Raw genomic sequence first — 121896 nt, forward strand, 5'->3', positions numbered from 1 at the left:
GCGCAGCATCGTTCAGACCTAGTAAGTGGGTAATTTAAGTAATTGGATTTAAAAATGTTACCATGCAACAAGAAGTGAAAACTTGAGGGGTCCCGATGATCTAGAGCTCGAAAATTTAGGGTATTTTCAGGAATTTTTTTTTTACAACAAAAAGAATGAAAAAAGATGTTTAAATTTTTTAGGATTTTTATTTAACTTCTTTTACATACAAAAATGAAAAAAAAATATTTTTAATTATAATAATTTTAAAAATGGCGCTGGAGTTCACCCTTCCGAAAAATTGGACTTGGACGGTGTTGTCCATTTTGGCTCTTTTATTTATCTGAAACACAAAAACCAAAAAAATTATTAATCAGTATGGCTGTGCCTATGTCCCGTACTAGAATACAAAAAAAAAAAACAAAAACAAAAAAGATTTGACAAAATTACGCGGTTTTGAATTTGACACTCTAAAAAATGATTTTTCTCAGTTTTTTAAACAAAAACACACGAAATAATTCAAATATAATTCTAGTACGGGCGATAGCCATTAATGTTGGTAACAACGTATTAAAATTTCAGATTATTCGGTTGAATAGTATTTTTGTTTTTTGACAACACCAGGCCGAAAAAAGTCGTTTCGAAATAAATGAGTTTAAAGTTTGAGGTACTGGAGCGCACGGACCACTCTCTACATAGTTAATCGGCTGTAGAAGCTAAAATATTGGGAATTTCAGCATCAAAATTTCACAGCATATTTTTAAAAGCCTATGCTTTCGAAATAACGAAAAACAAAAAATCGATTTTTTGGAAATTTCTAGACCACCGAGTCCCCTTAAAGGCGTTTAGAGAATACTGAAGCTTATCTGCTCCAGCAGGTCAGGACAGTCAATCACACCACCGACGATATCATAGATAATGTAATCTTTGAGTGTATTTTACGCCTTGAGGAAAGTGATTTTAAATGGATGAACGTTAATTTGGCCCTATGTTCCAACTTGGACGTCTGGGAATTGATGATGATGAGCATACAACGGCTCGTTAAAATAAAGAAATTGCAGAGCAAACCAAACAAAGCTGCATTGAACTCTTTCGATTATTTGGGATTCCATATTACTTCCTTATACTTTCTATCATGGATACCAAATTACTGATGTATATTCCCATTTTGACCTCAGTAGGGTATTGCAAAGCATTTTCTTAGTAAAATGATCTTTAAAGTCTGGCGCATAACGGCGCAGAAAGCTCAGGTTTGAATAGGCCTTAGGAATACTGTAACTAATATGATTGACAAAGGAGAAACCCCAGATCGAAAATAACACCAATGCAGATACTAAAATGAATTTACAGACGAGCATTCGATTTATCGGCGCAATAAATTTATTCTGGATAGCTGGTTATCCCAATAAGCAGTTTAATATTCGAATAGGAATATGAGCTTGGCCATGCAAAACCGTCAATCGGAAGGAGCAATAAAATACTAACTACGTTTTTTCCTCTTCTTGATTGGCGCGATAACCGCTTACGATTTTTGCCGATTTTGAGCGAGGTTTAACAAAGCGCGCCAGTTATTCCTTTTTCATGGTACCCGACGCCAGTTGGGCACTCAAATGAAGCCAAGTTCTTCTCTACTTGATCTTTTCAACGCAGAGGAGGCCTTCCTCTGCTACCACCAGCTGGCACCGCACCCATATACTTTCAGAGCCGGAGCGTTTGTATCCATTCAGACGACATGACCCGCTTCGAACGAAGCCGCTGGATATTTATTCGCTGCGCTCTGTCTATGTCCTCGTAAAGTTTATACAGTTCATCGTTCCATCACCTGCGATATTCGTCGTCGACAACGAGCAAAGGTCCAGTTGAGGTGTACGTTAGGACGAGCCTGATGAGAGCCTTATAAAGTGTTAGTTTTTTTCGTCGAGAGAGGACTTTACTACTGATTTGCCTACTTAGACCAAAGTGGCACTTGTTGGCAAGAGAGATTCTCCGTTGGATTTCAAAGCTGCGACTACGCTTACTTTCGTTAAAATTTTATCAACAAATAAAATGCAATTTCTTGTAGGCCTACGAATAATGTGGAGAATAATATCCCATTATTATTATTATAATTATTTGTTAAAGCGCCGGTCTCGGCCGGAGTCTTCTTCTTGGAGACGATTTGCAACTTTTAATTTTATCTGTGGCGAATCGTCAATAGTCGTGATTTCATTAAATAGAAATCCTTATTTCTTTTGGCCGTCCTCTCCGACGAGATCCTTGCAGGTTCGTGTTGATTGAGTTTCTGCTGTATCAGGTTTACGGATTGCGTGACCAATCCATTTCTATTTTCGTTCGCGAATCCCAATTTTAATTGGACTCTGACCCCTTCGAGTACGGAACTTGTCATTCGATATCCAGTCATCAGGCCACCAGATATGCACAATGACTCTAGGTTAGGTTAGGATAGGTTATACTAGCTGGCTGAAGCTATGCAGAGACCAATTTGGTCCATAGCGATACCAGATCAGAGTCCTATTTAGCGAAAATATGCATCACTCAAGATGCGCGTACAGTTCGCGAATTTTATGAGTCGCTCGAACTCCTGTTCAGGTATAGATTCCAGTCTTTCAAAGCCGTAAGCACCCAGCTAGCATAGTCTAATTTTCGAGAGCGCCGGTCAATAGCATAGAAGATGCTCCAAGATTTCTCTTGTACCTTGTACCCAAGAGAACGGCTCTAAGACCGTGATTTATAAATATCCCATTGGGTATAACAATTTTTGTTTGTTCTAAGAGCGTTTGTATTGTGCGAATTTATCTGTGTTCCAACAACTGAGCAACGACAAGGTAAGCACGGCCTTTGCGTTTGTGTGGCGCGCATAGAATTTCTGCAGTAGCTTATTGTTTTCGACTACTTTTCGTTTGTTAGACTCCACTTTACTAGCTCAGCATGGCAGTCCATAAAACTAAAAACTTTCAAATTAATATAGCGCGGGAGTTGGTGGCGGGTCAGGTTTGCAACGTTCCAACGCCTATGTGCCACCTCACAGCTGACGTTGCCATTCTAGGCCGCATTGCTGCGAGTACATGGCACGGTAGAGACAAAGCATTTAAACACAACTCCGCGGAATAAGCAACGCGGTTAAAAAGCTGACAAGCAGATAGTGAGGAGCAAGTAATCAAGAACGTTGAGAGTTGTTGGCGTTCGCTATGTGAACCCAGTGAATGCATTGGCGCGTAAATGAAATACCATAAAAGACTGAAAAGAAATGTGGAATGACACCTGTGTGTGTGTGTGTGTGTGCGTGTGTGTGTGTGTCATAACACTTTCCGTTTTACTTCCCTTCATCACAACTGCAACGTGTCAAATGCTGTGAGTCCTTTTAGAAACCGCTGACTTTTGTTTGGCGGCACTTGACACACTTTTCATCCGCCACATATTTCTCTTAGCGCCACTTTTACCACTTTGTTTATGCTCTCATGCCTACAATTGCCTGTTTGTGCATTCCACAGCTACATACCTATGCGTATGTATGTATGTATTGTATGTTGGATGCCATTCGCAAGCACACTTCTACTACAATACTACAATAATATGCAAGTGCGTACGTAGTTGTGTATGTAGTAGTGTGATTTAGTATTTTTTTACGTGAAAATATTTATGCGTCGACATTTCAATTTCTGCATACGTACGAAAATGAATGCTCTGCACATGGAATGAAGTGCTGAGTTGCGCTTTTACGTATTCCTCCGCCTTCGCCTTGTCAAATGTCTTTAATAAAGCTTTATCCAACTCTAAATGCAACTTGTAAATTGAAGGCAAGCGTCTAAACAAAATAGTTATAATCAAACATCTTTACTTTCGAGCAGAATGCGAATAAGCTAAGCTGTCACTAGATTATTGGGTAAGGCGCTCGTATTACATATGCACACATCCATGTTGAAGCATTAGAACTTGCTTGATATTCATTTTCAGAAGGGAGGAGTTTCGAAAATTCACATTTTCACATAACACTGTGCGGCGAAATCAAACTTGTTGAAACCAAGCTAAGTGAAACCAGTTACAAGTCATAGTCTAGTATTGTCACTTGCGAGGCGACTGAAAATATAGGCGAATTTAGCAGTCTCGTATTGTGAGATGCAAATCGCCAGCAAATTCGCCACAAAACGGAATTAAGATAAATGATTTTAGTTTTATGCAATAATTCATCCTACAACAAAGCATCAGCGGTTTGTCTTCTAGAGCAGTAGGAGCATAAATCGTAATATGCGTCCTATCAACGCAGCCAATCACATTTGGCATTTGATATTTGTTCCTTGCTTATTGCTGCTCTTGTTCGGTAATTTCTGTGCTTATCGAGGTACTGCAAATTTCATTTTCCAAAGTGAAAATTTCACTTTTCCTTTATTATAAGCGAAACTGTGTATTGAAATTCATTCCCCACTATTTGTTGGTAACTGCCATGAGCAAATAATCTGAGCATTTTAAATGATGACTGGCGGCAATGAAATATATCCTTAATTTTGCCCAGCACAAATATAAATACGTCCTTACTTGGCCAAAAGTTCGTTATGACTCTTCTCTTAGCTGGCAACCAACCATCGGTTGAATGGTCGGTCTTGGCCGCTACCAAAATGTTGCGCCAATCGCCTCTGCACTGCATGCGTGGACGCCAGTTAGAAACACCAAGTGTGGTCAGGTCGTCGCCAACTTGGCCTTTCCAACGTAGATGAGAACGTCCTTTTTTGCGAATGCAACCAGTGCATTTCGAAATGAGCATCTTCTTTGCTCGAGCGTTGTTGTCCAATCGCTCAACATGGCCTTTGCTGGCTAGCCTCCAAATTTTAATGCATTTTACTACGTCGATGTCGGCGTATAGCTCGTACAATTCGTGGTTCCTTCGTATTCGATATGCATCGGCGTTCGTCAATGTCCAGGACTCAACGCCATAGAGAAAGACCGGGAGGATGCTTTTCAATTGCCTATTGAGCCCAAAGTCGCACCTGTTAGCAAGAGTTATTCTTCGCTGGATCTCTTGGCTGGAGTTGTTCTTGGGGTTAACGCTGGGTCCTAGAAAGACAAAGTCCTTGACTACGCCGCACTCGTAATTGTCAATCGCAACCTGCTACCTAATACGCGTAGACTTTTTGGTTGTTGACACAAGGTACTTTGTCTTGCCCTCGTTTACCGCAAGGCTCACTCAACGGGATTCTTTTGCAAGACTGGAGAAAGTTGGACTGACTGCCCGCTGACTAATGCCAACAAAGTCGATATCATCAACGAATGCGATCTGCATGCCACTTTTATAGAAAATAGTGTCTGAGATGTCGATGTTGACGGCGCGAATAATTTTCTCCATAATCAAATTAAAAAAAAATCGCATGATAAGGGATCGCCTTGTATGAAACCCTGCTTTGTTTCAAATGGCTCCGAAAGATCTTTACCATTTCGTTATGAATCTGCAAGTGCAAGTATTTAAATACACATGTAAAAAACATACTTTACTTAAAAACCTTCATGTTTTTTCGAATCGATTATCTGCACTAAATACTTGCATTGCGGTCCGCAGCTCCATAGGATTGCAGCAATTTCTTATGAAACGCCTCTGACGAAGAACGAGCCCACATTGCAACTATCCTCGAAATAAATATCAGCGCTATTAAAAACTTACATATACACACACTGTTTAAATTTCGATTCGTATAAATACACAAATTTTAGCATAAATTACACAAATGTCAAAAGAGGATAAACTAATTTATTTTTCTAAAATGGCAACGGCATAATCTCGGCGAATAAGTTCATTCGCCACCCACAATGCAATGTTCGCCAACCGTTCGCTTCGCCACATTTGTTCGCTTTGCAAGTTGCCAGCCATAGTTTTAGGTGTCAATAATAAACACCCCAACAGGTGGTATTTTGAATAGGATTGTGCTATCGAGAGATGATTAACGATTATGACCGGATTCGGATGGTGTTGATCTGAACAACGTTTATCCTCAACAAGACGGCGCTATGTGCCCCACAAGCAACGAAACCATTGATCTTTTACGGGAAAAGTTCCGGATCTCCCGAAGAGGTGATCACAATTGGCCAGGGACATCTTGTGATTTAACACCTTGTGGCTTTTTTCTTCGGGGCCACGTAAAAGAGAAGATCTACGCCAACAGCCCAGAGTCTATTCAATACCTCAAAGATCGAATTCGTGAGGCTATCGAGGACATAGGGCAGCCACTTTGCAATTCGGTTAAGGAAAATTTCATGAAAAGGACACTGTCCTGTAAGCGTGGTCGTGGTGGTCATTTGCCTGATGTTATTTTCCTCTTTATAATGAAATAAACATCCGATCAGTTATATTAAAAAATAATATATAATAGCAGTTTTCTTTGAATATCAAAATAACACCTCTTACTTGATTGACTTATTGATATAATTGTTTTTTGTTAAAATAAAGTCTTCGGTAGAAACGCCACGAACTTATTCCCCAACCTAATATTTAAAGCATTAAGGGGGTGGTAGGGTTTAGCGCTAAAAAAAAACACTTTTTTTTAATTTTTTACAGAAATATGGCTTTAGATACTTTAGTGAAATCAGTTGCATGTTATTATACATCTTTTCAATAAGTTTTTAAAAAATATTAATAATAAAATATTGACAAATAAGCCCATGACAGAGTTTTTTTGGAGATATGTTTTTCGAGAGGTGCTCTGCGGTGCCAATCGGCATTCGTCGTAGAATCATCTGAAACTAAAAAAGTCGAATTTTTCAGTTAAAGTATGACGTAATTATATAACATGTGTCCATCACATGACTGTTGGAACGCGGTTAAAAGACTTACAAAGAGGATAATGCTGCACCTGCAACGCGTGGAGTGGCAGCGCAAAACGCAGGGAAAAGCAAATCAGCCCTCGATAAGAGGTGGACTGTCTAAGAACTGACGACAAATAACAGACGTTCGAGTCACGTGCTCACGACGGCATAAGACGGTATAATATTACCGCAACATCTTCTTTGCTGCAGATGCAAAAGAAACCTCGATAGCGTATAACATCCATACGCCCATGTGAGAGGAGCCTGAGAGCATGTCACACATACCACTGGTATGACGGCACTGAGACATGTGAAGACGAGCCTATGGCATGAAGATGACCACAAATATGGTGGACTCAGACGTGTGTGAATTGTATTGGTCCATTTAATGTACACTATTCAGGGCCTTCTCGAAGTAATGCAAGATAGTTCCGGGAAGGGAGTCTCTCCAGAAGAGGAGGAGGGACTGTTTTAGTGACTACACCATTCGACGCAGTTGACGACGGTCGCTGTAAGTGCAAAGGCATTTTAAACCCTCCTCACCCACCACAAAAAAAAAATAAAATAAATAACCCTTCGAGAGCGAACTAATATGAGAAGGCGAAGGATCCCCAGTTAGCTGGTTGTGCGCTGCGTTTGGGACCCGCCACCTAAAAATGCCCCCCAATGAAAACACGAACAAAGCCTCGGATGCGAACCTCCTAAAATATTAATTATTTAAAAATATCGAAAATTCGTTGATTTGTTTTTCCTCATATGATTTTAATGACATTTCGTTTCTCTGACAAGTCATTTTCATGAGTCCACTTCTCATTGTACAGACGCTTTACTCTTTATATTAAACATTTTTCATAATAATTGAGAACACCACATCCAATGACGCAGTTTGAAGTTTAATTTTTTCAATTAATTATTCTGTTTAAACATACACGAAAGCAATGTTGCTACAAATTCTGCAATAAGCTTAAAGAACGGCAGAATCAAGCATAGGCAAAAAAATGCCTATGGAATCTAATAATCATATGCAATTTCGTTGGAATGCTTTTATCTGTATTTAAAATAAATAAATAATAACTTATTTAACAATTAATTAACGTGTCTCAGCAATAACGTCTCCGTCCAACCGCAATCCAATATTGGAGGTTGAATTAGTTTTAAAGGTTTTTTTCGAAGATTTGGGGCTTTATTGTGAAAAAACGGTAGAAAATATTTTATTCGAAGTATTGGCCATCGCTAGCTACAACTTTCGCCCATCTTTCGGGCAATTTCCGGATGCCGTTTCTCCAAAATTCTGGCCGCTGCTTGGCTATCCATGACTCAACCCATATTTTAGTAGCCTCGTACGAGGAGAACCGCTGGTCCGCCAAATCGAGACTCATATGCCGGAACAAATGATAATCGGAGGGAGTTATGTCTGGACTATACGGCGGGTGGGGTAACACTTCCCAGCCAAGCGTTCCAAGGTATTTTTTGACAGGTTGAGCAACATGCGGCCGAGCGTTGTCATGTTGCAAAATAACCTTGTCGTGCCTTTTTACCGTTTCCGGCCGTTTTTCTTTCAATGCCCGGCTTAAACGCATCAATTGCAGTCGGTAACGATCCCCCGTGATTGTTTCGCCCGGTTGGAGCAGCTCAAAATATACGACGCCGACCTGATCCCACCAAATGCAGAGCATGATTTTCTTGCCGTGAATATTCTGCTTGGCCGTCGACGTTGATGCGTGGCCGGGCAAACCCCATGATTTTTTGCGTTTTGGGTTATCGTAGTGGATCCATTTTTCGTCGCCAGTCACCACCCGATGCAAAAAACCTTTCCGATTTTGTCGCTCGATCAGCAATTCGCACGTAAAAAGTCGCCGTTCGACGTCGCGCAGCTTCAACTCGTACGGGACCCAATGTCCTTGCTTTTGGATCATTCCCATCGCTTTTAGACGCTTGCAAACGGTTGATTTATCAACGCCCAATGATTCAGCAAGCTCTTCTTGGGTTCGGCACGAGTCCTCGTTTACCAATTCCCGCAATTCCGCGTCCTCGAACTTTTTGGGCTGGCCAAGACGCTCCTTGTCTTCGGTGTGAAAATCACCACTTTTGAATCGTCGAAACCAGTACTCACATGTTGAAATCGACGGAGTATGGTCTGGGTAGGCCTCCTGCAGCAATTCACGGGCTTGGGCTGTATTTTTTTTCAAATTGAAGCAGAAAAGCAAAGCTTCCCGCAAATTGCGTTTCGATGGTACGAAAGTTGACATACTCGGAGCACGAAAACACTGCGTTGTTTATACTTCAGCGAAATGACAGATACTGATAAACAAAGCCTAGGGATGAGGCTTTGTCATGAATATATATTCTGTATTGCCAACGCGATAAAGTGACAAATAGCGCCATCTGTGTGTCACCTTTAAAACTAATTCAACCTCCCATAATTGAATCAATTAGAGACATGGTCATCGGTGCTCCTCGAAAAATTAAACTTACTCGGATTCCGGGTCACGCTGGAATAAAAGGAAACTACTATGCACACGCTGCTGCAAAAAATGTTATAAGGACACCTACTTTAGTCTACGACATTCTAACCAAATCCAACATTCTCAACCTAGTCAAACATATAAGGTACCAAGACGATGCAAGCGATTGGGAGACATACAAACACCATTACACAGAAATTAATGAAGACAAAAAGCGAATCACTTACACATCATTTTTACCCACAAGTGCCATGAGGACATTTACCAGATTAAGAAGTGGACACACTATCATAACACATGCCCACTTACTGTTAGGTGATAGTCCTTCCACATGTCCTCTTTGTGACCACACCATCACTACCAAACATTTGCTTACTCTCTTCCCGATCCTACACAATTCATCAGTCAGCTATGACAACGTTGATATCCTAAAACTGCTTAAAACACCCTCGGATGAAAATATTATGACAATATACAACTTCTTGAAAAACAATGACTTGTTAAAATATATTTAAGATACTAACACTTGCACTAACACTTAGCAAATAGTTTTTACTCATATAGCGTTTTTCAATAGGTGCGCTTCAACTTTTTTCCGATAGGGAGGGCGAACGACACATTTTTATTTTTCGCTTGTCATTTGTAAACTTCATTAGTATACATTTCATCATGGAACGCTACACACTTGAGGAACGATTGCAAATCGTGCAAATTTTTTATGAAAATAATCGTGCAAATTTTTTATGAAAATTTATAAATTTTCCAAAAAATCATCTTCAGTGATGAAGCTCACTTTTGGCTCAATGGCTTTGTCAACAAGCAAAATATGCGTTACTGGGCAGAAAGCAATCCACACGTGATTCATGAGGCACCGTTGCATCCCGAAAAAATCACTGTTTGGTGCGGTTTACATGCCGGCGGCGTAATTGGCCCATATTTTTTCGTTGACGAGAACGATCGCCACGTTACTGTGAATGGAAATCGATACCGCGACATGATAAACGATTATTTTTGGCCGCAATTGAATGGTATGGACTTAGACGACATGTGGTTTCAACAGGACGGAGCCACAAGCCACACAGCACACGCTACAATTGATTTGTTGAAGAGTAAGTTCGATGAGCGCATTATTTCCAGAAATGGACCGGTCGAATGGCCGCCGCGCTCGTGTGATTTGACCCTTCTAGACTATTTTCTTTGGGGTTATGTGAAGTCATTGGTCTACAGTAACAAGCTGGCGACGATTTGTGAGCTCAGAGCCAATATTGAACGCGAAATTGGTGGAATTTCGGCTGATTTATGCAAAAGAGTGGTCGAAAATTGGGTTCAACGATTGGACTTCGTAAAACGTGCACGCAATGGTCATGCAAAAGAAATCGAATTTCATACTTAAATGTATATGTTCAAACTCGATAATAAAAAAAAAAATTAGTTAAAAAAGTCAAACCGTTTGTGTTTTATTCAAAAAAGTTCAAAAGTTGAAGCGCTCTTACTGAAAAACGCTTTATGTAACTTTAATTAAAGTGGCGGCTGAAGGCCTCGTAGCCAGTGCTGCGTTTTGATATTTATGTAATAAAATTAGTTTTGTTATACAAATTTAATAAAATAAAAAAAATAAATAAATAATTTAAGTGTGAATATTTCATGCATTTTAAGTATTTCACGCGCCATATCGGATTCGCCACAATGAATTATTTTACGCGCCACAATTTTCTCCAAATCTCTTGCCCAGACGCATTTCTTTTAGTACATCTCCATCATTCACATTTTTACCATCCAGCAAACCGAATTTCGCCCATGATTTCACTTCGTCTAAATCGCGCGAATTTTCAATGTGCGTCGATACTTTTCGAATTACTACATAGTTTCAAGTGTCATACTCACTCTTCTTCTGCGTAATCATCAGCCATGCGCATAATAGTTTGTGGTTAATATGGAAAACTTTCGCTCTGTCATCAATTGTACTGAATTTCTAGGTTTTTGTTTTATTGTTTTTGCATCCCTTACCTTTTCGATAATTACAATTATAGAATCCGCAGAGAAATCTAAATTTCAAATAAACCGAATTAAAATTCATGCTGCTGCACCATGGTTTCGATTTTCCAATGTCCAGGTAATAAAATTAAATACCGTTCTGTTCATTTACAGTTACGCTTAGCAGTTGGCGATATTCTGCCTTTTTTTGTTCTCTGTTTTCTGTTTTTTCGAAATTGCCTTTGTGGTTGTTGCTGGTATTGCTGATGTTGCTGGTGTTGCTGATGTTGCTGCAACCGTGCCGTGGTATGCACAGCCTTCCTTGCCATTGCCGGAGCTTTAATTATACACAACCTCGTACGCTGGCAGGAAAGAGGACAAACAACACAGTTGGATGGATTCGTAACTTGGAATTAATTAAACGAGTGTCACGCGGTAAACAATAATTACAGTGATTAGCGTTGATTGTGACACAGCTGCTGACGTCAATTAAAAACAACGACAATAACAACAACAACAACAAGAGCAGCAGCAGCAGTAACACTAAAAAGAACTGATATTGCAAATAACATTCGCAAATTGTGAATAACTTTACACCCGCATACATGCATGTATGTGTGTATGTGTGTGTATATACACCACGCGACAAAACGTTAGCTCATCAATATTTCCACCAGTTTTGGCTACTTTTCCTATTGTTTTTATTCATTAATTTTTCATAAAAGTACAGCTCATAAAAGTTTAGCCTAGCAAAGCCCATATACGGGTTGCCAATATTCGACGGACCCATCTGGCAACCCTGTATCTTTTGACAGAGACGTCAGTTCGCTTAATGACATACCGCACAGTCCAAGCAGATTTTTACCATGGAGCAGTGAACGCCACGCGAGCGCTCCCAAATTGTTGAAATTTACATTCAACAAAAGAAGTGAATTGTGAAAGCTCAACGTGCGTTAAATAATGTGAAAAGTGCGCCTTCTAAAAACACCATTAAACGTTTGTACGAAAGGTTTTGGACTGGTGATGCTCTTTCTAATCCAAAGAAGTCAAATCAAAACCGACCAAGGCGATCGGATGAGAATATTGAGGGCATCCCAAAATCGCCGTTCTCAGCAGTTGGGCATTGCTCGGACCACTTTACAACGAATTATCTGCATTGATTTGCATTTATTCCCGTATAAGATTCATTTGACGCAAAGATTGTTGCCTGCGGACAAGCCTCGTCGATTGGAATGGGCCCAAAGATTAAAAAAAAGAAAACACATGGGTCCGTCAAATATGAGCAACCCAGTACGTAAGTCCAGTTTTCAAATTTTAAGTCGACAACCTTTTGAATTCGCAGAGTCAAAAATTACAATTTACAAAATTTCCAAGTCCTTAAAGAGCCACAAAATTGTATCTTGCCAACAATAAATAGTACTCGCAAACATAAAGTGTTTTGATACAAAAAAAAAAAAAATTGGTAAAAAAAACAATAATTTATTCATATAAAGTGGTGTTTTTCTCTACAAATTAATTAATAAAGTGAAACAAATATTTTACTTACTTTTACTTTGTTTCACAAAGGCGATATCAGCGAAATCCATTCACTACCAATGCAGGCGTAAGGCAAGGTTGTCCCCTGTCACCCGGCATCGTATGAAGTTTCTCCAGACATCTTGAGGACCTGGAATCCGCCGATGACATCTGCCTCCTCTCTCACAAACTCTCTGATATGCAAGCGAAGGCGGACAAACTAGTCGCGCTGGCACGCACTGTCGGACTGAAGGTCAACATCGCCAAGACGAAGGCCATGGGAGTTAACCACAATAACGCAAGGCAGATATTGGTTGACGGATGCCCGGTGGAATTCGACGAAAGCTTCTGCTACCTCGGCTGCATCATCACGGCAAATGGTCGAGCAGATGGAGATGTCAACTGCCGGCTAAACAAAGCAAGGGCGACATTCGGGCGAATGCATACAGTATGAGGAAGTTCGCAAATCTCCAGGCGCACTAAACTACGAATATGAGGTTCATGCGTGAAATCTCTATTGTTGTAAGGAAGCGAAACATGGCTCATCTCTAACACCATCACACAGAGGCCACAATCCATTATCAACAAATGCCTCCGCATCATCGGCAGAATATTGTGGGCAAACACCATCAGTAATGACGCACTGTGAAGCTTAACGAACGAGGAACCCATTCAAATCCTTAGGCAAATAAAACGCAGAAAGTGGTGATGAATAGCTCACATATTGAGAAAATCACCAGAAAGCATCATGAGAATGGCACTAGACTGGAACCCGCAAAGGAGCAGAGATTGCTGCCGACCAAAAAACACTTGGAGAAGGTCGATGTTGCGCGAACTAGCAGATACCGACATATCATGGAACGGTGCAAAAGCAACAGCACAGAGCCGTGTACGATGGAAGAGCCTTGTTGAGGCGCTATGCTCCCGAGAGGAGTGAACAAGGAAAAAAGGAAACAATTAAGCAAATGAAACATTTACATGCAACACTGGTTTGTATTTCAATAACAAACGATTGAGCAAACAAATTCCCATTGGGATATCGATTGCTTTGCATGGTTTTAAATAGTTTTGATAAATTTGACTCATAACTTTTTGTTTTAAGTTTCAAACACGACTCTAAATTTCCATTTGTTAGTTGGCTTCGTACTTTACTTTTGATTATATTCATGCAAGGGAACGCTCGCTCACGAATATGTCAATGCGAAGATAGTCAGCACTCGAAACGCCAACTTCTTCAGCTTACTGTATTGTATTTTATTGCATTACGTACATACATTTTTAGACCTTTTACTCTTCAAACTTGCTTTTCAACTCTGTACATTTTCCACTCCACAAAGCTTTACTTTTTAAATCAATCAATCGAGTATTTCTTGAGTTTCAGTATCAATTCCAAATGGTTCAATGTGGATTTGGTGCCTATTTGTTTTGAGAGGACTTACTATGAATGCTAGCGTCGTTTTGTTGGTTTTGAATTGCTCAAACCTGTCAACTAATTCATCTTTAAGTTTTCTGCTGAAGTAATTCGTGTCAACAGTTGCACTGGTTCTTTGCTAAATGAACTAAGTTTCCTTCAGATCAAATCAATTCTTTTACCACAACATAGGTTGAGTTTCCGTCTCCTTGCAGTCTTAGGTGCAGCTCATTTACTTTCGCTGTGATATCCAGCATAATCTAGATTCAGTGCAATCTGATCCTAGACCTTAAAATTAAAGAGGTTGGTCCATCAGGCACTATATTCAAGAAAGCTTCGCAAATATGTGGCTTTGTTAATGGCCTGGTCATCTTCGCGAGGAATATAAATGTTCTCAGGAAGTATTTCAAGCACTCCGATCAAAAGCAAATTTTTTCGGTTTAAAGATCAACGAAAACACAACGAAGTATCTCGAAAGGCTTAATACGTGGAAAAAAGCGCCAGATCTTACTCGTAGAATTGGTGATCACGAATTTGAATGCTCGGATGAAATTAAATACCTCGGACTGTTTCTCAGTAGAACAGATGATACAATGATAGACTATCCAAGACCGTGTACAGGCTGCAAACAAAACATATTTTGCCCACGTTAAACTAAGTAAAAAGCAAGCTCTTGAGTTAGAAAACGAAAATCGAAATATTATATATAAAACACAGATTCGACCAGTGGCAACGTACGGATGCGAAACGTGGGCATTGAAATCGATTACAGTTAAACAATTAAGCAATCTGGAAAGAAGAATACTGAGGAGAATACTGGGTCCAGTACGAGAAGAACATGGGGCATATCGCATCAGATTTAACAGCGAGATAAAAGAATTCTTACAAGGCGAAAACGATGTGCGATTTGCAAATCGCAGCACATCCGATGGCTAGGGCACGTTTGCAGAATGCAATACGGAAGAATACTTCGCAAACTTCTAAATGCGCGCATGCTTGGCGAAAAGCGAAGAGGGCGGCCGCGGAAACGGTGGTTAGACGACGTTGAGGATGACCTCAGAAGCATAGGAGTGACCAACTATCGTAGTCTAACTATGGACCGAGATGCATAAAGAAGAATTGTGGAGAAAGCCAGTGAGCCTAAGCACAACGAGCTGTAATACTATGAATGATGGTGATGATCCAGCAAAAAGGAAATTTTTTGCAACTATTTGTCGTTCTTTATTTCGGGGTAAATAATGCTTCTTTCATTTAGAAATGTATTTATTTCGTTCAAGCATAAAGCAAAACGTTTAAACACCTTACCTTTGAAAAGACATCGCACTTTACTGTGAAAAAAGAAGTCTGAATACTGAGTATCCATTTCGTTTAAGAATTCTTTAAACTGACGATGGTGGAGTGCTTTTGAGAAGTTGCTGACTTGCAATCTTGATTACGATTGTGAGTACAAGTGGCTGAGAGGGATAGAATCGGTGCCCAATCCCCGTTAAACAATTCAAAACAATAGTTATTAATTCTTTTGTTTTTTTATAAAATAAATATTGTTTATCATTTTTTTTTTTTTATAAATTTTTTTTATAAATTCTTTGCGTATGGAACTAAAGAGCCGCCGTTTCACATCTATGGAACCGCAGGTGCATCGCGGGCGCAGATTGCAGACTTCTAGTCTGAGACCGATGGCCATTTCTAACTACCTTTATAGCTTATTAAATTTTATTATAAAAAAATAGAAGCTTAAAGTTTTTTTCTATAATGACAGTGTTGCACATTTTTCTCTTTCTTGTAGACAACCAGTCCATTATTTAATGTAGCAAAACGTGGTGATTTCCGCAACATAGTCTTCGATTTCGCTCAAATTTGGAGCATGAGCTAAATTTATGCTCAAACTGATGGAAATGGACTTGGAAAATTTTTTTAAATTAAATTTAAGTTTAAAATTAACAAAACAATTTTTTTTTTTTTAATTTTTAAAATTTTTTCCACAGAAGTTATGGAGGTGGCAAAAATCAGAAAATACCCTGCTTTTGAAATTTAGGGCATGAGCTAAATTCAAGCTCAAACTGATGGAAAAGGACTGTTTGAACAATTTTTAATTTTTATTAAATTAAATTATAAATAAATAAATTATATTTTTTTTCACAGAAGGTATGAAGGTGGCAGCAATAAAAAAATAATGATTTTTAAATTTTAGTCAAGAGCTAAATTTATGATTAAACTGACGGAAATCGACGTAGAAAAAATTTGAAATTTTTTCACAGAAGTTATGGGGGTGGTAAAAAAGTCTCTAACAAAATGTATTAAAACCTTATTTGAGCCCAATATTTCTGATCAGATTTGCATAAATGGGGTGCCGTTAGAAAGGCTATAAGTCAGACAGTATTTTAGTTTGATTAATTTAAAATTTTTTCCACAAAATATTTTTTATGAAGGTTCTACTTTTAATTTAAAAAACTTCTTTTCCACTTTACCAAAATTTGTTCGATTAAACAAGAATTAAAATAATAAAATAAAAAAATAAAAAGTAAAATTTTATCTTTTAAATAAAATATTTTTTCGACCTGGAATCTCAAGTGTTTCAGGTGCTATGAATGTTTGCAAATACACTACTAAGCAAAAAAAAAAGAAAAAATAAATAAAAAACCGAGTTAAATCCTCCGTTGGACACATTTTCTAAAACTTTCGGTTGGGCACCCGGGTGTGGACTTTTTTCGTACTATTCGAGGATTCTTTTCGGTAAAATTTCGCAAAAAAAAAATTGTTTGTTTAGTTACGTTGTATTCAAACTTTAGACGCGCTTTTCTCAAAACTATATTTTTCGAATTGGCGTACGAATACGATAACTCGAAAAGTTACTCAACGATCCCCCTGAAATTTTGCACACATTTTTTTAGGGTATTCCTTTCTATGTGAATTTACAAGTTTTTCGAAGCAAAAATAGTAGAAAAATTCGCCCCAAAATTATTATTTTTTTTTTTTTTGAAGCATTTTATTCAGCGAATTTTTTTTTCTATTTGTTTTAAATTCATATAGAAATTATGAAATTAATGAAGAAAAAAATTTCGGTTTTTCGTATACCGGTCACTGATGCCGGTGCTACAATGCCCGCCGATTGAGAGGCCCCACTGCGACCTTCCTGGAAGAATTGAGTGTACATCCGCCATTTTAAATGATTAAAATAAAAAAAAATGTATATTATTTCAATGCATAAATAAACTGTATGCCAATTTTGAAAAATATAGATTGACTTTATCATTTTAAATAATTTTAATGAAAATCAGGGAAAATAGGGCCGTTTACAGGTTCACGTCCAAAGTCGAATAAGCCAGTCTGGCCAGACCCGGGTGCCCAACGGAGGGTTAAAGAAATAATTGCCCAAGAAAATTAAACTCTTTCTAGCTTTGAAATGGGGATTTGCTCTCAAAGGTTTTTAATCTAAATTGTAGTAGAATTTAATGGGCTATAAAACTGCATACTAAAATTATTTCTGGAAATTTTAATTAAAATTGGGATAAAATTTGGAATAATTGGAGTTGGAATGAAATGTTCATGGAAATTTTCAAATTTGATACAAGATGGCGCAAAACTAATCATTCAATTTAGTTTTCATTGACTTGTTTACCAAATAAATAAAAAAATTTAAGTGATAGAAATCTTTATTTTGACGCTTAGCAATGGAGCGTGCTTGGCTGTTCAGTTCCGCACCTGTCCAGTTCACAAGTGTGAAATGTAATTGACGTGCGACGCCATTTGCGAATATTGTTAATCCTTCGATCTTCTTCTTTATTTTACCGAATGTAAGCAATCATGTATAAAATACCTATAATGTAACTATAAAATTCTATGCATACAAAATTAAATGAATACAATAAAGCTTAACAAATATGCTCACAGAAATAAAAACATTTTCATAAATTTTTTAAAATATTTGAAAAAGCGTCTCTGTTTCGGGCTAATTCCAAAAGATGGCCGATATTTTGGACTCCAATCAATTGACGTATATTTCGCAACCAGGATAATTTTTTTCTTCCGATGGCTCGTCTTCCTTCAATTTTTCCTTGCAGTATAAGTTGCAGAAGATTATACTTATGATTTCGGCATATAAATATATATGACCCAGGTTAGGCTGTTTTTCTGCGTTTAATGCACCGTAGAAGCTCTCTTTCGCTATTTACTCTTCGAAGCACTCCAGAGTTTCAGACACGGCCGGTCCACGGAATTTTAAGTATTCTTCTTAGTATCCACATTTCGAACGCTTCTATGCGATTCATATCAGAAACTTTCATCCTTCAAACCTTCGATAGGGTGATTAATTTTGCGCCACCTTGCATTAATAAAAAATAGTGAATATTCAAAAAAACAAAGAAGCAAGCAAAATAGTCAAAACGTTGATGTGCTATCATTTGTCGCGGGCTGTGTTTACGGAGTCTATCAGCAAATTTGTTCATTAATCGGCATCCTCTTTTGTGGCAGCTATGAAGCGCGTTTATGTTTACATTTATATAGGCAAAAGTGCATGTGTAGGTGTACATACACCCATACACATGTATGCGCATATGAAAGTGAGCAATTTTGTGTACATATTTCGGTAATTCGCACGCTTAGTTGTGCCTAATTTTCAGACGAAAAGCTAAAAATCTGGTTATACTAGTAAATGTCTACATATGTATGTGTGTGTGTGCGTATGTAGATACACGCAGCCAGCAATATCCGGCGCTCGACTGAAATAAATGATATCAGTTGTTTTAAATTTCACAGACTCCTAAATTATGTTGTAAAACATTAAAGCTTCTTTTTACGAAAACTCATTGTTGGGCAACTTTAATTACTTAGATCCATCCATTGGTGACTGCAAACACACACGCACACACACACACATTGTAGTAGATATGCATGGTTGCTTGTGTGTTCATCGATACCGAAGGCATTACCTTCAGTTTTGCTTGCATCCGTAAATGCATAACGAACCCCTTAGCGCTTCTAAAAATGACACAGGAAATAGCCAACTCCGCAGATAAACCTCACAGTGAAGTGCAGACATCAGCCTAAGCACTTCGACTGGACTCCACAGATTCTGCATCGAACTCTACTGGACTGGGCTAAGAGCCAATTTGGCGTGAATTTGCACACCAAGTGGTCGTCGACTGCATCCCTTGAGCAAAGTAAGTCATGCCAACCTGAATGGCAGCAAAGCGCCATGTATGGCCAGCGAGGTTGGATGAAGATAGGTATGTAAAAGTCTGTCTGTGTGTGTGTGTGAATGAATGTGAGTATGGTATATGCAAAGGGAATTCACTGTTTGTGGTAATGCCAAATCGCTCCGATAGCAAACGCAGGTGATAGGTGTGCGCTTGAGTTTGTGTTTGCGTGTGTGTGTGTGTGCGGTAAAACATTCGTTTCCACGAGGTGCTAGCTTGTGAGGTGACGCTGGTAAATGTGGCTGGTGGGTGGTTGGGCTATGGGGAGATACGGTGACAAGGTGACAAACTAGAGGAGCTTACAGTGTAGCAGAGTGCGGATCAATGTGGTGAGTCGAGTATGCACTTACGTGGTTTCGTTTCATTTGGCGATTTGTGTCGCATCCGGTATGCGGTTTTCCGCTCCTATGCGAAAGTGCTGCATCAGAGCGTGAAAGCGGTATGGTGAAGTAGCGGCGCGTGAGATGAAGAGAACGAAGAGAATGAAGAGGGTGACCACATGGTTTTTGGTCCGCTAGAACTGACTTGCATGAACTCGTATTTGTATACAAATGTACATATGTTTGTACTCAGTAACTGGCCGCTAAATTAAAGTGCCGCTACAATTTGTAACAGGAAAAATGAAACAACAAATGTGATTTTGGTTACCGATAACTGTAACACATTCATAATTGACTGTATTTCAATATCGGACAACGACATTGGTTTTGTCTGGCTACTTGTTGTGTAAAATTTTTATTAAACTTTTGTGTGTTGAATCGGATTTTTTTAAATGAATGTGGCGGCTACATATTTACGAAATATCTTTAAAGCAAATGGCATGGATCTCAACATCGAATAAATGACAGTAAGTACAAAATCAATAGAATATCCGTAATATAAAATTCCAGCGGGTATTTATAATTTCTACAATTAAGATAACTTAAGAATTAAACACAGCTTAACATAGCATAAATCGTGCATAGCATTTAATTATTACACACTTAAACTGAGGGGTATATATGGGGGGAAAGCTGAACATTTTTTTATATGGAAGACAACTGAACACCGCCAGCAAAACAAATAATTTTAGAAATCAACGCGATTTTTGAGCCACTTGCACTTGCAAACTTCCACTTTGATTCATCGAAATTCAATAAGCTATAAAACTGTAAACTCGAACTTTTTTTACAATTCTGGTTAAAAAGTGTAAAATTTTGATGAAGTTTTACATTTTTTTTTTATTAATTTGCAAAGAGTTTGTAATTTGGATTTATATGGTTTTGCAGGAGATTTTTTGTAAAATTCAAAACTTTGCGTTTTTCTCAAAATGGTGTTTTCAAAGTCGGTGACCATCGAAAACGGCTAAACCTATTTGTCTCAAATTTTAACACGAGCTTCTTAAATATAATTTTTAGTAATTAATCGAAGATTTTACCGATTTCACCGATAAATACTTTTCTGAAATTACCTCAAGTCCTTTTTGCGATGAATGCATGAAGGATGATGTGGAATCATCTCAGCACCTTCTCTTTAGCTGCCCTGCTCTGGCGGGTTTAAGATCCAGGCATCGTGGCTCTTACTTTTTTGCTACGCCTGCTGATATAGCTGGCGCTGACATTAAAAATCTGATGAATTTCATTAGCAGCACAAACCGGTTGACGTAAACGCAGCACAGTCATCGTTCGTAATCCACACACTTTTAACCTACCCTCCTAACCATCCCAGCCCCACCTATCCCCGCCCTGTCCCTGCATTCCATCGCTCTTCTTCTTTCACCTCACTTCTTTCATAATGGTACCAGGAAGGACGAAACCGTTTTTCCTCGTCCAGGTGTGCTCATTCCTTGGGCAACCATACCAACCTAACCTAATGCTAGTTTACATTCACCCGAACGAAATTAACTTGTTAACGATGTGAACTATGTTAATAAATATTTTCGACGCCTTCCCTTCTTTGTTCATCCAGGTCAAGAAGCTACTGAAACAGCCCGGGACATTTGCGACGTTTATGGAGAAGGTGTCATAATCGAGTCTATAGCACGGAACTGATTTGCAAAGTTTAAAAATGGAAACTTTGATATCGCTGACACGTCCCGCAGCGGAAGGTCTTCTAAATTCGAAGAACATCTCGAATTACTTTTGAAAGAGAACGGTCGCCGAACCAGTGAACCAGGTCGAGAATTGGCGGAAAAAATTAGCTGCGATCATAAAACGATTCTCAATTACCATCATTCAATGTGATATACAAAAAAATTGGGAGCCTGGGAGCCTCACAAGCTCACCGAAACAAACAAGGAATGTCGCTTTTTGTACCGAATCATCACGGGAGTTGAGAAATGGTGCCAATATATCAAGATGAAGCAAGGAAAAGAGTGGGTGGCTCCAAAAGATACGACAAAGCCGGGAATCAAGTCGGATCTTCAATCAAAGAAAATCCTGATATGTGTTTGGTGCACTGGGAAATACTCGAAAAGAATGTCACGGCCAACGAGTGGCTCTACTTTGTTACATCGCGTGAATGAGGCTGTTCGACTGAAAAGACCTGATCGACGTGGTCAAACGATGATCTTTCACGACAACGCCAGTTCCCGTGTGGCGTAAGTCGTCAAAGCCGTACTCAAAGAGCTCGAACGGGAGGTTTTTCAGCATCCGCCATATTCTTTGGATTGTACACCGACCGATTTCTATTTTTTCCGCTTCCTGTTAAACCATATGAAGGGCTTAACCTTCGTTAACAAAGAGATAATTAAAACTCTAATCAGGACAGCTAATACCCGTATTTGTTGTCTGCGGTCCATCTTTTACTAACAGAACTGTCCAATAAGCCACTCAGCTGTTCACTAGTCCACGTATCAACCATCTGTCAAACTAAAATTTTCATCAGAATTAACTGCACCGGTAATCGCGAATAATGCCGCCGTCTGTTTAAGCAATAAGATACCGAACACCAGAAGGGAGAACTTTTTGAATGAATATTTTAACTTCTCTTATCTCCCAAACTGTAAAAAAAACTTGTTGTTATTGTAATAAGAGTGCGGAAATGTATTCAGAAACTGAATTAATTTTTTTATGTTTTCTTTTCAGGTGTTGAATTGAACGAGCTTGCACTGTTGCCTATCAGTGAGTTATTTATTCAGGTTAAATACCAGAAGTGTAGCTTATCTGCTCAGGAATCTTATCTTTTCCTAAGTTCATTAGCACCAGAATGAGGGTGCGAAACCTTTCTTTGGTAAATTGGCCAACAGCTCTGGATCAAATAAATTTACTGCATTTATATACTTAGTCTTTCAAACTCGATAGGTGGGATTTGAGGCGAAAAAATTATCAAAATTATCAAAATTCACTTCAAACTGGCACTTTGTTGGACTAGGCCTTAATGGGCTATAGAATTGGGTATAAAAGCTTTTTTTTAATTCTGATTCAAAAGTTTGAAATTTTGGAGAAAAATTTACGATTTATATAGAGCTTCTAGAAATTTCGAAACTGAGATATTGGATGTACATACAGTACTAAAGCGTACTCTTTTACGAGGGCGGAAACTGATTCCCATACCCAATAAAATTAAGGATGTATTTATAAAAAATAATAAAACAAAAAAAATATATATTAAAAAATTAAAATGTATATTAACGCTCTGCAACTGGCAAATACTACAAAACACTATTTTGCTCCGTTCTTTTACAAGCAGATACTCTCGAATTTTTAGTAGCTTCTTATTACGTCCTCATGAGTACGTTAGTGTATAAAAGGCAGTCGAAGTGAGCACACGCGTGGGTGTGAGTGAAAAAGTGTCTGCAAGTCAACCACATCAGTATTGACGTAGGTGTCTGAGAAACAATCACCTCAGTATTTTTGTTATATTTTCGTAGTGTCTCCTGAACAACGTATCAGTGAAATTGTTTCATTACCTTATATTTTTTTCAGTTTTGATTTGATGGAGCAGTTAAATACACTCTTCCAAGAGAACATCATCTGGAACTTTTAAAAGCCGCGACGAGCAGATAAAACAGTGGTTGGAGGAAGAAACCGAGCATGAGTTCAGCAATTTTGATGCCGAAGGCACTGACCCCAATTTTCAGCCAGAAACTGAACTTTTAGAAAACGCTGAAGTTTCAAATGATGAAGCAGTTGAAGAACTTATTGTTTCAAGTCAAGTCAGGTCCATCGCTGAACAACAACGTACTTACAATCAAGAAATGGATGCTAACACAAAAAAACCAGTTATGATAGCAGATTACAACCATACCAAAGGAGGAGTCGACGAAGTTGACAAAAAATGTTCGATATATTCAAGCAGCCGTAAAACTCGTCGGTGGCCTATGGCAGTTTTCCAAAGACTAATAGATATGATTGGTATTAATAGCTTTGTTTTAAATCAAATGTGTGTTCAGACACTGATGATAAAATGAGAAGAAAAACTTGTTTACTCAATCTGGCAAGAGAATTGGCGTTAGATCACATGAAATTTCGGGTGTAGAAAGAAAGATTGCCAAGAGAACTAAGAATGACGATAAACAGGGTTCTCGGTAAAGATCTTCCCCCTCCCACACCAACCATTCGATCTAACTCATCGAGTGGAAGAAAACATTGCACTATTTGTCTGCCAGAAAATAAAAAGAATAACTAGATATTGTTGCTGCAGTTGCTTAAAGCCAATTTGCCTCCAATGCTCTAAGCCACTTTGTGAGGCCTGCCAACAAAATTTGTAACTTTTTATTACGATTCATATGATCTCTTTTTACTAGACTGATAAATTTAAGCTTAATATAGAATGCAAACACTTTTTTTAATAAATGAATGAATGGAATATTGTTTTTTTTTTTTAAACATAACTTTTGGGTGGCGAATTTTTAAGTAATGTTTCATGGTGAACTTCTTTTTTATTTTCCAACTTAACCACTGAATTTATCTTTTTTCTTAATATATCGTTGAGTTTAAGTTTAAACAAAAGTAAATGTAAAACATTTCTTGAAAAAAAAAAAAAATTATGTATGGAATATTTTTCGTTGTTTCTGTATAGATATAAGTTTTAAGTTTTTAAGCAAAAAATTAAAATAGGGACCAACTTTACAAGCCGGAACTTGGTAAAGGCAAGTCGTCGAAATAGTGTCGGATATACTACCATGTCAGTGGAATTGTGAAAATTAAGTCTCTTCAGTCGCAGAGGGCTAAACAAGTAAAAGGTATTAAAATTTACTCGAAACTTCGCGAAGCGTTAGCCTTTTCCAATATGTAAAAAACAGAACAATGGGGTTGAAAACAAAAATCGGTCAAAATTAGTCTAAAGCCTTCCTAGCACCTATTTGCCCTGGCTAAATCCTCTCAATCAAAGTTGTATAACTCCCCCAGTTTTCGTCTGATTTGCTTGAAATTTTTACGCAAATTTATTCAAATATGTAAATATCGAAATAACGCGTTTCTATTTTTTTGGCCGTGGGTGTGAGATTTTTTTTTTTTGTTTTTTATTCAAAATTTCTGAAATAAAATTCGATAGTTCTTAACCGAGTCCAAATTAAAGACAAAATATGTTATGTGGTTTGTAGATTCACGCCGGTGTACATATGTATGTGCTACATACATACACTTGTAATATAATATATTTATTTACTTTGGTTAGTAACATGGCTTTATTAGGAGTAAGTACAAGTGCCAAAAAAAGTCTAATACGACTAAATTTAATTCTAATGCATCACAAGGGTCGTTCGTTCAGTGCAATGTGCACAAAACTCTATGAACTTATAACTAAAATTTTTATCTAATTCATATTAAATATTAAAGTGATATTCAGTAGTGATATGAAGAGCCACACATTTCATTTGTGCTGGTGAAAATTGGAAAATTATTTTATTAATTATATACGAGTAAATATTGCCCCTGTGTATTTGTTGTTTTCTTTTGTTTTTGTTTTTAATGCTAATTCATTATCTTACTTGCCAGAAGTTAATTATATCAATTTAATAAACAAGTGCATATACGAGTAAATTCAATATATTTTAGTATTTCTACTAAATCTAATATTCTAAATACTTGTGTGTGTGTGTGTATATATTTTGGTATTTTTTGCATTCTATATATATATACGTGTATGTGGGTGTGTGTGTCGATAATTTCGTATTGGCCTTTTTTGCAGCCATATTTTTTCATATTTGCAACATTTTCCCGACTTTTCAAATCTAATTTATTTGCGAAAAATTACCAACTAACTGCTTATTCTTTTTTAACATAACTACACCACTATTAACCTCCATTTTCCACCGCTCTTAATCATGCAAACTAAAATGTTTTTGCGTGTTGTAATTCATATGGCAACACACAAACTTGCATTATTTTCATTGTTTTTTGCCTTTTCGCTCTATACAGCCAGGCGCTGTATTACATTTCACTCCACATTTGCCTTTCATATTTCCTAAATTTAGATTACTGCGCGCACACACCAAAAACTCATAGCTTAAATAACATCCAAAAGTAATAATTAGAATAATAATATTGTAAATAACGTCTACGGAAAATTAAGCGCAGCAAAGTAATTTTTGCCATTTAATGTTTCCATACTTTTCATCTATCTTAGCCGAAAGTGTGACGATCCCAGTGCCACGGCAATGCTTGAAATCGCAAACACAACCACGCGACCAACGTGCGACTGAAGCGGAGTCACACCGTCATCGCTGAGCCCGTCATGGCACATTTCTGGGTGTCGAGTGAAGTCCTCGCAGTAGAGCTAAAAAATGTACAAAAGTATTTTATTAATAATTGCAAAAACAAAAATAACATAAATAAATAGATCAGAACTTTTATTTTACAACTACTAAGGATGTCAATTCCGGGACTACGGGATGTCATAAATGCATTGAATTATTTTTTATTAGAGAGTATTTGTACACTTATGTTAAAAATAATAGTAGCGCGACTAATTAATTGTTTTTTGTATTCAAAACTTTTTTAAATTTTTTTTTTTTTTTTCAATTAATATATATATTAATTATATAATATATAATTTATAAAAATTATATTATTATATACATGAACCACATCAATCAATACTGCAAACTTTGCACAAAGAAAAAAAACAATACTACATAAAATTGTCAATTCCGAAGCCGCGGGATTGGCGCGCACCCCCTTTTTTGGTGTTTAGCCGAGCTGCTCCTCCTATTTGTGGTGTGCGTTTTGATGTTGTTTCACAATTGGAGGGACCTGCCGTGTCAAGCCGACTCCGAACGGCAAATGGTTTTTATGAAACGCTTTTTCATGGCAGAAATACACTCGGAGGTTTGCCGAGGCGCGACCATTATTAGAAAAAACTTTTTCTTCCTTTGTTTTTTTTTTTAACCGAGATTCGAACCTACGTTCTCTCTGAATTCCGAATGGTAGTCACGCACCAATCCCTTCGGCTACGAGGCCCATAAATGCATTACATTTTTTATTACAAATTATATGCACACTTGTGTTCAAAATAATGGTAGCGCGACGAAATGTGGCCGCTCCATAACACATCAGTGCCAAAGACCTCTAACCTGATTCGAGCGCACGCGGGGCAGACGCACAGGAAGTGGCCCGCCATCTCATCCCCCTCTCCACTTGCTGAGCAGAGTGCACTGTCTGAGATGCCTACCTTTTCCATGTGCTTCGTCCATAGAAAGTGGCCAGTCCCTTCTGCTTAATGATAGGAGAATTTGCGACATTCGGTCGGACGTAACAGGTAACATCAGTTTAGTCCATCTGCAGCCTCTCTCAGCCTGCCAAGCTCGCTTGTGGGTGGCAGTTACCCATTTGCTAACCGTGACTGTGATGGCTGCAAAAGAAAGTGGCAGAACGCGCTCCGTGCCAAAGAAGTTGGTCTCCAGATCCCATTATAACTAAGGAGTGAAATATCTCGTTACCCGCAATACCCACGTGTCCCGGGGCCCATGTTAGCATCAGGATATTTTGTCTACCGGCATAGTTCAGCCTGGATATACATAACTCGACTACCCCTGATGTAGTTGGGGGGCTGTCTAAGGCCATGAGCGCAGTTTGGCTGTCGCTGCAGACACATATAGATCTGCCTCTCCATCTGTTTTTCAGAACAAAGTTTATCGCTTGTTGAACACTATACACCTCCGTTTGAAACCTCCGCTCGATTCCACGTAGACACCAGAGCCGGAATCGTGCTCGGTCTTGGAGCCATCCGTGAAAATGCGAGTGTTTGCCGGACTCATTTTTTGAGTTTGAACACAGTTGAGCTTTTGGCAGCACCACACTGTATCTCTTTTCAAGTACGACTCTTGTTGGCATGGAGTCAAGCGGCATGGAGAGAATCGTTGGATCGAAGTCCATGCATTCTCTGTTTTCCAATGCCGGACAGGTCATTGTGTTTCCGCCTGCAGATGGCCTTCAAGGCCTCTCCTTGGATGAAAGCATCAAGCGGTAGTAGACCAACCAGAGCATCTAATGCCGGGCCTGAAGTAGTCGGAAAAACTCCGGCTGGCCATTGCGGCCACAGTGCGTTGTAGTCTTGATAAGATCCTCTTCCAGATCACTGATGTATAGGTGATAATAGGTATTATCATATCCATACGCTCTTGCTAGGAGAAATACCCCACATTTTTCCAAAGACACATTTGCACTGCCAGAAAGCTATCAGTGCTTTGGATGTCTTGGTTTCAACGTGTGACTTCTAAAGAAGTTTACTATCGTGGATTACTCCAAGATATTTGGTTTCTTTGGATAGCTGGATTGTGACTCCTTTTAGTTTAGGCAGAACGAGTCCATTAATCTCCCTCCTTCTGGTAAAGAGGGCAGTACCTGTTTTGGTGAGGTTTGCCGATAGCCCATTAACACAGCACCAAGTGTCAATCATATCCAGAGTTTTCAGCACTTTTCTAGAGATGTTCATAAGCAAAGGGTCCGTTAACAAACAGGCAATGTCGTCCGCATATGCTTGCACATTATGCACGTAACTAAAAGCTCAAAACTTTGTAGAAAAAAAATTACTGGTATTTAACAAATTTCAAAAAAACATCAAATTTTCAATCCTAAAACTCCGATCATCCATAAATGCATTAAATTTGTAGTATTTCAAGTTTGTTCTTCTGGTTTGTAAAGAAATATTATATATGAATTGCTTTTCTTTGTTTTAAAAGACTTTAACTGGCTGAGTACATACGAAGGTCGTTTGAAAAGTCCGTGCAAAATTAATTTATTATTCAATACAATAAAAACATTTTTTTTTTTTTCATTTCTCGACATAGTCTCTTTTTAGACTTATACACTTCGTACAACGCTGATCTAGTTTTTCGATTCCTTACGAATAATAAGATTTGCCCAAGTCTGAAAAATAGCCATTCGTTCAGGCAATCATCTCTTCGTTTGAATAAAATCTCTTTCCGGCCAGCCATTTCTTCAAATTGGGGAATCAATAGTAGTCCAAGGGATCCGAGGCAGTCAAATTTGGAGAACAGGGTAGTTGTGAAACGAGTTCGAAACTTCGCGACCGCAACTGCTGAGGTGTGAGCTGGTGCGTTGTCTGATGATGGAAAAGCAAAATCACTCGACTTCCTCGATTCAAACGAATGCCAAACACAAAAAAATGGACCAATTCAGCTGAAACTTAGTATATCTACTCTCAAGAGTTACTACTAACTACACATAACCTCCATACGCGCCATTAGTGCCATCTCTGTGAACTTGCAGGAACTTTTCAAACGACCCTCATACCGACCGACATACATAATTATATGCAACATTTTTTTAAATAAATTTTAGCACAATCAATTTTAATTTCGGGACAGTCGCGAGATTTCGGGACTACAAAATGAGGTCTCGAAAATGTCGGTAGCAAAAAAAAATTTAATAAAATAGTAAATAGAAAAAATATTTAACACTAGCAAACCCGGCCCCCTTCGCTGGGCACACTAAAATAGAATAGATATGGTTTAGAACAGAAAATATATGGTTTTCATATTATTTATTCTTTATTCAAGCGCTTTGGCATAAACAATATTTTTTGTTTTTCTATTTGTTTTTGAGTAAATATAAAATATAAATTGAAAATCAGGAAAAAAGAAGATTGTTTTTAAATTTCAAATCAACGCATATGAATAAACAATCGTCTTTTTTCCTGATCATCCATGAATTTTTCGTTTCAATTTATATGTTTTATTAAGCATTGCAGCTTTTTTAACCATTATCCATTTATATTTTTCAAAACAAAAAAAAACGAAAAAAATTGTTTTTTCCACGAACACAAAATTTCATTCGGTTTCACATTAAATTCTCAAATTTCGTAAGAAATTATTCACTGTTCCAAAATCCACTCCAAAAAAATTCACAAACAATTTTTACATGTTGCACTTACGTTTTTTCCTTATGGCATCAAAATCAGAAAGAAATATTGACACATTGTAACTCACACTGTCAATTTGACAGTTCAGTTCCGCCCCAAGCGTTAAAAAAGTAAGCGACATTATGGCTGGCTCAAAAGAACGCTGTACCCGTTGCCAGTGCTCCGAATTACAACCAAACTTTACGAAACCCATTTTCAATACTTACTTAACAATGTGCGTAAGTTTGGTTTAATTCGGTGCAAAGACACGGCGGGTCCACGTTTTGGCATATATTTCCAGACCCTAGTCATCAATAGGTATGAAAATTACCCCGTATTAAAGCACTTATCAACAGCTTTCATTTGATACCCATATTGTACATACACAACCAAAGGTTACCCGGGTCCACGTTTTGACCTATATCTCGAGCCCTATCCACCGATAGGTATCCAAACTATACGGAAACCATCTTCAATACCTTCTTAACAATGTGTGTAAGTTTGGTTTAATTCGGTGCAGACACGGCCGGTTAGCGAACACACACAAAAAGTTGACTTTATTTTATATATAAGATTTTTTTCAGTTTGTGTCCGAAAAATCCAAATATCTTACGGAACCCTATTTTTTTCCAAAATAAAATGTAATCCATGTTACTCTTGGATAATGTAGTTTTCGAATGGTGAAAGAATTTTTAAAATCGGTCCAGTAGTTTTTGAGCCTATTCGTTACAAACAAACAAACAAACAAAGTTTTCCTCTTTATAAGACAAACTCACCTTCGTCAAGCTATTCGCATATTTGTCAACCAGTTCGCGAGTAAACTTCGCCGCATCGGTTCCGCATATTTTACGAGCCGCATCTTCAGAACAATCGACCAACTCATTAATTGAACTGCAAACATATGAAAGTAAAAGAGTCAAAAGTAAAATGAAAAAAAAGCTATATATTTAAAACAAATATTACGCACCAACAGATTGTTTTTATATTTTCATTTAAAGTAATGTTCTCGTGGCTTTCCTGGTTTTTATTCGGCTTTAAGAAAACCATTGTCTCCTTATAACGATTGGCGCACACCTCAAATTCTTTCTTGGCCATCTCCGAACAGGGTGCATGCTTTAAATACTCTGAAAATATTTCAATACAAAAGTAATCAACAGAATGGAAAAATGTTTGCATTTTTAGGCAAATTTCAAATGCAGTGCTGTTAAGGTGAGCAGTGGCACAAAACATAAAAAATACATACAAATATTCGTATTTTCAACTTACCATCCTGGAATTCTCCTTTAATGCACAGGTCGCGAATAAATTGATTTGTGCCATGGTAGAGTTTATTGAATTGGTTTCTTTGCTGCAGTGGCATGCAGCGTCGGGTATAACTTTGGATGCAGCGGACGCCTTTTTTTAATTCGCTACAAAAAACACAACAAAAACAAAATTATGTATATTATGTAAAGTGTATAAAAGACTAAGATAAAATGTTTCGTAACAGAACTTCGCTACAAACTGGCGTGTTTCCCATGTGCTAAAACTGTGGCACAGGAACTTATTGACCAGTTTTGACAATTAGGTTAGGTGAGGTTGACCTGGCTGGCTGAAAGCCATCACATAGACCTATTGATCCTTAGTGTTACCAGATGGAGCTAGACCCTTACGTTTCTTTGTAGTAGACATCTTGTAATACGTCTGCGTCTTTTGCGAATCTAAGTAAACTTTGGAGCTCTATCCCCGAGAGGTACTCTAACTTCTCATATTGTAAAGCTCCTCAGCACTTTAATCTGGTTCTAGCTAATGCAGGGCAGGAACATAGAAGGTATGCCTTGTATGCGTGTGCCGCTAACAAATTGTGGCTTGTCACTATACCTACGATAGGTCTGCTTTCTTTTCTAGACAGAACAAGTACGAATCGGACGTATTTATCTGCACTCTGTGTACACATGATTTTCGCGGTCTTGCAAGTGGCTAGAGGTTTCCACCTCCTATCAATCCGTATTTTCATTTCCGCAGCGATGTCATTGTATACCGTATTTAAAGAGTTCAATATGTCGTTTTCTTGTATGAATTGTCTGTAACCAGCGCTTTTACAATTTCGTTTCCTGCAATGCTCTTATGTCCGGGTACCCCGTAGATATGCAACCGTCTGTCTGTGGCTAAACTTACTTTTGACAATTTATTTGTTGCTTATTAAATTTTACTTATTTTTTTATATCATAAATTTTTATTTTAATTTATGTTAATTTCCGTACAAAACTCATGTAAGTCCAAGGTTCAAGCTTTTTAAACAGAATTTGCAAAACAATTTATAATATGCGGTTTTACCACCCACGGAGTTTTGGCATAAAGAAAATTAAGTCTCAAACTACTTCTACTTGACTAAATCAGCGACTCCATATCAAGTAAACCAAGTGTTTTGGATGTTATCGTAAATTTTTCTGCAAATTGGTTTATTTATAGGCCTGAGTATGATAAGAGTTGAACTGAACAAATTGCGGAAAATATTAAATCTTTTTGAGATTTATTCAATGTTGAAAATTGTGGTATAGAGTTTTTAAAGTGAAATAGTTCTTTAAGGATTTTAAATTCTTTCTTTTTAATTTTTAGGATAAGTATACTCAAAAAAAATTTATTTCGAAAAAAATTTAATATTTTTGTTAAAAAAAATTATTTTAGAAAAAATTTTATATTTTTGCAACCAATTTGATATTTTCTAAAAATTTTGTTTATATATAAATTTTTTTCATAAATTTTCCATTTTAATAATTTATAGAAAATTTCATAATGGTATTCCCAAAAACTTTCATTATTTTCACAAATCGCAAATATATTAAAAAAAACATTTGGCACAATTTAATATTTTTGTAAGAAATTTAACATTTTCTACACTTTTTTTTTAAATATAATTTTTTCCCATAAATTTTCAACTTTAATAATTTATAGAAAATTTCACAGTGGGATTCCCAAAACTTGTCATTCTTTTCACAAATTGCAAATATACTTAAAAAAACATTCGGAAAAAATTTAATATTTTTGTAAAAAACTTCATATTTTCAAAAAAAAATGTTTCAATATAATTTTTTCCATAATCTTGAATTAATAATAATTTTTTGTTTTTATTTTTTAAAGTGCTATTTTAATTTACATATTAATACTAAAGGGTTTTTCAATAACAGGTGTTATTTTGATATTCAAAGAATGGTTTCGTTGCTTGTGTGACACGTAGCGCCGTCTTGTTGAAAATAAACGTTGTCCAGATTAATACCATCCAATTCCGGCACATAAAAAATGGTTAATCAGCTCTAGATAGCGCCATCCATTCATCGTAACTGTTGCTCCAACTTCATTTTCGAAAAAGTAAGGTCCAATGACTCCGCCGGACCATAAACCGCACCAAATAGTCACACGTTGAGGATAGAGAGGCTTTTCAACAATAACTCTTGGATTTTCTGAGCCCCGGATCCGACAATTTTGCTTGTTGACGAAGCCATCGAGGCGAAAATGGGCCTCAGCACTCAAGATGATTTTTCGATGGAATTCCGAATCATTTTCATGCATTTCAACGACCCAACCAGCAAAGACACGACGTTGTTGATGATCGGCCGGCTTGAGTTCTTATGTTAACTGGACTTTATCAGCCTTAAGACCCAAATATTTATGCAAATTACGGTGTAATGGCGTTTGTGGAATGCCTAATTCCAAAGAACGACGAAGAGTGGACAAACCTGCCTTTCTTCAACTCTTTCGGCCACAACCGTAATATTTTCGACTGTTCTTCAGCGACGTGCGCGGGTTTTATTCTTCACATCACGAACTTGTCCCAACAGCTCGAATTTTTTCACCAATTACTGTATTGCGGTCCGACAAGGTGCTTCACGATGCCCCAAAAGTGTTCGAGTCTTACGAACCGTCTCTGCCAAATTTTCACCATTTTTATTGTGAATTTTAATAACTTCAATGCGTTTTTTAAGCGTGTATCGTTCCATTTTTATTAATGGCGTAGTTTCTACTTGTCAAATATCAAAAAATGAAAGCTTCAGAAGTGACATCTACCGAAATAGCGGGCTATTCAAAATAACACATGTTATTGGAAAACCCTTTTTTAGCGGCCGCTATTCCGGAATGGATTGGTGCGTGACTATCATTCGGCAGTGCCCGGGTCGGATACCGTTCAGAGGTGGCATAAAACTTCCTTCCGTCTGTCGAATAACATCAAGACCCACACCAATAATTGGAGGAGCAACTTGGACAAATACTCAAGCAAAGGGTATAAGCCCCCCATTATGTGCGATATATTACATATGTACATACCTATATACATATATTAATGAAAAAAAACAAGAAAGAATCTAAGTGGGCGTGTTTTTCAAAAATTTGGAAAAAAATGTTTACCAAAAATGTGTACCAACTTTGTTTTATTAATTTTTTTAAGAAATATAACTTATTTTAAAAAATTAAAAACGGTAATTGGTGTTTTTCAAAAATTACAAACCAAATTTAATCCTAGAAAAAAAACCATGATAAAAATAAATAAAATGACAAAACAAATTTAATCCTGGAAACTTTGACCAAAAACATAAAAAGTTTCTTCAAAAAAATTTTCCAAATATTTAAAAAACAAATAATTAAAGAATAATAATGCCTTTTTGTTTAAGTATATTTCATTTTTAAAATTAAAAACAACCGATTTGTTGTGTTTCTAAAATGACAAAAAAATGTACACCAAAAATTTAGAACAAACAAATAACTTTTTTTTCAAAATAAATTTTTTTTAAGAAGTGTGGGTTATGCTATCAGATTCAAAAAAAGAAAAAAATTGTAAAATGTTGACAAAAACCGATATAATTTTACTTTAGGTAACTCTGCACCAAATTTTTCAGCATTGAATACATCTCAAAATTAATTTTTTTTCTTCGAAATTTTCTCACTTTACTTTTTTTCTCCTTACACTGCAACCCACAAATGAACAAATTTTCAGAAAAATTTACGACAACATCCAAAATACTCGCATCAGTCGACATGGAATCACTGAAATAATAAAGGAAGCAATTAAGATTGCAACGGAAATCATTCCGAAAAACTAAACCAAGAAATTAGGTGAGCTTACCAGAACTCCCAATACCAAAATTATAAGTGCGCAAGCAGTTAAGTGAAGCGGGGCGCTGGAGGGGAAAAAACGTATGGACCTGCCAGTCTATTATTGCGACAAACACAATTCACCTCGTGGAGTACTCATTACATCGTCCCAACGGTGACATTCAATAGGAATTTTGCCACTCTCTTTTCATCTCGGTGGGAATGGAGTAAAGACTTTTTACTAAACAACTTCGACACTACTGCCTACACAGCTGGTTCAGAAATGGATTGTGGAGTTGGCGCAGTTATATATTCCCATAGACTTAGAATTTAAAAGTCAGAGCAGTATCTTCCAGGTAGAAGTATTGCCAACAGGGGAAGCTCGTAGACTACTAATCGCAGCCTTCTCTTTTAAGGGCAATATCGCTATTCTTTCGGAAAGCCAAGCTGCAATCCAGGCACTGGATTCGGCTACAATCCTCTAAACTAGTGGAACAAAGCAGAAATAGCCTTACCACCTGGAGCGTAAGTCATAAAGTTACCTTAATCTGGGTCCCGGGATATTGGAGCATTGAAGGTAATGAAAAAGCGGATGAACTGGCAAGAAGGGGATCTGCCATGAGTAACGCTCTAGCAGAATAGGCATTCACACCAGTAAGTGCAATCTAGAACGCAATCTTCTCAAAATATCTACGAATCGCGGATTGTAGATGGGGGGGAGCAGACAACATGCAAATATATATATAATATATAATTGGCGCGTACACCCTTTTTGGGTGTTTGGCCGAGGTCCTCCTCCTATTTGTGGTGTGCGTCTTGATGTTGTTTCACAAATAGAGGGACCTACAATTTCAAGCCGACTCCGAACGGCAAATATTTTTATGAGGAGCTTTTTCATGGCAGAAATACACTCGGAGGTTTGCCATTGGCCCACCAACAACCACAAAAAAACGTCAACATTGGCAAATATGAAACTAAGGGTTGCCTGCTTACTCACGGCAGTGATATCTGGCTTCTGATTCAGAGGAGAGGAGGCAGCCAAAATGGGTATCCCTTACAAGATATGCTGCCATAGCTGTAATCAAACGGAGAAAAAGGAAACTATCATCCACTTCCTCTGTGAATGCCCTGCTCTATAGAAAGCGAGGAGCAAACCGCTTTTGAAAGCCTCGAAGAGCTGGTCCGACGTAAATGAGGCTTCTCAATTGCACAGACTGGATGAAGTAGTGAAGAACTAATCGTTGTGACAACAAAATGCTGCGGAAACACTAATTGGATTCTTGGTGAATCACCACTTCATCCAACCAACACAAGCAGTATGAGCGCAACTAAAGGAATACAAAGCCGCTGGAGTTCATGGACTGTCGATTGCGCTGTTCAAATATAAAGGGTGGTCAAGTTTCAAGGGCCGGTGTTGATTTTGAATAAAATGTCATTTTTTTAGGAAATTATTGTCATTTTTCCTTATTATGATAATATTGGTATGGCTCAATTACGTATATAACAAAATATCAGCCAAAGGGCCACCTCGGCCTCGGCGGCACACCTCCATCCGATGGTCCAAATTTTCGATGACGCTGAGGCTTCCAAAGTGCATCCTAAAGTGCAAAATATTTCCGATAGGGCACAAAATTCAAAATGGAATTGAAAGTTTTGAAGCTACAGCCACGATTTAAAGTAGGCCACCAGAGTTACTGTGGCAAAAGAAAAGTTAAGCAATGAGGTGAACAAATTTATACGAGTTTATATTTACTTATGTATGAGTGTAACTTACAATACTGACAATACCCTCACCTGTCATTTGTAGGACAGGAAAATGAAATTTGTTTATTTATTATTATTTATTTTTTGTGCAGTACGAAGTTAATTCAAAACTTATACCTACAGCTACCCGATTTTTCCATATCCCCAGCCCATTGTGATGTCAAAATTGTTACTTTGAAATTGAATTTGATGCATGCTTTTACTTACTTACGTAACGAACCGAAAGTTTTTTCAGACTCATTTTGCAAAACAGATGATCCGCTTAGAATTTTAAATGAAGCCAATTTTTATCCGCCGTGCATATGTATGTGTGTATGTGTGTATATGAATATGGGTGTATGGCTAAAAGTGTGTGCCTTTTTTGTTTTGCCCGAAATAGACTAACTAGCACAGTCTTAGTGGAAAGTGGAAAGTGGACAAACGCATTGAATGCTGAATACAAAGTGATAAACGTTGACCACCGAATGATAAGGTCACTTACAATGAAAAACGAACTGCTCCTGGCAATGGAGTAGTTGCAATCAACACAAATTTTTGAGTAACTAAATAGGCATACGAAAGCTAAGAGTGTTTGTGGTGGTGGTACGAGTATGAACGAGGCAAATGCCATGAGAAGTGCTGTCCGAGTAGCAGTAGCAAGCAGTAGCTGTCGAGCGAGTTGGGAGAGCACGTAAGTGAGCGCACGGATGAATTGACAAGTGGACGAATGGATATCGAAACGAGCAAAAACATGGCGTTTAAAATCAAAACTTCAAGTTAACTTTTGTACATATTGAATTGTATCAATGTGTGTATGTATGTATGCACATTACGGTTAAAAAAGGTGCTTTCAACTTTAAAGCGATGTGCATGCAACTACGAAGAACTGAACAAGTGAAAATATCAATGCTCGTATACGTACGATTTACATCCTCGATTTGAGTAACTTTTCACTTTGTCATCTGTTAGTAAATCCGACTTATTCAATCACATAAACAAATATATTTTCAATTCTCAACTTCGAAGTCAAGAAAATATTTAAAAAAACATTTGCTGGCCCTACCAACATTTGCCCTAAGGCCATACTGTCATTAGTGCCACTGCAGTACGCTGAGCTGCAGACATACTTTTTAAAAAATCTCCAAAAACAAAAAAATATGCAATACGATAAGAGTGAGTCTAAAAAAATTACCCTCATTTCAATAACACGTAAGGAAATTGATAATTATATTTGATCGCCGAGTTTTTTGGTTTACATTTTCGGAATGATTTTCGCTAGAATCTTAGTTGCTTTCTTTGTTATTTCAGTGATTCCATGTCGACTGGTGCTAGTATTTTGGATGTTGTCGTACATTTTTTTGAAAATTGCTTCATTTGTGGGTTGCAATATAATAAGGAGTAAACTGAGAAAATTTCGAAGCAAAAAAATTTTTTAATTTTAAGATGTATTCTGAATGCTGAAAAATTTGGTACAGAGGTTCTTAAAGTAATATAATTTCGGTTTTTTTTCAACATTTTAAATTGAACAATTTTTTTCTAATATAGTAAATTTACAAAATATTTAAAGCAAACAAGCAATTTGTAGTGAGTTTGTATAAAACAAATTAGTATTGGGATACTCAACTTGAATATTATGGGAATATTTTTCATTTTTATTTTTCTATTGGCTTTTTGCGCTTAAACCGTCTTCTCCGTTTATTTTTGTCAGCAAGAATGGAGACCTCTCGGTTAACCCTTTCGGACCTATTGGGACACATACGTCCCAGAAAAAGTATTCTTATAACTATAGACTAAATTTTCCATTAAAACTCATAGAAAACTGTCCCGTCTGGTATAGTGAGGTTCAGGTAACGGTTCAGTGTTTTTTATGCTAAAATAGTAAACAGACGCTGCTCAGTTTGCTTCTAAACGTGACTGTGCTTGAATCAATTTCTATTTTCTTGTGAATATTCGATTTTTTCAGTGAAAATAAGTGTAAAAAATAGTAGATTTTACTAAAACTAAGTTCGAATTGGATCACGGTAATTGGGAAAGTCAATTAATGTAGCATTATTTGAGTTTCAAAGTCTTATTTCGATTATTTTTATTTATGGGATCTATGTGTCCCGTTAGGTTTATTTATTGGCACAAATATGTCCCGTTTAGAACTTGTCGACATTCTCTAGCCTTACGAAATTTTAAACATATTTAACTATAAACCTGTTTCGATTTAGAAAAACCTGGAATTATGTCGAGAAAATTAAATGAAGAGGATATATTGGCCCAGCTAATGGAGTGTGACGAATCTGGCGACCTTGGTGACGTCGATTTTTCAGACGGCAGTGACGATAATTACGAGCCCTCTGAAGAGGAAAGCTTCTTATCAGAAAAATCCAGCGAAGAAATATCGGAAATAATACTTCTTCTGAAAATGATGAGTCCCAATCAACGGAAAGTTGGTCAATACCTGATGAAAATTTCCAATCACGAAAGACTGTTCAAGCTCAACGAACCCCCATCATTTCTTCACATATGGGACGAACTGACTCAGTAATACAAATATTCGATAAAGCATTTCCTAGAAGCTTGCTTATTTACATAACACAGTGCACAAACGAGCGCCTCGAGCTATTGCGTAAATTTACGAAGTATCGTTCTTTGAAACCTACCGATATCGGTGAAATCCAAGTTGTTATCGGGTGTACACTTATCATGTCATATATGCGTCTACCTGCGATGAGACACTACTGGTCCAAACATAAAGCAATGGGAAACGAAGCTATAAAATCGGCGATTGCTCGCGATCGTTTCTTTACTATTTCTTCGAAAATGTATTTCTGGTCTCCCGAAAAACCTGTTGGTGCTAGCAAAACATATTATGTAGATGATATGGTAAAATGTTTGAAAAGTCGGTTTCAAGCAGCTCGCGCCGACAGCCCTTATCAAATCATTGACGAATCAATGACAAAATTCAAAGGGCGTTCATCTCTGAAGCAGAAAATGCCACTGAAATCAACAAAGAGAGGTATAAAAATGTGGATGCGTTGCGATTCCCAGACAGGTTATTGTTATGACTTTAACATATACTGTGGAAAAGAAGAAGGGCCTACTATTGGAATGCTAGGTGAACGAGTAGTTAAAACCTTGGTAAGCACCATACGAGAACCAGATGTCACATTATATTTTGATCGCTTTTTTACAAGCGTTAACCTTTTAGAAAGTTTGGCCTTTCCTGCGCTGATGGAAAGTCCGCTACTCATCTACAAATCAAAGGAAGCACAAGACGACGATGCGCTGGCTGTCGCCTCAAAAATGTTGTAAGGCGCACTAAACCAATATGCGAAGAGAAGTTTCACTATGCAAGAATTATATCGCTCCTTAGCATAAGTGTTGATTGCTATAATATCTGAATGAAATATAATTTCACTTAATTTTTGTTCAAAATGAAATATAATTGCACTCAGGTTTTTTCAAAATAAAAGAAATACATTATTTTAGTTGATACGAAACATCCAACTTATTATTTGGTATTTATTTATTAGTAAGATATAGAGATCTAATGGGACTTAAAGGTCCCGCTCAAAACACCTAATGGGACACATATATCCCCACACCTCCTCCTAATGGGACACATATAAGCTAATCTTTAGCTGTAAGAAAAATGTTGCTTAGGCTGTATTCTTTTAAGTAAAACTCTTTTTATGGCCACTCGTTTTATTTCAAAGCATAATTACATATCATCACCCACAATTTAAGGACTCGTTTTCTTTTATACCACAACGAATGCATGGCTGGCCGACAAACCTACATGCACATGTACACACACACTTCTGGGTCTGAGGTATGCGGTTAGCTGCATTGAAGGAATTATCTGCGTTTTTTCTACGTTCAAAAAGTAGCCAGTAAAACAGAGCTGCCGAAATTATTGACTACAGAGCTTATTTAAACTTTATCTGTTTCATGGCAGCAGTTAACACACACACATACATAGGCATAGCAACGTACAGACATAATTTCCTTGTTAGGGAAATGCATTTATGGCCTCGATTAATTAAGATTTCGTACCAAGCATATTTCTGTACAGGCAACATTTTCTACTTATGGCAGCTGATTGCACTAACTTTAATTGACGATGGCTTGGATTTGATAGTGCCAGTCGTCTTTCAAAAAAACCCCAAAAAAAAAACCTGAGAACACGAAACAAGAAAGAAAATTTACTTTTACATTTGGTGGAAATTAGAAGGTAATATTAATTTTTGCTGGTAAAAACCACAAATTGTACAGCGCAATTAATTCTTGCACTGAATAAAAGAAAAAGAATCAACAAAATTCGGCTGCGCTCAGTAATTACTTGCACCCTGCTATTACTTGGCTTGGTGTACTGATGAGCGGCGCCGCAACAACTACAGGTAGTCAGTACGCTGGCCGCCATTGCCAGGTAAGGCATTCAACGAATGTACGATATGATACCAGGGTGAAGGGATAGTGTGGAATTAAATAATTGAAAAAAAAAATTAAGTTTTTCTTTTATCGCTGATAGCGTTGACTTACTTGCAAAGTTTATCCAGTTCGTCCTTCTTGGCAGCGCCGATGGAAAATTCGGAGGTTAAATGTAGCATTTCCAGAGGCTCAGCACATTTCGTGAACTCCTCTTGACCGCACTCCTCACCGCGCACACCCGCCACAAGTGCGCTGCCGACGAATGCAACTGAAACGATACCAAAAAGCGAAACAGAATGAACAAAAGTTACAGAAAATGTCGTCACATTAGAGATGACAATAATTGTGAGCAGATGGGTAGGGGAATGGCACAGCGGAGGAGTTGTACGAGCGGCGCATGTGGAAAATAGCATGAAACTTTAATACAAAATGAGAAACTTTGAGTTGCCACAACTTGCAGTTGCAATCAGTAGCACCATCGACACAATCCAGCCCACTGCCTCAACAGCAGTGCGACTGTCTTACACCGAACAAGAACAAACTCATCACAACACACCGGGCGACGACACTCAACGTGGCTCAACAACAAAGTTGAGAATGTGCACCGAGGGTAATAAAATCCTCTGTACGTTAAATTGCTACCAAGCGCAGTAGTAAACGACAATAACACTAACAACAATGTAACACGGATGCAGAGCAGCAGCAAGGCAGCAGAATAGTAGAATAGCAGCGAAGTAGCAAAGCAGCAAAGCAGCAAAGCAGCCAAGCCGTATCAGCTATGGCGTTGGTGATGGTGGTGACCACAACGTTTGGCAGGGTTAAGGGACAGTCGTTGGTGCTTGTGATATGCAGCGTTTCGGGGTAAAAGGCCACCAAGCGGTTAAATTGAAATATTGCACTTTTTATTGCAGTTCCTTTGGTCAATAACGCTGATAAATGGAGCTTGGGTAGATTCCAAATCGTATTTATCGCACATGTTTGTTTGTGGTTGTGCTCGTGTGCTTGCGTGCGTGCCTGTGTGTGTTTGTGTGTGTGTGAGGATGAGGATGAATGCATACACCTCGGACGTGCGTATGTGTGTATGTATGCATCTGCATTTAGACGCCTTAAATTCTGTTCATATTGCCGCATATATATTTTGTTGTGATCAGTTTGGACAAATGAGAGATGCTGCGTTTTGATAGAAGTTGTCCAAGACGTGCCAAAGTTGAGAATATGTTGCAAGAAAACAAGCTCAAGTCACTCGCATATCTTTGCAGATCCATGTGGCACATGTTGTTGGGGTTCACAGTGCGTGTGCGTGTGAGGCGGATATAATTTTATGTACATCTACGCGTATGCTTCGACATATGTACATTGTATGTATGGAAGTATGTAAGTACGTAAATGTAGATAGTGTGTGAGTTAACACAGGCGTTCATATACATATGAAGTAATCATTGGATCAGTGGCTTGAATTAATATAATTAGTTCAAGCATTAAAATGGCAGTCTTGCCTGCTTGATTGGCGCGATAACCTCATGCACGATTTCTGGATGAGTTTAACAAAGTGCGTCAATCGTTTCTTTTTCGTGCCAACTGGCGCTAATTGGAAACACCAAGTGAAGCCAAGTTCTTCTCCACCTGATCTTTCCAAGGCAATGAAGGCCTTTTTCTTCCTCTGCTACCACCAGCTGTTACCGCATCGAATAATTTGAGAGCTGGAGTGTTTGTATCCATTCGGACGACATGACCCAGCCAACGAAGCCGTTGGATCTTTATTCGCTGCGCTATGTCAATGTCGACGTAAAGCTCATACAGCTCATCGCCTACGAAACTCGTTTTCGCTAAAGTGCAAAGTTTCTAAAATCTCCCGCTGAATTTTTCTCTCAAACACTCCAAGGGAGTTGTTGGTCTCCTTGCCGCGGGGATGAGGCTTAAGTGGTGGTCTGACCCCCATATCATGGGAACCAACCCAACACGAACCAAGAGGGAAGCTCCATATGGGGATTGGCTAGCCATCCATCCACTTTACGGCGTACTTGGTGGACATCCAATCACCATGCGAAGATCACCGTATCGGCGAAGATCCCTTTGTCATCCCCAAACCCCTTTCATCCCGTTATTTCCTCTCCTTGCCCACCCCCTAATCCAGGGTGTTATGCGACACCGTGCCCATTGGATGGTTTGCAGCCAGGGGGCTCACCAGACCGGCTGTATTTCAACGGCGCCTTCCTAACACCGGGTCGCCTGAGGAAGTAACTGTGGCCTTGCCACGGCATGGGGCGCTGCCGTGGTGGACCGTTTTGAATTTCCCATTATTTAAATAGACCACTGCGCTCGCCTCGTCGAGCAGGTGGTCGTACGAAAAAGATAAATACAAATAATAATTTAAGTCACAAAACTTCCTTTGTAGCGGGAGCAGGCTACAGTGGTCGTAATGCTACTGCCAAACACATAAATAACGCTCTTCATCGCGGAGGTGCCGTTGTTCACGAAAACTCGGACCACGAAAGCGTCGGGAGCACAAACACAACTGAGGAAGAGGCTTTTCTACGTTCTCCGGCTGGGATAAACCTGAAAAAGAGAAGCTGAAGGCCAAAGCTCGATGCAAGGCCGCGGTCAAAGGTTGTGACCGATTTGGCAGCAAGTCCAACCTGACGAAGCAAGAGGAGGCACGGTTGGCTTGTGCCAGAGAGGAGATCAAAAATGGCCGGGCCTTCTACGCAGCAAAACCAATGTTCGCAGCCTCCAATCCGAAGTACGCGAACAAAATCGAAGAAGAGCTAGCCATCAAGAGGCAGCGTTATGCGGATAGCGAGGCCTCAGTGCCATCGAAAAAGCAGAAGCACAGGCACGAGATGGCTAAACCGAAAAATGGAGCCGAAAGACCTACGACGTCGAAAGCAGCGGCAGCGGCCAGTGAAATTGCCAAGAGGCACCTCATAGTGACACTCACTGACCGTAGCGACCAGCCGGGGCCAATATCGCAGAAACGGTGGAAGGTAGGGGAATGAAGCTACTGGAAACCCTATTTACGAAAATGGACGCAGAGCCGAACGCCCCCATGCCAGCATTCGATGGAGCAGGGTGGTTCAGCGGCGTCAAAATTATAAAATGTAAGGATGACCCCACGCTCACATGGCTAAAGGAAGCAGTAAAAAAGCTTCAAGGCCTGTGGGAGCGGGCATCACTGAAATTTTCTCTCAAACACTCCAAAGGACGCCGCATCGGATATTTTCATCGTCCAAGCTTCTCCGCCACACGATAGAACGGTCGTGATGAGAGCCTTATGAAATGTAGATTATCCCTTGGATTCTGTTGGACCTTAAATAACAACTACAACATAAAAAACAGAAGTCAAAATCAGATTTTACTCTTTCTCTGAGCTTTGTAAAGCTAGAATTCTCTGAGTCCCTATCCGAGTCACTAACAGAAAACTCATCAACATTTTCCGCAGGTGCAGCTTCGCTAATTGTGGTTTGGCTACATTTTCTACCTGGTTACTAAAAGTTGATTTAATCTTGAGATGGCACGAAATCACTGATTAACATTTGCTTACTGTGACGAATATTCTTATAAATTTCTTCATACTGGCTAAGCGCGTTTCTCATTGTTCTTGGAAAATTCAATGCTCTCTCAATTCAGGAATAAGTTTGCAGTTCTCTACCTAGTCGAAGCCCTGCAGCAATTACTTTTCCAGTAAATTTTTCAATTTAATTATTGTCACCATCAGAACTGCTAGCTACGTTATCTTCGGGCACCTTTTGTGGTATTGATTCGACGAGATTCGCATCGAAAACACTAAATCCCTGGCCACCAAATAATGATATTGGCATAAACATTTTTAGTTGAATTCACGTTTCTTTCAACTAGTATTACTTCAGGCCATATGACTTTCCAGCGAGAATTTAATGTGCACTTTTTTACATATTTCGACGACGGCTGATATGACATTTGTTGTACGAGTACAATTGAAAATTGTGAAATTTTCCCTCACTTAAGGTAGAGTAAATGAAGGATTTTCATCTAATTTTCGCATAACGTCTGCGAAGCTGCTTTTAATGTAGAAGCCTTAGACGTGGAAATGATCTCTCGATCTTGAGGTTGAATAAATGAAGTTTTATTGGCAGGCAAGAACTCATTTTGTACATTTGGATGTTGGAAGTATATTAGAGAGCTTGGTGAGTTGTCTAGGAGCAATAGAACTTTGATGTCAACGCTTTCGCTTGTAAATAACTTTTCACTTCAGGTGCGAAACAATTATGAAATCAATCTCCAAACAAATGTGCACGTCATCTAGGCTGTTTTTTGTTTGCTTTTGAAACGCCAATGTACAGGAAGTTATTCCAAATCCTTTTCCTTCAGTAAACATTACAAAAAACGATCACCTGATGCAATAGTACAAATACATAAAGTTAGTCAATCCTTAACTGATTTAAATCTGCCGGCTGATTTCACAATTAAGTTTTTCTGCCGGTCTCATCGACAATAACAAATTGATCAGGAACATATGAATTTTTTCCATATTTTTTGCCAGTTTTGCTGGATTTTATTTTGCAGATTTTTTCAGCAGCAAAGGCGATTTCCTTTTTAAGTGGAATGTTATTTAAATTTTGTCTTTTCTTTTAGTTTTCAAATCTTCCCTTGTTTACACTAAATTCTGTAGTAGATGGAATTTGTTGCCGGTACTTTTTTACTACAGGGTCCGGCACTCTAAGTAAATACAACCGGTATGGTACCCAATTGTTAAAAACAGGTTGAAATGAGCTCCAAGAACTTCAGTTACACATATTACCAGACTTAAGTCTTCATAGATTGCGCATACTGCTCGGGACTAGTGGCCAGAGGCTGAGTCCCTTACACCCACGGTTGGAATAAGACTCGCTTTTTACCTCTAAGGAATAGACACAATCCTCAATGAAGCAAGAATTGACGGTGATGTACATTTAACTTCATTGGAGTTGATGAAATTTTTCTACAACTAAACATTTTTAGATCTCAAGGCTTATCAAACCTCTGGCTTTCTTGGCCCTGTGCCAAAACTGATCCGTACGTTAACTCTTTTCTTGAGCTCGGCTTTATTGATGCCACTAGCAGAGCTGAGTAAAAGACAAAAAATCGCAGATGTGCCCAATGCATTCTACAGGACACGGCACTCGAAGTATAACCAATTAAAAAGGCCATACATTTAGTTTGGGAAATAACTTTTATTCAATTCAAATAAAAAATGTGTGAAAATAATACAAAATTAAGAATCAATTTACTCTTGCTCGATATGACCACCGTTTGCCTTGACTATTTCCTTGAGACGGTCTGGAAATTAATCGCAAGGTGCCCGAATGTGACTTACCCACTCAGGGGCAATGGCTTTTTTCAGCGCTTCGAGACTGGTGAATCTTTTAGTTCGGATCTTCCTCTCCAAAATAGCCCAAAGTTAATAATCTGTCGGTGTGGATTGAATTTGAGAGCCATTGTGTGGACGTTATGAAGTTAGGAACGTTGTTGTTTAGTCATTTTCCGTTCACTCGAGGTTTCTAAGACGGTGCCGAGTCCTGTTGAAAGGTCCATGGTTTGCCACCGAAATGTTTGTCTGTCCACGGTTTCAAAGCAACCTTCAGAATACTTCCCCGATAATATTTTGTATTTACCTTGACGCCAGGTTCGATGAAAACGACTGGAGAGCGCTCATCTGCGGTTACAGTGGCCCAGACCATTACCTGTGGCGGGAGCTGCCTCCTGTGGCTGGTGGCCAATCGTTGACCCAAATTCTCGTATGAATGGGCGGTCAAATTATATTTATCGTTTTGGTAGTTTGCGAAGTGCTCAATTTGAGAAATTTTCTCGGAAATCGATCGCTTTCGGCCAAGCCAAGGAACTGCTTCGCTCTCTCAAGTCTGACTTGTTGCTGCTTTGTTGTGAGATCATGCACCTTTTCTATTTTGGATCTTGTAAGGCTTGACTTTGAGATAATTTTTCAGTATGCGGCGGATGTTACGTTCAGATATTTTCATTTCTTTCGCCACTTGATTGGCACTTCTTCGGGGATTTCGGTCAAGTCACTTCTTGACTTTTTGAACCATTTCACGTGGCGTTGCAGTCTTTTGATGATCACCTCCATGACGTTTTGCAATGCTACCGGAATCATTATAACGAATAATAGTGCGATAAACAAAAACTTTTTATTTTTTATTTATTTTAAGGTGCTCGAGCTCACGAACAATCGCCAAATATTTTTTGGGTGTTTGGCCGAGCTCCTCCTCCTATTTGTGGTGTGCGTCTTGATGTTGTTCCACAAATGGAGGAACCTACAGTTTCAAGCCGACTCCGAAAGGCAGATATTTTTATGAGGACCTTGCCGAGAGGCGACCGCTATTAGAAAAATGGTTTTCTTTCACCAAATATAATGCAATCACACTTTACGTTTGAGATCCATTACTGATATTCTTTTTTCGCGTTTACTCTCGGCAAAATGCTTCCGCGCGCTTGTAAATAATACTCTGGACTGCCATTTAGCCAACTAACAGACTGCTGATGCCCGTGCATGAGCTGAAGTCTGAAGTTGGTTTCGGGAGCGGAGCCCTGTATTGTCCGCTATCCGAATTACTAGAGCTTTTCCTACTGCTTTTTTAAAATCATCTCGATTTGATGTGTGTGAAATTTTCTGGGGAAATTAAAATTCAAATTATAATATTTTCCAAACTGGTTGTTTGTCTTTCCTTGGGTTTTCTTTTTGTTAACATTAGGGGGCTCTAATAAAGTTGAAGCTCTACTACGAAATATATTTTTAGAACCAAAAAACTGCCTTCTTCACCAATTATTAGAATTCAATCAGAAGAAATGACTTTGAAGTATCTTCTTCTGCTTCACGCACAAACCCCACCATTTTCATATTTGCGATTGACATTTTAGAAAAGGTCCGTTTGGTGACTTTGAACGAGCGTTTAAAAGAGTACGTCTATCAATATTATACTGATGACTGGCATAATGCAAAGCAATCAAAATAAGACCAAAAAAGTTGTTTATTGTGATTTAAAAACCGTGTAAAAGCGAAATCGTGTAGTTCGAGTAGCCTGCAAACCAAAAGACGGGGTATTTTGTATTCCTTCAGTGAAGAGTCAGCGGTTTAGTGCCACGCAAATTCTATAAAAAGTATATCACTACATTGGAAATTCTTCGCAAGCAATAATTCGCTCTCAAACAAAGTAGCAAACAGCACTTGTGCCCCCTGCCTTAGTTCGCAAGAAGCAAAGTGCGCTCTTTCTGCGTCATTTGAGTTTGTCCCACACACACACACCTACATACATACATATATACCCAAACGTGCACATATCCTTAAGGCCAGAGAAGTTGACCATTTTGAGCCAATTTGATTTCATTATATGCACTTATTGTACTCCTATCTATGTACATACAGACATGCATTCATATGTTGGGCTATGTTTACATAGCGTACACTCAAATAAGTACGTACGTTCGTGTGTACTATGCGCTTACGACTATGAACCATACAATATTTTATTTGCTTAGCATTCGAGCCGCAGCTGCAATTCTTGTCATTGTCTTTCCCATTTAACTTTTACTCTCTTTTTTTTTATTTAGTTTTGTGTTGTTTTTTGGTGTTTTTTGTTCCCTGCTTCTTTATTTTTCTTTGCGCTAGCCGCCTTCTCTTTGTTGTTATATTTTAGTTTTTACTAGTTTAAAAATTTCTCCGCTGCTGGAAAAAAGGCTCGCTATAAATCAACAAATGTTGGCATTGCATTGCTAGAAAAAAGTTAAAAAGCGAAACAGTGAGCACACAAAAATTGAACAACATAGCATCCTTGGCGGCTCTTTCCTTTGTATCCCGATATGTGTGTGTATGTGTGCCGACGGCAAGTTGGCGGTGCATGGATAGCTGGATTGCGTCTTTCTGCGTATGGGCATGCGGTCCATAAATAAATTTGAAAAAAGTATACACACACATATATATGTGTATATATATATATATATAAATGCTATATGTATTGGTATTTACATTCGCATGGTATGGTTGTTGGTATGTGCGCACATATTTATACATATGTATGTATGTGTGTGTGTGTATTTACGCAAGTATGTGCAGGACGTATAAATATGCGAGTATTTGGAGCAGTCAACAGCGGTCAGTTCGTTTGGCCGGAGTTGTTACAACAGCACGACCGCCATCCCGCCAGCCCACCCAGTCCAATCCGCCCGTCCCGCAGTCCCGCATTTCGGCATTTCTGCATTCCCGCATTCACCTGCTGCAAGGCGAACCAAATAGTGCTTGCCTGCATGCCGCTGCGGTTGCCACAGTTTTTATAGACATTCGCACACATATTTGCTCAACTTCCCATTAATTTTTGAAATGCATCGAAAATTGAAAACAGCAGGAAAAGGCTGTAAAGCATTTCCGTGCATTCATACAGCACAAACGTTGTGTTGCATTGCGTAGCGTTGCGTTGTGATGTGTTGCGTGGCTCTGCAATGAATTGCATGGATATAAGCTCCGGCAGGCAGCGCTGACCATTCCTTACTTTCCTCATGATTTGTTCGTATATTTTATTGATAATTCGTCCTTTCTGCTATTCGCCTTTTTCTTTTTGTTGCTCACATGGCCAATATAAGTAGAGGAGTATGGGGCTTGCGAATCAGGGTTCGCATATTCACTGCTACCGTTTTATTAACTCGCGCTATGTGGGTTTGTACACGCGAAAACTGTATACACATCAGGGTGGTCTAACTTTTTTGAAAAATTTGGTTGTCTGAAAGTTTTTAGTGCACTTGTCATGCAAATTTCATGTCATGCAAATTCAGGATGACTCGTGAGTTGGAACTGATAATGCAAAAGGGCAGGTAAGTACAATTCCTTTCGTTGCGCTAATCACTTTGGCTTTTTTTCCTTGTTCATTCCTCTCGGGAGCATAGGGCCTCGACAAGACTCAGTCTTGCGTTGGTTTCGTCAATCTGTTTGTAATTTCTGACAGAGTAGGTAATTAGCCTTAGCTTACGCGTCTGAAATAGGTTTGGTATAAAAGAGTTCTAATTTCAATTGGCTCGAAAATCACGTAAATTATTGATATTTTTTTTTTTATTTGCTCGAGTTCTCGCCATTTTTTTTCTTTTATATGGAAGAAAACACTCAAGAAAATATTCAAAACTCAACGCGAATACCAGAAATCAATGGGCTATAAAACAGCATACTCGAAATTTTTTGAAAAATTCTGGCAAAGGTGTGAAATTTTGATGAATATTTGTTGATTTTTTTTTAATTGCATTTATATGATTTTTATAGTGGAATGATCCATATTTTCATACAAAATACAAAATAGAATTAAATGAGAACCAAAAAGAAAGTAATAAGTCTCTCTGCTATAGAACTATTCCATAAACTAGCGAATTAATACACTACAAAGTTCAAAAAAAAAAAAAAAAAAACAAATTAAAAAAAAAAAATTATAAAAAAAAAATTTCCTGATAGCCTCGACAGATGGTAGCGTTAATAGGGATTAACGACTTAATTCGGAATTATCTCAGGAATTAAGTGCAACTAATGCAGATTGACAACTAGCCGTAATTTTCATAATTCAAGCGGACTAGAGGAATTTTCGTTACCAACATTGCCGAAAAATGACTGTTAATGTCTAATGTGAATGAAAAGTAATGGCACTTTTAAAGAGCAGAACAAGAAAGACTGGATGCAAAAATAGTTGGCACTAATACATTTGAAATTACATTTTTCGCTTTAATATTTCGAAGCAGTTTGAGAAATTGCAATTTAATATTTTCCTAAATAAAGAATTGTTTCTTACAGGGTCCGGCGCTCGAAGTGTAAACAACTTCTGACCGCTCGCGTAGCTGATGCACGGACAGCTGATATCTGTTAGTTGGCTAAATGACAGTCCAGAGTATTATTTACAAGCGCGCGGAAGCATTTTCTGAGAGTCAGTAATGGATTTTAAACGAAAACGTGTGATTGCATTATATTTGGCAGGAAAATCACAACCAGCGATTGTTCGTGAGCTCGAGCACCTTAAAGTAAATAAAGTTTTTGTTTATTGCACCATTACTCGTTACAATGGCTAGCAGCATCGCGAAACGTCATTACGGCTGGTCATCAAAAGACTGCAACGTCACGTGAAATGCTTCAAAAAGTAAAGAAGAAGCGACTTGAGCAAAATCCCTGATGAAGTGCCAACCAAATGGCGAAAGAACTGAAAATATTTGAACGTAACATCCGCCGCATACTAAAATATTATCTCAAAGTCAAGCCTTACAAGATCCAAAAGGTGCATCATCTCACACCAAAGCAGCAGGTCGTCAGAATTGAGAGAGCGAAGGAGTTGCTTGGCTTGGCCGAAAGCGGTAAATTTCCGAACATTGAGTTTTCTGACGAGAAAATTTTTCAAATTGAGTAATGCGTAAACTCCCAAAACGATAGAGTTTATTTGACTGACCGTTTATACGAGAATTTGAGTCATCGACTGGCCACCAACCACAGAAGGCAGCACCCGCCACAAGTAAGGGTTTGGGCCGCTGTAACCGCAGATGGGCGCTTTACAATCGTTTTCATCGAGCTTGACGTCAAGATAAATACAAAATATTATCGGGAAAGTATTCTGGAGGTTGCGTTGAAGCCATAGGCAGAAAAACATTTCAGTGGCAGTCCATGGACATTTCAACAGGACTCCGCACCGCCTCACTAAGCTCGAGTGAGCGAAGAATGGTTAAAAAACAAAGTTCCGAACTTCATAACGTCCACACAATGGGTCTCAAATTCAGTCCACACCGATAGATTATTCGCATTGGGTCATTTTAGAGAGTAAGATCCGAACTAAAAGATTCACCTGCCTCGAGGTGCTGAAAAAAGCAATTGTTCCCGAATGGACCAAAATACCTGCATGTCACATTCGGGCAGCTTGCGATTCGTTTCTGGACCGTCTCAAGGCCATAGTCAGGGCAAAAGGTGATCATATCAAGCAAAAGTAAATTGATTCTTTATTTTGTATTATTTTCATACAATTTTTGATTTGTATTGAATAAAGGTAATTTTACAAACTAAATTTAGGGCCTTTGTAATTGGTTACACTTCGAGTGCCGGATCCTGTAGTATTAGGGCACCTAACCCCGTATTTGCTGCCTGCGGTCCATCTTTGACTACCGAAACTATACAATAAACAAATCAGCTGTTAATTAATCCGCGTATCAACCGTCTGTCACACTACAATTTTAATCAGATCAACTCGCCGGTTGTCCCGAATAATGCCGCCGTCATTCTGGGTTATAAAACCATTCACCACTCAGCAGGTCATGATGAAACTTCTCAGAAAAACATATTATATATAGTTCACATTTGAGAGCAATCAACTTACCTACAACTTTATATACCACAATCACTTAATATGGAACCACCCTAATGTGCATACTAGGACTGTTAGTGAGAAGATATATATTTTTTTTTTTGCTAATTTTTGTTGTTTGTATTTATTTAGTTAAATAACAAATAGTGTCATTAAACCCAATTTGGATCAATACGGCAAGTAATTAATTCATATAGAAAATTGTGCAAAGAAAAATCAAGGTCGAAGGACTACATCGCAGAGATATTTTGTTCACTCTGATGTATCCGCTAGAGCTCTTTCGCGCGAAATTTCGCTTATTAAGTAAAATCGTATTTTTTAAAAGAGGAAATTTATGTATTTATTCATCTAAAATATGTGAGCGAAATGTTAGACAATTAGTCGTTTATAAACATCAACTTAACGCAAGAGGTACTCATTTTCTACAGAGTTTAGCCCCAAGTATGTTAAATTTACCAGCTAGGTGGCCATTAGCTATGGTGAAAAGCAAAATTGTGCGAGCAACTTCAGCACAAATTTTTACTTTCGGTACTTTTTTTACTTTACTCTTTTCACCATGAGTTAATGCTGTATTCAGTCCTTCTTTCATAAAACCTGCATATATACGAATATTCAGAACAGTCGTTTAGCAGCCGCACAGCAGAACCGCACCATTGTTCTAATTCTAAATTTATTTCACTACTGTAGATAGACAGGTCGCTGTGTGCCACTTCTTACTAAAATGAAAACAAAAGATCTCAACATGGCAAGGCAGAAAGCACAGTCAAGCCCGACGCGAATTTATAAACATTTACGAGGGGTGCCTTTTATATGTCGGGATTTGGCATCCCTGGTGTTGCAATCTGGCAACTGACAGCTGTATCGCAAAGTTTGACATTTTTTGGCTTTTACGTACTCAGAACGTTTTGAAATACCAGCGCTATTTGTGTTGTTTACCGTAACATAAAAGATTCATCTCGGTCCAAAAATGGAATTAAATCATGAACATTTTCGTGCGATTATTTTTTACAACTTTCGACGTGGATTAACTCAGCAACATTGCATGGATGAACTTAATTCATTTTTTGGCGATGAAGCTCCATCAAGGGCCAGTGTTTATCGATGGTATGGTGAATTCAATCGTGGACGTAGTTCACTCCAAGACGAATTTCGTGAAGGTCGTCCAAAATCAGAGAGAATAAGCACCCTCTGCCATTTTAAGGGAGGAAGAAGATATGCAGATCCGGTACTGAAGGAGATCAGAACAAGATACCTAAGCGCAGCGAAGCTAAATGAAGCAGAAGTAATAGATATATGTACTTAATCAAATATAACATCTGCGTGTCACGAAAGTTGTCCAGTAAAAGTGAAAAAGTCACAAAGAAATGTTCCTTGGTGGAAGAGTACACTTTCCGACCTGCGTAAAGAAACAAGAACTTTATGGAATAGAGCTAAAGTAACGGGGGATTGGTCTTCCTACTCAACAGCCCTAACCAACTACAACAAACATATGAGGAAATCTAAAAGGGCTACTTGGAGGAATCATTGTGAAAAGATTTGTAGTCTTCCGAATGCTATTCGTATCCAAAAAGCCCTTCTAAAAGATCACTCAAACGGCATTAGTACCCTGAAAAAGCCAGATGGAAGCTACACAAGGAATCCAGAGGAAACCAGTCAACTTCTGCTGAACACTCACTTCCCTGGATCACGTGTGCTAGACGAGATCACTGTGCCGGCAGAAACTACTACAGGGTGGCTGATGAATTTTGCTACATTGAAAACTCAAATAACTTTTTTTTTAGTGTATGGAATTCATTTATTTTTTTTTCAAGTTGAAGGTTATTAAATTTTATTAAATGTAGCTTAACTAGTTTTAAAAATAATTGAATTTAAATGCCCCCCATGCTCGTTGACACAAGTGCGGCATCTTAGTAAAAAGTTGTTCATTGCTGCTTTGAGAGTTGCGACAAGAATAGCCGCAATTGTTGCCCGAATGGATTGTTTTAGTTCATCCAAATTTGTTGGCTTTGTTTTATAAACTTCTTGTTTACATAAACCCCACAAGAAAAAGTCAGGTGCAGTAAGGTCAGGCGACCTGGGGGGCCAACGAAATTCGGAGTTTCTTGAAATCAGTTTATTGGGAAATTTTCGTCGCAACTCTGTCATAACAGTCTGGGCTATGTGAGACGTTGCCCCATCTTGTTGAAACCACACAGAGTTGAAAGGAATTCTCTTTCGGCGTAGTTCTGGATAGAAAAATTCTTTCAGCATTTTCAAATAACGGTCTCCAGTAACCGTAACGGTGTGACCATTTTCTTCAAAAAAATAAGGCCCGACAATACAGCGTGAAGAAACCGCACACCACACTGTCACGCGAAGAGGATGCAATTCCGTCTCGTGGAGTATCTGTGGGTTAGAAGTACTCCATATTCGACAATTTTGTTTGTTCACATTGCCGTTTAAATCGAAATGGGCCTCATCAGACATGAAAAGGCAGTTTAACATGTTTTGGTCTTCTTCCACCATTTGCAGGATCTTCTGGCAAAATTCCAAGCGAATCGGCAAGTCTGCTGCATTCAGTTTGATAACCATTTGAATTTTGTAGGGAAATAAGTCTAAATCTTTGTGCATTATTGTTTGCAAAGACTGTCGGCTGACACCAAGTTGAGCAGATAAGCTTCTTGTTGAAACCCTTGGATTGCTTTGTATAGCTGCAGCTACAGAAGCGATCGTTTCCTCCGTCCGAACTGGTGGGTTTCGATGATAAGGCCTTCTTGCGACTGTTCCTTGCTCAGCAAAATTATTCACCAGTCTCATTATGGTCCATCTGCTCGGGGGATCGCCGCCAAACATCCGCCTGTACTCTCTCTGTACCAAAACTACGGACTCCAGTGCGTGATAGCGGCGGACTATCCAAATTCTTGTTTGCGTGTCCCAGTTATCCATTTTAATAAATTTTAAAGATCAATCTGCAAATTAAAACAAAAATGGAACAGATAACTTAAAAAGAAAAAAAGTTATTCAATTTTTTTTTGGTAGCGGCTTTCATCAGCCACCCTGTACATCTGCGAGTACTGATAACTTGAAACTAGTAAACAAGCTATTCCATGAAAAGCGGGTACAATGGGCGATATCAACATTCAGCCCATACAAATCTCCTGGACCTGATGGGATATTCCACTGTCTTTTACAGCAGGGTGCACACCATATTATCCCCAATTTGACCAGACTATACAAAGCAAGCTTACTGCTAGGATATTTACCTACAAAATGGGCTGAGGTCAAGGTTGTATTTATTCCAAAGGTAGGGAAAAAACCCGAACAATTGCCTAAATCATACAGACCAATTAATCTCAGCTCATTTTTCCTTAAAACAATGGAAAAGATAGTTGATCAGCATATTAGGGAAAACAATTTAGCTAACTTCCCACTGCATCGACTTCAATTTGCCTATCAATAGGGAAAATCCACTGAGATTGCAATACACAGCCTGGTAGACAGTTATTGAAAAGGCTATTAAGTCCAAACAGATAGCTCTATGAGCATTTATTGACATATCAGGGGCTTTTGATAACACTTCCTAAGGGGCAATCTATAATGCCCTATATCTAAAGGAGGTACCTGAACCCATCACTAGATGGATAATATTCATGTTGAAATCTAGGACGATCAGCACCGAACTAGGAGGAACAATCAAATCTATCAAAGCCACAAGAGGTTGCCCCAAAGGAGGCGTACTCTCTCCGCTTCTGTGGACTCTAGTTATTGATGAACTTCTCCAGAAACTGAATAACCTAGGATTTCACACTCAGGGTTACGCTGATGACCTAGTAGTTTATGTATTAGGCTAGCATGAGGAAACCATTTCGGATCGCATGCAGCAAGCCCTTACAATAATAAACAAATGGTGCACGGGTAAAGGGCTTTCCATTAACCCCCAAGGAACATAAATCTCAAATGTCCGAGCATTAATGGAACAACACTTCAACTCTCGACAGAAGCGAACTATCTTGGCGTCAGTCTTGACAAAACGCATACGGAGAATTCCCATATTGAGACAGTTACTTCAAAAGCCACAAGGGCATTCTTTGCCTGCACAAGCCTTTTTGCTAAGACATGGGGACTAAGCCCTAGAATGACCTCCTGGACATTCACCACAGTTGTGAAACCCTTAGTCACTTATGCATCCTTAGCATGGTGGCCCAAGGTCAAGCAAAGAAAGGCAGCAAACGAATTAAACAAACTGCATCGCCTGATATGTGTTGGTATTACATGGGATATGTCCCACGGATGCATTGGGTGTGCTCCTGAACATACCACCGCTTCCAATTCTAATTGAAAGGGAAGCTCGCTCGAGTGCCTTAAAATTAAAAGGTATATCTGAACTTAAAAGTGGAGATATGAAAGGACATTTAAATTTTTTAGAAGACTTCCTACATAAACAAATTCTTCATAGGGATGATATACTATCACCTAAACCAATACTGTTCAGGAACTTGCAAGTTATAATTAATGAACGCACAGACTGGAGAACTAATTCTATCACTTTCAAACCTGGCTCTCAGCTATGGTTTACTGATGGGTCCAAATTGGAAAATGGTAGAACAGGGGCAGGAATCAATGGACCTAAATACAAAAAATCGATTCCGATGGGATTCTACCCAACAATATTCCAGGCAGAAATACATGCCCTTGAAATATGTATGTGCGAGAGAATGCCTTAGCAAGAAAATGAGAGGTACTCACATCTACATACTTTCAGATAGCCAAGCGGTTCTAAAACCTAAACCTGCCTAAACCTTCTCAACACGTTAGGAAACCTCAACATAGTAGCACCAGGCTGGATTCCGGGACATGAAGGACATGAGGGAAATGAAATGGATGATGGCCTTGCAAAAAAGGAGCAAATATACAACTTACAGGTCCTGAGCCTTTCTGTGGACTCACAAAAGGCCACATTGATGAATTCCTTAGGAAATGGGAAGAAAGAAAATTTGCTGCATACTGGCTAAACTGTGCCGGTCAGCGTCAAGCCAAAATATTTCTAAGTCCCAACAAAGGAATATCCGACAAGCTACTCTCACTAAGCAGAGTAGATCTGTGACTTTTAAGAGGATATCTTACAGGTCACTGCAGCCTGAGGTCTCATATAAATAACATTGGTCTATCTGAGACCAATGTCTGCCGCTTTTGCGAAATGGACAGAGAAAGCTCAGAACATGTGCTTTGTGATTGTCCTGCGTTGGGCAGACAGAGACTTCATCACCTTGGTGGTATCGTAGTATCTCCATGCAATCTTTGGAACAACAAACCTAAAATTGTGCTAAAATTTTAAGAAAGCCAAAAACTCTAGGGTTACAAAAATAGGCCTTTCACAATAGATCAGCTCTGGTCGCGGTGCGTAATGGCCTTCTAATAATAATAATAATATGTACTTAATGGCCACAATTGGAAAAGACTAACTTGCTTTATATACTCGGCCTTACGCTACAGAGATCTTCTTATTGCAGAGTTTAATTTTTGATTCATTGTTGAGCTGTGAGAGACAACATTGTTATTGCCCAAATTTATTGTTTCTGTCTTTATGTATCTATATATTTAAACGAATTATTGTATAAATTATTGAAATGTAAGATCCAATATTTATAAATAAATAAAGAATTACTACTACTATGATACTACTGTAGATAGATCATAATTGTGGAGCTAGACAAAGTATCATTTTTTTTTGTTTTCTAATTTTTAAGCCTAAACAAGTAATAAAATCACGTAAATCATTTGTCCACTCCAATAATACTCCCAGACACTTGTCAACGTTTGTCAGTCACGCAATTTCAAAAGTTTTTATCCCTAACTGCGACTAACTGCGACACGCTTACGCATAGATAAATACGTACACATAATTATATGCATGCGGGTGTGTGTGTGTGTGTGGGCAAGCTGTCGCGCCGTTCTGGCTACCAGAAATTTGTCCGATTGTTTGAAAGGACAATTTAGCCCGTCGTCGCAAATATCTACATAAATAGAGATGTGCGCGATTGCGGTTTATTTTGTGTAAATTTGTGACATTTCAAAGGTTTTGCACAGATATTGGCCATAACAAACGGTGAGTGACTATTTTTAGCGCAACGTCAGTCAGCTTGACAAGCTGATGAACTGGTTTACGGACCGTGGGCTTGCTTGTGTTGCAATTGCACCTAAAATAAGGATTTCAATGTGTACGTGTGCATGTGTGTGTGGATATGTATGTATGTATGTACATATGTATGCATTCTTACATATATACACACATATATACCTATTCAAGTATGTTAATAGGAAATGACTTGCACCAGTAAAATTGCAAATCAATTACGCTTTATTCCACCACGTTGAGTTAAAATAACGGTACTTCATGCCAAAATTTTTTTTACTCCAACGCATTCAATAAACACACACACACACCCGCCAGCACACACACATATTTACTTAAACACTTACCGACAGCGATCGACCTGTTTATGGTAACAAAATTACGTTGAGGTCACGAATGATGGATACATTGCACACACCGGTGACCGCCAACGGAAATTATGAGTATGCGCTCATTTGAATGTGTGAGTACTTTGTGCGAATGTGTGCATTCATATATTATATTTCAGTACGTGCTGGAATGGAAGCGAGAATGCGAGATCCCGGAATTTTTTTACGCTGGCGTAAGTGCTTTGATGTCTTGAAGGGACAAAATATTTTTAGTCAAAAGTGTAGAAATTTAAATTTTTTTAAATGACTAATCTAATATTGATCAAATCAACTCAAGCTCTATTTTTATGAAAAATTTTAAAATTTATCACTGATTACAAAAGAATTTTTTAGAATGCAACAGTACGACCTTTTTTCATATGGAAGAAATTCGCAACACTTTAAGGGAAAAGTTATAAAAAAATCTACGAAATATTGGAGCAACTGCAAACTCGCACTTTATCATACAATTTTCTAATTTTCGTCACCCCTCAAAAGGCAATGGCAAACCTCTAAGAGTATTTCTGGATGGAAAAAACCATCCACAAAAAAAAAAGCAAAAAGAAAATTGTAAAAACAAAACACTGTAGGTCCCTCTATTTCTGTTATAGAAAATATCAAGGCGCACACCACAAATAGGAGGAGGAGCTTTATCAAATATCCAATAAAAGGTGTTTATATTTAAAACTGCATTTCCAAAATATTTCTAGAAATTCTAATTAAAAGCCGTGGAACTGGAATGTAAACTTGTAGAGTTTTGCTAATTTTTGTATCAATATATGAATTTAGATTGTTTTGGTTTTTGCTACACAATACTTTCATACAAAAGTAAAGATTACTAAAAATAGATTGAAATTTAAATTTGAAAACGTCGAGCCAAGGAGCACCAGAAGATTTGGTGTCTCCTAAAACACTCAGGCTAAAAAGCCTATTGTATTTAAAGCTCTGGAAAGGGGGTACATAGTCAAGGACGGAAGGAGAAAAGTATCAGAGAAAGAGATAGGAAAGTAGAGAGACAGAGATAGAGATAGTTAGTCCTGTGAGAATTTTCCAGATTCTTTGTAAATCTGTAAATATCCTCCAGTTTTATAGAACGAATATTACTCATTCTCACGACATCGGAACCCAAAACTCGTAGCCGTGCTCTAGCAAAGGCAGGACACTCATAGAGAAAGTGCTCAATGCTATCTGCCTCTTCCAAGCAAGACAAGCACATTGGGTCCTTAATGATTCCAATGGTGGTCATATGCTGACCCCATGGATTATGTCCTGTACTGATACCGACCATCAACCGAACGTCTTTCCTTCTAAGTTTTAGTAGAAAGTTTGATAGTTTTCTGTTATAGATTACTATGAAAAAAAAAATTACAAAATTGGTCTAAATGTGAGGTGCTATCGGTGTGTCGCGGCGTATATGACCAAACATAGTAGGTTGTTCAATAAGGTTTGCGGTTCCATGAGAACGGGCGCTGCTAATACCCTCACTGTTTTTTTTTTTTTTTCTGTTATGCTGGTTCACACTTCATATGAGCGTAGGTGAAGTTTCATTTCAATCTGTCAACTCATTATTTGTTTAAAAGCCATTTAGTATCGACGTGTCACAGTATTTTCTACAATGTGAAAAATCAAGTCTCCTGCAGTGATTGAATTTTTATTTTTGGAAAGTTGAAAAGAAAAGGAAATTTATAAACGACTGTTGAAAATGTATAAAGACTTCTCGCCATCAATTTGTACAATAGAAAAATGGATTGCTGCATTCAAACGTGGTCTTACAAACCTTGAAGACGATCCACAGTTGTAGTTTTTCTAGAAGAATAGTATAATTCACTTAATCCAACGCTTTGGAGAAGTCCGTGTAGACGACAATTGAGCTTGATTTTCAAACGCGCTTATTATTAGTTAATAAGGCAACATTTTTGTCACGTCATTGGAGATGCGGCAACAGAATTTTGCACTTTATGTCAACAAATCAGCTGATTCCATCCAAATCCCTGGGAGCCAATTAACGGTCTTATGTTGGTCACAGCTTTAAAATAAAATTATTCTCCAAGCGCACTATAAAAAAATGCCTCGTAGCAAATGTACGCACATCACTAATTCATTCTTTCTTCATCCCGAAAATTCCGATCTTCCAACTTTTAATTTTTCTCCATCACAATTAAGTCGCGACTATTTGAGCTGCAAGCTGCTGGGTCCACGTGACAGGTTGCCTTTCTGTTTACCTGTGCCTTTCATTATAATCGGTGTACGAATTAAATTGGGATTTTACGAGTTCTATATTTGCGTGGTGCGTATGAATTCCGATTGCATGCAGGCGTCTGCGCGTATGTGTGTGTGTGTGTGTGTGATGTGTGCACCTGTTTGCAGTCGGAGTATGAATAATGCATGTCATTATAAAAGGCAGATGATTATGCAAAATGCGTGAAAAAAGTCGTTAAATGCTTGCTGGTGTTACAGGCATAGTTCCGCTGTTATTTTTCGAATCGCCAATGCGGTTTTCGGCAGAAAAGCTCCAATTTAATTTTAATAAATAACTACATTACTATGGCAGAAAAGAATAGTTAATTGCACACAATAGTAAACATTATGCACAGTTAAAATACATATTTAATGCTATCGGAACAGTCCACGTTTTATTAGAGGTTTTTATTTTACAAAGCTGGCATTTGCAACCGTACATACACACACGCACACACACACATACGTATGATATGAGCCCGAAAAAATATATTGGAAGGTTTTGCTTTTAACCTTCTTTGCATGATGATGGAAATTTCAATCATAATATTTAGTCGAAAAAATAGGTACTCAAAACCCTTGTACTGTAAATTTTTTGTTGCCGGCAACTTTTTAAGCGACTATTGCGTACAACAAAACGCAATTGTCAAAAAATAACAAACGTCACTGTGAATTACCAGGCCTAGAACTTGTCATTCCGCTGTTTGTTGTGAATGGAAGAAGGAGCGAGATTTTAAATTGTTTTATGGAAATAAACGGAGATATAAAATGCAATAAAAGTGAAAATGAGTGGAGAAAAGTTTTGTTTTCATGTTTTTGTTATTTTATGTACAATTTATATCAAAACACTCTGAATAAATTTCTCAAAATTATGTGACGTGTGGCAAACATTTTTTTGTAAATGTTTATTTTATGTTGTTTTTTAGGGAAATTTGAATGAAAGAGATATTGAAGATTATCTTAGTAAGTTAGAAGGCGGTTGGCTCTCAGAAGATGGCCAAGACTCCGATGATGAAAACCGCGATGCTGATGAAATTATAAGAGTGTTGTAGGAGGAGAACGATGACGATGATGATGTGGATGAAAATGCTGACATTGATCCTCCTCTTGTAGAACCAGCTGGTGATAGCAAAGGAAGAGAAAGGGATCTGCGTATCAGGTGGAGAAGGACTTGGCTTCACGTGGTGTGTCCAAATGGCGCCGGTTAGTAGGAGAAAGAAATGACTGGTGTGCTTTGTTAAACTCGGCCAAATCGCTTAATCGGTTATTGCGCCAATCAAGAAGAAGAATTTTCTGGCTCATCAGTAAGTTACTAAAAAATCGACTACAAAGCTCCTACTGAAACCTCGGCTAAACAAGAAAGCAATTCACAAATTGACAATTGCTATGATGGCCGCCGTAGACGAATGGGACGTGACTACCATTCGGAAATCGGGGAACGTAAGTATGAATATCCGTCAAATACTAAAAAAAAGAAAAATGTTTTTCCAATGCCGGTCGGCATTAGCAAACCACCGAGTATATGTGTGCCACGAAAAAGCTCTTCATAAAAAATATCTGGCGTTCGGAGTCGGCGTAAAACTGTAGGCCCCACCGTTTCGAGAACAACATCAAGACGCATGCCACAAATAGGAGGCGACGCTCGGCCAAGCACCCAATAAAGGGTGTAAGCGCCATATATACAAAAATTATAAAGTAAAATGATCTTAAATCTATACTATAAAGGTGCATGTCTGTACCAGAGACCTGCATGGCTCACTGTTTTCTTGAGTTGTTCATACGCTAAATTTCTTGCTCACATTCAGTCAATTGAACCAAAATATTTGGTCAAGTACAGTCAGCTCATGCAGGCGAACGCGTAGTTCAGCTCAGTCAACACGTATGATCTAATGTCTTCGGCTCAAATCTAATCATTGAACAAAAAGCAGCATTGAATGAAATTAGCATCGGCCTTTGCGTTCAAACGATCAAACTTGTTCAAAGAAGTAATTGTCATTATTGTAAATAGCACATGTTCGAGCAAACGAGCGATGGCGTACAATGTACGCTGTAAATTGCGTTTCGTATTTGAAAGGATTAGTTGGTTTCAGCAATGTTTCCTTATTTACATTATTTTCTTTCTTGTTTTATTAAAAGTTTTAAGAAAAAAAACAAATATGAAAATATAGTGTTTTTGCTTTAAAATTTTGCTTTTACTTTGCTATCGTTAGTTACAAGCAAAAACTCATGCGGGATCATACGTGTTCAAACCGGCTCATTTGGCTCTATAGCCCTTTTATTCTTGCTCAAAAAAATGAATGTATAGCCGAACGAGCAAATACACGAAACGGCTGCTATGAAGACGATTGGTGATAACATCGGAGAGCTAAAACACAGCACATGATTTGATTGAGCTGAAATAAACAATGACAATAACTTATTTGAACAAGTTCGATCGTTTGAACGAAAAGGCCTGTTTTTTTGTTCAAGCGAAGCGTATGAATGTTTTACACTGAGCCGGTGCAGTTCTCTGGTCTGTACGTTGTCCGCGCATCACTACGAAACGACAACACCAAATGACGTAAACATTTTTATACAGGATGGGCCATATAGCGTTTGCTTTTTGAACCACCTATTTTTTTGAGAATGGTAACACAAATGACATGTCAAATGTGTTCATAATTTACTTAAAGGTTTGACATTTACGAAATGGGACGCTATACGCTTGAACAAAACTGGGAAACATTGAAAACCCATTTCCAAAGTGGTGAGCCGTCTTCTTCTTCCGCGGTTACAGTAAATGGCGAGCGTTACCGTGACATGCTCAACGAGTTTTTGTTTCCAAAAATTGAAGAGGATGACATGGACGACATTTGGTTTCAACAGGACGGTGCAACTTGTCACACTGCCAAAGTTACACTCGAACTTTCGGCTACCGTTTTTGAAAACCGAATAATCAGCCGAAATTCCGATGTCAATTGGCCGCCTCGGAGCTGTGATTAAGGCCCGTTGGACTATTTTTTGTGGGGAACAATCGAAAATGTGCTTAAAAATTGGGTTGATCGAATGGACTACTGTAAAGCCAGTCGTGGCAATCTTTTGAACGATATTATTTTTCATTCACAAATGACAATGTTCAATCTTCAAAATAAAAAAAGTTTGAAAAAATATTGATTCGTTTTTTTTTTTATAGCCGATTCAAAAAGCAAATTTTACATGGCCCACCCTATACATTCATATTTTCACCCAATGAAGGTTATAGGAATGTTTTTATGATGGAACTCCCTTCCCACAGCCCCCAGGGCGCGCCACCACTCTCATTCGTCACTAATAATCGAATATTCCGCAACTATGACCCAAATGCAAAGTTCAAAAACGGTTTGAGATAGAAAATTAGTAAAAATAAATTTGCTTGATATTTTTCTGATTGGTTGTTTTGATTTTATTCAACGAGGCATAGCAACGGATGCCGGGTATTGTAATATTATGGTTATTAATTAATAAAAAATGTTCCATGAAATTATTGTTTGTAGTTCTTTTATATACATATCCTAAATCCCTCAAAACTATTCCTACGCGAGAGGTGCCGCGGGTTAAAGCTAGTAAAAATAAATTAAAAATCACTTAGTTGTTAGATGCTCGATCACAAGTTCGAGCGCCCTTAATGGAATATCCTCCATTATTAGTTAAAGAATAATTAAAGAATGCAGATTTATCAAGCTAATCATTCTCTTTGGCTTTTTCAAATATGGCATTCACTGAAATCACATCCAAGTACTCTCAAACTGCTGCGAATAAGAGCCTTAAAGCTGTGCTTACACGCTTTCACACAGAAATGCAGCAATTCGAACATTCACACACCTAAATGTTGTGCATTCACACATTCAAATATTAACAAGTATTGCAACGGCCAGAAAATACAGACACTATTTATGAACACACACATACATGCACACATGCATACACACACAGCTCATTTAATTCTAGGATTCGCCATATTTATGAGTTGCGCCCTTCGCAAAGTGGAAAATATTCTACTAATCCATTTCGCCTAATTAGTTAATTTATATTAAAATTCATGACAACGTTAAAACACTAATGTGCCGCGCTGTGTCGACGAGACAAACATCAGCCGGTGCGGCGTTAACGCAGCACAAGCGACGGCAGAGCTAACAGGGGGCGGGTTTGAAGAAAACACCAAGTGTTTACTCGGTTAAACACAAAATTCATCTCGACGCTAAATGATTTAGTTAGAATTTTCCACTAGCGTCGTATTCTCGATGTCAAGCACTTTTGGGGCAGGAAGGTTGCATAACGCCTTTTACCACTTGTCCCTTTTTTCGACACTTGAGCTGTGTGCATTGTCAACTTTTAATGAATATTGCAGCAGTTGACTCGGTCTTAGACAAACCGATGTTCTTTGCCTTGTCTCCGCCTCATGAGCCAAACAGGCGAACTATGTGAGAACTGAGTGTAAAACCAATTAAACACCCCGCCTGATACCCTCACTTGGGCGGACTATCAAAAACTCCTTGAACGTTTACACTTTCAATGCAGAATTTGCCGCAAAACCACATCTGAATACGGTAAGCCACATTGACGTAACTGTTTACCAACACGAAGAGCGTCCGAAGGATATGTATGGATATGTGTGTGTGCGTGTGTTTGTGTGTGATAATTTCTTGTACGAGTACACAGAACTGAGAAATGCTAATTATAAATGCACGCAAAATTGAACGCATTAATTTTAAATGAATGCAGATTTTGATATGGTGTAAAGAAAGCTAAGAAACTATTTGATATTGACACTTTTCTGCATGATTTGCAACATTTCCCATTTAAGCTCTCGCAAGGCAAACAATTGAGGTTAAGGACGAGCACAAAGAAAATTGACTTTATTTTACAAATGATTTGTAGTTATTTATTTATTTATTATTAATCAACAAACCGGCTGCTTAAAGACTGTGAGGTACAGGGTTGCCCATATTCGACGGACTCATCTGGCAACCCTGTATCTTTTGACAGAGACGTCAGATCGCTTAATGACATACCGCGTTGGAAGCGTCAGTCCAAGCAGATTTTTACCATGGAACAGCAAACGCCACGCGAGCGCTCCCAAACTATTGAAATTTACATTCAACAAAAGAAGTCAATTGTGAAAACTCAACGTGCGTATAAAAAATTAAATAATGTGAAAAGAGCGCCTTCTAAGAACACCATTAAACGTTTGTACGAAAGGTTTTCGATTGGTGATGCTCTTTCTAATCCAATTGCTCTTGTACGGGCCAGTGTTGAGACGTCGCCAAGGACATCCCAAAATCGCCGTTCTCAGCAGTTGGGCATTGCTAGGACCACTTAACAACGAATTATCCGCATTGATTTGCATTTATTCCCGTATGAGATTCAATTGACGCAAAGATTGTTGCCTGCGGACAAGCCTCGTCGATTGGAATGGGTCCAAAGAGTCGTCGAAATGGCTGAAGATGACGAGCAATTTTGGAACAAAATCATCATGTCCGATGAGGCTCATTTCTTATTGAATGGGACGGTAAACAAGCAAAATTGCCATATTTACGCCACTGAAAATCCTCACGAAATTCAAGGGGTACCTCTTTACGAAATAGCACATGAAAAGCACCCGAAAAAGTCACTGTTTGGTGCGGCGTTAGTGCGAAAACAATTATTGGGCCGTTTTTCTTCGAAATGAAATGGTCGTGCTGTTACCATCAAACAGGAGCGTTATCGCCGATATGATAACCACTTTTGCGATGCCAGAAATTGTTTTCTCGTCGTTTGATTTTGATTTGGCGATTTTGACTGGCCACCGCGATCACCCGATTTAACGCCACCTGACTTCTTCTTGTGGGGATATTTAAAATCAAAGGTTTATATTAATAAGCCAAAAACTATAGAAGAGCTCATCCGTGAGGAAATAGCCGCTATTCCAGCCGAAATGTTAGCTAAGACTATGGAAAATGCTGCAAAACGGGCACAATACGCCGTACAGGCTCAAGGCGGCCATTTGAGAGATATCATATTTAAAAAGTGATGTCAACAAATCTACTTGAACCAAGTAAAATGATTATTATCGTCAACATGATTAAAAAAAACACATGGGTCCGTCGAATATGGGCAACCCTGTAGATGGATGCAAATATAGTTGATATGAGATTTATAAGTATGCTTTTAAAAGTAAACTTCGAATAAGAATCATGTTTTATTTTTAGTATCATATATGAATATACAGAAAATATACGGAAAAAAGAACAGCACTAGCTCAAGGCCATCAGCTGGTCGAATAAGAAAAATCAAGTCTAAGGCAGAATAATAAGCATTAATCCTCTTAAAAGGAGCATTGATTCCATAAACAATTTGGGCAATACCCACAAAAAATATTTCATTACAACGGAAAATGCATGAGGGAACATTGAAATTTATTTTAAGGGGTTATATACCTTGTGGTCCGGTGAAATTAGCGAAAGTTGGGTTTTTTTTAAAGATATGTAGCAATAATTTTATTGTATAAAAGTTTTTATTATTGGATATTACAATGTTTAAAGAAAAAAAAAAGGCTTTGTTTGTGTAAAAATATTTAAAAATGGCGGAGTTATGGCGTTTTCCCCCAAGACCCTTTTTTTGGAAGAGGCTTGCGGTGGACGCGATTCAAGTCCACCAAGTCAACTGAAATCAAAAAATCGAAAAGATTTCATTAGTATAGGGTTATATCTTCTTAGTGAACGATCAATATATTAAATATTTTGATTTTTGTGAAAATAGGATTATGTTTTTAAAAAACTCCACTTCTACAGTCCTAAAATTGGCATTAAAAAATTCATATCTGCAAAATAAAAATTTATACATAAAAAGTTGATCGTTCACTAAGAGGCGACATCAATTACGAACAATTTAAAAAAAAAATTATAAAAATCGGTTGAATACTTTTTTTGCAATCGCGTCCACCGCAAAAGCATTTTTGGAAAAACACGTTTTTGAGATAATCGCGTTTAAAGTTTCAAGCGCCGCATGAGGCCGTACGCTCAGGACGTGACGACGCACAATTTAAAACGCTGTAACTTTCGATCTATTGCTCAGATCTCTATGAAATTTTTGGAAAATGTTCTCAAGGGATTGTACTTTACGATAAAGAAATAAAATTTATTTTGATTTTTTTGAAAAACACAAGGTATATAACCCCTTAAACATCGACAACAGAACCTGCCTAGACTCTAGGAGCATGAGATTTATTGGTAAGCAATGAGAGCAACCGCCGGAGCCGAATGCGTTGATGTATGACTACCATTTGGAATTCGGAGAAAGTAGGATCGAATGAAGAAAAAGTTTTCTCTAACAGCCTGCCCCTCGGCAGGCAATGACAAACCTACGAGAGCGTATTTCTGCCATTAAAACCCTCCTCATAAAGAAAACCATCCGTTTGGAGTCGGCTTAAAACTGTAGGTCCCTCCATTTGTGGAACAACATCAAGACGCATGCCACAAATAGGAGGAAGAGCTCGGCCAAACACCCAAAACTGACTGGATTCAAAGCGCAAAAAAGCTCTCTCAACAGACTCTAATCTATTCACATTTTTTTCATATATCCTCATTCACTCCGCTCGGGAGCATAGAGCCTAGACAAGACTCTTCCATCGTACATGATTATGGGCTGTTATTTTTGCGCATCTGATAGCTCGCGCAACATCGACCTTCTCTAAATAATATTTGGCCGACCGTGACCTCTGCTCCCTTGCGATTTCCAAACCAGTGCCATTCTCGTGATGCTATTTGATGGTTTTCTAAGCGTGTGACCTATCCATCGCCACTTTCTGCATTTGATTTGTCAAAGGATATGTTCCTTATTCGTTGATGTACACAGCGCGTCGTTGCTGATGATGTTCAAATAGTATATTCTACAGATGATACGGAGGCGTAGACGAAAGATTCTAGCTTCTGAGTGTAGCCAACCATGTTTCACTTCCGTAAAACAATACTGACCATGCGCTGAATATTCGCAGTTTAGTGCGCCTGGAGATTCGCGAACTGTATGCATTCGCCCGAATGCCACCTTCGCTTTGTTTAGCCTGCTGTTGACATATTCATCTGCTCCGCCGTTTGTCGCGCTAGTGCAGCCGAGGTAACAGACGCTTTTGATAAATTCTACCAGACACTCGTCAATCATTACATGTCTTGCTTTAATGTGGTTGACTCTCACAGCCTTCGACTTGGCGATGTTGGCCGCCAGTCCGACAGTGTGTGCCAGCGTGACTAGTATGTCCACCTTCGCTTGCATATTAGTGAGTTTGTGAGAGAGGAAACAGATATCGTCGGCGTAGTCCAGATCCTCGAGTTGTTTAGTGAAACACCATACGATGCCTCTTTTGCGCAATTGGTCAATTGGCTCATAACGTCGTCTAGGAAGATGGCGAAGAGAAGGGGCGCCAGAGGACAACCTTGCCTTACGCCTGCGTTGGTGGGGAATGAGTCGATGATGTTGCCATTTTGAAGTACTGCCAGTTCGGAGTTCTCGTAAAAGACTCTGATGAGGCGCATTATCTTAGCGGAAACTCGCTTTCTACTCAACGCCAGCCATATTGAGTCTCGTTGAGTGTTTCGAATGCCTTCTTAAAGTCAACGAAAAGCATGTAAAGCGTGGAGCGCCACTTAACTGATTGTTCTTTTCAGATGCGAAGAGTGTTGACTTGGTCAACATAGCTTTAGTGAGGGTGAAATCCAGCTTGGTCGTCCCTTAAGGAGTGTTCAATACATTGAAGTCTACTTTGTTTGATCGTTGTTTCCATTAATAGCTGAGACTTATTTTCAGTAATCTCTGAAAGCTTCATAGGGGTTTTCCCATACATTTTTATTGTTATACTCCGATAGTCAAGCCGCGATTAAGGCTCTGACAACGCCATGGTGCAGAACGAAATTAGTAAACTCCTATAAAGAAGAGATCAAATCTCTTGGGTGTGCAGTAGGGCGGGTCGTTTTAAAAATCGCTCATTGCTCTCTGAAAATCGAGTTCTAGGGATCAAAATAAGAAACTTTGCGGAAGGAACCATACCTCTAAAACAAATTCAGATGTCCCCCAATTTGGGTCGAACGAAAAATCCCACTTTGACCCATTTAGAGTGCTCCAATCGAGTCCAAATGTATGACCGACCGCCACTAACTTGGGACGGCCGATCCACCCATGCCAGTGGCACACCCCCTGGAACTCCCCTGGGGGGTTCCCCATACAATCGTTTCAAAATATCATCATTTTTGGCCTTTACATGAGAAAAGAAACTAAAAAGTTCGACCCAAATTGGGGGACATCAGAATTCGTTTTAGAGGTATAGTTCCTTCGGCAAAGTTTCTTATTTTAATCCCTAGAATATGATTTTCACAGAGAAATGGGCGATTTTTTTGCATCCCCAGAAATCGACCCGGCCTAGTGTGCAATTATTATTTCTCAGGAAAGCGCTGAAAAGATGGAGCTCCATTTCTTCATGTGCTATTTCGAAAACCATTTGGCCTCAATACTATATACGAAAGACTCAGAAAGTTCTTTGGACTCCTCGCCATTCAATTTCCAAACTCGTAGCTACATATGTTCACCGGTCACTGGACGATCGGCACACACGCGGAAAAGCTAGGGTTACCATTTAACCCGCATTGCAGAAGCTGTGGAAACCTTTCAGAGAAGGAGACTGCAGAGCATTTTCTCTGTAAATGTCCGGGTTTGGCAGCTAGATGACTAAGTCACTGGGATTTCCTTCCTTCGACAGCCTGGGGCAGTGCGCCAACCTAAATCCCATCAATTTTCTCAATTAAAGCAACAGCTCTGGCTGGCTGTAGATATCTACCTGTTGGAGGTCTCATAATGGTATCAAAACGGCGCTTTGGTGCTACTTGAGGAGTGCTAGGTGCACTTCAAACATTTTACCTATCTGCCTAGTTGTGCTTTTTTAGAAAAGAAAATCTGCGCTCTTATGGGATCGCGCTGTAGTTGCGAGAATGCGCAATATCGGCAAGAATTTTTCATAATCGGAATACTTACAGTTGAATTCCTAATTATTTGCTGTCGAACTCATATTTCTACCGGCACATAGAAGGCTTTTGGAAAAATTAGAAAAAGTGCTCATTTGTGTGAGTAGTGGGGGTCTGAAGAGGTTAAAAAGTTTCGGGTTGTGCCTGCGCATATTATTAACTGTATTCAAATAAGCACTTCATGTGAGATATTTTTTAAATCTAAAGCCAAACGTTTACCTTCTAACTCAAAATCGTAGATTTCGCCTTAAATTTGAATTAAAAACTTTATACGAAATCCTTTAAACACCAACCAGATCAAAGTGGCTGGTTAAGAATAATTAGTTGTTCATATTTACGCTTTCATTTTGCGTTTCACACGAATTGCCTTTGCATATAAACATACATACATGCGTACATATGTATATAAATTTTGAACTATGGCAGTCATTACATCGTTGTCCGAATTCAAGCCATTATCGCACTCTAATTACTTACTAGGGTGTATAAGTAAATTCGCATATGAGCATATGCTCAGCTGCACCCTGCAGTCAAAATCGAGGTACTGTTCTTTTTGCTATTGATTTGAAACTAATGAAAAAGTCGAGCAAATTGGGGCAGATGGAACTTGGCAATTGCATATTGAACGCTTAGTAGCAATTTCGATTTACTGTTAAGGGTAGTCCACCTGGCTTTTAGAATTTGAACTAACGCCTTTTTTATTTTGACCGGTAATATAAAATCTATGATGTATCAGGAATTCAGTTTATGGTTAGGCATTTGCAACATCGGTCGTTTTCCACTGAAACAAAGTTGGTTAATATTAAAATTGAATATCGAAAATCGAAGAATCAGCCGAAACGATGATGTTAAGTGGACGATTGAGCTGCGATTTAATTCCATTCTAATATTTTCTGTAGGATGTTATAAAGAATTAATGCTAAGCCAACCATCCAGAAAGGATTCAAAACTTGAAAAATTAAATCGAAGTTGCCGTTGGTGATAAAAGTGCCGAAACTCGTGAAAATGCACTGAAAAATTGGGTTCCTAGAATAGGTAACTGTAAAGCCAGCTGCGGAAATTGTATGCCATGCTAAATGGCAAGGTTTCCTCTTAGGTTAGGTTGAAATGGTTGCCCATAGAAAAGGCACAGTTGGACAAAAATGAAAAGAGATGTATTTAGAATTGTAAAAGAGATAAGAATGCGGCGAAGAAAGGAAGGAGGAGGAGACGGAGGATGTACGAATGATTCCTGATTTACGGTGATGTTAGCCGCTTCGTAATTCTGATGCCATCTTACAAATCTGTGTTGTTTCCAAGCGTTCGCTGAGTTGACGCGAAGCCTATCACTTCAGAAGCAGACCGCAGGTAGTCAAAAGGATCCCAATCTTCTCATTTAGCGGGCTAACTACCTCACAGGTCTGCTATCTAGCCATCTCATCCGCCTCGCAGTTTCCTGCAACGTTGCTATTACCAGATACTCAAATGTGACTTATCAGGTCAGTCCATAAGTTTGTGCCTATTTTACCCATACTTTCACTTTTGTACGATTTTTGCATACAAAAAATTATTCGCGGAATATAACGGAACTATTTATACTCGTATTTTCTTTGATATATTGTGCATTCAACAAGTGATTTTAATCGCGGATAGAAGCACGTCCTGTTAAAAAATAAATGGAATCTTCGAACGCGTAGAAGAGGCATATTTTGTATTTTTTTTATAAAAGTGGTAAAAATGCAACAACTGCTGCTGCAGAAATAAACACTGTTCACGAAGAGAATACCGTTAGTGTAAGGACTGCGCAAAAGTGGTTTTCGAAATTCCGAAGTGGTAACTGCGACCTGGAGGATGCCCCGCGCGCTGGTCGTCCTGAAGTCTTTATCTCCGACGCCTTGCTCGAACTTGTGGAAGCTGAGCCAAATTTAACAGTCGATATGGTAACTCAGATGTTAAATTCATCACATGGACCAGTTTATAGTTTACAGGCACCTGGTTCAGTTGGGAAAGGTTTCAAAGCTGGGAAAATGGGTTCCGCATAAACTTTCCTTCGCCAACCTTCCGCAGAAAGTGAATATGTGTTCTCAACTTCTGCAACGGCTTGAAAATAAAAGTTTTTTGAACCGTATCGTTACTGGTGATGAAAAATGGGTCCTTTACAATAATCATGTTCGCAAACGCCAATGGTTAGATAAAAAAAACACCAGAACCGACCCCTAGTGATGGTCTTCACTCCAAGAAGATTCTCCTGTCTATTTGGTGGGATATGGACGGTATTGTTTATTATGAACTTCTGGAACCAAACCAGACGATAACTGCTGATTATTATTCCCATCAGCTATCAAACCTGAATGAGGCACTTAACAAAAATCGACCGTCTTTAGTGAATAGGCGCAAAGTTTTGTTTCACCACGACAACGCAAGACCTCATACTGCAAGGCAAGCATTTGGCAAGCTGAACGAGCGCGGATGGGAGCTAATGCCGCGTCCACCATACTCTCCGGATATCGCACCTAGTGATTATCTCCTTTTCCGTGGACTTCAATCCCATATGAGTAACAAGAACTACTCCTCAAAAGAAGCTATAAAAAGGGATATCGAAGCATATTTTGCCGCCAAGGACAACACATTTTTTGAGCAGCGAATTAAAAATTTGCCTAAACGTTGGGACGACATTGTAAATAGTGAAGGAAAATATATTATTGATTAATAAATACTTTAAACGTCTTTTTTATTAATTTTAAAACCACCTTTAAAAAACGCACCAGCTTATGGACTGACCTTATGTATCTTAGAATTCTGATGCAATGAAGCCATCTTCAAGCCCAAGGCCGTGATTACCGTTTAGCTGTCGGAGCAGATATTAACCCCTGTGCCAGTTATTACACAAGTGAGCAGCTAATCAGCTGCTTCTTTGATTGCCGCTACCTCTGCTTGGAATGCACTGCAGTGGTCCGGTAATCTGAACTTTGGTCTGATGGGAAGGTACATGCAAAATGCCTTCCGCCAAGCCTTCCATACAATTTCGAGCCATCAGGCCCTGCCTCCAAATACTCTTCCTACTCGCCATTCTTCCCTTGAACGAATGTGAGTGGCGAATGTTCCGCTCGGACTAAGCAGCGGTGCGCACTGATGAGGTTTTCTCTTTCTAATAAAACAAAAAAAAAATTAAAACTATTCATGAATCTTTTCATTTACAGTCGATTTAAATTAAATTCCAAACGCTGGATGGCTCGACCTCTATGTCAGGAATCATAGCTTAGAACATTTGGCCATCCGAAGCAAATTTGTAAGCTTGACTTTGGCCGCTACGTCATAGCGAACTTGGCAGCACAAGTCTTGTTTTATTAGTTCGATATTCCTTTCAATGCAGTTCGATATTCTTTCCAAAACAATCAGGTTTTTTGCAAACTTTGAGACTGTCAAAATTACAGGCGGGTAGATTTCTGAAGTCGACACAATTCGACAATGGCTGTAGTGCTAACAAAGCTAACTACAATTGCTACACTGAGCAAATGCGCAAAACAAAAAACAAAAATCAAAAAAGGCGTCTAGGTGTTGCTTTAATAGCAGTGCCAATAACACCGGCAAAGCCTTTAGTAAAGCACTTCAGCAGTCAAACGAAGCTCTAATGTGAGGCCAACGTCTGCATAGAACAGGCACAATGCATTCATGCTCAAATGTGCATACATTCATACATACATATGGATATGGATGTATGCTGCATCCATATCCAACGCACATATGTGCATATGGAATATGTATGTGTACACTAGTGTGCACAATAATGGCAGTGCGCAAATTTTTCACTCTTTTTAGTTTTTATTTAATATTCTTTTTATTTTTGTTGGCAAATATATGGCAGTTCATACAAAAGCCATACAATATAAAATATATGTCGCAAACTTTGTGCAAAATTAAAAAAAATTCAACAAACATTTATGAAAATTTCAAACTTTTTGACAGATTTTTTTTGAAAAATTTGTACTGTGCAAGTTTAAAGTGGCTTTGAGTAATTTTTTTTGTTTTAATTTTTTTTTTTTTTGTTTTTTCGTTAGTTTAGTCAGAGAAAAAAGCTATCAAAAATCGAAGCGCCTTTCAAGGATCTTTAAACTTTCATATTAAAGGATATTTCAGAAAGTCGATTAGTTACAAATGCAAAGAATAAACGGCCTATTAACCCGTTTGGCCCTTATAAATCACCAGGACCGGACAGTATCTGTCCTGCTGAGCTGCAGCAATCACGGGACATTGCCTCACCGTTTATTAAAATTATTACCAAAAGTTTTCTTAAGATGAGCTACATTCCGCTAGCCGGGAGAGAGAGGCAAAAGTCTCCTTCATACCCCAGGCAGGTAGGTCATCACACACTAATCCCAAATACTTCAGTCCCATTAGTCTTACGTCTGTTCTCCTCGAGATTCTAGAGAAGATAATGGATGAATATATACGGGACATTGCACCAATCAACAGGTTCCCATCGGCGCAACATGCCTATACTAAGAGAAAATCTACAGAAGCCGCCTTACAATCACTTATCCCGTTGGTGAGAAAAAGTTTAGGAGACAAAGAGTTTTCCTTGGTTGCTTTCAACAATGTAAATGCAAACGCTATAGCAGATGCGTTAGAAGATTTTGGAGTTGAAAAAAATCACAAATTTGGCGACGTGTTATTCTTACGATCGACCATTTTCATAATATATCTCACGAATTTTAAGGCGTTCTTCGATAGTGCAAAATTCCACATCTGTATACTTGAGAACTGTCAAAGATGGCATAGAAAAGGTACCGCCTAGTAACTATTCACTACTGACATCTAAGCGTTACTTTTGGAAGACCCATTTTTATATAAAAATTCAATTTTTTAAAATTTCATTAAAAACCATTTTTAAAAAATCTGTTCAAAGAGTGTAAAATGTTTAAGAAAATTTATTGAATTTTTAAAAATTAGTTTTTAAGAAAATTTATTCAATTTTTAAAAATTCATTTCTAAGAAAATTTATTGAATTTTTAAAAATTACAATAGTTTTTGAGAAAATTTATTCAATTTTTAAAAATTCATTTCTAAGAAAATTTATTGAATTTTTAAAAATTAATTTTTAAGAAAATTTATTGAATTTTTAAAAATTAATTTCTAAGAAAATTTATTCAATTTTTAAAAATTAATTTCTAAGAAAATTTATTGAATTTTTAAAAATTAATTTTTAAGAAAATTTATTGAATTTTCTAAAATTAATTTCTAAGAAAATTTATTCAATTTTTAAAAATTAATTTTTAAGATTTATTGAATTTTTAAAAATTAATTTTATAATAATTTTTAAGAAAATTTATTGAATTTTTTTAAATTAACTTTTAAGAAAATTTATTCAATTTTTAAAAATTAATTTCTAAAAAAATTTATTGAATTTTTAAATATTAATTTTTAAGAAAATTTATTGAATTTTTAAAAATTAATTTTTAAGAAGATTTATTGAATTTTTAAAAATTAATTTTTAAGAAAATTTATTGAATTTTTTTAAATAAATTTTTAAGAAGATTTATTGAATTTTTAAAAATTAATTTTTAAGAAAATTTCTTGAATTTTTTTAAATTAATTTTTCAGAAAATTTATTGAATTTTTAAAAATTAATTTTTAAGAAAATTTATAGAATTTTTAAAAATTAATTTTTAAGAAAATTTATTGAATTTAATTTTTAATTAATTTTTAAGAAGATTCATTGAATTTTTAAAAAATAATTTTTAAGAAAATTTATTGAATTTTTTTAAATTAATTTTTAAGAAAATTTCTTGAATTTTTAAAAATCTGCACAACGTTCCAAACTTTGACCTGTATAGCTTTTGTTGCAGTATGAGCTATAATTTTATAAAGAAATTAAAAATTAAAAAAAAACAATAAAAAAAGTTACAAATACCAAAAAAATACAAAAAAACAAAAATTAAAAAAAAATAACCCGTCAAAACTTTGCAATATGTCACGCTGCTATTATTGCGAACACCGGTGTATGTATGCACATAAATGTTTCGTCCATGCGAGTAGCTAATAACTAAGCAACTCGATTGTAAAAATGAGCAAATGAAAGCATGAAGTGAAAAGTATACAGCAAACTTATTCCAAACCTAGTTGCAATGCAAGAATCAACCATATATATGGGATGTATGTATGTATGTTTGTATGTATGTATGTATGTAAATATGTACGCTTATGCATATACGTATACCTATATACCTGTTTATGCTGAATGCACTTAAATGCTTACATACCCATGTGCATATGTCCATATGTATGTGTGTATGTGCGAATACACTGAGTGCCGCAATGTGTGCGTTGATGGCTTTTCTGCTTGTGGTCTAACGCTGTAAAGTGTGGCGACCGGTGAGATCCTCAAGCGTCCTGAAGGTGCGAACAGCCCAAATACCTTCTTGACTTCTTGCATACTCTCGTGCAGACATACACGCATACATACATACATATGGAAATATACTGAAACCAGATTTGTCCGTTGCCAAATGTACCGACACGAATAAACTACGGTTTGGGAGACGTTGCATACAATGCACAACAACAAATCTTAAACGATTTTCAATTAATTAAACTAAATGGAACTCGATGGTTGCAGTCATTGATTTTCGTATAGTAACTGGTGGCGATGATTGCAATGAAAACAAATTAATGCATGAATTGAATGGCAAAGCCAAAGCAATACAAAAAATACAAACAAACCTGCAGGCGACGACACTAACGAAAGTAAGTTTCACAAATACTAAATACAAATAAAATTGCACGAAGAAGCACATCCCCACTATACAAAAAAATCGTCAACCATTGGAAAATTCGTAAGTCTTGGAAGATTTCTCAAGTTGAGCACTAACTCTTTCACCAATTGAGTGATTTTGATTTATCATTGATTTAAAAAAATGTTATAATATTTAAGATTGAGTTGGATTTTCCCCTTTGCACCTCGCGTTGTAGATTTAAGGCCTACTCATATTTCGACTCCAACTTAACCCCGGGTTTAACTCGAGCCTAATTGTTTATTGGGTTTATTCAACTATGTACATTTAAATACCATCCATACACACACACACACACATACATACATACATACATACACATGTACACACATCCGTGCATACGAGTACCATTCAAAAGACTAACCGGCAATTGAAATGGATTTTTGAATGCGTGCGATAGAGCGCATGCTGAGGTCGTTGGCGAAACTCCTTGCAAATATTGGAATCGAAAGATTTGAAAGTGTATTCACGTTTCAAATAAATACAAGTATCTTCGTGCGTGTTGTTTATTTTGTATCTGCACTTATGGCATGCAAACACATTGAGGCAATCGATTTTAATTTAATTAATTGGCCAGCTCTTCTGTGCCACCTCAGTTAACTTCTGCATATGTATGTGTGAATATATGTATATGTATAAAAAACAAATGTGCACACAAATATGTGTATGTGTGTAGGTATATAAGAATAAAAATGTGATAAAGTATACCCAGCGATCAACTGGATTAAACCAGCATTTGAAGGCGCAATCCTCTAGGCATGGAGGCCATAATACCTTTGGAAGAGCGTGAGACTATAGACCCAAATGGAAGTGCGTACCTTAAAGCTGATGGCCACTAGTCACAGTCCGGGAGCTAGGGGTCATTTTGACCTCATCATTTCATACCGACTGATTTTAATACTGAAGGCAGACGACATCCAATGGATGACGAAACCACCGTCAGCTAGTCCAGTAGCGGTGGATGCGTGCGTGGGATGCTGCGAAACGTGTCGAAAAAAAATTTCTACCAACTCATTTTATACCGGCTGAAATTTTTTTCATGTATTGTTGACATTTAGTGGAATAAAAAAAAATAGTCAGCTGCGCCCTAGAGGAGGGAAAACACGTCAGCTGAACAGGTGAACTTGCAAAAAAAATTTAAAAGTAAAACTACTTTATGCCGATTGAAATTTTTTTACATAATTTAGGACACATATGAAAATATAATAATAATGGTCAGCTGCGTTTATAGCGGTGGGAAGACCATCAGCCGAAGAAAGAATGTATCATTGCGTTCAGCTGACGTATTTTCTCTCCTCTACCGCGCAGCTGATAATTTTTTTTTATTCTACTTTCACTACTTTCACTTTTTATTTCTACTTTATTCAGCCAGTATAAAAAGAGTTGTTAAAATTTTTTTTTCGACACGTTTCGTACCCTCCCACAATCACACCCACCGCGGGTGCGCCAGCTGGCGTTCACTTTCGTTATTCACGAAAGCTAAGTCACAAGTATAGTCAAGAATTTAAGGGTATAAAGACGCAGTCCAAAATCGACCCCTGGCTCTCGGACTATCATAATATAACCATAAATAGCTGATATTGAAGTAGGAATAGCAACAACAGCAATAACAAATGCATTTTCTCACACAGGCGTGGATGGTTTTCCACTAAGTCAATCAATATTTTTTGTGGCTCAGTGCTAATTTTTAAACTATTTATCACAAACGTCAATTTTCATATTCGATTATAAAAACATTTCTATGGTTATTCGTAATTTTTGTAAGCAGATGTTCGTTAACACCAAAAAACTATACATCACTCAAAAATTCAGAGAGCAAAGTAGCAGCTCGACACTCATTTTGTGCTGGAGAAATTTTGGTCAGTAAAAAGTATTCTTCACGAAAATAAAGTGAAATAAATTTGGAGATATCGAATTTTAAATTGAAATAAAACAACGAAAATTCAAAATTATTGGGGAATCTTTATTAATTTTGTGTAGAACCATTCATTACCATAAGTAAAGGGTGGTTAAATTTCAATGGCCGATGTTGAATGTGAACCATAACTAAACGTCAACGACACCGTTGGACTTCTTTCTTTGGGGCTATTTGAAAGAAAAGGTGTACGTCGATAAGCCAGCAACAATGACAATTATGCCTCAGCTTCATCGAAAATTTGCACCATCGGATGAAGGTGTGCCGTCGAGGCCGCGGAGGTCATTTGGCCGATATTTTGTTCCATAGATAATTGAGTCAAACCAATATTATCATAATAAAGAGAAATAACAATAATTTTCTAAAAAAGTTGTATTTTATTCAAAATCAACACCGGCCCTTGAAACTTAACCACCCTTTATAATCCCTTTCAAATGTTGGCCGCAACTGGCCCGTATTCGGTCATCCGTAAACACTAATTTTGAATGATTGGCTGGAGCACTTCGGTCGGTATCTCGTGAATATCTTCAGTAATCTAGGCTTCCACTGCCTCAATCGAAGCTGGTTTATCCATAAAGCATTTACATTTTACATACCCCCACAAATAAAAGTTGAAAGGTGTGATGTCACACGACCTTTTGGTCAATCTATAGCTCCGTTATGAGAGAAAAATTGCTCACCGAAACGACGACGCAGTAAGTCGGTTGTTTCATGGGCTGTAGGGCAAATAGCGGCGCCTTGTTGCAACCAAATGTTGTGGTGATCACGGGCTTCAAATTCTATCATCCGGCATCAAAAAGTCGTTTATCATGGCGCAATAACGTTCGCCATCCGTTGTTACATTGGCGTCAGCCTCGGTTTTGAAAAACTATGGGCCGACGATTCCCGTAGGCCGCAACAAACGATTGTTTTCAATGGATGTAATGGCTGTTCTTGAATGGCCACGGGTTGCTCTTCAGCCCACATACGGAAATTTTGCTAATTGACATAGCCATGGAAAACCCTTTAGTTTTGAAAAAGCCGTCAATAGTGCTTCGGCAAGTGAAGATGGAGAACCCAGTGAAGTTAATAACAAAAACAAACACGTAATAAAGCCAGAAAGTAAAGATTTTGATATTGTAAATGGTTTTTTGGCAGATGTTAACAAACAAATTATTCCAGTTTTTTTATTGATAAAGCGAATATTGTATTGGCGCATACACTTCTGTTGGGTTTTTGGCAGAGCTCCCCACTTGTGGCGGGCGTACGTTTTGATGTTGTTCCACAAATGTAGGAACCTACAGTTTTAAGCCGATTCCGAACGGCAAATGGCTTTTTAAGAGGAGCTTTTTCATGGTAGAAATTCACTCGGAGGTTTGCCATTGCCTACTGAAGGGCGACCGCTATTAGAAAAAACTTTTTCGTTTTTTTTTTTTTGGTGTTTGGCGGAGATACGAACCTACGTTCCCCGATTTCCGAATGGTAGTCACGCACCAACCCATTTGACTGTTCCGACCGGCAATTCAATTTTATTCAATATAATTACAAAAAAACCAATGAAATTTGCATACATTGAAAATATGTTCCGTATTTGTATGAGTAATTCGGAAGACTTTGCCGTTCAACTCCAAACATCGGGTCCGCATTTTGTTGCCAAATATTCAATATAATTAGCTCGCGTAAACTACTGAGTTATTTAAGGAAATTTTCGAAGGTTTTATCGAGGCCTTGCGCCAATTGTCCACAAAATCCAGTGAATTAAAGAATAACTCGACATCGCAAAATTTTCAAATTGATAAAATTAAGGGTACAGGGTTTGATTGAAAAGTCATGAGCCTTCCCGCACGGAGCGTCTGCCAAGCGATCAACCGAATCGGCTGATGGGGGAAAATGATCGTTGGATCTTGCCCTTCTACTAGGAACCGGTCCCAGTTCGCTGGCAACAGCGGTGCAGTCAACATCGCTCCGCGCGTGAAAGCTGTTTTTAAAGTGTGTTAGGACTTTGCAGAACCGAAAATGCAGCGATCGTTGGAGCAACGTTACTCGAGCAAATTTTCCGTAAAGCTAAACAAAACGAGTACCATAACCAATGGGCTACTCAAGGAGGCTTACGGGGACCAATCTCTGTCCAGTGCCCAGGTAAAACGGTGGCACAAGTCGTTCAAGGAAGGCCGGGAGGATGTCGAAGACCAACAGCGATCTGGAAGGCCTTCGACGACGCAAACAGACGAAGATGTGAACCGGGTTCATGAACTTTTGAACATTGGCCGTCGTGCTAGTCTACGTGAGATCAGTGAAGAGTTAAATTTAACTTATTTCAATGTGCGCCTGAAAAGAAAGCTGAAGGGGAGGCGTTTCGACTCCATCGAGGCGATCCAAAAAACTGTGACAGCCGAGTTGAATGCGATTCCGGTGGATGAGTTTAAAAAATGTTTCCTGCAGTGGAAGGACCGCTACCAGCGGTGTATTGACGCTCAAGGTTCCTATTTTGAAGAATATTAGTTGTATAAGCCAAAAGGTTTAATAAAACTGCTTAAAAAAATAAGGCTCATTACTTTTCAATCAAAGCCTGTACTTTGGAAAAACTGCGTACTAAGCACATCACAGGCTCGAGTGTTTATATGAGCAATACAAAACCAAATGTATTCGGTACAAAACTTTTCACGCCAGTCAAAACTATGCCAACAATTTTTTCTTTTTTTGTGGTGGGTGTGGTAGGGCTAAATGCTTACGCGCTTAGAGCGACCGTCGTCAACTGCGTTGAGTGGTGTGGCCACTAAAACAATCCATTCTCTCCTTCTGTGGAACCACTCTTCCCAGGACTATTTTCGGCATTATTTCGGGAGGGTCCAAAGCCAAATATTATGAAAAAATTGGTTGAAAGTAAATGGAAAAAACTTGCACAGCCATCTTAGGTTCACGCATTGAGTGTCATAAAGTTTAGTAGCTTCAAAATAACAAAAAATGGCATTTCTTTTGATTCATTTCTTGATTTCTTAAGCTGCGTTCCGCTGAAAGGCAATGAAAAAGCTTAAATTTATAAATCTGTCATCTGAGTCTGTTCAACCACCCAGAAAGTCGAAAACTTTTAAGTTCGTGAAATCAGTGCCGGTGAAGGCGATAACGAAAATACCGAATATAAATTTAAAATAATCAAAAATATTATAACGCATTTGAAATATTAAAATAAAAATAAAATAAAACAAGCTAAATTTTTTTGGGCTTTTAAATTTTATGGACTAATAGCATGCAAAATCATTTTCAATGACACCGTCGTCGCGTATAAGCAAAGACTGTAATTTTTTTTAATTTAATAAAAAACAAAAAATAAAATAAAGAAATTCTGTGGAAAATGTAATAAAAAGGGCAAATATTTTTTTGGAATTGGCAATTAGACATGTCAAAGTTCATGTTAAACTATTAAATGTCTATATAAATACTTGCCCACAGCTTTGTTGTTGTATGAAGTCATAACAGAACAGCAGATTCTAAAGTACTTACGAATGAACTCTGAACCATCTAAATGTTTTTAGCACCTACATTAAAATTAAAGGGTAAACTGTTTTGTTTAAACAGCTTCAAATATAATTCATTTACGCATCTACACACCTACATTCTGTGCAAAAAGTTCCCGGAATTTATCATATGAAAGACGCGCGTCATAAATATCGTGAATGTGAATGGTGCAAAGCTTACAAAGAGGTCCGAGAAGTGGCAGTTGATTAGCCTGCTTCTCGTCAACGTTCAACGTCTACAAGCGTGAATAACATCGATAAAACCGAAAAGCGAAGTTCTTGAAAATCGTCGCCAAAGCATTGGAGAATTGGCTCAGGAAGTTATCATATCTTTTGTGCAAGTCAGCTCATAGCATTGTGACTGATATTTTGGCCAACGCCGCACGACTGGTTCCAAAAGAGCAATAAAGCAACCTCGTCCAAAGCAATCATTGCGTAAGAGTTTGCGGACAAAAAATCAACAGAGGTCATTGATCAAGATGAGGATATACAGGTACACATCACTTATCAGTCTTTATTTCATCACTTACATCGCCATGGTTCGGTGGCGAGCGAGCATGGTGAAGTTCACACGTCAAGAACTAGGCTGTTTTTGGCACCAAAGGACAATCTTTTGCGCATAATTTCATTTAGAAGGAATCTTGATGTCAAACTTACATGAACAATGGAGTCACCCAGAGTGCATTCAAAGAAGTTTGGCAGATATTTTCTTTACCGATGGGTGCAAGAGTGAAATAGGTTTCGGAGCGCAGTGGTACTTAAACGATAGTTAGTAAGTGTCATTATGCTATGGGAGGAATGGAAACTATTTTCCAAACGCAAATTTTTGCCCTTCTGAAAGTAGAAGAACAGATAATTGAGTGAATACGGAGCACAAAACAGATTGGAGTATTTAGTGATAGTCAGACTGCACTGAAGGCCCTGGAGAACGCAAAGCAAACCTCAAAGATTGTTCAAGAATGTGAGAAGAACTTAATTCTGTTGCAAGACGGAACATGCTTGTGCTTATATGGGTTCCGCGGTCTTCAAGAAAATGAAACTGCGGATTATTCCACAGGGCCCAGAGCCAATAATCGGAATCAGTTTAACAGGAATCATGAATTGGATCAGCGGGTATGTATGCAATTTACATGAAGAGCGCTGGTCCAATCCCAGAACGCTGCAGAGCTCCAAAGTGTTTTGTGAAAAGCCCGAACAGAAAATTATCGAACTTTCTTCTAAAGTTTGGCAAAAACGACGTTCGGTTGATGATCGGTATACAACAAATGGGTCACCTTATGACCACCATTGGAATCAGTGAGTTGCCTAGAGGAACCCAATTTTTTTCCTTGCTCACTTCTCTCGGGAGCATAGGGCCTCGACAAGGCTCAGTCTTGCGTTGGTTTCATTAATCTGTTTTAGATTTTTGACAGGGCAGGTGATCAGCCTGACGCTATCAGTCCTAAGTGGTGGGAATGCCCACCTGTCGTTGCTTAGGAACAGCGCCTTCTTACTGCTTGGAGCGCCATCTGTCTTTCACATTTTTCTGGCAGAAGGATCACACAACAGATGGTTGAGGACGTCGCTAAATTTTGGTGTATCTACGCTATTACCGCGTTTGCCCGCTTCCTCTTGACTGTCGCCACTGTTGCATTGTGTAACTGTGTGTTTTTCTTTGTTTTTGCTTGTTTTAGCAGCTACAAAGCAAATAATGTGCGGGAGTAAGGATGGAAAGGATAAGTTTTTGGGGTTGAGGAATGGAATCGGAGGACTTTTTTTTTTTTGTTTTAGAAACAGGGAAGGTGGGTAAATTTGACAAAGTGCGCGGACCGTGGGATTCGAACCCACAACCTCTGAGATGGCAGGCTAGTGCACTTACGCCGGATAGCATTGAGCATTTTTTCTGTGGGTGTTCTGCCTTTGCTACGAATTTGGGGTTCCGCTGCCATGACTAGAATAATTAAAATGCGTTCTCTTAAACTGGAGGATATTTTTGGATTTGCCAAAGAATCTGGAAAATTCTCACGGAACCAGCTATATCCGTCCTTATCTCTATTCTATCCTATCTCTTTCTATCTGTCACTTCTCCCCTTTCCTACTGGACTATCTACACTTTTAGTTTCTAGAGCTTTGTATACAATGGGCTTTTTAGCCTGAGTGATGTAGGAGTTACCATTCTCTCGGTGCTTGTTGGCTCGCCTTTTCAAATTTAAAAATTTCAAAAATCGATCAAGAACGGGTATGGCCCCGTGTGACTTTTTTCTGCTCCCGCAGCTAAACTAACTAAACCTAAGATAGGCGTTTTGAATCAGTTGAAGCCATAAAATAATAGGCGCAGAAGAAGATGGAGGTCATGCCTCAATTAACCTGCAAACATCTGTATGGAGGCCGCCGTAGTCGAATGGGTTGGTGCGTGACTACCATTCGGAATTCACAGAGAGAACGTTGGTTCGAATCTCGGTGAAACACCAAAATTAAAGAAAAACATTTTTCGAATAGCGGTCGCCCCTCGGCAGGCAATGGCAAACCTCCAAATGTATTTCTGCCATGAAAAAGCTCCTCAGTTGTTGTTGGTAGTAATACAAGCCTCGTCAGTGTAGGGTATATAACCGGTCGTCTTCGTCTGGCTCATCTAAAGGTAGGCCCAGGAAACATGCTGTTTCGACAGGTTGGGTCCAAAGGGAGAGGGGTTTTAGTTGAATAGGTTTTAAGGGGCATGTGAAAAGGTGGTTAGTGTTGTGCAGGGTGCCTTCACATGCCGGAACTTGCCGAACATTCCCATGGCAGCCGATTCTACGTTACCGGAATGACTCGGGTTTTTCCCGACCAAGGGCTGCCGCCCCAGTAAACTAGCCCTGGCTAGTGAACAGTATATCACTGGATGGGGTCTACTTTGTTGGCGGTAAAATGAATTTTAATGAATAAGTGAATTTTGTATTTCATTTAACAATTCCGGGTACTTTTTGCATAGAATGTGCGCGTCGTCGTTGAACTCTGTGAGGGAATAGGCATCATTTTAAAAGTAAAGGGCAGCACGTGCCGTCTATAGATTCTCATAAAATACTTTTTATATTCAGTACAAAGATTAACGATTAACGGCTGTTCTCCGAAAAATGAGTAGCGAAGTTTGTGCCACGTCAGCAACTGTTTGCTGGGTATTTTTGCATATTTATATGTATGCGTGCAACCGCTCACAAACATTTATATGAATGCTTTTTTTTGTGAATGGTATTCTGGACTGCAAGCCGAGCCGTATTATAAAGGAAAACATATATCGAACAGCATCTCTTACAAACATCGTCTTTGTTTTACGTTTGAATGATGCAAATGCTTGTGTTGTTATTGCTTTTGCGCTCCTTTGGCTCTTTTGGTTACATTCTCTATACCAATTAAATCCTTACTCACACACGCTCTAAATAAGTCGCAAAGAAGCAACCACTTCTGTTTCCACAGCTTGACAATTAGTCGCAGCTAAACGCACCAACAAACACACACACGCACGGCCACTAATACATTCATAGCCGAATGTATGCTGCAGTTAGCCGACTGCTGGCGCGTGCATGCGTGAGTACTTGCGCCAGTGTGGTGTACACTATGTCAGTGTCCCTGTGGTAGGACCAGATGTTGAACTAAAAACCGCAAAACCGGATCCAGTAGCTGTTTTCCGGCTGTTGCTGCTTACAGTGGCGAATCTTGCAAATGCAAATTAATCACCAGTATTTTGGGTTATTTTTTCAGTTATAGTTACAATTCAGTTTGTCGCATATTAGGCATGTATACAGACAGAAGTAAGTATGTATGTATGTATGTGCGTAAGGACATTTTAATCGTAAGCACTGATGCTATCATTTGCTTTGTGAATTTTAATATGTACAGATGACGCTTACAGACAAAATATTTAAGGAAAGTTTTCCTGCACAATTATGCGTAAACTATTATTTCAGAAACACCACAACGAGGCACGGAGAAATGAGTAACCAAGTCTAAGTTTGTTTTCCAGTGAACTTCTTATACTAAATGTATAACTGCAAGGTGGCGCAAAAGTAATCACCCTATCGGAAGATTTATAATTTTTGTGAATGCCGTCGCACGTCAATCATGTTTCACAATTTTAAACTAGACAGCTGCGGTATACAAACAGACATGCAATGGAGCGCGTAAGCGTCAAAATCAATTTTTTTCCAATCAAACTCAAAATTGGATGTTTATAGAAAATTAAGGAGATTATTAAGCAACTTCGAACTTGCCTTTACTTTAATTGGTTGTTCAATATGGTTTGCGGTTCGATAGGAGTGGGCGTTTGGTACTACCCCTAACTTTTTTTTTTTGTTATATTGCCTGATTCTTCATATGAACGCAGGTGAAATTTCATTTCAATCTGTCAATTCATTCTTTGTTTACAAGCCATTTCATATCGGTGTCCACAGTATTTTCTACAATGGAAAAAATCAAGTCTCTGCAGTGGTTGAATTTTTATTTTTGGAAGGTTTAAAGGCAAAAGAAATTTATGAACGAATGTTGAAAGAGTAAAAGGATTTTTCGTCATCAATAAGTACAGTAGAAAAATGGGTTGCTGAGTTTAAACGTGGTCGTACAAGCCTTCAAGACGATCAACGTCAAAGACATCTCAAAACAGCAACCACACCAGAAATCGCAGGAAAAATACAGGATATCTTAATTTGAAAATTATCGAGTGACTGGAAGAGATTTAGTAGTAGAAGCCCTAGGCATCTCCTTGGACAGAGTAAGCAATATTTTGTCTGACGTATGGGGTTTCAGAAAGCTGTGTGCCGCATTCGCTAACAATGGAATAAAAACACATTCGAATGCGACATTTAGAGCGTTTTCGAAAGAATAAAGTGGATTTTGTGTATCGATTCGTCACTATGGATGAGATTTGGGTCTAGCACCATGATCCTAAATCAAAACTAAAGAGGCTAAAGAGTGGTGTGAACCTGGTTCTTCGGCTCCGAAACAAGTTCGTGTCCAGAAATCAACCAAGAAGATGTTAGTACCAGTATTTTGGGATGCGAACGGAATTTTGATTGTGGATTCCTTGCAAACTGGTAAAACAATAAATTCTACATATTTGTTTGGTACTTTTAGACCAGCTGAAGGAAAAAAGTCGAGAAAAAATACCAGTTTTGCACCATAAAAAAATTATTTTTCATCAAACATTAAACAAACAAAAGGAAAATACTAAACTCGGCTCTAAATATAGTGGTAGTCATTTTTTTCGTGGGCTGCAGGTATAGCCGCAATTCTTACAGTACGATTTCATTCCAAAACCAAATGCCGCACTTGAAAACAAAACAAAATAATCGGTTAAAAGCACAAGGACACTTAAATACGCTTAGTCCTCCAGGCAAAGCGTTGATCGGTGATGAGTTGATCTATAGGCTCTTTAGTCGCTTAGCCCGCCCCTGAGCGATAGCAATCCACAATTTCGGCTGGTCTACTTTAACTCTTCATACTTGGAAATATTTTAGTTTTGGCTTAATTAATTAATAGTTTGAGGATGAAACAGACGCTGGTATTGGATGCCCAGAAATTTTCTAAGCGCGACCAATATGTCTCCAACTAACCCTAACCGACTACTTCTGATAAGTAATTTTCCTAATTTTATATGACAACCATTTCAACCTTAAGTTTTTCTCCCATTTTCTTGAAATTTCGTCATAACATTCCAGAAATATTATACTTTAGAAGATTGTAAAAATGCTTCCTTACTTTAATTTGGCCTCAGCCAGACTCCTTTGATTAAAGTCATACACGAGTCGTATTTTCCTCCGTAAGTTCTTCTCATATTTTCTTGGAATTTCGACACAACATTTCAGAAGTATTATACTGTAGAAAAATTTAAAAAATATATTTTTTGAAATTATTCAAAATTTTGAAAATTAAATTTTATGACATTTTCAAACTCGTTGGAATGTACATATGTATGTGATTGCATGTGAAATGATTGCGCAGAAATCGGCTGGCGAATCTCTCAGGTGTCGTTTCAGCCAAACTTCCCCTCGCAATTTTGTTTTTCACCATAGCTTAATAGCAAACCTGGTCATCTATCATCTTTGAGTTCTACGTGATGGCCACGTGGACTCATTGCCGGGAATAGTCATGCAGAACAGGTCCTAATAATGCAGGCTAATAATAAATGAATAACCGAACACTGGTTTCGGCTACGGCCATGTTCAGCCCCAAATGTTCTATTCGGCTTCATTGTGGCTTCAGCAAAACAAAAAAGCAGAACCTTGGTCGCACATTTCTTAAAAATTATTTTGCTCAAACTTGTATCAATTTTAGAAATTTTTTGAATGCTTTCATACCAGTACTCCACATTTCCTATTAAAAAAAATTGCTCTCAAATATCATCTGCTCCCCATCGAGTGTGGCTAGTGAGCACTAATTACTCAGTGCTGCAAGCCAGCTCTTTACCGCTGGCAAGGGGAAAATACCGATAGGCTTTTGCCTTTACATTACAGTGTAAAATTATTCAACTATGAATGTTAAACATTTACGTTTTTTTTTTTTATTATTTCTGCGCACATTAGCATATTTTATGACCTGAAATTGATGTGCTTGAAAATAATGCAGTTTATTTATTAAGGAAATTACTGGGTTTTTAAAAAATCATTGCTTGTTTAAGTATTACTTAGGCCCTTAAAGTTCAATTCGGTCTTAAAACCCAATGTTCGGTTGTTCTAAAGTAATAATACTTTATTTAATTACCCACATTCCCTGGTGCTGTTATTGTGTGGCATTCATCGGGTCATTGTGTTAAAGTTCGAAACCTACGCAAACTAAGCTTTGTATTCGTGGAAATATCGGAAAATTTCGCTACACTACCACGCAAATAATTGTCAAAGTCAAATGGTCAGCGGTTCTAGACAGAAAGAAAATGACTCCCAATTACCGTGCAAATATATTCAGTTTTGATGGAACTTTTGTAGTAGCTTTAATATACATATATATGCATATACCCAAAAAGAGTGGGATGTTTGGCCGAGCTCCTCCTCCTATTTGTGGTGTGCGTCTTGATGTTGTTCCACAAATGGAGGGACTGACAGTTTCAAGCCGACTCCGAACGGCAAATATTTTGTATGAGAAGCTTTGCAGAAATGCCAGAAATACACTCGGAGGTTTGCCATTGCCTTGCCGAGGGGCGACCGCTATTAGAAAAAACTTTCTCCTTTTTGGTGTTTCACGAAGATTCGAACCTACGTTCTCTCTGAATTCCGAATGGTATGGCTACGGCGGCCGAATGATACATACATTTATGTGAATATACTGATTATTATGATATAGGGCGACAATTAAAAACTGCTATTTGAACTTTGACAAACAGAAACTTCCATGATCTGATGCCTTTGTTGTAAAAAAAAATGTCCTTATGTCTCTTGCTGAAATTTGTAATTTCATTTTTAATGTACCCACAAATTTTTCGGACCCATATACTTTGAATTTGTTGTTTATAAATTCCGAAATACGCCATTTTGGTTCAGAAATCCTATGACCAGCTCTCTTTGAAAACAGAACATACACAAAAGGTTTTCCTAAATTTGCCAAATAATTTAACTGCGACGAAAAGTTCGTACGGCTTAAGATAAGTGAAGAAGAAAACTTTCGATAGAACTTATAAGTATGATACTTATATATATATATATATATATATATATACTCGTTTAATCGCACTTTAGCCGAAAATTATAAAACATTAACCCTCGAGGGCCTATAGAGCCACGCCGCGATCGGGCGCAACGCGAGCCATGTGGGATCGCCACCGAGGGCTAAGAAGGCCAAAATACGTGAGTGCGACGAGCTTGAGATGCTGGCCAAGGAGAACAACGCCCGGAAATTCTACCACAAAGTTCGGCGGCTTACAGAAGCTTTTAAGACCCGGGTGTTTTCCTGTAAAAACAAAGATGGCGATCTAATAAAAGGAGAATCGACACACACCATCTTTTCGTCGACTTCAAAGCTGCATTCGGCAGTACGAAGAGGAGTTACTTGAATACCGCGATGTCTGAATTTAATATTGATGATATTGACATCATCGGCCTTAACAACCGCGCTGTTAGTTATGCCTTCTTCAAACTGGATAAGGAGGCAAAGCGAATGGGTCTGGTGGTGAACGAGGGCACAACGAGGTACCTCCTGTCATCAAATAAACAGTCGGCGCACTCGCGTATCGGCACCCACGTCACTGTTGACAGTTATAATTTCAAGGTTGTAAAAGACTTCGTTTATCTAGGAACCAGCATTAACACCGATAACAATGTCAGCCTGGACATCCAACCTAGAATCTATCTTGCCGTGCTACTTTGGATTAAGTAAGCAATTGAGTAGTAAAGACCTCTTTCGACGAACAAAACTCACACTCTATAAGGCTCTCATCATGCCCGTCCTAACGTATGGCGCAGAAGAGTGGGCGATGACAACATCCGATGAAGCGATGCTTGGAGTGTTTGAGAGAAAGATTCTGCGCAAGATTTTTGGGCCCTTGCACGTTGGCAACGGCGAATATCACAGGCGATAGAACGATGACTGTATGAGCTTTACGACTATATAGACATAGCGCAGCGAGTAAAGATCCAGCGGCTACGTTGGCTGGGTCATGTCGTCCGAATGGATACAAACGCTCCGGCTCTGAAAGTTATCGATGCGGTACCAGCTGGTGGTAGCAGAGGAAGGGGAGGACCTCCTTTGCGTTAGAAAGATCAGGTAGAGTAGGACTTGGCTTCACTTGCGATGTCCAATTGGCGCCGGTTACCACGAGTAAGAAACGACTGGCGCGCACCGTTAAACTCGGCCAAAATCGCGCCAGTTAAGAAAAAGAAGAAAATCTGCATAGCCAAAAGTTTGGACAAACTACGAACTTCGATTTATGAAAGTTTTGCTATATAATAAACTATATTTTTATAAAAACAGTTACGAAAAAAACTTTAGCATAAAAAATAATACGAATGTGAATATAAATACAGGGTGGTTAAATTTCAAGGACCGATGTTGAATGTGCACCATACCTAAACGTCAACGACACCGTTGGACTTCTTTCTTTGGGGGTATTTGAAAGAAAAGGTGAACGTCGATAAGCCAGCAACAATTCAAGAGCTAAAGGATGAGATAATTCGGCACATTAATGGCATAGAACCTCAATTATGCCTCAGCGTCATCGAATATTTGGACCATCGGATGGAGGTGTGCCGCCGAAGCCGCGGCGGTCATTTGGCCAATATTTTGTTCCATACGTAATTGAGCCACACCAATATTATCATAATAAAGAGAAATGACAATAATTTCCTAAAAAAAATGTATTTTATTCAAAATCAACACCGGCCCTTGAAACTTAACCACCCTTTATATACAAATATAATAATAATACAGAACGTATGTATGTATTGTAAGTATTTGTTGTATTTATCAGGAAGCTGAACTTACCTATAACATAAACTGCTGTCACAAAGGCAAAACTGGAATTATTGAAGCGGCTACTTCTCCCAATGCCAACGCTCCCGGCGTTGGGTCTTCTTGACATTTTGGGCATCATTTTACGTAATTTATATCAATCAAGTTACTGAAGATTTCCAAGTAAAATGCGGAATGTAATTTAAAGATGTGCACGCAAAATATATCGAACGTTTGCCGCAGCGTTTGAACTGATGTATTTTTTGTTTGTTTTATTTTTGGGTTTTTTAATAATTAAATTTGATAACAAGTTTTAGCACAGCTTAAATGTATATTTAAATTTATTCTGAAGCTCATCCCTTTAGTGGCGTTGTGTTTGTCTTTCTATTTTCGTTAGCTGCTCCGGGTTCTTCTATTCACTAATTTCACTTATACTTGAGAAAAACTTAAAAACAAAAAGAAACAAAAAAAAAACATCATAAAATACGGTCATTATTTCTAAATTATGACAAATCACAAAATGCAGTCGTTGTGAAGTTCACCTGCGCAACCAAGAAACCGCCGTTTACAAAAACAACAAACTACATATAGGTGGAATGAACTGAGTCCAACCACCGCGCACGCCCCCATTCATTTTCATTAGCCCTACCGCAAATTATGCGCGCACTTAGCGATAGTTACAGCGGCCATTGCCATTTTGTTTGTGTTTATGTGCAACGAGTATTTATGTCAGCATGAAGAGTGTGGAAAATATCCGATGATGAATTCGAAGCTGCTTATAAATGCATTCTTGCAAGAACTTCAGACACAATAAGACGAAATTCGCATGGAATCGCGTGTTGTTGGTTGAAAACGCATTTTCTTATGTGGATTTGAATGAGCTTTTATGTATACGTAAGCGAATATTTGAAGGTTTGCTTGATGTTTGCTGATGTGAAGGTTGTTAAAAGTTCATTGAATATCTTTCGACAATCATAAAGAGATCTGCCGCTTTATGCTTCATTTTCTTCTGAGGGTATTTTAGTAGGGGCATAACATTAATTTTTGCAGAGCCCAATTGGAGAAACTTCGAAACTACAAATTATCAAGCCCACTTACAAAAATAAATACATAAATAAATTCGAGAGAAAATAAGAGATTTCTCATTTGTGTGAACGGCATTTGTTGATTTTGTAACGAAGCTGCGATATTTTCTGTACGTCAACCGGTGATTTTAGTCATGAATGCGTTAACTCGCATTTATCCACTTTAGCAAATGTAATAAATTTAAATAATTGAATTGAAATTTAATTAAAATAATTTAAATAATAGAAATTAATTTAAAAAAAGTTTTGTTTTAATTAAAGCCTATCAGACATTTTTTACGGCAAATTTGTTAGTGGAAATTGAAAGAGAAGATTAAATAACATCGATTTGTAAACATTTTATACCAAATTTACGGAAAATTGCATTTTTCCAATATGAATTCAATGGTAATTTTCAAAACATAAGGGCGAATAAATATTACATAAAAATAGTAAACAGAAATAGCGATTCCATATCGTATTTTGTAGTTATCCAAATATTTTTAACATTCCTAAAATTTACTTATTTGTAATCAAAAGTAAACTGACAAAACTTGAAAAAAAACTAATTTTAAGAGTTATTCAATGCTGGATATTAAGGGATTTTTTTTGTTTTGAAATGAAATATCTGCGGTTCTTAAATTTTTTAGTACAAAAATAAAAATATACAATTACTTAATAAGACATAAAAAAAATTAATAAAAAATAATGAATAAATAAATAGAATAATTAGTAAAGAAATAAATTTCATTTATAAAAAAATTTCAAATATATTAGTACAAAAAAAATTAGTTAAAAAATAGAAAATTAATAAATTAATTTAAATAATTAATAAAAAACTAAAATTAATTAAAAAATTAAAATATTTAAAAAATATAAATAATTAAGAAGAAAATACAAGTGATTAGGTAGGTAGGTAAGTAAGATGGCAAGAGTACCCCAGGTACACTACAAGTAGCACTTACGTGCCGTTTTGATACCATAAAGTGGACCACTACCTGTGAAAGGATTAAGGAAGGAGATAAAACCGTCTACAGCCATCTAGTGCTGTTGATGTAGCGGAGGAGAGAAAAGGGATCTAGGCTGGAGAATTTCATCAAGTCATCCCCAAAGGGGACGCTGAAGAATCTCAAGCGCCTAGCCGCCAAAGCCGGACATCTGCAGAGAAAGTGTTCCACAGTCTCTTTCTCTGCAGGATCCCCACAGCTTCTGCAATGGGGGTTGTACGGAAATCCAAGCTTCTCCGCATGAGTGCCGATCACCAAGTGGCCAGTGATCACCGCAATGAGTTTGGAAATTGAATGGCGGGGGGTTCCCATCACCTTAAGCGTTCTATTTTTATCGTATTGAGGCCATAGTGCTTTTGAAATGGCACACGATGAGACAGACCTCCATCTGTCTTTCGCTTTTCTTAGAAAGAAGTTGTGTAGTTTCCCTTTAACGACGGTCAAGGGGATACCGATGTCTGAGAAGAGGGCAGCTGGATCCGGTTCTGCCGCCCCCTTCCTGGCAAGCTCATCGGCAATTTCATTTCACTCTATATTCCTGTGTCCAGGAACCCAGATGAGGGAAATGTTTCCTGCACCTTCGAGGCGTTTAAGTTCCTCCTTACAGGAGTTCACGAGAAGAGAGCTGCAATACGGCGACGACGGTGCCTTGATTGCAGCTTGGCTATCGGAAAGCAGCATTTTGCATGCCTGCAGGATCGCGAAGACCTCTGCTTGAAATACGCTGCTTGTCTCCGGCAGTTTATAGGAGACCGAAATGCTGGCTGATTTAGAGTAGATCCCCGCTCCCACTCCAGACTCCATTTTGGATACGTCAGTGAAAACAGAGGCACCTTTAACCGCACCAACTCTCCCCTCTTTCCAATCTTGCCTGCTCGGAAAGATAGCCCTAGCACAACCCTCAAAGCACAGTTTGCGAATGGAGAGGTCCGTGCGAATATCAGAGAAGGAAGGGGAGATCTGCTTCAAGATTCATCACAAGTGATTACTATAAAAAATTTGAATTTATTAATAAATGCATAAAAACATTTAATAAAAAATATAAAAATAATTAATAAAATACAAAAATAATTAATAAGCCAATAAAAATAATTGCTGAGAAAATAGAAATAATAAATAAAAAGAGAAAATAATTAATAAAAAAATCAGCACAATTATAAGGAAAATAAAATTTATAAAAAAAATAATTAATAAAAAAAAATTTAAAAAAAATATATTAGTAAAAAAAATAAATACAAATTATAAAAACAAATTCAAATATATAAATTAAGAAATAAAAATAGTTAATAAAAAAATTAAAATAAATAATAAAAACAAAAATAATAAAAAAAATAAAAACAATTAATAAAATCTAAAAATAATTTAAAAAAATATATAAAAATAGTTAATAAAAAAATAATTAATAAATTATACAAATAATTAATAAAACATTAAAAAAATTTAAATAAATCACAAAAAATTACAAAAATTAATATAAAAATAAAAATAGTTAATAAAAAACTAAAAATAATTAAAAAAAAAAGAAAATAAAATTAGTAAAAAATTTTAAATATAATAACTAATAAAAAGATTAGTAATAAAAAATAAAAGTAGTTAATAAAAAAATAGAAATAATTAATAAAGAAATAAAAATAATTAATAAAAATATAAAAGTAATTAATAAAAAACCAAAAAGAAATAAAAAGCAAAATAATTTATAAAAAAATAAAACTGGTTAATAAAAATAATAAAAAACTAAAAATAATTGGGAAAAAAATAAAAATAATTTATAAAAAACTAAAAGTCGTTACTAAAAACTAAAAATAGTTAATAAAATAATAAAATTAATTATATAACTAAAAACATAAATAATTATAAAAAATTAAAATAATTAATAGCAAACTAAAAATTTCATTTCAGTAAACTACGTGAAGTTTAAATGTTGTGTCATTTTAGTGATATTTAAGCCCTGTAACTTTTATGTAACAAATCCACACCACAGTAAGCTAGACTGCAAGTCTTATTATACGATTACACAGTGCAACAAAATGAAACAAATTGCAAGTCCCTGCGGTCTCATAGTATTTTTCTGTTAGATTACGAAAATAAGAAGAAACGTATTGCATCAAATATTTGTGTCACTATTTCCTTGTTTGCATTTTATGGCACCTCAACGTTTAAGATCGTTGTTGTTGTATTTTTTTTTTTGTTTTTTTTGTTGCTTGTCCGAGTGAAGTTTTCAATTTGCTTTCCCGCTTTTCTACTGTTTTCAAACACCAAAATTTGCAGTTATGATCTTATATGAAACTCTGGGATATTAACTACTACTACTAACTATGGGATTATTACAGATACCTGTAAAATTTAGAAATTTAAGAATATGCAGTTATCTGTCCCCTTACGACCAAACCCATATATAAAATCATAAAAAACTAGGTTACATTTTAAGAATGAATTTTCGCCATTTTTTTTTTGTCCTTTCAGGGCATTTTTGTTTTTTTGTTTTTTAATAAATAAAAATACCTTGTTTTACAATATGACTTTTTATTTAAAAAAATAGTTTTCTCCTATTTTTTTTTTTTTTTTTTTGTTTAATAACAAATTTAATATAACCATATTTTCTCTTAACAGTGCTATTTTTTCCAAAAAAAATCATGATCATAGACCACTAAGCAACATCGGCCAGCAAAAGTTTTACAAAAAAACAGGCATAGAAAAATTTCTTTTTAAGCTTAAAAACAGTAAAATCATATTTTTCTATTAAAAGCCATAAAAAACAGCAAAAATTCTACTACAGGGCTCTCTACCCAGTAACTTTTAGGTAAAAATAAACATCGCAATACACTTTCACGACACCGAAAATAGTAAACCGTCATAAATTTCCAAAAACAAGAAACATTTCGATAGGATTTTTCTAAATTCCTCCTGTATACAGGCTATTCCAAAAATACCAACTTTAAGCACCTCTAAAAACATCCAGATCTATGGACTAAAAACTATAGCTATTTTCAGATTTTTTTATGGAAGGCGTAAACCTGCATTCACTTTTGGTTTCGTCAAATACGTTAGAGTTTTGTTGCACGGTGTTTCCAAGTGTAGCTCATTCGTGAGTTTCAACCTGATTGAAATGCAAATCTGACTAACCTTTTGGCATTGCCAGATTATAAATATAATTTATGAGCTCATTTGTATTTAAAACTAATTGAAATGCCGCTATTAAAGCCCCTTGTAAATAAATGAACAACAAATGCGGATTAAGGTGCATTCACATCTACCATCTATGCATTTCTGTACAAATGGATGTACGCCTCGTGAGGTTTGATTGCCTAGCTTTTGTTGTGCAATGCAATGTACGAAGTGAATGAGAGTTCTTGAGCGCACTTATTTGTATACTTCAAGTGCTTGTAGCGCCTCAAGTAATAACATTCTTTTTTACCGTTTTAATTGACACCCATTCCATAAAAAAATAGTATCGGAATTTGTTATTTTTTTATGTTGGATTTACGATTCAAATGAGAGTTTGTTTACATCAATAAACTTTATAGATAAGGAAATTGCACGAAAGTGAGTGAAAAGGAAAAAGGCGCTTAGCACCCTGATTCGGTCATTTTGTTGGATAGCACTTTTTATGTTTAGACTATAATTTTATAAATTCACTTAATTTTAGTGCCTGGAAATCGAAAGCAATATTCCATGAAGCTTTCTCTATTATCTGTATACTCGTACATTTAAAAATGTTAATTACTTACATCATTTCATGAGAGGCATTAAACTACAAGGAGTGCCGAAGAAACTCGCATCTTTGGTATCAATGACCCTGGCAGGAACAACATTCAAAGTGGGGATACAAAGAAAAACTACAAACTCATTTGATGTTGTCACAGGCGTGAAACAAGCAAGCGCACTCTCTAGTGTCATATTTAACCCAGTTTTAAATTTGGTAATATGCGATAGTGACCCTGAAGCTACCATTTTCACGAAAAACCTCCAGATCTCCGGCTATGCTAGCGACCTCGCTATCGTTGCGAAAAACCAACGCGAACTTGCTGATTGTACGCTGGAGCTGATAACTAAAGCAAAGCTACTCGGCCTTGAAGTGGATGTTGATAAGACAAAATACCTCGTTAGGTCTTCAAGGCAACCTGGAGGTCGGTCCTTATATTTTTCATGAAGTAATGGGTGTAAACCTTAGCAGTGCTGCAAATGTCCTAATCGGCGTGAATGATAAAATAAAATGTCTAGACTACAAATTATTTTGCTCACCTGAAACTTCTCAAAAATCAATTACTATCGAGGCCGTGCAAGTTAAGAACCTACAGTATCCTAATAAGACCAGTAGCAACATATGACTGCTGGGCTTGGGTATTGACATTAACATAGAGAACAACGACCTTCTCCGCTTTGAGCGTAAAGTCCTAAGAAGAATATTTTGATCAGTAAGGCAAGCTTTCAAGCGTCTTTCGGTGAATCCTACAAAAAGTACCTCTGTGCTTTTCATTAGAAAACGCAATATTGAAGGAATGTTACTACCCACACTGAAAGGGGTAACACTGCAACTGTTTTCGGAGGTCAAATAATTAGGAGTAACCCCAGATCCTAGAATCTCTCTTGCCAACAAGTGCTACTTTGACCTAAGTAGGCATTTCTTCACTTGCAAAATATGGAAAACTCTCTTCTTCGTAATTGCTTCGATTTTCCCTAGTAGAAAAATGTATCACCAGGTGAAGCAGCCCCAATCATACCATGGAAATACCTCCTTCATGTCTCACGGTTTGCTTTACATGATGATTTTTGGAGCTGTTTAATTACCTACAAAGTCTGTGCTGTGGCAGCCTTCTCATTTAGTTTCCATTTGGTCTGACCAAATCACGCATTTCTAATTTTTAGCACTGAAATTGCCAGCCTTTGACGCTACAAATGGCTAAAACAACGCAAATAACATGCAACGGTATTATTTTGTTTAAAATCGTCGTAGGTATGCCTTTGCATGAAGATACAAAAAAATTGTTATTACGAGACATTGCCTTTTTGAACGTTTTGTTGAACGGTAAGATTTTATTTTTGTCACTTAATGTGAAATGTTTAACGCAAAATCCTCAGGGAAATGCGCTTAGAGGGTGTCAGCTGCCCAGTTATAGTACATTTCGCTTGCTGCTGTCTTGTCCTCGCTAGTGATAATCACAATCAAGGCAATCATCATTTAGACACTTTTAATACTTTTGCCTTATCCCTTTAAGCGGCACATTGGCATTTGCTGGCAGCGGAAAGTAGGAAAGTACGTACATAGTTATGTGGCAACAAAATATTCTTGTTGGTGTTGTTTTTCAATTTTTTCTTTTATTTTTTGTGATTTGTCTGACTGCAGTTTTCAATTTGCTTTCCCGCTTTTCTACTGTTTCACCATCATTTTCAAGCTCAGCAAGTAGTGACAACAAAAGTTCAAAAACTCTGAAAGTTCCCAAGAGATCCATAGCATTGGTCTTTTAGTCACTTCAGTATTTTGGTGGTAAATTGAAATTTATGTTTGTTTGTTTCAATTCAAAACGCTGTGGCTTGTGTGGCTGGCAGTCAGTCTTTACCTTGCAGTAAAACGAACTGTTTCCAAGCTGGCATAGCTGGCCTGGAATGATTTGCTTCTACTTTGGACGAACGTGGCGGTATTGAAGCCTGTACCAACCGAAAATCAAATATGAAATATGTTAAGTGATTGAAAATGTTGATGGTGACTGGAAACAAGCAGCCGTTACAGACGTCACCAGCCGTTGCATAACGAGCACTGCTGGGTGTGTCTTATCCCCTTAAGCGAGCCATGAAACACCACAGAAAGTTCATGTTTGGGGTTGCTGAAATACGAGACATGGTTCTTGTGAACTGTTCAATAATTTAGATAGCAACGAAAAATAGTTTCGGTCTTGAAGCCGAAGCTGAATGCAAGAAGACAGCAATAAACCGAAACGTCAAAGCCTTTGTACTCATTTTTCTAATAATTTAAGCGGAATGCTCTCTTGCTAAAAATAGTATTTGTATCTAACCTTAATTTACTTAACTTAAACCTTCTATAACAAAAAAAACGAACTTTTTGTAAATAAAAAACTTAAGGTCTCATCTTTGATCAATTCTTAAATTCGATACGCTTGAAATGCTGTGAAATAGGTGCGCGATTCCATGTCAACTGATCCAAGTATTTCGAACAATGACGCGAATTTTTCTGAAAATTGGTCAATTGGTTATATGGTTTGATTACAATAAAAAATTAAATAAAACAATTTTGATAAAAGTATTAATTTTGATATTTATTCAGTGTTAAAAATTACAGTATAGAGCTTTAAAGTGAAATAACTTCTTCGTGAAGTCAAGATTTTTTTAAACGAAAATTTTTTTTTAAAGAAAAACTTAAAAAAAAAATTTAACTTTTAAATTTTTCTTTTAATTAAAAAAAAAACTTCATTACAAAAAACTTTTTTTAAGTAATTTTTTTTATTTGTTTGTTCAAAATGTTTTCAAAAAAATTATGGTATAAAGTTTTAAGTTTAAGACATAAAATTAAATTTAAAGAAAAAATGTATTTAAATTTAAAATTTTTTTAATTAAAAAACAGAATACATTACTAACAACTTTTTTTGAAGGAAATTTGTTTTTCTTTTTTTTTGTGTAAAACTATTTTAAAAAAGTTATGGTATAAAGTTTTTAAAGTGAAAAATATCTTCGATTATTTTTGAAATTAAAAAGATTCTTGATTTTTTAAGCAAGAATTTACTTGTAAAAAAAATGTTTTTTTCATTTTTTTAAGAAAAAATTTGCTTATAAACAAATTTAAAAAATTTTCAAATTTTAAATTAAGAGAAAAAATTAAATTTAAAGAAAAAACTAACTTAAAATTTTGTTTTCAATTAAAGAAAATACATTAAAACAAATTTTTTTCAACAAATTATTTCTGTTCTGGTTCAAAAATATTTGAAAAAAAAAGTATGGCATAAAGTTTTTAAAGGGAAGTATCTTCTTTGTTTTTTTTTTTTGAGAGAAAAATCACTTTTAAACAAATTTTTCTTTTAATTCTTCTTTTTAATTCGAAAAAACAATATACTTAAAACAAAAACTTTTTTTTTGAGGAAATTTCTTTTTTTTTTGTGCTTTTTCAAAACTGTTTTCAAAAAACAATATAGTATAAGTTTTTAAGGGGAAGATATTTCACTTTCATTTAAAATTAAAAAATGGAAATTATTGACTTTTTTAAGAAAAAAAGTACTTTGAAATTAGTTTTTAAATTTTTCGAATTTTAAAATGAAAGTCAAAATTTAATTTGAAAAAAAACATTTTTCTTTTATTTAAAAGAAAATATATCACAAAAAAATTGTTGGACCTTATTTTTACTTTCTTTGTTTGTTCAAAATTATTAAAAAAACTGGTATAAAGTTTTTAAAGTGAAATATCTTTTGAAATAAAAATTCTTTATTTTTTTGAATATATAATAAAAATAAATATTTAAAATAATAATATATAAAAAATTACTTTAAACCAAATTTTCAATTTTTTTAAATTAAAATATGAAATGTAATTAAAAGAAAAAATTTGCATTTCAAAAAACATTTCAATTACAAAAAAATGCATTTTAAGAAACATTTTTAGAGCAAACTTTTGTTTTTTAATTTTTTCTCCCATTATTATTATTTTTTTTTTTTCGTTCGAGAAAATTAAAATGTTTGTTTTTTGTTAAATTTTTGGAGAAAAAATTGTTGCGTCATTTTTTATAAGCTTCACCTTAGATTTTTTTTATTAAAAGTGGACACTATGCTCAGTAATCCCTTAAATTTTCATAGTGGAATTCCCATAACTTTTGGTTTATATTCAAATACGTACAGAAAAAACCAGTTGAAAAGTGCGCAGCGGCGCTTCGATCGATTTGCAGAGGACATAATAAATATTATATTTGAGCACTTCGTTGGAGCGGTATTTTGCACACAAATAAACCAATTTGTACTCACAACTTACTATTCATTTATTTTTTATTATTTTTTTTTTAATATAGTTCATGCGACAACAAAATGTATGAAAATAAAGTTTTAAACTATGCAGAAAATTCAACAAAATGTTAAACTTTTTAATATGAATTTTTAGAAAAATTCTGCGTATGCAGTTTTGTAGTCCATTAAATTTTGGTATGAATTAAAATAGTTTGAAGCTTGCCTTTCATTTGGTAATTTTTTTGTTGATCCATGCATGACACCATTTTCTTCCATATAACGAAAGCGAACGAAATTTTTTTATATGAAGAAAATGCAGAAGACTGCCACGAAAGCAAAATTGTCAAAAATCAACATGATTTTTGAGGCACTGTAAACTTTCACTTAATTAAATATAAAAATTTGAATGGGCCATAAAATTGCGTACACGATATTCTTCTAAAAATCTTAATTGGAGAATTTGAAATTGTTATGAAAATTAATTAAATTTTGTACAAAGTTTGAAACTTTGAGTTCTATGGTATTTGTTGTAATATAGACTATATTTTTATAAAATAATAAAAAAAAATGTTGGCGGCCGCCATAGCCGAATGGGTTGGTGCGTGATTACCATTCGGAATTCACAGCGAGGTCGTTGGTTCGAATCTTGGTGAAAGCAAAATTAATAAAAACATTTTTCTAATAGCGGTCGCCCCTCGGCAGGCAATGGCAAACCTCCGAGTGTATTTCTGTCATGAAAAAGCTCCTCATAAAAAAAATATCTGCCGTTCGGAGTCGGCTTGAAACTGTAGGTCCCTCCATTTGTGGAACAACATCAAGACGCACACCACAAATAGGAGGAGGAGCTCGGCCAAACACCTAACAGAAGTGTACGCGCCAATTATTTATTTTTTTTTAATAAAAAAAAAATTTAAATAGTCCAAACCTTGCAATATGTCGCGCTGCTATTATTCTGAACACAGGTGTATGTATTCATTAATGTAAACATATATTTCACAAAATACTCACTGGTTGTTCCTATTTGTAAAAAGTTCAGATTATGCTTTAGAATAAAGGGTTAATGTTTATAAATTCACTTTGAGCATCTGCGGCGATAGCCTCTCGCAGGGCTGTTGTGCTTATGTTATGCTCGCGAAGTGCGACTTTCTGTCTGTACTCTTCAGCCTTTGACAAATGTTCCGCTCTGCATTCATTTTTCACCAGTTTAGAGGCAGTCACAAAAAATACACTACAGGACGAACCGCTATCTGAGAATGTCTCAATTTCTACTGCATACTTTTCACGCATTTCTACAAATACAACTGCGTTAGTATATATGAATGTGCGTCAGTATACATGAATTTGCGTTAGTATACATGAATGTGCCGTAGTATACATATATGTATGTGCGTAAGTGAACATTGCCTAAGTTTCCCCTCAAGCTGACTCTTTGTGGTTAAGAAAAGTAATAAAGTTCACTTTTGAAACAGAGAGATTGGTTGTTTGTCACACACACACACAAGTATATGTATGTGTACCTAGAAGCAATATCATTGGTCAGTTATTTGTTAATTGCATTTACAGGGGTTGAGGTCCCTTTTTCTTTAAAAACGGACGCTCCGTCATAAAGTTGATGTTTTATGAGTCTACGCTCGACACGTGAGCAGAGCGCAGCGGACACCTACTTTGTACTGAAACGATAAGCAACTTTGCACGATTTTAATTATACTAATTACTGCAAATTTGAATTGTTGATCGGTAAGCGGTGGCGAATTGAATGCTCTTGAGTTTTGTACTGTATGGCGCGATGAGAAAAATCAAATTTATTCCATACCATAAAAAATGGGAAATGTTGTGCACTGTAACCAACTTTCTGCTGGTAAAAACGAATTTTTCTATCCGACTATTCCCTATTACATGAAAATATACATATACTGGAACCAATCAAAACGTTAAAACCGAATGTGTTTTGAAGTTTAGTGCGACATCTTACATTTTAGTACACGATATTAAAATTTTATGTATTTATTTATTCTTAAATTTTTAGTTTTATTTTACTGCGCTCCTGGAAACGTGACAGAAAATTCACTAATTGAATGTTGGAGAATTAGAAAGAGTTAACTGCTCTCTTCTTTCAAAGCTTAGTAAACTGCTCTGGCTGATGTCAATAAGGCAACAATTTTCCAAAGAGAAGAAAAAAATGTTCAAACAAATTTTGATCAAAAGCATAAAAAGTTTGTACAAAAAAAAACCTAATGTTAAAAAAAAGAGAAAATGTTTTTAAAGACAGATATTTCACTTAAAAAAACTATATAATAGGACTATGAATAAGTTCGTGCGGTTTTACAACAGATGGCGTAACTTGATTATTATTCCATCGATCCACATTTCCAAACATTCATTGGAGAGCTACTGTCGTAAGGCACAAACGTCAGTATAAGTTTTTTATTTGAAGCGTAAACAACAATATTTTTACCACACTTGAAAATGTCGAATTTCGTGCCATATAATGTGTTTTTGCGGGGAATTCTTCTTCATTATTTTAATATGAAGAAAAAAGCAGCCGAAAGTCATCGTATCTTGGTGGAAGTTTATGGTGAGCATGCTCTATCTGAGCGAACGTGCCAGAAGTGGTTTGCACGCTTTAAAAGTGGTGATTTTGGCTTGGAAGACGAAGAACGCGAGGGTGCGCCGCCAAAGTTCATGGATACCGAATTGGAGGAATTGCTCGATCAAGATCCGGCTCAAACGCAAGAAGAGGTTGCAAAAACTTTGGGAGTTGATCAATCAACCATTTCCAAACGTTTAAAAGCCATGGGAATGATCCGAAAGGTAGGCCATTGGGTGCCGTATGAATTGAAGCCAAGAGACGTTGAACGCCGTTTTATGGCATGCGAACAACTGCTTCAACGGCACAAAAGAAAGGGTTTTTTGCATCGAATTGTGACTGGCGATGAAAAGTGGGTCCATTACGACAATCCAAAACGTCGGGCAACGTATGGATACCCTGGCCATGCTTCAACATCGACGTCGGCGCAGAATATTCATGGCCTGAAGGTTATGCTGTGTATCTGGTGGGACCAGCTGGGTGTTGTGTATTATGAGCTACTGAAACCGAATGAAACGATTACGGGGGATGTCTACCGACGACAATTGATGCGTTTGAGCCGAGCACTGCGAGAAAAACGGCCGCAATACGCCGATAGACACGACAAAGTTATTTTGCAACATGACAATGCTCGGCCACATGTTGCACAAGTGGTCAAAACATACTTAGAAACGCTCAAATGGGATGTCCTACCCCACCCGCTGTATAGTCCAGACCTTGCGCCATCCGATTACTATCTCTTCCGATCGATGCAACATGGCCTGGCTGGCCAGCACTTCCGTAATTACGATGAAGTCAAAAAATGGATCGATTCGTGGATTGCGGCAAAACCGACCGAATTTTTCACAAAGGGAATCCGTGAATTGCCAGAAAGATGGGAAAAAGTAGTAGTAAGCGATGGACAATATTTTGAATATTAAATTTGTAACCATTTTACGTCAATAAAGTTTCAAATTTCGAAAAAAACCCGCACGAACTTATTCATAGTCCTATTAATAACCTAATATAACCTAATATTCAACACTGAATAAATCTCAAAATGATTATTTTTTTCAAATTTTTTTTCAGTTTACTTCTTATTGTACCAAAGCTCATAAATAAAACAATATTCAGAAAAATTTACGCTAATGTTCAAAATATTTGGATTACTTGAGATGGCATCGATTTATGTAAAAACGTAAAAAAAAGTTTAACTTTTTATAGATCTACGGAAAGCCATGAGTGGTTAATGGCTAACATTCATTTTAACAGGGTATTGCCACCTTTTTATAATTTATTAAAAAATATGCATAGCATTACAGCTTCGGTGAGAATCATTTATTACAAAAACAACTTTTTTTTGCACAGCGTTCCCAACTGAATTTTTTTCAAATAGCAATTTATCACAAATTTTCAATTTTAGTTGAAGGTAGATATAGCTATCAAGTGAAAGGAATCGAAAAAAAAATTAATATTGTAATAACTGCCTTTGGAAGGTGTTGCCACCTATTTTTTTTTGTGATTTAAGAAATTCGTTACAGAAATATTATAATTCTAAAAAAATGTGTACAGTGCACTCGCGATAACTCGAACTAATTAAAACAGGCGCTGTTCGATTTATCGAATTTGTTCGACTTATCAATTGAGTGTGCTATGTTAAAAAAACAGTCATCGATATCGATTTTTCGATCGATTGTTGAAAATGGAAGCCAGTAGAAAATTTCTGTAGTATAGTTTCGTTATACGAATTACATTTTGGTCCATTGGCTGGATCAATGGTGTCACATTCGGCGGCATAAACATAGTTAAAATTAAACCATCCTCGGACTTTAATTCGATTTCGTTGGGATGTGATGGGGCATTATCAATTAGAAGAAGAGCCTTCTCAGGTAGTCCCCATCTTTCAAATTTTTTCTTACCTAAATATTAAAGTCATTTAACTTGGTTAAAAAAATTGTTTTAATGAATCTGGATTTTACCTGCGGCACGAACGAATTATGAAACCAGTCTTTGAAAATCGCCGAAGTCATCCAGGCTGATTTGGAATTTTTGTACTCCACCGGACAGTTAAAATTTTTGAAAACACGAGGATTTCTTGCTTTGTCAATAACGAGAAGTTTAAGCTTATGGTTGCCGGTAGCGTTAGTGCAAGCCATAAACTGCCTTATCTTTCTTTTTTATAAGACTTATGGTGGACTTGGCTACCCCATATTCCTTCGCTAGAGAAGTAACACTACGTCCACGTTTAATTTTGTTAAGGACTTCAGCCCTCTCTTTTAATGTTAAACACTTCAACCTTTTACGATCCATTACTCACGTGCACTGATATACTACAAATGACAAATTTAAAGCAATTTGGTCAATGCAAGATGTTGTTCCCAGAAAACTAACGGGATATTAACGCCGAAATATTCATATGGACAATACACTAGTATACATATAATTTATATACATATACTATTACATATGTATCTATGTACAAAATGTACATGTTTGAAAAGAATGTGTGTACAAATAAATTTGTTTTTTTGTTCGAGTTATAGCGCTTTAATATTGTTCGAGTTACAAAGAAGTCAATAGGGGAAAAAATGTGTTCGAGTTAGCACGTCGTTCGACTTAGCGGCTATTCGAGTTACCGCGAGTGCACTGTATTCATAAATATAACAATGTTATCCAATATTTTTAAATGGCGTTGCCACCTGGTTTTAAAGAAAAAATGTAAGAGAAAAAACTAATTTAATTGAGTTAATTCAAATAAAATGATTGAAAAGAATGAACAGGGCTTTAATGTAAATTTTTTAGATATGGCGTTGCCACCTAATTCTTAAGAAAAACCTAGTAAACAACAGTAGGGATGAATTAAGTATTAGCATATGGGTACCACAGAAATTACGACTGAAACCCAATGTTTGCATTAACTACTTCGTAGCAGCAGCATCAACGAAAACACTGCTCTGCTCGCGCTACCGCTCCGAGCTTGAACAGATGAGTAGTAGAGCAGCTAGCAAAATGAAACGCGCGATCAACTGTTTTGCTACGCTTCAAGCTACGTTTCTTTGCAGTTAGCAGCTCAGAGCAAAGTCCAAAAAAAAATTTTAAGTGTTCTCTGTAGTTGGAGTAGTTAAAAAGTAAAAGTAAAGTGGTAAAAACTTAAAATCGGCCGGAGCGCTACTTGTGAAACTATTCATGAGTGCTCCAGCTCCTACTTCTCTTCTGTTGCTCTGCCAATACTTCTACAGAATGTAGTAAGAATGGCACTGGGCTGGAACCCGCAAGGGTGGAGAAAGTCGATGTTGCGCGAGCTAGCAGATGCCGACATCACATGGAACGACGCAAAAACAACAGTCCGTCGATGGAAGAGTTAAGTCGAAGCCCTATGCTCGCAATTGGAGTTAACAAGAGAAAAAAATGCAATTTATATCGTATGGATAAGCAAATGCTAGTAGTGTCGAATTGGTTTTTTCTATTCTAGTAGCGGGACATAGCTACAGTTATACTGATTAATAATTTTTTTGGTTTTTCCGTTTCAGATAAATAGAAGAGCCAAAATGAACAACACCGTCCAGGTCCAATTTTTCGGGACGGTCAACTTCAGCGCCATTTTTTAAATTATTAAAATTGAAAAAAAAAAAATTTTTCATTTTTCTATTATATGTAAAAGAAATTAAATAAAAAGCCTAAAAATTTAAAATATCGTTTTTCATTTTTTTATTGTAAAAAAAATCCTGAAAGTACCCTAAATTTTCGAGCTTTAGGTCACCGGGACCCCTTAAGTAATATAAGTCGTGTCGAAGGCCCTAGTAACCAACGCTAATCTTTAGCGGATTAATTATTTGTAATTAGTCTTCATGTAAAAAAATAAATATAAGTCGAAAACTTGTTGATTATGAAAGTGTTCTGCAGCTGTATGTTCCTTCGCATAGCAAATGTTTTGTCCATTTTCATTTTAGAATAGAATATTACTAAGCCAAGTCGGGCAATTGGTTTAGTAAATAAAATTGCATGTTTAAGTTTGGCCGCTTATCGAAGAGCCGTTCTTATTATTTTAATAATACTTTGCGAACCTATATTTAAATAACTGTAAGTACATACATACGCACCTGCATGCACTTGTGCATTATCTTTCAATTATTTCACGCAGCCGTATGCAGTTTTAATGTTTCCATTGCATACCTTTACATATATACATACATACTTATGTACATATTTACATAACTGGTTCATATCACACTTGATAAGCAGTTTTGCTATCGCTGCTGTGAAACCAGTTTGAACCAACTGCTACTTACAAGCGACTAGTTGCCTACAACATGTGGATAAATCTCGATGCTGTCAGCAATCAGGTCGGTGCATGATTTAAATTTTTCATTTATATTCAACATAGGCACCCAGCAAGAAAATATGCTAACGGAAAGTTTCTCTAAACTAATATTTGCAGTCAATTCGATAGCAATTGCAGATGTATTAGGCCGAGCACACACGATGCGACTGTCTCAGGGCAAAGATGGCAAACCACTTAAGCTAGCAGCCGACATTCATGTCATTACGACAGATCGCGCGCGACTCTCAGTCACCATCGTGATTAATTTATTTGATTCCTTCTTTGCCGTGACAATCAAAAGTACCAAAAGTTGTTGTGGGTCTGGTGGCACCACCTTTACTGAATGCGCCTTGAGTAAAAACAAATTTGTTTCTAGTTCACTAATTGCTACAGCAAAGAAATAGACTAAGCTCATAAATGCATTTGACATATGTCGATTTTCCTCTTTCTTTCTCTCTCTCCCTCTCTCTCTCTCTCTCTCTCTCCCTCTCTCTCTCCATCTCTCTCTCTCTCTTTTTCCGGAATCTAGACTTAAACAGCTACTGAATGAACTTAATATTATATTTGTTAACTGTAATTAATCTGTAAAGAAATTTTTATATTTTCCAGATTACAACTTCATAAATAAATAAAAATCGTAGTTTTACTGTGTTTGCTGTTGCCGACGGTTACATACTATAGGTTGGTTGAAAAGTCAGAAAGCAAAAATAAAAGAATTTGATTTTTCTTTTTTTTTCAAGATAAACTTCATTAACTCTTTTATATCACCGCTCGAAATGCGCGATGTACTCAATACCCTGACGTCAGCAAAACTTTTTCTGTTGAAAAAGAATGTTGCAAGATTAACAAAATTATTTATAATAAAAAAAAAATAATTCATGGCGGATTATTTCGTTCTAGGTGATAAGATATAGCTTTTGTCCGCGAACTGCAACCTACTGTACTACAGCTTTTTGCCCAATTGCGAATCGATGTAGTACTGACTTCCCGATAGCTTTTCTACGAGTAATTCTCATGCTTAGCCCCACTTTAATCTTCCCAAACAGTATCCATACTCTAGCCTAATGATTTCTGGTGCTGATGACTTTTTTGGACGTGGTTCCTTTTGAACGTCTGTACGACCACATTTCAACTCTAAAACCTGCCTATCTAAAACAGTTAGAACTGAAGGAGCAGATTCTTTTAACGCTTTCATAATTTTTTATGAATTTTTGTTGCAGATAAACGAGGAATGAATTGACAGATCGATATAAAATTTTGTGTTTATTTAAATGGAAGGGGACATACCCAAGGTACGTAGGTAGGTGAAATGGTTGAAGTACCAATCTGGCAGAATACAAAGATCAGCCTATGCAATAACTGTCGGTGCAATCAGATCATGTCCTAGAGAAGCTCTCACTGCACTGACACACGTTATTCCAATAGACCTACATATTAAGAAGACGGCAACCATGAGTGCAATTAGGTTAAATGAAGCGGGTCGCTGAAAGAAACAGATCATGGCCATGCCAATCTATTACTGCGACAAACACAGTATACCTCGAGGAGGACTGACTACATCGTCACGACGGTAACATTCAGTAGAAACTTTGTCAATCTCTTTCCATATCGGAAATGGAATGGAATAAGGGACTCTCACTAAACAACTTCGACACTACATTCTATACAGATGGCAGTAAAATGGACTGTGATGTTGGAGCTCGTATATATTCTCACAGACTTAAAATTGAGAAATCTGTGCGACTCCCTAATACCAGCAGTGTCTTTCAGGCGGAAGAACTGGCAATTGAGGAAGCTTGTAGGCTACTAATCGCACCATAAAGTTACCTTAATCTGGGTCCCGGGACATCGGAACATTGAAAGTACCGAAAAAGCAGATGAACTGGCAAGATGGGGATCTGCCATGAGTAACGCTCTTGCAGAATCAGTATTCACACCATTAGGTGCAGTCAAGAATATATTGTAATTTCCAAAAATACCTCCGACCGCCGTACCGAATGGGTTGGTGCGTGACTACCATTCGGAATTCACAGAGAGAACGTAGGTTCGAATCTCGGTGAAACACCAAAATTAAGAAAAAATATTTTTCTAATAGCGGTCGCCCCTCGGCAGGCAATGGCAAGCCTCCGAGTGTATTTCTGTCATGGAAAAGCTCCTCATAAAAATATCTGCAGTTCGGAGTCGGCTTAAAACTGTAGGTCTCTCCATTTGTGGAACAACATCAAGAGGCACACCACAAATAGGAGGAGAAGCTCGTCCAAACACCCAAAAAGGGTGTACGCGCCAATTATATATATATATATATATATATATACCTCCGAATGGTGGATTGTAGATGGAAAGACCAGACGAAATGCAAAATTAGTACAACGTTATGGCCTACCTACAACCTCAAGCAATCGTCGACATTAATAAGCATGAAACGACGGGACGCCTGGAGACTAATGGCAGTCATAACTGGCTCCTGACTCATGGGAGAGGAGGCAGCCAAAATGGGTATCCCTCACTATACATAATGTGACAGCTGTAAACAACCACAGAAAGAGAAAACAATCCATTTCCTCTGTGAATGCCCTGCCCTATGGAAGGACAGAATGTTAACCCTGGGCCAACCGCTGTTCGAGATTCACAAACAACTGTCTGGCTTAGACGTCAACAACTTGATAAGGCACAGACTGGATATAGTAATGCTGTAAATAACCGTTAAACAAGTTAGTAACGAGAATGTGGCAACAAAATGGTGCGGAAGCGCTAGTTGGATTCTGGAAGAATCACCACTTTAAGCAACCAACCAACCAATCTGGCACGCCCAAAGTAGCAACAAAGCGCCGTTTTGTTAACATAATGAAACCTCCAACAGACATATATCTACAGCCAGCCAGAGCGGTTGATGTAACGGAGAATATTGATGGGATTTAGATTGGCGACTCCATCTTGGAGCCCTTTGTGAACACAGAGGCACCAGCTTCGGTGCATATTTTCCCCTCATTCCAGCCTACTTTGAAAGATTACCCTTGCATAACTCTCAAAGTCCAGTTTACGGATAGAGAGATCTGTCCGAAGATCAGAGATATACGGCGTTAACTACCTAAAAATGCTACCATGTCCCTGGAGAGCTTACCTCCAGAAGCCAACCTCCTTTAGCCTGATTGCACTTTCAGTAGCGATGGAAATAACGTAAAAGTTGATGGGAAGTAAGAACAAAATGACATTCAGAGCACCACTGGGGCATATTCTACCAGCTCCGGTGTTGCCAATACTAGCAGTCCTTTGCTCCCTCCCAGTTTAGTGATATTATAGCCCTTCCGAAGAGCTTCCCACCAAACCAGGTATCCGACATACGTTAAAATTGGAAGAATCGCTTCGTTGTACATCCAAAGCATAACCTGTAGCTTGCGCCTTCGGTTTTTGCTGAACATAGATTTGCAGGAGTAGAAGGCTATACTGGCCTTCTTTACCCGACTTTCAATGTGTGGCTTCCAATGGAGTTCGGAGTCAAGAAACACTCCAAGATACCTCACTCTGATGAAAGCGGAAGAACGTGGTTGTTTAATTCGGGAAGTCTAAAGTGTGGAAGTTTATATAGGGTGGGCTATGTAAAATTTGCTTTTTGAATCGGCTATAAAAAAAACCGAATCAATATTTTTTCAAACTTTTTTTTATTTTGAAGATTGAACATTGTCATTTACGAATGAAAAATAATATCGTTCAAATGACTGCCACGACTGGCTTTACAGTAGGCCATTCGATCAACCCAATTTTTAAGCACATTTTCGATTGTTTGGGCTCCGATTTCGTGTTTTAAAGCATCAATCGTCTCTGGATGGTTCGCATAGCATTTGTCCTTAACGGCTCCCCACAAAAAATAGTCCAACGGACTTAAATCACAGCTCCGAGGCGGCCAATTGGTATCGGAATTTCGGCTGATTATTCGGTTTTCAAAAACGGTAGCCAAAAGTTCGAGTGTAACTTTGGCAGCGTGACAAGTTGCACCGTCCTGTTGAAACCAAATGTCGTTCATGTCAACCTCTTCAATTTTTGGAAACAACTCACGGTAACGCTCGCCATTTACTGTAACCGCGGAAGAAGAAGAAGACTCACCACTTTGGAAATAGGTTTTCAAGCGTATAGCGTCCCATTTCATAAATGTCAAACCTTTAAGTAAATTATGAACATATTTGACGTGTCATTTATGTTACAATACCATTCTCAAAAAAAATATTTTCCTTCCCAAATAGAGTATCAATTTTCATTACCCTTCTGGTTAATAGTTGAATTTTTATACTTTTTCTATACTTTTCAACCAACCTGTAATACAATTAAAATAGTCAAGCCATATTCAACACTGCTTGTTTTTGATTTATTAGCTTTACATGTAAATTTAAATTTTTGCCCAAAAAAATTGTTTACTTTTTCCAAATAAAAAATTTGCAGACCTCCTCCCCTGTCATGGAAGTTGGTTAAGATTTCGGCTAGGCTTTGTTTTTCATTTTCATGATAATTGACTAGCCAGTCAAAAGTCAATTAAATATCTACGCATATTGAACGATTATTTCAATGTAATGTAATTGCGACTCAATAAATTGTTAGCGATCACTCTGTATGACTATCAACTGGCAGAGTCATTGAAACCCAAATACAAAGCACACAAACAAAATTTATCTGGAGCAGAAAGGGCACCCTGTGTGAATTTAATGAAGAATTGTGGTTTGTTTGTAGGCTATCTTGAGGAGGAATAGCTGGAGTCAAGTTTTATTTTGACATATTTTAATTTGGTATCTCAAACTACGAAGATTTACTTCACATATGGGGCTCTAGCGAATCTAAAGGATGTATTTGCCGAGCGAGTCGAAACAAAATATTACAGTACGGGCAGCAAAGGAAAGATGCTTATTTAAATTTTTTTTATTTTTAATTTAAATTTTTGAATTACTTTAAATAATTAAAGTTTTTTAATTTATTATTATTATTAATTAATTATTATTAATATATAAAATCTTATTTTTCAATTAGTTAGTGCTTAAAAATGCAGTAATAAAATATTTTAACTAACAAAATCTTTGTTTCTAGTGAAGTGAAATTTAAAAATATTTACCATCTTGTGATAAGCTGATCAATCGCAAATCAATGAAGTTCTTTGTAAACAATAAAAAAAAAAATAATAATAATAAATAATAAATAAATTGTAAAAAATACAATAGCTTTTCAGTTTCTTAGGGTTCGACGAAAAAAAATTGATTGACTTGCTTTTTCTAAGGGTTTTAAGATTAACGGCAGTTACGTATAACTACGATTAACGCATTTCTTTTGGCACTACAACACAACATCAAATTGCACGAATTTTTATTTAGATAAAACAATGTTTTTTTTTAGAAAGTAAAAAGTCAAAAGTCACTTCATTATATCAACAGCTCTGACTGGCTGCAGATATCTGCCTGTTGGAAGTCTCATTATAGTATCAAAACGGCGCTTTAGTGCTACTTGAGGAGTGCCAGGAGTGGCACTTCAACCATTTCACCTACCTACCTACATATGTACCTAAAAAGTCAAAATTCTATTTGCCGGATAAAAGTTCTCATATCCAACGGGCTGCAGTATTTTTGTTTTTTTTTGGCCCAGCGTGCGGGCTGAATTAAAGGGGAAACCAGTTTAGACTTATCAAAAAATCTCTTTTTTTTTCATTGCATTAATTGTTAGTATAACTACTCGAGAATATCTGGTAAAAATTTTAAAGCGAAATTCGCATTATTCCGGATTCTATGAGCACTTAAGTGAATGCCCGTCGGTTCCGCAACGTAGCGCGCGTTAGTTACAGGTAGAACGACGTTTTTTCTCGAAATTACTTTTTTTCAACTGGTGGGCACTCTAGCTCAAAAATTTATCGACCAATCGTTATAATTCGGAGTATTTCTCGGAGTATTCTTCATTCAATTCTTAGTCATATGAACCTAATTCTGGGATTAAATTATCATTAAAAGTATTTTTTTTAAGCAAAATAGATGAAAAAAATAGTGTAAAAAAACTAAAAAACACGCTTTTATTGCTAGTCGAACTAAAAAGTAGAAAATAAATTTTAATGACAAAGGGACCTATAATGAAGTAATAGCAAATCGAACGATCGGTCATATTCAACTACCTCAGAACAGAATTATAACAAAAATTAAGATACAAATAGAGTAATTCAAACTAGAGTTAAAAGCGTGGGATGCTTGATATAGTAAATATTACAATCATTCTATTGGCATTCTATCTATGTACAGAGGGTTATGAAAGTGAAGCAAAGTGACCGATCGTTCGATTTGCTATTACTTCATTATAGGTCCCTTTGTCATTAAAATTTATTTTCTACTTTTTACTTCGATTAGCAATAAAAGCGTGTTTTTTAGTTTTTTTAAACTATTTTTTATTTTCTACTTTTTAGTTCGATTAGCAAAAAAGCGTGTGTTTTAGTTTTTTTTTTAACTATTTTTTATTATGAATGAAAATTATTGTTATCATTGCAGTCAGTGAATAAATGATTCGATATACTCGAGTTATATTTAATTCCTTTCTTATCGACTGTGAGTCTTAAGCTATGCAGTTATCGGCCGTGATAAAGAAGTAATCGGGATGAAGAACTTATTTCGTGGAGGGAGCCTGAGAAACTGATTTACAAGAATAAATAAAGATTTTTCATTTTACAACCAAATTCACCTTACTTTTTGCCCACAGTAAAAAAAAGAAAATATTAATCCTGGCAATCCTAATAAGGATAATGGAAAACTTTTATCAAATTATTGCATTGTCATCGGTCCTTGTGCAAAATTTCAAGTCGATCAGATTTTTAGAAGCCATTGAAAATTAAGCTCAAAGATTCCGTTACATACATACATACATACATACATACATACAACCCGAGCTAATAAAAGTGTGTTAAAAATATGGTATGAAAAAATTACATTGTGTTTAAGCGCCTCAAAAACTGCCAATTTTAAATATTATTTTACCAAAATTAGGTTCATATTCTTAGGAAACATGTTAAGAATGAGAAAAAAAAATTTTTGTTGATTACAGAGAAAAATTACAACATCAGGAATGCCCACCAGCCAGATACTCGGATGGCGATCGTCCATGAACAGCCTGCTCTAACGACACTATTTCTGGCGGAAATAGCTTGAAAAAATTTAAAAGCGTTCTTAAAAATATGAGTAAAATACCCTTTAAGTTTAAACAATTTCTGATTTTTCCTTCCTTGTTAAAAAAATTCACGAAAAACACAAAAATTTCGGCCTCCTAAACCGGTTTCGCTCCCTTAAGCTTTTACACACGAAATTGAATCATTTTCTTTGATACATAGGCCCCAGAGTGGTGAAAAATGCATTAATTATTTTAAATTTTAATGTAAAAAAATAATGCATTAATTTTTCCAGTTTAATGCATACAAAATTTCAATATTTCACTATTCAATCAGTTTTGCGGTTCGATAAGAGTGGGCGTTGCTACTACCCTTATTTTGTTTTTTTTTTTGTTTTTTGTTATGTTGGTTCACTTTTCATATGAGCGTAGGTGAAATTTCATTTCAATCTGTCAATTCATTCTTAGTTTGGAAGCCATTTAATATCGACGAGTTACAGCATTTTCTGCAATGGAATAAATCAAGTCTCCTGCAGTGATTGAGTTTTTATTTTTGGAAAGATTTAAAAGAAAAGGAGAATTATGAACGAATGTTGAAAGAGTAAAATGATTTTTCGCCATCAATAAGTACAGTGCATAGAAAGATGGGTTGCTGAGTTTAAACGTGGTCGAACACACCTTGAAGACGATCCACATCAATGACTCCAAAAACAGCAACAACACCATCGCCATATCGCAGAAAAAATACAAGTAATCGTATTGGAAAATCGTTCAGTGACTGAAAGAGATTTAATAGAGGCCCTAGACATATCATTGGACAGTGCAAGCAACATTTTCACTGAATTTTTGTTTCAGAAAGCTGTGTGCACGCATTCGCCACCGCTTTTGAAAACCGAACAATCAGCCGAAATTCCGATATCAATTGGCCGCCTCGGGGCTGTGATTTAAGCCCGTTGGACTATTTTTCGTGGGGAGCCGTTAAGGACAAATGCTATGCGAACCATCCAGAGACGATTGATGCTTTAAAACACGAAATCGAAGTTGCCATTCATGAAATTAGAGCCCAAACAATCGAAAATGTGCTTAAAAATTGGGTTGATCGAATGTCCTACTGTAAAGCCAGTCGTGGCAGTCACTTGAACGATATTATTTTTATTCATAAATGACAATGTTCAATCTTCAAAGTGAAAGAAAAAGTTTCAAAAAATATTGATTAGTTTTTTTTTTATAGCCGATTCAAAAAGCAAATTTTACATGGCCCACCCTATATTATTGCATTTTTTCAGAATTAAAGCATTAACATTTTATATTATTAGGCATTTTATAGAATTTTTTATCAGCCTTAAATTTGAGAAATGAATGCATTATTTTTTTTTTTTGCATTTTTCACAACTCTGATATCAATGAAAAATTAATGCTTGTTTCACAACTCGGATAGTTGCATGCACAGGTGCTTTTAAATCTAGCAATTCAATCTTTAGCAACTCCTTTCAAAAACCATCTGTTACATTTGTTAGCACGAATTCCCCTATTTTACAGTTTTTGCACCGATATTTCGCGCTGTTTAAATTATTTTTTCATATAAATAAATATAAGTGCATGTTTTGTTAAACCATATTTTCCAAATTTTCGATTTATTTCCTGTAGAATGTACAGACTTTTTTACAGCCAGCTTCACTTGCATCGAGTCGCATTGCCATTTTGACTTGCAAAGCTTAATAATGAGTGCAATATGAACATATTTTAATTTTATTCGCACCCAGCACTAACCGAATGGCATTCGTAATCCACTCAAATCCACTCAACTAGATATGTACGCCGGCTTGCATTGACTTTGTAATAATTCCTACAAGGCATATTTTTACATCCCACTCACATATGGTCATATCTTTTAGAGAATATTGTGCATATTATGTAGTCAATGCACACATTTTTGCACATCTATGTGTGTGTGTCTGTCAAAATTTATTACATATGTGCATACTTACACATACATACATATACATATGCATGTTCCAAAGGCCGATTTAATAAGCGTAAGGAATTGGCAGTCTTCATTGCACTTGGCTTCTATTCAGTGCAAAGTGAACTTTGAGATCAAATGAAAATAAAAAAATTAAATAAAATAAATTGCGAGGAATGAACTTCTTTACTGCCTTGAAAAAAGATCAGGGCGTTCGCAAAAACGTCAAACACAAAAATACAAATGCGCATAATTGAACATATCGGTCGCATCAAGCTGTGTATACAAATATTTACACCACATTTCAAAAATACAAACAAAACAAGAACAAAAAAAGACGAAGTCAACAGACGCGCCCCCACAAACAACGCGACCATCGCCGTGCACAGCAATGAAGTGTTTACGAAATTTTGATTATGATTGTTCTGTTAAAATATTTGCGTCAAATAAGCGTGGAAATATTCAGTCACACATTCCGCCGCATTTATGTACTATATTCGCTGTCAAAACCTTGATGCACTTTTGTATAACTGTGTATGTACATACTTATATGCACACATATTGCAATTATGTGTATGCACTTGTGCAAGCACTAAATATGCACATACATACATACATACATATTACTATGCATGGCGCTACGTATGCACATGTTTGGCAAAGAACAAAAAACACACCACCTAGTGGTTTACACCGTTGTTCCCGCGAATTTTGTTTCGGCGACATCAACAAAGGTTGCACTGGTGCGTATTTCGCTATTGGAACTGTAACTACAACGAATGCACTTCGAAATTTAACAGGTTTTTGTCGAATCAAAATCATACGATACTTCCGGTCGACCGGCCCCAACCATAACAGCGAATTATAATTTGTTTTTGTATAACATATTTTAACTTAACGCCAACCTAAAAATCGCTAAAAATCAGCAAAGCGTTAGATTCGCTTTCTGTTAATCTCCAACGTGGCTAATATTTTTTTACTCAAACGTGCCGCCCCCTACGCGACGACTCATTCTACATGAACGGCAAAGTAAAACTGAAACAATTTACACGATAGGGAGCACAATACGGCATGCCAATACGAAAAACATCCGATGGCTGAGCTCCAACAACGGCAGCACCAACGCGCCAACAACAGCAGAAGCGAAGCCGAAAGCAGAAATGTGTGAAAACAAAGAGCCCACAACAAAAAAAACAGACACGAGGTTAAGTAAGCTACAGCAACATGTTGCTTAAATTGCGGCTACCTACAGCGCACGAAAAATGTTGCGCAACATAGCAACACGATTTGTATAGTATTTAGTCAACAGGTTATTGGTATCGTTTCGAAGCAAGCGAAGATGAGAGCAAAACAAAATTGTTGAGAAGTTTCGGCCGCAAAACACGTTGCCTTCGTGGGGGCCCGACGACGCTGTTGCTGTTAGTGAAATGTTTCAGTTTTCTCTTTGGTGTTGTTGCAGCAATGTGTGTTTATTTCTTTTTGTTTTTGTATACATATTATCGTATGTGAGTGACTATGTATGTTTTTCTCTAAAATGTAAACAAACCCGAACCTACCGTAATATTTAATTAATAGAAAACATACCAACTATGTATAGATATGTATGTATGTATATATGTATGTAACGAGGGTAGGGCATACATATCCCGTTGAATCTGCTTAATTACAATTCACTTTTCATGCCCCTTTAGTTGCAGTTATCCGTTATTTTCAGTTGCACGGACTGCGGTTAACCCGTTACACTCTAATGAGTATTTAAATATCCTTAACAAATACTACTTACATACATATACATATGTATGTACATATATACTGAAACTGGTAAGATGTACTACCATATTAATTTTCTTAAATATTCTGAAAAAATAGTCGACAACTTCGCTGTGACACTACTCTTCAATATATATGTATGTATGTACATACATATAGTTATTCCTTCCGCTTCATAGTGAAGCAGAGTGCCACTTTTCAATAGAAAAAATAAAAAAATGTTCAATATTTAAACAGGAGAATAAGTGTTTAAGTGCAGACAGAACCGAACTCCACCGCTTAGCTTTGATGAAATGCTGAAATTAGTCATGAGATAAAAGGAATGTATATATAACTTTGGATTGTATGAAATTTATATAGAATTTTAGGTATATAACATATGTACATACATACATATGTATTTCTATAGTTTGCTCGCCATTTTTGTTTTTAATTTCGCATAAGCAACCAGAACTAACCAATTCTTTGTACACAAAAATATTCCTCATATTGTAAAATTCACGACTTTAAACCTTACTTGGCCGCCGTAGCCGAATGCTTTGATGCGTGGCTACCATTCGGAATTCACAGAGAGAACGTCGGTTCGAATCTCGGTGAGACACCAAAATTACGAAAAACATTTTTCTAATAGCGGTCGCCCCTCGGCAGGCAATGGCAAATCTCCGAGTGTATTTCTGCCATGAAAAAGCTCCTCATAAAAAATATCTGTCGTTCGGAGTCGGCTAGAAACTATAGGTCCCTCCATTTGTGGAACAACATCAAGACTCACTCTACAAATAGGTGGAGGAGCTCGGCCAAACACCCTACACCCTTTTTGGGGTACCTCCTGGAGCCACCCACTTTTTTCTTTGCTATTATATTGATGCATAGACTCCATTTTTCATCTCCCGTGCCAGATCGGTACAAAAAGCGCTGTTTATGACCGCGTGTTGCTCGATGGCGAACGAGATGCTGAGAAGCAATTTGGAGCCGACTTTCTTTGTTTGTTTGTTTGTTTCGTTGAGCTCGTTAGGCACCCAAGTTCCCAATTTTTCGGTAAATGCCATTCAATGAAGGTGATTGAGAATCGTTCTATGATCGCAGTTCATTTTTTCCGCCAATTCACGACTGGTTTGGTGAACGTTCTCCTTCAAAAGTGATCGTCATCGAATTCAGAAGGCCTTCCGCTGCGGAACGTGTCATCGACATCAAAGGCGCCAAACGCTATGAACTTATTCGGCAACCCAATATATTTATCAGGAATTGTAGGTTAGCCAGAAAGCTGTATGAAACCATTTGGAGAAGGAAAACTATACAAGGTGGCCCAAAATTAATCACCCCATTGGAACAACAAGACGCACACCACAAATAGGGGGAGAGGCACGACCAAACTCCCAAACAGGAGTTTGGCCAATTATTTATATATATACATATATTGCAAGATTTACAATTTTTGCGAATGCCGTCGAACGTCTATCATATTTGACACCTGTGAACTCAACAGCTCCAGTCTATAAATCGACAAGCAATGGAGTGCGTAAAGGTCAAAAACAAGGTTTACATCACTCAAAATCACTTTTTTTTTTATTTACTAAAAAGTTATTCAAAAACAAAATTAGATGACTAATTTTTTGTATCATTTTCATCATCGAAATAATACGAAAAAAACGCTGAGAACTTTTTACTTCACCGAGAATTAAATTAT

At 37.2% G+C, this 121896-nt stretch overlaps 1 protein-coding gene across 6 annotated transcripts; it reads right to left on the reverse strand.

The window, feature by feature from the left end:
* Nucleotides 1–25660: 25660 nt before the first annotated feature.
* On the reverse strand, nucleotides 25661–119488 carry LOC128865803 (uncharacterized). Of its 6 annotated transcripts, none has more exons than XM_054106162.1 (7): nucleotides 119348–119488; nucleotides 92502–92887; nucleotides 40953–41109; nucleotides 30879–31021; nucleotides 30580–30736; nucleotides 30389–30503; nucleotides 25661–26027 (listed from the first exon to the last, which is right to left on the reverse strand). In XM_054106162.1, exons 2-7 carry the CDS (start codon nucleotides 92608–92610, stop codon nucleotides 25869–25871), a joined length of 840 nt encoding a protein of 279 aa, XP_053962137.1. In that variant the 5' UTR covers nucleotides 92611–92887; nucleotides 119348–119488; the 3' UTR covers nucleotides 25661–25868. The 6 variants fall into 6 exon arrangements, with proteins under 6 accessions (XP_053962137.1, XP_053962132.1, XP_053962133.1 ...); XM_054106157.1 differs by having other exon boundaries at nucleotides 92502–92913; XM_054106158.1 differs by having other exon boundaries at nucleotides 92502–92913; nucleotides 119267–119356.
* Nucleotides 119489–121896: the final 2408 nt, after the last annotated feature.

This window comes from Anastrepha ludens, chromosome 6 (assembly GCF_028408465.1).
Source record: "Anastrepha ludens isolate Willacy chromosome 6, idAnaLude1.1, whole genome shotgun sequence".
In the NCBI taxonomy this organism is placed as follows: Eukaryota; Metazoa; Arthropoda; class Insecta; order Diptera; family Tephritidae; genus Anastrepha; species Anastrepha ludens.

What these genes read in the sequence shown, in the direction of transcription:
- LOC128865803 (XM_054106162.1), bottom strand. Translation starts at nt 92,610, where the DNA reads ATGATGCCCAAAATGTCAAGAAGACCCAACGCCGGGAGCGTTGGCATT. An exon ending in TAAAGGAGAATTCCAGGATG is followed by an intron (nt 30,737 to 30,878) that starts GTAAGTTGAAAA and finishes AAATATTTTCAG; the next exon opens with AGTATTTAAAGCATGCACCC. An exon ending in AATATAAAAACAATCTGTTG is followed by an intron (nt 30,504 to 30,579) that starts GTGCGTAATATT and finishes ATATGTTTGCAG; the next exon opens with TTCAATTAATGAGTTGGTCG.